Source organism: Oryza glaberrima, chromosome 12, assembly GCF_000147395.1.
Source record: "Oryza glaberrima chromosome 12, OglaRS2, whole genome shotgun sequence".
In the NCBI taxonomy this organism is placed as follows: Eukaryota; Viridiplantae; Streptophyta; class Magnoliopsida; order Poales; family Poaceae; genus Oryza; species Oryza glaberrima.
Genome location: NC_068337.1, coordinates 24318779 through 24438721, shown reverse-complemented (window position 1 = coordinate 24438721; position 119943 = coordinate 24318779). Strand labels below are relative to the sequence as shown.

The 119943-nt window shown below is 41.2% G+C and overlaps 13 protein-coding genes and 1 pseudogene across 14 annotated transcripts; 8 read left to right on the top strand and 6 right to left on the bottom strand.

Moving 5' to 3' along the window:
* Positions 1–7757: 7757 nt before the first annotated feature.
* Positions 7758–8717, bottom strand: LOC127757514 (uncharacterized). Its single transcript, XM_052283038.1, has 2 exons — positions 8408–8717; positions 7758–8297 (listed from the first exon to the last, which is right to left on the bottom strand). The coding sequence occupies exons 1-2, from the start codon at positions 8544–8546 to the stop codon at positions 7894–7896; spliced, it is 543 nt and encodes a 180-aa protein (XP_052138998.1). The 5' UTR covers positions 8547–8717; the 3' UTR covers positions 7758–7893.
* A 539-nt stretch (positions 8718–9256) lies between these two features.
* On the top strand, positions 9257–16032 carry LOC127756425 (uncharacterized; annotated as a pseudogene).
* A 2673-nt stretch (positions 16033–18705) lies between these two features.
* LOC127757513 (alpha-amylase/trypsin inhibitor-like) lies at positions 18706–19690 on the top strand. Its single transcript, XM_052283037.1, has one exon. The coding sequence runs from the start codon at positions 18743–18745 to the stop codon at positions 19526–19528; it is 786 nt and encodes a 261-aa protein (XP_052138997.1). The 5' UTR covers positions 18706–18742; the 3' UTR covers positions 19529–19690.
* A 3707-nt stretch (positions 19691–23397) lies between these two features.
* Positions 23398–24154, bottom strand: LOC127757737 (thaumatin-like protein). Its single transcript, XM_052283303.1, has one exon. The coding sequence runs from the start codon at positions 24082–24084 to the stop codon at positions 23530–23532; it is 555 nt and encodes a 184-aa protein (XP_052139263.1). The 5' UTR covers positions 24085–24154; the 3' UTR covers positions 23398–23529.
* A 5830-nt stretch (positions 24155–29984) lies between these two features.
* Positions 29985–30880, top strand: LOC127757738 (protein P21-like). The gene has a single exon (XM_052283304.1). It carries the CDS (start codon positions 30034–30036, stop codon positions 30724–30726), a length of 693 nt encoding a protein of 230 aa, XP_052139264.1. The 5' UTR covers positions 29985–30033; the 3' UTR covers positions 30727–30880.
* Positions 30881–33944: 3064 nt separating this feature from the next.
* LOC127757578 (thaumatin-like protein) lies at positions 33945–34707 on the top strand. Its single transcript, XM_052283120.1, has one exon. It carries the CDS (start codon positions 34009–34011, stop codon positions 34552–34554), a length of 546 nt encoding a protein of 181 aa, XP_052139080.1. The 5' UTR covers positions 33945–34008; the 3' UTR covers positions 34555–34707.
* Positions 34708–43143: 8436 nt separating this feature from the next.
* On the top strand, positions 43144–44058 carry LOC127757580 (thaumatin-like protein). Its single transcript, XM_052283122.1, has one exon. The coding sequence runs from the start codon at positions 43230–43232 to the stop codon at positions 43767–43769; it is 540 nt and encodes a 179-aa protein (XP_052139082.1). The 5' UTR covers positions 43144–43229; the 3' UTR covers positions 43770–44058.
* An 8660-nt stretch (positions 44059–52718) lies between these two features.
* Positions 52719–53494, top strand: LOC127757847 (thaumatin-like protein). The gene has a single exon (XM_052283429.1). It carries the CDS (start codon positions 52765–52767, stop codon positions 53281–53283), a length of 519 nt encoding a protein of 172 aa, XP_052139389.1. The 5' UTR covers positions 52719–52764; the 3' UTR covers positions 53284–53494.
* A 5376-nt stretch (positions 53495–58870) lies between these two features.
* Positions 58871–59606, top strand: LOC127757654 (thaumatin-like protein). The gene has a single exon (XM_052283221.1). It carries the CDS (start codon positions 58936–58938, stop codon positions 59464–59466), a length of 531 nt encoding a protein of 176 aa, XP_052139181.1. The 5' UTR covers positions 58871–58935; the 3' UTR covers positions 59467–59606.
* A 4036-nt stretch (positions 59607–63642) lies between these two features.
* Positions 63643–67357, bottom strand: LOC127758113 (methionine aminopeptidase 2B-like). Its single transcript, XM_052283740.1, has 13 exons — positions 67191–67357; positions 66815–66917; positions 66389–66527; positions 66226–66262; positions 66037–66144; positions 65704–65803; positions 65454–65599; positions 65289–65380; positions 65060–65154; positions 64711–64807; positions 64476–64619; positions 64114–64331; positions 63643–64030 (listed from the first exon to the last, which is right to left on the bottom strand). Exons 2-13 carry the CDS (start codon positions 66878–66880, stop codon positions 63920–63922), a joined length of 1353 nt encoding a protein of 450 aa, XP_052139700.1. The 5' UTR covers positions 66881–66917; positions 67191–67357; the 3' UTR covers positions 63643–63919.
* Positions 67358–67973: 616 nt separating this feature from the next.
* On the bottom strand, positions 67974–71281 carry LOC127756573 (dihydroceramide fatty acyl 2-hydroxylase FAH1-like). 2 transcript variants are annotated; one of them, XM_052281929.1, is made up of 7 exons: positions 71120–71281; positions 69775–69843; positions 69444–69536; positions 69172–69368; positions 68975–69080; positions 68722–68868; positions 67974–68628 (listed from the first exon to the last, which is right to left on the bottom strand). In XM_052281929.1, the coding sequence occupies exons 2-7, from the start codon at positions 69823–69825 to the stop codon at positions 68506–68508; spliced, it is 717 nt and encodes a 238-aa protein (XP_052137889.1). In that variant the 5' UTR covers positions 69826–69843; positions 71120–71281; the 3' UTR covers positions 67974–68505. The 2 variants fall into 2 exon arrangements, with proteins under 2 accessions (XP_052137889.1, XP_052137888.1); XM_052281928.1 differs by having other exon boundaries at positions 69775–69859; positions 71120–71274.
* A 4136-nt stretch (positions 71282–75417) lies between these two features.
* On the bottom strand, positions 75418–77122 carry LOC127756873 (uncharacterized). Its single transcript, XM_052282255.1, has one exon. The coding sequence runs from the start codon at positions 76974–76976 to the stop codon at positions 75993–75995; it is 984 nt and encodes a 327-aa protein (XP_052138215.1). The 5' UTR covers positions 76977–77122; the 3' UTR covers positions 75418–75992.
* A 16185-nt stretch (positions 77123–93307) lies between these two features.
* LOC127756807 (actin-depolymerizing factor 11) lies at positions 93308–94624 on the top strand. Its single transcript, XM_052282186.1, has 3 exons — positions 93308–93462; positions 93966–94231; positions 94404–94624. Exons 1-3 carry the CDS (start codon positions 93442–93444, stop codon positions 94552–94554), a joined length of 438 nt encoding a protein of 145 aa, XP_052138146.1. The 5' UTR covers positions 93308–93441; the 3' UTR covers positions 94555–94624.
* Positions 94625–109625: 15001 nt separating this feature from the next.
* Positions 109626–113730, bottom strand: LOC127758201 (uncharacterized). Its single transcript, XM_052283822.1, has 6 exons — positions 113389–113730; positions 112520–112741; positions 111360–111600; positions 110871–111001; positions 110036–110174; positions 109626–109910 (listed from the first exon to the last, which is right to left on the bottom strand). Exons 1-6 carry the CDS (start codon positions 113694–113696, stop codon positions 109662–109664), a joined length of 1290 nt encoding a protein of 429 aa, XP_052139782.1. The 5' UTR covers positions 113697–113730; the 3' UTR covers positions 109626–109661.
* Positions 113731–119943: the final 6213 nt, after the last annotated feature.

Here is a 119943-nt window from a genome sequence, read left to right as displayed (position 1 = left end):
ATATTCTTACATACCTATTGTTTTGATCCCTATATATCCAAGAGTACTTCCTCAAATATCAGAAAGAAACAACTATAGTGTGCTTCATTTCCTTCTTCCTCCAATGCTGCTCATCACCTAGAGCAATTAATCTGCGTTGGATATATGTGTTTGATAGTTTCTCACCTCTTCTTCAGTTCATGTCCTAATTAATTGGACCTACTACTATGGATAAGCATGGAAGACATTGGGAAGCTTATAGATGCAGAATTGCAGATCAGACAGTTGCAGCCACACAATGTACAGATCGAACATATAAAGCCCATGAGATCCCTCCAGAAAATCCATACAAGTAATCAGGGATAGCTTAGGGAGAAGCTTAGCAAACATAGTCACCATGATTAGTTACCTGCAATCCTTGGCTGTGCACATCCCATTTGGATGTTGAGGCCGGTTGAATCCATTATTAAAAAAAAAAAGATTACCTGCAGCCCTATAAAGGCGTTCGTGATTGAATCATCGTTTTTTTTTGTCTTTTATTTTTTTTTACTCTCATAGCCATGGATTAAACGGTCTTTAAGAACTTGGACCTGCACTCGGGTTGGCTGGTACTAATATATATGAATTTGGGTGTGTTTAGTTCACGCCAAAATTGGAAGTCTCCAATTTGATTGAAATTGGAACGATGTGACGGAAAAGTTGAAAGTTTGTGTGTGTAAAAAAGTTTTGATGTGATGGAAAAGGTGAAAGTTTGAACAAAAAGTTGGGAACTAAACCAGGCCTTTGGAACAAAAAAAAAATGTACTGAACTCGCTGTACTTGGACAAGGCAGCTCATCCTATTTTCTGGTTTGGTTTGGTTTCTCAGCTTATGTGGGAGTAATAACATGAAGTTTTTTTTTGTCTGAGTTTTAAAATCTCAAACACCTGATTCAATAACTTGCTAGGTACATTAACATTGCATAAATACCATGGTGCCTGATTGTCACGCCCCGAACTAGTCCCGAGCGGAACTAGCCCGTGACGCTCCAAATTAACCTGTTAATCGATACCAGTCCCAGGAAGCAGTGCTGGTATCACAGGAAGACAGAATATCACAGCAACAGAGGTCTCTTTATTATAGAGTAGGAGTATAGTCATGTTGGGCTGCGGACAGATCCCGAGCTCACAACTGCATTACAAAAGGGAAGCGGAAGCCAAGACTTGGACCAAACATCACAGGCGCGACTTGGGAACTAGGCCGAAACCCTAAAACTCATCGTAGCCGACTTGCTCCTGGAAGAACTCCTCGTCAGCAGGATCCACTTCATCTTCTTCAGCAACTGGGGGGGGGGGGGTTCATTTATATAGAGCAAGGGTGAGTACGAGAGTACTCAGCAAGCCATGGGAAATAAGTGTTTAATGCAGGCTTCAAGGAAAGGCTGTTGTTTTTGCAATTGATTTTATTTGAACTCTTTCCAGAAACAACTAAGTGAGTGCTTCTCAAACGACACGGATGAGACAGTGCATCTCGTCCGGTCGGAGTATGTGCAATGTATCAGTCTTTTGAATTGATCAAGATTGGCTCCCGGCCAACAGCTTTCAAACGGCCACCCAGGCCTGGCTGATCCCATCAGCCGCAGATTTTCCAAACATCAGACCCATTCCACAACAGCAAATTTCACAAAGCAGTAGTCAAACAAAACTACTCTAGGAATCACCTCACATCCGCCCATGACCGTGGGCATGGTTGTTCGAATAGTTTAATAACCTCTGCAGAGGGGGTACACTTTACCCACACGACATTACTGACCCGGATCATCCAGCCCGTGCAGAACGGCCACGACTAGAGACCTTGAGGCTTTCATGACAAGGCATTTCGAAAGCCGACACAGGTTCACCATATGCCAACGAGAGGGGTCCCAGACCAACACCAGATTAGGTCCCAGACCATACTGTGCCAGGAAGCCCAGGGGTCCTCCCCGACACCACCCCGGCGAATCCACATGTCTCTTGGCATCATGGCTCCCCCGATTAGCTAGTTACTCAGCCAGGGGTGTCCCATTCCACCCATGTGGTCGTACTTGTCTTATGTTCGGATGAAATTCCAAGGAAACGGTCCTGAAGTGCAAGAGCGGGAACCGTACACCCGGTACGTTCCCCGGTCCGCGATTTTGGAAATTCATTTAGTTCGCAAGCACCGACCCAGGTGTCGGGTTTTCCAAGTCTTTTGTAAAACCCCAAGTTTTACCTATCATTGGATATTTTAAATTTGAGGGGAGGTGTTCCGATGCCCGTGCCCGAAGGCCCATGCATCGAAGCACAATAGTCGACAAAGGAGGTTTAAGTGTTCAATAAATCAAGGAGGGTAATTGCAGCAATTAGGGTTGGGGGCCGGCAGGCTATCTCGTAAGCCGCGGCCGAATTACTTGTGTAAATCCTATTCATGCAATATTTGCGGAAAAGAAATACTTAGATTTAAATTATAGGTGCAAGATGATCAAAGGTGACTTGCCTTGCTCGAGATCTGGAGCTTGATCCTCGAAATCCTCGCACTGCGGGTCTTCGGGCTCCGAAACTACACGCGAAACGGAACAACTCAACAAACGGCGAGAATAAAGCCCTATTATTGACCTCTAGGCGTGCCATTGGATAGATCTCGAGATTTGCGGAATTTTGGAAGCTGAACGGAGTCAAACGGACTTACGGTTGGGAAGATATTGAATTTCTAAGATTATTGGATTTTTTTGTCTAAAGGAAAAGGATTTATTTAAATCCTTATTGAAAAAGAAAAGAAAAGAAAAGAAGGAGGGAGGGAAATTAGACTTCCCTTGGGCGGCTAGGGCGCGGCCCGAGAGAAAGGGGCGGCTTGGCCGAGCTTAATGGGCCGGCCGGCCCAAGAAGGCGGCCCAAGGCGCGCGCGGGCGGAGAGGAGAGAGAGAGAGTGAGTCAGTGGGCCGGGTCCATCCCGCGTGGTCCCGGGTGGGACCCGCTTGTCAGCGACTCGGCTCACCGTGAGCGAGGTGCACGCGGGGCGTGCTAGGGTTTGGGGAGGGAGGCGCGGCGCATGCGCGCGGTTCGCGGAGGACGTGGTGCGACGGGCCCACGCGCAGCCTCACGGCTCGCGGTGGACCGCGCGCACGGGGAGGGAAACGGAGGGAGCGGCTGGCTGGGTCAGCCGATCCGGTCGCGGCCGAGGTGGCACCGACGTGGCGCCTACGTGGCAGCCACGCGGGCCGGCGGGAGGTAGACGACGACGCCGGCCGGAACGGACGGCGGACGACAGCGGCGAGCGGCTGAGCGAACCATGGCGATACAGGCGAAGGCGAGCACACCGAGTTGTTGCACAGGACGAGGGGAGACGAGCCAACGGCTCGGATTTGCCTGGGGATGCTCGACGGCGGCGGATTGCGGCGGCGGCAACCGGCGGCGGAAGAAGAGGGAAACGGCGACGAGGTCACGAGGGGCCGATTCCAGGCGGTGAGAGCATCTACGCGGCTATGGGAACCCATTGCTAGCGTCGGATTGGGCGGAAACGCATCGAGGGAGGCCGGTGACGAGAGGCGCTTCCGAGCTCGGGCGGCGACGGCGGCGAGCGCACGGCGAGCGACGGCAACGGTCGGGGCGGCGCCAGCTAGCTACGGGGAGGCTACTCGTGCTACTGCCGAAAACTAAGGGGAAGAGATGGATCGAGGAGGGAGAACGGGGGGGGGGGGGGGGGGAGGCACTACCGTGCAGGGAAGGGGCGCAGTGACGAGAAACCGACGGCACGGGAGTGATCTCTCCGGCCTCGGGCCGGGGAAGAGGAAGAAGACGGCGCCCGGAGTCTCCTTCCGCGTCCTAGTGCGCACCGGCTCCTCCGGCACACGCGACGGCGGCGGTCGGTGAGGGGGACGGCAATGGCGCGGTGGGGCGAGGGCGAATGGGAGAGGAAAGGAAGGGGGGAACTTGGGTTTATATGGGCGACAATGTCGGTTTGGGGGAGGGGAACCGACATTGGATGGTCAAGCCAGCGAGCTGGCGCTCCGGCTAGCGGCCAAATCGGCGACAGGGAGGAGGGGAATGACGCCGGCGGAGGAAGAGAAAGAAAGAAAAAGGAAGGGGAAAAGGGAGCTTGCCCCTTGCTACTTTGGGAAAAGGAGGAGGGAGCGGGGGCGACGCAGCAGAGGGGAGGGCTCAGCCTCCGTCCATTGGAGGCACGCGCGCGAAGAGAGGCGGGGCCGAGTCGATGACGACAGCGATGACGGCGGGGCGGTTTGGAGTGAAGTGGCGACACGGGCGGCAGACGTGGGGCAGGCGCGGCAGGCGCTGACGGAGGCGGCAACTGGCCGGTCGGCCACCACGGCGCGCGCGCGCGGGGGCGGCGCGGTGATTTGGGCGGCTTCGGCGGGAAAGGCAGCGAGAGCGAGAGGGAGGGCTCGGCGCGGCTCACGGCAGAGCGGGGAGAGAGAGAAAGAGAGAGAGAAAGAGAGAGAGCCGGGGAGGGAGGGGGAGATGGGCCGAGAGGGATTCGGCCCATCGAACCCTAGGGAGGCGAATTAGACTTTTGCGGAGGGATTTGATTTGGGAAGGATTTGGATTCGGGATTGAACTTTGACGATAGATCGGGGATTTGAGATCTGAGATGGCACGGACACTAGACAACAAGCAAGGAAACGGATTTCGCAATTAGGGTTTTTAAGAGATAGTTTTCCCGCTAGGTGCCACGACGGAATGGGCGCTACACTGATTTCAGCATCCTTTTTTTTTCACAAGTCAGCTGTTCTACTTGAATGAGGCAATATTAATTGAGTTCATCTGACAGTACGTGGTAGATTCCATAACTCGTGTGGTGTACAATTCAATTCAACTGGCAATGCCCAATTCACCCACCTTATATATGTTTTGAGGCTCTGAATCCTTTGTCCCAATATATATCCAAGTGTATTTCCTGAAGATCATAAAAGAAACCATTACAGTATGCTTCATTTGCTCCTCACTCTGCTGATCACTGAGAGCACTATGCTTGATGCATTTGATGATCAAATCATATATATACCTTGTCACCTTTTCTTCTCCAACTCATGTCCTATATATATATGGCCAACTATGAATAGGCATGGAAGCCATCGGGAATATTATGAGAACATAATCTTCAGATGTTGCAACCAAATATGCAGATCAAAGCACATAAAGCACAAGAGACCCGTCCAGAAATCCATCCTCACGAACAAAAACAGAATATGAAGCTGAAGCTTCACTCCCATAAGCTTCATTTTGTTCCGCAATATGGAGATTCGGTATACTGGACATGCTGCTTTTTCTGTCACAATGATCACCACATTGTCCGACAAACATCTACAGTATACTGAAGTTCTAGCTCTCTGTAGACATGGAAGACACCCGGAACTTGTGAATAACAGCGCATCACATGCTCTCAACTTGATGAAGACAACTCGGTTGAGTATCATCCCTTTGCCTCCTGTTTAATTCCTAGTTGAGTGCTTGGCATGTCTTGGTGAGTGATGTTGCCAATTAGTATCAGACCATCAGACCTAGTTAAGTAACTACTGCCTGTCTTTTGCGTCTCTTGTCTGATAATCGGTGTAGCACATGTTTGGTGCCCTGTTATTTTCTTCTCTCTCTCTCTCTTTTTTTTTTTGTTTTTGGCTTTTTTCAGTCGGGTTCAGTAATGTACGCTGGTAGCAAAGATGCAAGTTTGAAACAAAACGTCGGTTAGAACTGCTTTCATTTCTTTAATGAAATGGGAAAGGATCACCTCTCTTTCTCCACAAAACAAAAAGAAAGAAAAGTTGAGTAACAGTACTTCCTTCCAAGAGAAATGTGGAGCAGATGATAGCTTTTTATGAGTTTGTTGTTGAGCGCATTGGCATGCCGTGCATAGTTGTTCCAAGCAGCTGGTAAAAGTCGATTTTGCATACAATTTACTCAATCATTCTATTGTCTTATGCCTTTAACTTTTTTGGTGATTGTACTGTCTTACCTGTGTCTGTCCCTCATTCCCTCCAGCCTAACAGCTAGAGCTTTTTTAAAAAAAACAAAGGCAGAAGTTCTGTCTCATTTCATTGATAAAGAAGAGATATACATCCATCTAAGAAAGAGCAATTTTACGGTCCTTGAGGAGGTACCATGAAGTACCATTTTTTCTATTGTAAATTTGGTACCTCATGGTACCTAGTACCGTGAGGTACCAAAATTTACACTAAAATTTTGGTACCTCATGGTATCTCCTCAAGGACCGTAGAATTGCTCTTTAAGAAAAGTTCTCACTGAAAGCACCATCCTACAAGCACCTCAAGATCATTTCCCAAAGCTACACTAAACACCTGAAAACACCAAAACAGCCAGAGCTGAATTTCATTCTGCAAAGGCCGTCATGGTGGCACATACATGGCCATACGAAAACTGTTGAGCAAGAAGCTGGTCTTGACAACTTGAACACTGAATTGGAGTTGCCTGGTACTAGTATGAATTTCACCTTCCTCTTCTTTTTCTTTTACAATGCTAATAAATACTTGAACGAGGCAATTCACTTCATCTGATAGTGGTAGAACCACAATTCAATATTCAATTGGCATCATCCAATTCTCCCACATTATGTTGTTATAGACCGAGTATTATCTTACCTACCTATCAGAAAGATATATATGAATATGATAGTTTGTCACCACTAGTGTGTTATGATCCCTTTGTCCCAAATTCCCAATATAAGATATACAAACACTGACATAGTAAGTAGTGTGTTTCATTTCCTCCTTCCTCCAATGCTACTGATCACCTAGAGCAATTAATATGCCCAATATATATATATGCACCTGATAGTGTATATAATTTGTCACCTCTTACTACGTATGTATACTAATCGATCGGCATGAAAGACATCGCGAAACGTATCGGCGCGACTCTCAGGTCTGATGCAACAGAATATGCAGATCGCAACATATAAAGCCTGTTAGATCCCTCAACAAACTCCGTATATACTTGCTTGGAGAAATGCAATGCAAGTTAAGATGAAGCTTTCACCACACCATGACCTTCATGTGTTACTCTCTCTCAAAGAAGGACAAATTAAGGGATATGTAGGGAGTGTTTGTAGGATATGGCCTGCCTGCATTAGTTGAGTTGTGTCACTCATGAAGAGTGTCCTACCTAGCTGTTGATCTTAATTTTTTTTTTTAGGGAAACTACGGCGGGTTTGAACACCAGCCTGAACTTTATTCATTTGGTTAAAAAAGGACTTTACAAAGGGGGAGTTACAGAGGGACGGGGGAAGAAACTAAAAATTAGAGGTTAATTACAGAGGTTAAAAATTAGAGGTTGATCTTAATTTTAAGCTAGTTAAAGAGGAAGATCCTTGTTGATAGCTACTACTATAAATTAAGAAAGTCTGGAGTAATTAATTATTACTCGTACCATCACCATTAATAGTAAGCCTTGATCCGCTTCCGATGCTAGCAACGGTGACGCTCTCGGACGCCGTTCACCTTATTGAAAGCGTTGCTATTGGAGCCCTTGTTCAATGCCACTTTAAGGGGATTCTCCGAGTGAAAACCTTAAATTTGTTAGGATCGGACGTTGTCGCTGTTCTGTCGGTGTACCCTTTTTGATGGCTTTGTTTTATGAGTTTTTTCTCTTGTTGGACTGTTGTTCTTTGGATCAGTATGTCAATGTTAGGGTTTTCGCCGGTTTTCCATTAATTAACTGTGCTTTGTAAGATTTTTAGATTTGATTTTTCTTATAAACTGTATCAACTCTCTTCATCTAAAATGAATTGCAGGTCGCCTAGAAAAAAAATCGCCATTAACAGTATACAAATCATTAATCATACATAGTAATAATTACTTAGGTAACATTAACATGAGTGTAAATTTACTGCTCCCGCATACTTAGCTTAATTAATTAGGATTTATAACCGAGTAATTAATTAATTATTATCTCAAATATACATGGCCGCCGAGAGAAGGAGCAACACGGCGGCGGCGGCGCAAGATCCGGCCGGCGAGGCGGTTCTCGTCGGCGCGGAGCCGAAGTACAATGGGCCGTTGTAGCCGTACGTCCCTGGGCCGCCGCCGTACGGGCCGAAGCCGCCGGCGCCGAGGCCCGCCGCTGTGCCGTAGCCGCTGGAGCCGGGGAAGAAGGCCTGATTGCCGCCGAGGCCGCCGTTGGTGAAGGCGCCCTCCACGGGGTTCCCGTCGGGGATCGGCACCGGCAGCGCCGACGCCACCTCCGCCGCCGGCACGTACTCCTCGTGCGGCCCCCCTTCCGCTGGTATCTTCTTGGAAGTCGTATCGGCAGCCGCCGCCGTCGAGGTCGTCGTCGGAGCTGGCACGACACCTGCACCTGCAATTGCATGCACGTGTATGTATGTTATATACACTGAGTGAATCTCTCGATTTACAGCGTGTTACTGATCATGATCGACATTAATTAGGCAGTTGATGAGGACTGGCCTTCGCCGGCGCCTCCAGGCAGCGCCGCCGCCGTGGTGGCAGTGGTGGTGTCGGCGGCGGTGGAGGACATGATGAGCGGCAGCGCGCAGCAGAGCCACAACGCGAGGAGCTTACTACTGCGAGTGGCGGAGGCGGCCATGGTGATCGATCGATCGATCGAGCTGTGCCTGTGAGTCACTCACCGACGGATCGATCGATGAATGTGCGTGCGTGTGTATATATATAAATGGGATGGGATGGATAAAGTGAGATGGATCGATGGTAGATGGGCTGCTGCATCTAACAAATGGTAGCTTGATCGATCGATGGTAGATGGAGGAGAAAGTGGTCAATGTGAAGCTCACCGGCCGGCCGGACCGGAGCTAGGAGGAGGAGAGTCCGAATGGTAGCTTTGCCTTTTGCGCTTTTTCAGGTGAGAAGAATTTTCCTTTCGACTTACTTATGGGCTTCCCTTGTTATAACTGGGCTGGTTCTCATGGGCCCATCGACTTACCTTCTTCGGCCTCTCATCTTCTTTCATACATGGGCCGCCCGGGTCAATGTACTGATCACAAGGGCCACATATTTACGAAAACTGATATTTCCAAATTATATCTCAATTTTTATTTGGGAAGAAAAATCAATATGAAATCTATTCGATTTTATTCATCCAAATTCATAGTAACCTACGGCCAAAAAAAAAATATTCATAGTAACCTAACCATATATGTCGTCACCCAAATTAAGCCTGATCATCTCTCTGTCTCGTCACCAAGATAGAACACCGTACGTCGTCGTCCTCCTCGCCGGCGACCAGCCGTGTCACCCACCCTCATCCCATCCATCTCTCGATCGATCGCCATGACAACGATGGCGTCGAGGCTCGTGCGGGCCGCCCACGGCGCGTCCCGCGTCGCACGCTTAGCTGCGGCGGCGGCGGCGCGCCGTGACGAAGAGGGGGCATCATCTCGTGCCGCCAGCTTAGCCGCGTCTCGTGTCGCCCGCTCAGCGCGCGGCCACCGCCTCCGCCGCCGCGTCTCGACGCCGCCGCATCGCCGAGCTCTCCAAGCCCCCTGACAACTCTCATCGCCTCTCCTTCCGCTACAGCACCGACCCCCTGGGTAAACCTAATCCCACCCTAATTAATTTTCTTCAAAACAAACTATATATATATATATATAGTCATTTTATTATTAATTTACAATCATATATAAGCTCTGCTAAACATTTGAGATTTGTTGCGGTTCATCAAAAAGTACGTCGAGGTACCGGTACCTCACGGTAACAATTGGAAACAATTTGGTACCGTGAGGTATCGGTATCTCGATGTACTTTTTGCTGGACCGTGTTAGAACCCTAATGAACAAGAACTCTCCAAAGAACACTCAGAACAGATAGTTTCACCGGATCCAACAGGATCGGTGCCGCCGCCGCCTTCGCCTCCTTTTCCTTCTTCGATAAGATCAGAGTACAAAACAGAGTAGCTTATATAACTCTCTCTCTCTTACATGCCAACTTGTGACAGCCTGGATCTGGTGCTCATTTGGCCCAGTCCAGCCCACTTACAAACGTGTTACTCCTACGCACCCTAACATGCCTTGGGAGATTAGTCCTACTGTCCTCCCTGCTCTTGTCCTTCTCCTGTAACTCATCCAGCAATGCTGGTGCGCTGACAACCCCCTCACCTTGCGAATTGGCTTGTCCCCAAGCCAATGCAAATGGAAACCTCTGTTGGAGCTCAATCTGATCCTCCCAAGTTTCTTCCCTTGCATCATCGTCAGACCAGCACACCAAAACCTGAGTAATCCAAGAAGTGCCCTTCTGAACTTGACGAGAAGCAAGTATTTGAACAAGAATTTTCCTAGCAAAGACATCAGGTAACTGAGTTGAACAACCGGCTGATAACCCCCAGACGGCTTGAGTTGCGAGACATGAAAAACAGGATGGATGGAGCTGTGAGAAGGTAACTGTAGTTGGTAAGCCACTTTACCCACGCGATGCAAAATCTGATAAGGACCATAATAACGAAAACAGAGCTTGTGATTCGCCCTCGAAGCCACCGAAGACTGAACATACGGCTGAAGTTTCAAATAAACCCAATCTTCAACTGCAAACTCCCTGAAACTGCGTTTCTTGTCAGCATAACTCTTCATCTGCTGTTGTGCTATGTTCAAATGCAATTTCAGAAGTTGAGTCATCATCTTCCTTTCGGACAACCATTCATGCAAGTCAGGAATGGAACAAGCATCATCAGGAATGCCGAAATGACCAGGAGGATATCCATATAAAACTTCAAATGGAGACTTCAGTAAAGCTGAATGATAGGAGGTATTGAACCAAAATTCAGCAAGATACAGCCACGAGCTCCAGTTAGCAGGGCGAGCATGAACAAAACAACGAAGATAAATTTCCAAGCACTGGTTAACCCGTTCGGTTTGTCCGTTGATTTGAGGATGATATGCAGTGCTTAAATGTAGTTGGGTACCAGAACGAGAGAACAGCTGCTCCCACAAATGGCTTGTAAAAATCTTGTCACGGTCATAAATAATCACCTGAGGCAAGCCATGGAGTTTATAGACATTGCACATAAAGGCTTGAGCAACATCAATGGCAGAAAATGGATGGGACAAGGGAATAAAATGGGAGTACTTAGAGAACTTATCAACCACCATTAATATAGTGTCAAATCGTCCAGATTTGGGCAAGCCTTCAATAAAATCCATTGAAATGACCTGCCAAGCACCATCAGGAATAGGCAAGGGCTGCAGCAACCTTGGGTACCTAGACCTATCAGGTTTAGCTTGCAGACACACAGCAAAATTCTTAAGTGAATCCTTAATCATTTGCTTCATTTTAGGCCAAGCAAACAAAGATTTAATTCGTCTATAAGTCACAGGAAAACCTGAATGCCCCCCCATTGGACTACTGTGCAATGCATCAACAATCTTGTGCTGCAAGGCTACATTGGCACCCAACCATACTCGACCTTTGTACTTAATAACTCCATTACACAGAGAAAATTGGGGTTTAGTATCAGAGTTTACTGACAACTCAGTAAGCAATTGAGCAGAAGATGGATCCTGCAAATACCCATCAACCACATCTTGCAGCCAGACAGGAGAACAAATGGAGATAGACAGGGATTCACAAGGATCCTCAGAATGCTTCCTAGACAAAGCATCTGCAGCTGCATTACTAGAGCCTTTCCTGTAACAAATCTTGAACTGAAGGCCAAGCAATTTAGTAAATGCTTTATGCTGCCAGGGGGTGTGCAACCTTTGTTCATTAAGATGCATAAGGCTGTGGTGATCAGTTAAAATAACAAATTCAGGTTGTTGCAGATAGGACCTCCAGTGATCTACTGCCAATAAAATAGCTAAATATTCCTTTTCATAGGTAGATAAACCCTGGACTTAATACCCAAGGCTCTGCTGACAAAAGCAATAGGATGGCCATTCTGAGAAAGAACTACCCCAATCCCTCCATCACTAGCATCAGTTTCCACTGTAAAGGATTGAGAAAAATCAGGTAGTGCTAGCACAGGTGCTGAAACTAGAGCAGACTTCAGGGCAGAGAAAGCATGATCAGCTTCAACAGACCACACAAACGGAACATCCTTCTTGAGCAATTGAGTAAGTGGTTTACTAATGAGACCAAAATTTCGAACAAACTTCCTATAATAACCTGCTAATCCCAAAAAACCCCTCAACTTCTTAACTGAGGTGGGAACCTTCCAATTAACAACATCCTCAACTTTAGATGGATCAGTGGTAACTCCTTGAGCACTGATAATATGGCCCAAATAAGAAAGAGAAGTTTGAGCAAAAGAACATTTAGAAAGCTTCACTTTCCAGTTATGATCTTGAAGTAACTGCAAAACTTGCCTAATATGATCCAAATGAGATTGAAAGTCTGGACTGTAGATCAAGATATAATCAAAAAACACCAAGGCAAACTTCCTCAAAACAGGAGAAAGAGTGTCATTCATAGCACCTGAAATGTTGCTGGGGCACTAGTGAGGCCAAACGACATAACTCGATATTCATAATGGCCCGAATGAGTTTGAAAGGCAGTCTTATGTTCTTCCCCATCCACTAATCTGATTTGATGATAACCAGCTTGCAAATCCAGTTTGGAGAAAAATTGAGACCCAGCTAATTCATCCAACAGCTCATTGATAACAGGCATAGGAAACTTCCCTTTCAGAGTGATAGCGTTAAGCTGTCTATAATCGATGCATAGTCGCCAAGTCCCATCTTTCTTTTTAACCAACAAAGTAGGAGAAGAGTAAGCACTGTTACTGGGTTGAATAACCCCTGATGATAACATCTCCTTAACTTGTTTCTCAATTTCGTCTTTCTGGGCAGGGTTATGACGATAAGGACGAATGAAAACTGGTTTAGCATTGGGAACCAAAGGAATCAAATGATCGCAGTCTCTTCTGGGAGGTAACCCTTGAGGTTCCTCAAACACTGACTGAAACTCCTGTAAGACCACTTTTATGTCAGGAGATAGATCAGGCACTAAATCCAGTGAAACTGACTGTAACTGCACTAGATGCATGACAGAACCAGATTTAAGCAACCCTTGTAGTTTGCTACTAGGAATGGGTAAGCAGCTGGTGGTCTGAGCTTGAATACCCTGAATAAGTACCACTGAACCATTTTTAACAAACTCCATGCTTTTAGCAGCCCAATCAATTTTCATAGGTCCCAATTGGACTAACCAGTCCATGCCCAAAATAACATCATAAGAGCCCAATGGTAATAGTTTAAAATCAGAACAGAAACTCTGACTTTGTGTGCACCAAGTACAGGCAGGAATAGATTGAGTGCAAGACAAGAGACCACCATCAGCAATTTTAACTGAAATTGGCTGCAGTAAAGAGCACAGACCTTGCAACTGTTGAGTGAAAGTGCTATCAATAAAGGAATGGGAACTGCCCGAATCAACCAACATGAGAACTTCAAGACCCTGAACCCATCCTCGCAGTCTGAAAGATGTAGAAGACTCAGTTCCAGTGAGAGCTTGTTGAGAGATAGCCATTAACACAGTGTCACCATCCAATGCTGTGGAAGCAGTACTGTTAGAAACTTCGGATTCAGACTGCAATACCTCCAATAGTTCCTGCACCACATGTAACTGAACCGATGTGCTGCATTTGTGATCCTTGCTCCATCTCTCCCCATACACAAAGCAAAGTCCCTTAGCTCGGCGGTAGGACTTTAAGGCAGCAAGTTTATCATCTCGAGGACGAGCAGACATTTCAACAGATTTGCGATCATCAGGAACAGAGATCGGAAAAGGTTTAGCAAGAGCTGCAGAAGTGGCAGGACGACCAAAATTTCTAGAAACTACCAGAGCATCAGACTTCTTACAAACCACTGGTGTAGCCCCTTCTAAAATTTCTTCCTGTAAGAAAGCCAGAGAACAGGCGGAGTCGAGATCTTGTGGTTTCTGCATCAATACTCCTGAGCGAATTTCTGGCTTTAATCCGTCCACAAACTTAGTGACAAAATAATTCAAAGGCAAGGAACTATTATAAGCCAGCAACTGATGCATAAAACTGTTGAATCGTTCAACATAATCAGAGACTGAGGAATCTTGAGCAATATGAAACCACTGACGAATTAAGACTTCTTGTCTGTCCTTAGTAAAACGAAGACAAACTTGATCAGCAAAATCCTGCCAGCTAATGCCCACCAACTTAGATCGCATGGATTGTAACCAGAAAGCGGCATTCCCCGAGAAATTTAACCCCGCCACACGCACCCAATTACGAGGATGAACTCCATAAACCTCAAAATACTCTTCGCAATTACTCTTCCACAGTTGAGGACTATCATCGTCAAAGTGAGGACAACTCATCGGAGGAACATGACCACTAATCCCAGCACCCAACAATTTCTCCAAAGGCAAAGCAGAAAAATCCTCAACACGAGCAGAAGAAGGGGAAGACATACCCTCCGGTGAAGCAGAGCCAGGGGAAGGTTGGACCAACGCATGCAGTTTATCAACCTGCTCTTGCAGTGCCACTACAGACCCATGGAGATCATTCACCCGCTTCTCGACTTCTGTGATCCGAGATTCCACCGCTTTCTTCAGAGCCAGGAACTCCTCGCGACTCTTCTCCTCAGACTTCTCCCGACGTTTCTCGCTCTCTTCGTGCTTGCGCTCAGCTTCCTCCATCTTCTTCAGGAGCAAGTCGAGCTTGCCATCCTGATCGATGACCTTGGCCGCCATCTTAGTCACGTACCGAGGCTTGTCGTAGTCCGCCGTGACTGACGCGCTCGCGACCGATCTCGCCGACCTAGTTGAGGGAGCCCAAGCTTTTGCGGGATCCGATCACCGAAGCAACCAATCCCCACCTCGCTCAGGAATTACAGCAAAATCGGGGAGAAAAATTTTTCTCCAACGAGGCTCTGATACCAGATTGTTAGAACCCTAACGAACAAGAACTCTCCAAAGAACACTCAGAACAGATAGTTTCACCGGATCCAACAGGACCGGTGCCACCGCCGCCTTCGCCTCCTTTTCCTTCTTCGATAAGATCAGAGTACAAAACAGAGTAGCTTATATAACTCTCTCTCTCTTACATGCCAACTTATGACAGCCTGGATCTGGTGCTCATTTGGCCCAGTCCGGCCCACTTACAAACGTGTTACTCCTACGCACCCTAACAGGCCTTGGGAGATTAGTCCTACTGTCCTCCCTGCTCTTGTCCTTCTCCTGTAACTCATCCGGCAATGCTGGTGCGCTGACAGACCGGAACAAATCTCTAAACATTTGCATTCATTCAATGTAATAAAATTACACTTACATTTACATTTACATAAACAAACTATGTATCTTGGGTCTAATATTATTAATTAAATTCAATATATTGTTGCCTGCAATTGGATCGTACAATTCACTGTTTTAATTCTTGACCATTTTTATTGATGTAATGTTTGCAAAATATATTGATTTGTTCGTGATATATAGATGATGGAAAGTGCGTGACAGAAGAGGACCTTGAGTCGGACGAAGCCGTATGGGCCTTATTTGAGCGCTATTGCAAGTCATACAAGAGGAAGTATGATGATGCTGAGATGGTTCGCCGCTTCCATATATTCAAATTCAATGCAAAGACTACATATTGCTGGAACAATTATCTCCATAAAGACGTAAAGGAATTAGTTCGCGCCAAAAAGGATAGGGATTTAGGACTACCTGTCGACTCTTGGTACCTACAAAAAGAGTTAGGCGAATTCGACGATGGGGTGACCCACTTACCCATTAATCTGCCATATACTCCTAGAAAAAAAAAACTAGGATCGGATGTAAATTATTTTAATACAATAAATCTGAATAAATATATGTATAAATTCGTAGTACTAGAATATGTCATATTTAATACTAGGTTGGTTTTTTTATGACACAGAGGGAGAGGGAGTATCTGCCGCTGCTGTGTCCGTCCTGCATCCCTCAACATGTTACTGGTGCACTCCGTCAGTCATTAGTCCGACCGGCAATGGCATCGAAATAATATAATTCAGATTAACTTCTATCACAGCTGACGGATTTATATATATATATATAAGATGAGCTGGATCATCAGTTTGTCAACTGATGGTGTGGAATTTGTACAGGCCCAACAGATGTGACTAAAACTTTGAAGTCCCTATCATATCGGATGTTTAGACACTAATAATAAATATTAAACGTAGACTATTAATAAAACCCATGGACTAATTCGCGAGATAAATCTATTGAGCCTAATTAATCCATGATTAGCCTATGTGATGCTACAGTAAACATTCTCTAATTATAGATTAATTAGGCTTAAAAAATTTGTCTCACGAATTAGCTTTCATTTATGTAATTAGTTTTGTAAGTAGTCTATATTTAATACTCTAAATTAGTGTCTAAATACAGGGACTAAAGTTCTGGATCCAAACACCACCTAAGATATCGATCTAGTTTCCACACGCAACAAGTACAAGTATTACACAATAATATTGTTTAACAGCTAGCTAGTCAATCCATTGATTCATGCATCAATCTATATATTCTTGACTACAATTAACACTCCTATAAATTAACCATTAAGGACTTATATCTTTTTAAATTGTAGGTATATATATTATTTTTAAGAACCGTTAAAGCCATTGTATTCTATAACAAACTTAGGTATTTCTATTATTCGAGTAAAATACTTTTAAATGTTTGAATAAATTTAATATTAAACTCATTTCATCATATACTTTAAGTAAAGTACAATGGTTCAAACAGATTTTAAAAAATAATGCACATAGTTTTAAAAAATATAAATCATCGAGTAATGTTCCATATATTCTAAAAAAGAATTATGTTCCATAAAAAAAGTTAATACTGTCTTCGTCCCAAAAAGAGTAGCTTTGCATTGTTTATGTTCAACTTGACCGTCCGTTTTATTTGAAAAACTTTTATAATTAATATTTTTGTTGTTATTAAATAATAAAACATAAACAGTATTTTATGTGTGACTAATCTTTTTTATTTTTTTAGTAATTTTTTTAAATAAGACGGACGGTCAAACGTTGGACGCGAAAACCCACGACTACAATTAAATTGGGACAAAGAAAGAACTACTCCCTCCGTCCCATAAAAAAAAGAATCTAAGACCGGATACGACATATTCTAGTATGATGAATCTGGATATATGTATGTCCAGATTTATAATACTATGATGTGTCAAATCCAATACTAGGTTGGTTTTTTATGGGACGGAGGGAACAGTGAATTATAATCTGTGTTGGCTATAGGCATTCTCTTTTCACAGCAGCAGAGCATCTCGGCAAGACTGATTGGTAGGGGTGAAAACGGATCAGATAATATCCGATCCGATCCACTCCGAATCCATTCGAAACGAGGATATGGTATGGGCTACGGATGTGAATAGTATGAGGCGGATGCGGATATGATATCTCTAAAATCCGGCGGATGCGGACTATCCGACATTTTTATCAGATTATCCGATAAACCGTTTGCCGGATAATCCAAAATTATCAATATATATAACCACTCTATCTATTGCATATAACATAAGTTGGTACATCCAATATCTTAATTCATCAATTAACATAGGTTTTTTTAGTCTAAGGCTTTTATCATCTCACGTTACACTCACATATCTATATTTTTTATATTATAGACATCATGTATTCATGTTGTAGTACTTAATCATATAATTATTACGATGGGTCATTTATTGATTATTGTATCATTGTTCCTTGGATTGCTAACTCGATGTTGCATTGATTGCATATACACGTAACATCCGATAAATTTAATCCGTTTCCAAACCGATTCCACACCGACTCCGTACCATTTCCGATATCCGAAACAATCCACTCCACATCCATATCCGTACACTATCCACACCCGCATTAAGATATTATATGACCACTATTCGTCCGATTCCGCTCCATTTTCACCCTTACTAATTGGACGGTCCCGCGCATAAGCATGCGCACGAAGTATAAAAATCATAAACTGTGCTTGCACAGGAAGATGCAACTAACAGTGAAGTGATGGCATCAGCTGGCGGCCTGGCGCTCTGTCTGTGTCCGCGACGTACGTTATCGTCGACCGATCGACGATCACTCCTGACCAATTCAAGCTCAAGCCGGCAGGTCAGATCTGTATTTTCCAGCCAGATTTCCCACTTTATTTACATGTATATGCACTAACACCACAAGTTAACTACTCCCTCTGTTCCATATCATAAGTTGTTTTGGCTTTTTTTCTAATTAAAATTTAAGGTTACATTAAATTTATAAAAAAATAACAACATTTCTAACAAAAATAAACATATTATGAAAATATATTCAATGTTATATTTAATAAAACTAATTTGGTGTTGTAGATACTATAACTTTTTTTAAACATGATCAAATGTAATGAAACTTGATTAGGAAAAAAACCAAATCAACTTACTCCCTTCGTCCCATAATATAAGAGATTTTGACATTTTGATTACACTGTTTGGTTACTCGTCTTATTCAAAAAAAATTTATGCAAATATAAAAAACGAAAAGTTGTGCTAAAATTACTTTGGATAATAAAGTAAGTAAAAAAAACATAATAATTTTATAATTTTTTAAATAAGATGAATGATCAAACAGTGCAAGTAAAATGTCAAAATCCTTTATATTATGGGACGGGGGAGAATAATATAAAATGGAGGGAGTACCTATTAGTTTCACACGCAATATCTATCACACGTGTCAGTGATGCATCTCATGTCTTCTATAAATTTAAGCACAAATTGGTACTTGTAAAGGCATTGACTGTACTACAGCATCGATCAAATTCAAGCTAGTCACAACAATAATGGAGTCCTCCATCTCGCGTCGACGACGTGTCGACATCGCTCTCGTGTCGCTGCTGCTGCTCGCCGCCGCCGCCGCTGCCGCCGTCGACGCGGCGACCATCACCATGGTGAACCGCTGCTCGTACACGGTGTGGCCGGGCGCGCTCCCGGGCGGCGGCGTCCGGCTCGACCCGGGGCAGTCGTGGTCGATCAGCGTCGCCGCCGGCACACCGGCCGCCAGGATCTGGCCGCGCACGGGCTGCTCCTTCGACGGCGCCGGCCGCGGCCGCTGCTCCACGGGCGACTGCGCCGGCGCGCTGTCCTGCGCCGTCTCCGGCGAGCCGCCCACCACGCTGGCCGAGTACACGCTCGGCCGCCCCGGCGCCGGCGGCGACGACTTCCTCGACCTGTCGCTCATCGACGGGTTCAACGTGCCGGTGAGCTTCCAGCCAACGAACGGCGGCGGCGCCGGGTGCAGCAAGGGGCGCGGGCCGAGGTGCGGCGTGGACATCACGGCGAGGTGCCTCCCCGAGCTCCGTGTCCCCGGCGGCTGCGCCAGCGCGTGCGGCAAGTTCGGCGGCGACGTCTACTGCTGCCGGGGGAAGTACGAGCACGTCTGCCCGCCGACGAGCTACTCCATGTTCTTCAAGGGGCTCTGCCCCGACGCCTACAGCTACGCCAAGGACGACCAGACCAGCACCTTCACCTGCCCCGCCGGCACCAACTACCGCGTCGACTTCTGCCCGCCGACGAACGGCGTCGGCGTGACGGCCGGCGACGAGGACGACGAGATCGCCTCTGCTTAATTAATTAATTAAGCTTATCGGCTTAATTAATTTCGTGTGCCTTGATCGATCACGACTAGTACAATAATTGACATGGCAACGCATGATAATTTGAATGAATAAAACTAGGTAATTCCCTGTGCTTTATTGCAGGAATTACTAAGCAATTCTTAATATATTTTCTTTTGACAATCGAGCTAGGAGAAAAGAAAAAAATAATGAAACATCAAGGTTTATCTGTCAAATGATATCAGTAATTTAGTGTGAAACATATTAATAAGTATATGTTAAATATTATAAAAGTGATAGATAGATTTGTTAAAATATTGTGTAAATGAAATGAGGAGTGATGATTGGATATAGTTGCATTTTTATTTGTAGAATTAAATAAATTGTAGAGCATGTTATATGCTTGCATAAGATTAAATATTGCCGTGTTTAGTTAGGTGCCAATTTTTTTTACGTATATGGACACACATTTGAAGTATTAAACATAGACTAATAACAAAACAAATTACAAATTTGGACGGTAAACTGTGAGACGAATCTTTTGAGCCTATTAATCCATCATTAGCAAATGTGGGTTACTGTAGCACTTATGGCTAATCATGGCGTAGTTGGGCTCAAAAGATTCGTCTCGCAATTTACATACAAACTGTGCAATTAGTTTTTTTCTTCCATATTTAATGCTCCATGCATGTGTCCAAACATTTGATGTGGCTGAAAAGTTAAAATCTAAACACAGCCTATGTAATTATTGCTAATGGGTGTTGATGTGAGTCATGTGACATGTTACATATCGAGCTTTAGACTTTAACTTTATAGAAAGTATAGATTACATCTAATTCCCTTTTCCTCTTTGGATTTTCCGGAGCTAGCTTGATTGATAACATATACTATATAATCTTAGCCAAGAAACATATGATTGTCTCAGCATGATTAATACCAATTATCTGGACATGATTAGGGAGCTCGCCATCCCAAAAATTTCGGGACGGGATATGTTGCCAGTACGATGTGGAGTGGGCCAATATGAGGCCCAATTGCATTTGTGCGGCCTAGTAGGAGGCCCACAGTTATGAGCTGTGTGGCTAGGTCCAAAATTTGGCGAAATAAGTTTTTACCGAATAAAATTAGCCACGTAGTCGTTATGTCAGAAAAACTGTCATCTAAACCGCTGAGAGATCTAATCTACATCGATTTTAATATTTGAGGGACTCGTTGTATCTAGTTTTCTAGTTAAAAGACGAAAATCGGATTCGTTGACAAGTCAAGATACCTCAAATGAACTTATTCTGATACCAGCATAATGCCTAGTAATTTGGGTAGTACGTACTTGGGCTGTTTTCGCAGGCACATCAAGACTTTGTTTAGTTACCAATTTTTTCCCAAAAACATCACATTGAATCTTTGGACATATGCATGGAGCATTAAATATAGATAAAATGAAAAACTAATTGTACAGTTTGCATGGAAATATAGAGAGTAGTGGCAAGTGGTTTCGCGAATTTTGTGAAACACACTAAAGACACACATTGAAACATATTACTATCATGTATAAAATAAAGAGTATTAATGGATTGAAACATATGATTATTTTTATCAGAATATAACCATGCGACATCTTGTTGTAAAGATTTAATTATAACGAATACAATGGTATGATCGGATTGTAGATTGGATAAGTAATTTACGAGAAAAATCGTTTTAAATATCGTTAAAGGTGTATATTGTCACATGCAGCATAGCTGTTGCCTGCCTGAATTTTCTCATTGGATCCGGGCGCCCGAGGGGAAGCATTTTTATGGTTTGTCCGCCATATAGGCTTTCTCTTCCAATTTTGCTATATATTTATCGATAAATTTTCCCCCAAAATTTTGACAGATCTAATTACAGTATAATCGTAGTGTAATTACAATGTAACTTGCATGTAATTACACTGTAACTATAATATAACTTGTATGTAACTTTCAAAAATATCTCCGTAACATGTTATTTCGATAAAATGGAGGTCGTGGAAACAAATCCTTTCAGATATATGTGTGCTGTGATTTTTTTTTCTTCCTCACCAAAACAAATCTTGTAAAACGATTCAAAATAACTTGAAACTTAGAGAGCATCCTCAGCAGCTCCTCTATCTAGTCATCCATCCGATATTTGGAGTATGGAGGAGAAATACAGTGCTCTAACAGAGTCTCCATCACATACTCCATTTTTGGAGGTCTTCCAAACCTAGCACTTCCCAAGCCAAATATGGAGGTTCTCTCTCCTCACTCCATCCTCAACTACCCACTTCCCAAGATTTTTTTTAAGTGGTGAAAGGTGAGAGGAATAGGAGTAAAAATGTGTGGTAGTTGAAAAATATTAATAAAATATAGGATGTTGGTATATGTAGGATGTAATATAGATGATCTGTTGGAGTGAATAGTTATATAGAGTGGGAATTTTTTTGGATGGCCATCCAAATGGGAGTATGGAGGATGAAATTTAGATCAGCTGCTGGGGATGCTCTTACATATACAAGTTACACTATAGTTACATGCAAGTTACAGTGTAATTACATACAAGTTATAGTGTAATTACACTACGAATTATATTGTAAATTTTAGGAGAAAATTTGTCGACAAATATATATAGGTGGTCCCTTCTCTTATGGAAGAGTACATTGCGGACCATAAAAGCCTATACAACATGATAAAGGCCCATCAATCCGGACAAGGCCCCAAGGGATTTTCATGCATGATAGTAGTAGTACAAAAACTGCAAATATATATAGGGAAAGTGAATTTATCTCTCGAGGGGATATCTCCTCGTTTCGTGCATATCATCTAAATAGTTATCAAAAAATTTGTAACATAGATTAATATGAAATATATCACTCTACAAACATGCAAGTTTAAATTCAACTTCTACAAGTTGTAACAAAAATAACAAATATAGTTGCGAATGTGCGATAACTATTTTTAGTTTAATTTGTTATTTTGTTGCAACTTATAGAAGTTGAATTTGGTCTTGCATGTTTGTGGAGTGATATATTTCATATTAATCTATATTGTCAATTTTTAAAAAAATTTTAATAATAATTTAGATGAGATGCAAACAACGAGGGGATGTCCTCTCGTGGGATGAAAATCCACATCTGTATGAGCGTTTGTATGCGTGTTAGTAATTAAACGCGCGCGACAGGGTACGTGAAAAATCGTTGTGAAAACCTGTTACACACGCAGGCAACTCAAGTACTCATCACTCTCTGCTGCTGCTATAAGCTGGTACGGTGTACCTATTGTGGTGATTGCTAAGAATCCAACGCCTTTAAGAGATTGTGTATTAGTTTAAGTTAATTAGCTTTGTTAAGTTATCCCAACACATATGTTCCACCCGTTCCAAAACATATGACACTATTAACTTTTTCACATAACATTTGAGTATAATCGAGCAAGTTGAAATGTAAAATTTTCAAGTGACTTATGGTTTGGTTTTTACGATTTTCCTTTTATAAATAAATTATGAGATCATGCATAAATTTTCAAGTGACTTATGGTATGGTTTTTACAATTCCTTTTATAAATAAATTATGCGATCATGCATACACTCCCTTCCGTCCCAAAATATAAGTATTTTTTATCTTGATACGGTCTCCGAGATTCTACTTTGACCAACAAATTTTACAGAAGTAAAATGTTTTAAATAAAAAAAATTACATATTATGATAGTTCGTTTAATGATAAATATAGCAACATCAAATTTACATGATTAATCTTTTTAATTTTTTTAATAATAGTCAAAATTTAAAAAGTTTGATCTGACACTATTCTAAAAATGCTTATATTTTGGAACGGATGGAGTAATAATTAAGCACGTAGGCATATCCACCCGCATCCATATTGGTATTAGACGATTGATAAATTTTATTGTGTGTAATTATTGTTTTCCCTGATACAAGTAGGGGTATATATAGTACTATTAATTAGCTTCATTCATGCATGCATGCATGATGATTAAGCTATAGGTTGGTGATTAATTCATGGGCAGAAGACGATTTGGTAGCTGGTGTCGCCGCTGCAGGTGCGAACCTTGGTGTCATCGGAGGGGTACTGGTACGCGTCGTGGCAGCTCTTCTCCCTACACGTCAGCGTCTCGCCGGAGCTGCAGCCGATGCTAATCCCCACGTTGAAACCGTCGATCACCGACAGGTTGTAGTAGTCCTGATCCTGGTCGCCGCCGGCGGCGCCCGCCAGCGTGAACTCCACCAGCGTCAGCGGCGGCTGCCCGGACAGCGCGCACGACAGCGCGCCGCCGCAGTCGCCGGTGGCGCAGCTGCCACTGCCGCCGTTGAAGTTGCAGCCTGTCCGGCCCCACACCCTGCCGGAGCTGGTCCCCGCGGGCACGTCGATAGTCCACGTGTCCCCCGGGTTCAGCTGCACGCCGCCGCCCACCGGCGTCGCCGCAGGCCACACCGTGTACGGGCACTGGTTGGTGATGGCGAAGGTCGCCGCGTTGGCGGAGAGGGACATCGCCGCCATCACCAGAAGGACGACGGCGAGCGCCGAGGAAGATGCGGCGGCCGGAGACGCCATTGTTGCTTGCTTTCTGCTCTAAGCTTTAATTAATCTCTTGGCTTACCACTGCACTTTCGTGTGTTAGTTAATCTGTGGTTTATTAATTATAAGAGAGCTAGCTAGGGAGCATGCGTATTTATAGATGGACATGGTGTTGAAAAATCTAGATTTTGTTTGAATATTATTGTACTGTTGCAAAATCTAGATGTGGAGAGAAACTTCAAACAAAGCACGCTTGATCGAGTCGCCGAACGATCTATTCATTTTATTTTTGCACAAGAAAGATGAACTACATCTCCAGTCCTTGTATCAGCTCACGTACAACCATTATATTTGCATAATTAAATATCATTGGCTGAGATTTTGCCATGCTTGCATGGATATCCAATATTGTTTTGTTGAATCCAACACGTACGTACAACTCAAGTCATCAGTTATATGTTTGCTGAATTTTCAGATCGGGTGCTTGAAAGATGAAAGTCAATGCTTATAGGCGTGATTCTCGCAGGTAGAATACTGACGTGAGGGTTAAAAATGTTGAATATAGCTCTACAAATGCTGTAGAGAAATCAATTTTATCAGGCCTGCAGTTAATTGTTGAATAATTCTAAATGCATGCATGTCATATATTTATCATTAATTTGATTTAATTAGTTCCTTTGTATGAGCATCTGCTATATGACGTTGGACTCTATAGCTTAGTAAAAATTATGTGGCTTTTTACAAACTTGCATCTAAATCTTATATGCATGTACTTTTTAGGGCAACGCATTGGCTCCGGTCTTAGAACAACTGTAAAGGTGTGACGAAGTTCCAACAAATTTATGCATACTAGCTACATGCCGTAACGTAAAGTCTATGGTTATACAAAGATTTACAAATAGACTTCATGAGTAATTGCGGGCTTTCTATGATCTTTGTGTTGGTGGTCTTTTTTTTAGAGATAAGGCTCTGGGAGCCCGGCTTGTACTCAAAAGCTTATTGAGCGAATTTTGTAATAATTGGTTATAGCTACTTTTTAGCAAAGGCTAGGATTAATTTTATTTCATTATTAAAAATAACTTAATCAGTTTTGTTATTGGTCAGTATACACATTGTTGGTCAACATATATATTATTTTCTTATTTATTTGTCAATAACCTATACGTACGTACCTTGGAACAACTCAAGTAGCATGTACTTCTTGCTTGCGAAGAGATAGTAGTAAGCTACTAGAACGTACAAGCGTACAACAAAAATATGAGTTAACCTTATTTAATTAGCATTAACGCTTATATCTCACTACTAGAAAAAGTATTTTCGCAGGCGGCCAAAAGTGATTTTTCCAGGCGGGGGGCTAGACCGCCTGCAACCCAACGAGTGTGAAAATCAGGCAACAGCCCGCCTGCGAAAATCCATAGAACGAAAAAAAAATTGCGGGCGGCCCCGCCGCCACCACGCACCTCGCCGCCACAGCCCTCCCCCGGCCGGAACTGGGAGGGGAGCCGCGCCGGGCGTCGTCGTCGTCACCGTCGCCGCCGCCGCCCCCACCCCCGTCCCCGCCAGCCTCCCCCCTCCCTCCTCCAGCCAGATCTGGGAGGGAGGGAGGAGGGGAGCCACTGCCGCGGCCCTGCACGTCGTCGCCGCCGCCGCTACCCCCGCCGGCCTCCCCCTCCCTCCTCCGGCCAGATCTGGGAGGGAGGGGGGAGGGGAGCTGCCGCCGCGGCCCCGCGCCGTCGTCGCCGCCACTGCCCCTGCCGGCCTCCCCCTCCCTCCTCCGGCCAGATCTGGGAGGGAGGGAGGGAGTGGAGCCGCGCCGCCCCGCCGTCTTCCGCGTCGCCCCACCGTCGTCCGCGTCATCCCCGCCGTGTCCGCCGCGCCGGGAGCTAGGAGCCGGGAGCCGCCGTCGCTCCTCCTCCGGCGGGCTGAGCTGAGAGAGAGAGTTGACTGCTGAGGAAGGGAGAGAGAGAGAACTGAGAGGAAATGAGTAGTAGGGAGGGGTGGGAGGAAGGGTAGAGTTAAGATTTTTTTTGGTAGGTACAATTTTTGCAGGCGGACCACATAAGGTTCGCCTGCGAAAATAGATTTTCGTCGGCGTCGCTTAAGTGGTCCGCTTGCGAAAGTAAATTTTCGCAGGCGGACAGCGAACTTCACCCCGATTTATATTTTTGTAGGCGGTCATTTGGCTCCAAGGGTCATGTCCGCCTGCGAAAAAAATACCCCTACGTCGGGAAAAAAGCTCTAAGGATTATTTTTTTCTTTTATATTGTCAAGGGCCCAAAAGTTATTTTTTATTTTAAGTTAAATAATTTATTTTTCACATTGATTAAGATCAATAATTAACCAAGTAAGCCGTACATGCTGAGCTTACAGCTAGTTAACTAAAAAAATATATACGAGAAAGAATTTATTTTACTGTAGAAATTAGAGAAGGTTGGTCAATAGTGTATATATGGCGGCGTTGTGCATGATAGAATTTCAAATCTGTAGAATATATTATGGGCTCGGCCTAACAGCTGGCTGATTAATTTTTTCCCAACACGCAAAAGATTTTATGCGTCATATATTAACAGCCGACAGATAACGGCACCATACATATCTAATGCATATCGTCAAGTACAATAATGTGTATGCGATCGATCGATATGATCTCTCATCTATATGAATACATGTGAACGTCAAATATATATTTTTAGTTCCCATATCCAATATGATCTATCCGATCCATATTGTCGACGAATTAGCCGATCACAGGATCCGTACCTATACGGTTTGTTTGAAGGATGTAGAGGATCGGTTGATATAAGAATGCAAACAAAATTATAAAGAAAACAACGGAGACAAGAATTTTTATACAAGTTTGGACGGACGCCCTGATAACGGGTAATAGCCCTATTTTCTATGTTGACCGAAGCCAAGTTAGCTATTATATATCAATCTCTGACAAGTACAATAGTGAGAAAAACTTAATCTAGTCTGCTAGGTCATCAGCGTAAAGCTCGAGCATATGGTTGAAGAATAGCTATATATTGTCTGCTTCGTCTAGAAGTAACTCGGTAAAATTGAAGGTAGCTCTACGTCCCTCTTGACTTGTTTCGGTCTTGTGTTGGCTTGTCCCTTGATCTTCTTCTAATGGATCTTCTATTTATACCTTAAGTTTTTCTTTGTCCAAGTAGAACTAGAGAGGAGCTTATTAGTACATATATACAGGGTAACCCATATATATTTAGAACACTAAGAATTCGTTCATTCCTGCCGTTGGACGGAGGGTTTTTTCAGCGCACACGGAACGAGAAAGATCATTAGTACATGATTAATTAAGTATTAATTATTGTAAACTTGAAAAATGAATTTATTTGACTTTCCTAAATAACTTTTGGACACAACTACACCGAGAGTGCTAGCTGGATAGTGTTAAAGAAAGACACCCTTCTTTCCAAAAAAAAAAAGCTACTAGTACACTCAATATCTATGTATTTTTTTTTCTTCTTAGAAAAGTTTCTCTTAAATTACTTATCCGATTTATAATCCGATTATAGCGTTGTGTTCGTTGCAATTAAATCTTTACAACAAGATCTTACATGATTATATTCTGATAAAAATATATATATGTTGTAAATTACTTTTATTATATATGTAAGTTACTTTATCATATACATAAATTACTTTTAGATTTAAGCTCTTTAATAACTTATATATTTTAAATCACGTATTATTTTTAAGATCTATTTGCATCATTATACTCTACATAAAATATGTGATAATGCAAGATCCATATTGGATATATTCAAATATTTTATTAATTTAAAAGTAATGTATTTAAATTACAGAAGTAACTTAGCTATACAATAAAAGTGACTTAGCTATGCAATGGAAGTAACTTTCTGTAGTAGAAGTAATTATATGCAATAGAAACAACTTAGTTATGCAATAGAAGTACTTCATCCGTTTCATAATGTAAGTCATTCTAGCATTGCCCACATTCATATAGATGTTAATGAATCTAAATATAGAACATGTTAATGAATCTAGACATAGTTCTATATCTAGATTCATTAACATCTATATAAATATGGGCAATACTAGAATGACTTACATTATGAAACGGAGGGAGTAACTCTCTGTAGTATAAATAATTATATTGTGAGTGAGCTGAAATAAGAAACTATGTAGAGTAAATTCGCAAGAAAAGTGTATAGAAGATTTATAAAGTCCAAAAAATATAGAATTAACTAAAAACAATAATAAAAATAATCAACTTAGAGTATTATAAATGTATAGAAGTAATTTAGTCAAATCTAAAAGTAACTTTTATATATATATATATATATATATATATATATATATATATATATATATATATATATATATATATATATATATATATATATATGATAAAAGTAACTTACGTATACAATAAAACTAATTTATAAATATAAATATTTTTTCATCGTAATATAATCATGTAAGATCTTGTTGTAAAGATTTAATTGCAACGAACGTAATGGTGTAACCAGATTGTAGATTGGATAACTAGTTTAAGAGAAAATTCGATAAGAAGAAAACAAGATATGCACTATTAATTGGATATACTAATAGCAACCAAAACTTCTAAAGTACTAACACGTGGGTGTCTCTGGTTAAAACTAATTGGAAAGGCCTCTCCAATTAGATTTACTGATAACTTTTATATAGAACTTTTTTTTTAAAAAAAAACACACCGTTTAATAGTTTGGGAAGCGTTCTAACGGAAAACGAGGATGTTGAAATTTGTATGGAGAGTATAGAACGAGGCCTAATACATAGACACGTATATATTGCTTAATATGTACATGCTTGACAGTTGACACGGAAATTAGAAATTAGTTTAACTCCTACGGGTCCGATGTTTTGCCTCTGCCCGGACGACCGATCCAAAGCGTTTTTCGTAACTAGTATTACACCTCTGCCTTGCAACGAGCCATGTCCATATAACTGGGGTGTGCTAGGTGGATGGATTAAGGATAAATTATTGGTTTCTACGGTGGTTACGCACAAACGAAAGGAGCACTTAATGTGAGAAGGGGACGGAAGAAGGACAATTGCGTTTTTAAAGTAGTAGAGAAACTTGATAATGCCGTGTTCAATTTTCCAACATGCTCATAATTTATTTATAAAAAAATGTTTGGAGTGACGTCTCTCCTTCGAAATTTCGTTTTTTTATTCATCTATTTTGAAAGAGGGTTTAATTACATAATTGTCTGTCTCAATTTGGGAAGCTGGATTAAAATTCATACGTGTGAATATACTAGGACTTAGCTAGTTCAAATTTGAAATAACGCTTCACTGATGGGAACATGATTAATTTGCAAGAAGGAAATACAGTACGTATATCGATCTGCAAAATTAGAATAGCAATGGAAAGCCCAGCCCACAAAGGATCCGAGATCACAACTTCTGGGCCGTCCCATGCCCTGGGATCCGCCAATAAACGAGGCCCATCAATCTGACCAAGTTAAGTCCCAAACAAATTTTCATTCCACAGTGTAGTATGGTTTCAAAAAAAAAAAAAAATTCCACAGTGTAGTACGTACGTATACTATAGAAGATCGAACACAAGACCGTATATATATATACGTATAGGAACCATGCGTATATGTACATGCATGGCCTTCTTCCAATTGCAGCAACCGTACGTGGAAAATCGTCTCGTCGTGGAAACCTGTCACACACGCAACAACTCATCACTCTGCTCGTCTGCTGAGATTTGCTCCGGCCCAACAAAGTGTATACCAAATCTTTTCGATCCGATCGTTGGAAATCTATCAATGCACATCCGTCAGCTCGATCCAAAGATCGGAAATGATTTGATACCGTAAAGTAGTGACCTCGAGATACTTTTTGTCCGGACCGAAGCAAATCTCTCGTCTGCTAGCTCCTCCTATAAGTACCTAAGCATGGCGCCACCCATTGCCAAATTGCAAGCAGCAGCAGAAGAAGCAATTAACCATGGCCAATACTCGCGTCGTCGTCGTCCTCCTCCTCGCCGTCGTCTCCAGCGCCGACGCGGCGACCATCACCGTGGTTAACCGCTGCCGCTACACGGTGTGGCCGGGCGCGCTCCCGGGCGGCGGCGTGCGGCTCGACCCGGGACAGTCGTGGACGCTCAACGTCGCCGCCGGCACCAAGGCCGCCAGGATCTGGCCCCGCACCGGCTGCACCTTCGACGGCGCCGGCCACGGCCGCTGCCTAACCGGCGACTGCCGCAACGCCCTCTCCTGCGCCGTCCCCGGCGCGCCGCCGACCACGCTCGCCGAGTACACGCTCGGCACCGCCGGCGGCGACGCCACCGACTACTTCGACCTGTCACTGATCGACGGGTTCAACGTGCCGATGAGCTTCCAGCCGACGAGCAACGCGGCGCGGTGCGGCCGGCGGCGCGGGCCGAGCTGCGGCGTGGACATCACGGCGCAGTGCCCGCCGGAGCTGAAGGTGGCCGGAGGCTGCGACAGCGCGTGCGGCAAGTTCGGCGGCGACGTCTACTGCTGCCGGGGGAAGTACGAGCACGAGTGCCCGCCGACGAAATACTCCAAGTTCTTCAAGGACAAGTGCCCCGACGCGTACAGCTACGCCAAGGATGATCGGAGCAGCACTTTCACCTGCCCTGCCGGAACAAATTACCAGATCATCATGTGCCCTTAATTAATATAATTAAGCTAGTATAAGATGTGATAATAAGGGGTAGTGATCTTGTGTGTTGATCACTACCATTAGCATGCATGCGTGCATGTGTGTACGTGTTGATCAATATACAATAAATGAATAAAAGTTCTTATCTTCTGATGAAAAAAAAAAAGTACCAAAATATGTTTCTATGATTTTCTTCGGTGATGTGGAGTTTGAAGCTCCCTTTTCTTGCTTGCAATACTTAGGACTTGATGATGGTATATCATCATATATGGGATTACCTATAGTATACCTTTTGACTGAAAATTCCTTCACAATATTTCAAACATAATTATAATGTAATGTAATTACTATATTGTAATTGAAATGTAACTATCATGAGACATGTGTGCATATCTTTCAGGATTGCCAATTTACATAAGTGGTGTGGGTAGCGAAGTTGTTCTCTCTGGACATTATGTCATGTATATCCTCTCTCTTAATAAAGTTCGGCTGTCATGTTTGCTGGTCCGGTGAATTGTAACTATCAAATTAAGCATCGATCATCATGATGGTGCAAGAGTGGCTAGCGTACTTTAATTTATGCAGCCATTGGTCTATCGATCAAAACACACACACACACACACACACACACACACACACACACACACACACACACACACACACACATATATATATATATATATATATATATATATTATATATATATACATGCAAATCTGAATAATACCTACATTCTATAATATGAGTGATTTTAATTTAATTAGATAAAACCTCTAAGACGGAGGTGAAAATTAACGTAGAGACATATGTAAGTGAAAGCCGATCGATGGTGGCCGTACGTACATGCTAATTAAGCTAAGTTAGCAATCCGCGGTGTTGTGCTAATTACGTTGCATGCGCTTGACTCATGCCTAGTACGTACAGTACGTGTGTGTTAAGTTGTCCGGAAGAGAGAGGAGAATTCCAACGTTTTTCTCCACCTACACGTACTAATTAATTAATTAATTAATTAAGCTTCTTCCAGTATCTAGACGATATCGATGGAATTGATCATATGCGACCGACGATCCATGCATAACAACTCGACACGTACGTACGCCTTCCAAATTTTCGGCCAAATGCGCGATCCACATGCACCAACTAAGCTGCTTGGCCGGTCGTTGTTTTTCTTGATGTTGTACTCCCTCCATTTCAAAATATTTAATGCCGTTGATTTTTTAGCATATGTTTGACCGTTCGTCTTATTCAAAAAATTTAAGTAATTACTAATTATTTTCCTATCATTTGATAAATGATACATTGTTAAATATATTTTTATGTAGGCATATAATTTTACATATTTTATAAAAGTTTTTAAATAAGACGAACGGTCAAACATGTGCTAAAAAATCAATAGTGTCAAACGTAGAAGATAAGGGAGACCAGTTGAAAATTTGTAAGCCGAACTAACTAACGCGGTACTCTCTCTCTATAGTCCATACTCAAAAAAAAATTCTAAAGATAAATCTAGATAAGGGGCTCATAATTAAAAAATAAGGTATGTGTTTAGAAAGGTAATTGTGCGCACGTGGTAAGTACCTATATTTACAATGTGTTTTAGAAAAAGATTTATCTTTAAGATTGAGTATTTCTTTTTTACGGAAAAAAATAGACCAACAATCAAATATAACTGGATATATAGTCAACCCAACCCCGGATACGACTTTAGATAGGATGTGGCTTCTAGAATAATATTTACTCCCTCCATCCTATTTTAAGTGTAATCATGAATTTTCGTGTCTAATTTTGATCGTATGTTTTATTTGAATTTTTTTTTATAATTAGTATTTTTATTGTTATGAGATGATAAAACATGAATGGAAAATCGTATGAGGCATATAAAATCTTTTGCGTGTTCAGAAAAAAATAATCAGCCAGCTGTTAGGCCGAGCCCGTAAATATATTCTACAGATTTGAAGTTCTCCCATGCACAACGCCGCCATATATACGCTATTGACCAACCTTCTCTAATTTCTACAGTAAAATAAATTCTTTCTCGTACATATTTTGTTAGTTACAACTAGCTGCTAGCTCAGCATGCATGTACGGCTTACATGCATGGTTAATTATTGATCTTAATCAATGTGAAAAAATAAGTGAGTTAACTTAAAATAAAAATTAACTTTTGGGTCCCTGACAATATAAAAGACAAAATAATAATCCAGATAGAAGCGTGTCAAAGCTAATTAAATAAGGTTAACTCATATTTTTGTTGTACATGTACGCACTAGTAGCTTAATTACTACTATCTCTTCGCATGCAGAAGTATATGCTACTTGAGTTGTTCCAAGGTACGTACGTATAGGTTATTGACAAAAAAAAAAGAAAATAATATATGTGCTGACCAACAATATATATACTGACCAATAACAAAATTAATTAAGTTTTTTTAATAATGAAATAAATCCTGGCCTTTGCTAAAAAGTAGATGCAATTAATTTTTAATTATAAAAATTCGCTCAACAAAGAGCACAAACCATCCTCAGAAACAAAACAGAAACAAGGTTGCACACACTAAAGAACCAGCAACACAAGATAGAAAACCAACAATTATTGAAGTCTATATTTGTAAATCTTCATTAATAATTAGCGAAAATCTGTATAACCATAAAAGCCACATAATTTTTATTAAGCCATAGAGTCTAACATATAGCAGATGCTCCTCCAAGGAACTAATTAAATCAAATAAATGATAAATATATTACATGCATGCATTTAGAATTATTCATCAATCAACTGCAGGCCTGATAAAATTGATTTCTCTACAGCATTTGTAGAGCTATTCAATATTTTTAACCCTCACATCAGTAATTCTGCCGGCGAGAATCACGCATATAAGCATTGACTTTCATCTTTCAAGCACCCGATCTGAAAATTCAGCAAACATATAACTGATGACTTGAGTTGTACGTACGTGTTGGATTCAACAAAACAATATTGGATATCCATGCAAGCATGACAAAATCTCAGCCAATGATATTTAATTATGCAAATATAATGGTAGTACGTGTGCTGGAGATGTAGTTCATCTTTCTTGTGCAAAAATAAAATAAATAGATCGATTGGCGACTCGATCAGTCGTGCTTGTTTGAAGTTTCTCTCCACATCTAGATTTTGCAACAGTACAATATTCAGACAAAATCGTAGATTTTTCAACACCATGCTCATCTATAAATACGCGTGATCCCTAGCTCTCTTAATTAACAAGCTATACAAATTAACACCAAAGATATTAGAAGAAAGCAAGCAGCAACAATGGCGTCTCCGGCCACTTCTTCCGCAGTGCTCGTCGTCGTCGTCCTGGTGGCGAGCCTCGCCGCCGGGACCGCGAACGCGGCCATCTTCACCATCACCAACCGTTGCTCGTTCACAGTGTGGCCGGCGGCGACGCCGGTGGGCGGCGGCACGCAGCTGAACCCGGGGCAGACGTGGACCATCAACGTGCCCGCCGGGACCAGCTCCGGCAGGGTGTGGGGCCGGACCGGCTGCAGCTTTGACGGTGCCGGCCGCGGCAGGTGCGCCACCGGCGATTGCGGCGGCGCGCTGTCGTGCAGGCTGTCCGGGCAGCCGCCGCTGACGCTGGCGGAGTTCACGCTGGGGACGTCCGGCGGCAACCGGGACTTCTACAACCTGTCGGTGATCGACGGGTACAACGTTGCCATGAGCTTCTCCTGCAGCTCCGGCGTGACGCTGACGTGCAGGGAGAGGAGCTGCCCGGACGCGTACCAGTACCCCTCCGACGACTCCAAGCTGCGCTCCTGCAACGGCAACAGCAACTACCGAGTCGTCTTCTGCCCATGATTTCATGCATATGAACCTACTACTATATATATACTTCTACTAAACTGTATCAGGGAAAATAATAAGAACATACAATAAAACGAACGTGATCCAGAATTGCTATATGTCATTCGAATGAAATTTGGGAATGGAATATTACAAATTTTTAGACCATTGGATCCATGCCAAGATTCATGCATCGGCTTCTCTCCTCCAACTCCGGCGGGCTCCCCTTCTTCTCGGCGCCGGCGACATCCCCAACTTTGGTAGGGTTTGAGGTTGGGGTCAGGGTAGAAAAGGGGTTAGGGGAGGGGGAAGAGGAGGAGGGAGGTGGCTTCCTCGGGGCTTAGAGGGCTGGATGGCCGTGGCCCGTGGGCGGCGGAGGACCGGCGGTGGGCGATGCACTTCGGCGGGTGGCGAGGCAGCAGCAGCGCCGCCGAAGCCACGGGGATGGAGGAGGGCGGTGGGGGCAAAGCAAGCATACGATTAGGAGGTGGCGGCTGGTGGTGGAGGATCCGATTGCGAGGAGGGGGCATCTCGCGTCACCGTCTTGAGAAGAAAGAGATGGGGGAAGGGGGAAGAGGGGAGGGGGAGGGGGAGGTGGCTCGTGGGAGGGGGGTAGGGGGGGCTCGCAGGCGCCATTGACTCCTTCTGGCCAGCTGGCGAGGCGGGCAGCAGTGCGGTGGGACAGTTGTGGCGATGGATCGAGCAGTAGCGCGGTGGGGTGGTGGCGGCGGTGGATCGAGGACGGAATCCTCGAGGCAGCGAGGGGAACGGGAGAAGAAGAGGTACGATTAAGTGCTTGCACGTATCTTAGAGTATATCCAATGGTCGAAAATTCGAATGATAGGAGGTGCGATTTTCTGTCACAAGATATATAGACAACCCCTGATTATATATATGCATGATCGCATATGTAATCTATTAATAAATAGAAAATTGTAAAACCATCCCATGAATCACTTGAAGTTTAATATTTTACGGTGCTCACCGCCAAACGTTATGTGAAATTCAATGGTGTCATATATTTTAAAACGGAGGAAGTATATATATTGGGATAGCTTAGCAAAGCTAACTTACAGTACTACTTCACTACACAATCTCTTATAGGTGTTGGATTATTCTTAGCAATCACCACAATACTAATGGATAGACACTAGCTAGCTTAGCTTATAGCAGCAGAGAGAGTGATGCAGTACTTGAGTTGCGTGTGTAGCAGGTTTCCACAGCGATTTTCCACGTCCCTAGCTGTCGCGCGCGTTTAATTATACGTACGTACACGCATACAAACGCTCAGTAGTACGTAGTACGTTTTTGCAAACTGATGATGTCATATGAAAATGCCTATGAAAATCCCTAGCTTGGGCCTTGTCCGGATTGATGGGCCTTTATCATGTTATATAGGCTTTCTGAAGAGAAGCCTATATGGCGAACAAACCAGTGATGAGATTATTTGTGAGCGGTGCTTTTTGCTGTATAGTACTCCCTATGTACAAGAATGTAAAGCTATTTCTTGTTTAGATTCAAAGTTAAAAATAGCTATTCTTTTAAATAGATAGAGTTGTATATTAAGGTCATGTTTATAGAAGTTAACTTTTAGTAACCGCAACTTCTTCTAAAATCACTAATTACGTTGAACAATCCAGATTGATTCCCACCTAGATTCTAAGAATATATAGCTATATATAGAATACAGAAAATTATTAAGAAATAATCAAAAGCTACAAAACTCAGTTTTCTTTTTATATTCTCACCAACTGGCTACTACTAGTTGCTTCTCAAATTGATCGGAGAAAACCCCTGAGATTTTCCAATTTTGTTAGTTCATATTTGAAGTAGGCCCTTTATATATGCATGCAGGTGTTTTAATTAACTTGAGAATATAATTAACTTCCCCAAGTTAAGACTAATATTAATTACAGCCTAATATATAGTAGGTAATTAGATCGATCGAACAGGATGTCATATGTTTACACATGATATATAATTAAGACGGCCGGTAAGCACGTTAATTAGTTTGTGGCCGGCCGTGTCTAGCACGTTAAGCAAAAGATAGATACTCCGTATGAGATATTTATGGACCGAGAAATAATGGAGCTAAACTTGACTTCTACATGCATATATAGAGATATGAGATCGTCTAGCCGGCCAGATCATACTCCCTCCGTTTTTAAATATTTGACGCCGTTGATTTTTCTAAATATGTTTGACCGTTCATCTTATTAAAAAAATTAAATAATTATTAATTTTTTCCTATCATTTGATTCATTGTTAAATATACTTATATATATACATAAAGTTTTACATATTTCATAAAAGTCAACGGTATAAAATATTTAGAAACAGATGGATCAGTATCATATGAGTATTCATATATTATTGGACGTACTAGACGATATGTATAATGGTGTCGCAGTCGTTAGGCCAGGCGCACTAATTCTACGGAAATTCTTTCTCATGCACTGCTTTCTCTACTTTGTACATATATAACTTCTTCCTTGTGCGCACTAGCTAGGTTTATAGACTTATTGTATATACAGATCTAATTTTCTCTGCTTCCTAGAAGATAATATTTCTTTCCGATGAGGAGGGAATGAATTCTAATTTCTCGATGGGATATTCCCTTTATACCTTTCTCTTTCATTAATTAAATGCAAACAGTTATTAAAAACTTTTAAAATAATTGACAATGTAAAATAAAGTGATATCTAGCACTTCACCAAAAATCAACTTTTAAATTTGACCTACCGATTGAAAAAAAAAAGACAAATTCTTGTCTTTTTTATATTACAATTCCTAGCATGGATCTATCCTCGGTTCACAAGTTCGATTGCTACTTATAGAGGAAGCATCCAATTTCATCGTTCCATTTGTTAGCGATCTCTGATCTTTCAATCATCGTCAGTGATCAGCTTAATTTTGCAGCAAATTGCAACGCAATATTTTGGGGAAAATTGGACACGTGATAGCTAATATTTCAGTTGATCCTTTTATTAGCAGAAGTTGGGGGTTTGTCCTATCACGTTGTTTTTTAATTTCTTTCTTTTTTTACTTTTGAGACCTGTCGGGTGTGTGCCCATGATAGAGACCGGAAATAATGTAAAGCCATTTTTATCTAAGAAACATATAGTACTTACTTACAACCAATTAAAGATAGAGACAGAAGATAGATGACCCCATGCATGCACGATGACCAGCTTAATTAGAAGGTCTAGATCTCTACTACTTGTACAAATAATTAAATAAAGACAGAGAGGCAGCAGATGACAATGATATGCATGTGCACGATGACCAGCTAGAAGGTCTCCTCGCGAAGAATAGTATGCCCAGGACAAAAGTCATTCTACCCCAAGAGGGACGTCTTCTCATTTTATGTGTGCTATTTAAATATTTGTGAGATTTCTTTTAAATACATACATTAACGTGTGATATATCACTCCAGAGAACATATAAAATTAAATTTAGTTTGACATGTACAAGTAGAAATAAAGGTTTGTTAATATATTTTTCAACTTGGCTTGAATTTAAACTTACGTGTGTCAGTGGAGAAATATATTAAGATCGATGGATACATTATCCTAAATTCTTAAGGGTGTGTTTTCTCTCCTTTTCCAACTTTCACTCCTTTGTTTTCTACACGTATACGTTTTCCAAACTGCTAAATATTGTATATGTCTTTTAAACTCCATAGAAAAATTACTTTAAAAAATCATATTAATTTAGTTTCAAGTTTTACAATAATATTTAATTAATCATGCTCTATTTTAAGTGTGGAGGATAATTAAAAGGTTTTCAACCCTTCGAAGTGACATGTGCAAGCATATACTCCATCCGTCCCATAAAAAACCAATTTAATATTGGATGCGACATTTCCTAGTCCAACAAATCTGGACATGCTCCTGTCCAGATTCGTTGTACTAGAAAACATCCTATCCAATTTTAGATTGATTTTTTGTGGGACAGAGGGAGTAGTAATTAATCACTAACATGAACGAACTGGGGCGGCCATGGATCAAAGGAACAAGAAATCAATTTGTGTTACACGACGACACAGTGTGGGATCGAACTGGATATCGATCTGTAGCACATATATATGGACCATTTTATTCTTTCCATTAGAAAAGTGTAGCTAGAATTCTAGATCAATTGATCTCAAGTTCCTCCTCCTCCGACCGACCGATCACATCCTGCGGCAACTTATGGCACAAGACTTCAAAAGATCGATAGACGCGGACAGGTAGAAATGAAAGACTATTTTGTTCGTCATAGAAATATGCATACTCCCGACGGGTCTATAATTCTTAATGTTTTTTTACTCTAAATTATATTTTTGACTATATTTATTTATTTTAATATATATAATAAATAAATATATTTTTACTTTTATTATAATACTTGGTAAGATAAATTTATATGCGTTGTCAAACTAAATATTTTTAAAGTTATCGATAGTCAAAGTTATAAAAGTTTGATTTCAACATCTATCTATTATATACTAAAAGTTCATAAAACTTCCTACAAACGCTTCTAAGCCGCCATGTGTCGCTCCTACAATCGCTCCTAAACCGCCAAGTGGCACTACAAAATCTAATCGTTGATTTTACTTTAAATTGGTGGGTCCAATATTATCAGCAATTAGATCTAATAAAAAAAAAATTTCCCCTCTCCACATATACCGATCTCCCCTCCTGTTGCTACGTACGTACGTAACTACTTCTCCCCTCATCACGTACGTAACTCCTTCTCCCCTCATCTCTTTTTTCCTTTCCTAATCTCCAATTTAAGCCACATATCTTTTTTTTATTGTTATTTTATTTTTAACTAAATAAGTAATTTAAGATCTATGCTATTCTATGCGCCATATGCTTTATATGGCAACCAAATATAACAAGGAAATACTTTTTAACTATAAAAAAGTTAACAGCATATATTATTTTACTTTAAATAATTCTACAAATAGGTGTCACTAAATTATATCCACGACATCCAATCTATCTATTATATATCTATTATACAGTAAAAAGTACATCAAATTTCCTATAAACGTAACTAAATACCATGCGACGCATATATAAATGCTCCTATAATGCCACGTGACGTTCTAATAAATTAGATAAAAAACAAATTTTCACTAAAACAACTAGCTGTAATAAATTTCTGTCTAACAGTTCTCTCATCTATCTATCTATCTATCTATTCTATTCTATTATTGTTATATACTAAAAGTCTATTAAACTTCCACAAACGCTCTCAAGCCACCACGTGAGACTCCTATAAACGCTCCTAAGTCGCCACATCGCTCCTAAGTCGCCACAGGGCCCTCTAATAATTTAAATAAAATTCTGAGAAAAAGAAAAACATCTGACCGTAAGTTTTCATTTAAAATGGTGGACCAATAATATTAACCGTTGGATCAAAACTAAATCTCTTCTCACCCTTTCTCTCCGAACCCACAAGTACATACGTACGTACTTATGCTTCTGTTAGCTCGATGCCATCAAACTCTGGATTCTCCCTCTCTTCTTTTTTTCTAATTACACAATACATGTGCATTTGTTATCATTTTCATGGAGACTGATCTGCCTCGGCGAGCTCGATAGATGCCATCCAGATCCTAATTCTCCTTTTTTTTTTCTTTTTTCCAAATTACATGATACATGTACATCATAATTTATTATCACAGTTTTTCATAGAGAGTAATCTGAGTGTGAATGCGCAAACGCTAGGAATTTACAATAGAAGTGATCTGGTGTTGTAAATAAACAATTATTTTTATATACGATCTACGCATACACTTTAGCAGCTGCAGATTTTTTTAATTAAATCACCAATTCCAGAGCTATATTAGCTATATTTTTACTACTATGTCATATTATATCTTATGTGCCATTTCTACCAACTCTTGTAGGCCACCATGTGACTTTGTCTAATCTCATCATTAATTTTTATTTAAATTGGTAGGCCTGTTATCTTAGGACATTAGATCAAATCTACATGTACATACTTAACTGTTGCAAAAAAGATAAGTAGTGTAAGTATGATTCAAAAAAAAGTTAGAGCTTACTAAGAAAAATATACGCACGTACTTGGGATAAAAAAGATAAAGGCAAAAAAAAAACGTACGGAGTACCAATGGAAAAAGTATCAACGGTTTTTAAAACAGATGTTTCTATAATGTAAAATAAAATATATTACTTCACAAATATAAGCAAATAGAACTAGATCTATAATATAAATATCAAATATCAAATCAATGGTCTTTAAACATTCATCTTTTTAATTCATATTTATATTCAATTTGTGATTAGTTTCATGCTTTAATTAAATGAAATATTTATGTCTTATAAAAGGTATATTATGTTCCTAAATACATCATGACACATGGGACCAACATATAATTATTAATGTTGTGGTAATTTTTAAATAGTTTCACATTATATTTTAGGATTTCTAATATCACTTGATAAATATACAACACCAATTTAAATCTACAAATGTAAAAAAAGATAAAAAAACAATTTAGTCTATTTTTTTAAGTAAATCCGATTTAATTTTAATTTTTGGATTAATTTATCAAAAATTTTACTTTCAATTTTTTAGAACCGCCTGATTGGTATTTAAGTGATGAGCAACATACGATACATAGATGTGATAAAAATAAAAATATTTCCTACCAATGATCTTTGCTATAATATAACCCCTTCATCCATCATAAATCAGTCATATATGTATGTTTTTTCCTTTACCAAATAGTTTTAACAACAAATGAACAATCAAGTGTCATGCGCAGTAAACTACACATGATATATTTCCAAGGAATTTCAACATGTTAGGTATAATTGATGTATGTATGTCAAACACCCCCACCACGTGACTATAAGTATACTCCCACAAATTATTAGTTATTGTAAAGAATTTTGAAAAAATAAATACATTCTTAATAGTTATTGAAAATAAATCAGGTGCTAAACTATAGATATTTATCAATATAACCAATAATATGGTGATATAGAGATTGTTGTGGTGGTATACCTTTTTTTAGTATAGTAGCATCGAATAATGAACCTCATCATTTTTTTTTTCAAAATAGAGTACTCTATGTATACTATGAAAATTTGAGTAGTGATGATTAACACCATAAAATTGTGTCTATCGTGTGCCACACATCTATTCAAAGCTTAAAAACAACTATTATTTTGATCACCTTCACTTTATGTGTCCTTTCCTAAAGGGTATCAAGCATTAACAATAGAGTTTGCTACAATGTCATAAGTATAGTAGGGTATCAAACTTAACTGCCAAAAATGCAAATGCTACAACACTCTCCTTTGAGCATACCTCCCACTAAAATGGCTGAGTTGAGGTGACCCCAATATACGAATACAATTCTCCATGAGGCTGTGATAGTAAATTAGACATTAAAATCGACGAGGGACTCATCTTTCAACTCAACAGAGAAAGAAAATCTTGGTGGCTATGATCGGCTTCACCCGTTAGAGGGGCATTCATGTTTATCTTTAACAGTGTTATTTCATTAATTGGTATAAGTGGTATTTTTAAAATATTTATATATGGATTCGGAATAAGTGAAACATGAACACTTAGATAAGTAGTGAATATTTTAGTGTATCAATGATGTATTAGGCTTATTTTATTGGTACATATCCAGTTTTATCTATTTATAGATACACAACTTTTAAAATAGTAATAATAAGTTCTGGTGACGATAGGAGAATTTATAAGTAATCGGGACAGACTGATTTTCTTTTAATCTTGGAGACATTCTTATCATTTACTAAGTATATTAAAGTCAGTTTATCTCACAGCATAAAAAAGATGAGACATGACATCTTTTAGCATTATTTCATAAATCATAAAACAATAAATAAGATGCCCGCGCATCTGCGCGGGCTTCCTTCCTAGTTATCCTAAACGTTAAAAATTATAAAACCAAAGAAAGTATATATATATATATATATATATATATATATATTGCATTATATTTCTGAAACTTGGTCAATATTATGTGTATACGTACTTTTCAAGGTCAAACACTCGTGCATATAAAGTATATTCCCTTCATCCTAAAATAAGATAAGTATTATTTTACATATACTTTAAACATTAATTTGTTTTATAATATATTATAAATGACTATAAAATCAATATCATATAAAAATACTTTCAAATATATAGAAATCTAATAATCACATGTGCATGATATACTAAATATACTAAAGTACTTTTAGTTCAATTACTAGTTGAAATTTTCAAATGTTGATTTTACTTGAAATAAAGGATATCTTATATTAATTTTTAGTTATATTTGTCTTTCATGCACCCAATCTGATTATTCAGGGGAAGCTGAGCTAAATAATAGTACATTATTCAATTTAGTTGTGTGCATCTAGCTTACTGAATCCGTATAGCAACTCTTTCAAATGTAAAAATAATATTAGTTACTGCTGCAATGCTATTCATGTATGAAGTTCCAGTATATCCTCTCTTCATCTAGATTTCTCAACAGTTATTAAGAAATAATCTAGACTTTTTCAACAGCATGGCGTGTGCCATTTTGCATCTTATCTATAAATACGCATGCCCCTTCCTAGTCAATCCACACACATCGATCGATATATCCTCAGAGGCAATTTAAGCTAGCTAGCTACGACTTCGAGAGATCGATATATTCAACAATGGCGTCAGCTCCGGCCGCCTCTCCCGCAGTGCTCGTCGTCGTGGTCCTGGTGGCGACCCTCGCCGCCGGCGGCGCCAACGCGGCGACCTTCACCATCACCAACCGCTGCTCGTTCACGGTGTGGCCGGCGGCGACGCCGGTGGGCGGCGGCACGCAGCTGAGCCCGGGGCAGACGTGGACCATCAACGTGCCCGCCGGGACCAGCTCCGGCAGGGTGTGGGGCCGGACAGGATGCAGCTTCAACGGCGCCGGCAGGGGCAGCTGCGCCACCGGCGACTGCGGCGGCGCGCTGTCGTGCAGCCTCTCCGGGCGGCCGCCGATGACGCTGGCGGAGTTCACCATCGGCGGTAGCCAGGACTTCTACGACCTGTCGGTGATCGACGGGTACAACGTCGCCATGAGCTTCTCCTGCAGCTCCGGCGTGGGGCTGACCTGCAGGGACAGCCGATGCCCCGACGCTTACCTGTTCCCCAGCGACAACAGCAAGACGCACGCCTGCAGGGGAAACAGCAACTACCAAGTCGTCTTCTGCCCATAGATCATTCATCATATCCATGCATCATCTCACCTAATTAATTAAATTAATTTACTCATGGTCATGGATGATCTATGGCTAACATTGCATGCGTGCACGCATTAGCTGGCTGCTATAGATATTGATATGTCCGTGACGTATGAATGCATGTGTAATATATAGTAGCTATTTACGACTTTACGTGGAAATAAGATAATAATCGATCGTCCATGGACGATCGAACGATGCAGATATATATGTCTGTACTCGAACACGTATGTACTACTTATATTAATATAACACAAATACATAATTATGTGTGCATCTTCTAATTTGTATGTGCTAGCTTTTTAGCATACTATATGATCCATGGATGGGCCTTGAAATATGGCTGTGGCTTTTAACATAATTTCTGCATCTTTTAATTGCTAGGCCAAGAAGAATTAAATATCTCTAAAACGTCGTCATTTTAAGAAAAAAGAAAAATGAATTTCGAGTGTGTCTGCCACTGCCATTAGTGCTCAATTGCTTACTTAGTCAAGCACAGCGAACTTAACCCGAAGAGACGAAGTTGAGGACAAACCAAGATTTCAATCTGCCTGCGAAAACAGCCCAAGTATGTACTATCCGAATTACTGGGCCTTATGGGCCGGTATGTACATCTGCTGCAGCGAATTGAAGCGTGTTGGGCTTTCTGCTGTCTAATTTTGCACATTAATAATTGATTGGCCTCACTGTTAGGCTTATTCGGGGAATAAACCTGTCGGTGAAATGGCAATCAGAATACCCATTTTCTCAGCAAAACAATTACAAATAAAATAAATGACATGCTTAAACCATCCTTATATATGAAAAAAGGCTATACCTATACTAATGCAGCTAGGGGTCTCACCTTGGTGGATCCCGGGCCCATCTTAACCTGCTTACGGAATAGGTACGAGGCACGAGGAGATCCTCTAACCCGGCCTTGTCCTAGGTCCCGGGCACATGTTAGTCCTCGTAAGTCCTACGCTACTCAGTAAAAGGAGCATAGATACATATAAAATCTACATCTTAAAGAATAGACCAAGGGCTGCCTAGGACCCGGCCGTGTCTCGGGTCTCGGGCACTGCTTATTCCTGATGGGTCTCACATTCTGCAAGGAGTGGGGGGTAGAGACATATGATTAAAAGGCATAAGCTAAGGTCTTCCTCGGTCCCGGCCTCGCCCTGGGATCCGAGCCCGCCTTAGTCTTTGTGGTTTCCACGTTATTCTGCAAAGAAGACGTTGAAACATATAAGATAACTGCATTATCTACTCATCAGAGACATCTTCGAGAAGATAATTGCGTTATCTACTCGTCAGAGACATCTTCGAGAAGCTCGTCTTAGAGTAAATGAATCATCATCACGAAAAGCGCAAGGGCGCTACCTCAGGATCAGCTAGGGAGATGGATGCGCTCCATGGGCTGCTGTGAAGCGGTCCTCTCTACCATAAATGAAACAGGTTTATGGGGAGCCCCAGCCGGTCTGGAGCTGAAAGGACGTTGACAAGACACCAGTGCAGAGTCATTGGTGTCGGTGATGCCCTGGACGCGTGTCGAACATGCCCAACGCCACCTAATTTAGCCAAACGGGCAAGAGCGGCACTGCAGCGTTGTCTCAGGCAGCCCGAGTTGGCGCGACCTAGCTGTCCCGGACAGAAGCCCAGGTACCCAGGGTAATGCAGGTTAATATCACAATAGAGTTTTTTGAAGACTGTGTTAGGGAACCCGCCGGCAACGACAAGACGGCCGATAAGACAAGACAAGGAGTAGATTTGTAATAATATGAGCCCCTTCTTGAACTATAAAAGGAAGGGACAAGCTATGGATGAAGGGTTGGACTCTTTAGATCGATACATTTCGCTTTGTAGCCACAAAAAGCCCATATATGTGCACTCGGTTGACCTAGGAAAACCAACGAGACCAACACAAGAGTAGGGTACGTATTATACCTCCGGGTGGCCTGAACCTGTATAATTCATGTGTCTTTTGCTTGGCAGGGAGCTCGGGCCCTGCAAATCCGATCATGTGTTAATCTCTTCTTCACGCCATGCACCACAAATCCCCTAGTCGAATCTTCACACTTGGGAAGGGATCTCCACTCCCCGATGTCCGAGGAATCGCTCCCTCGATAAAACCAAATGGCATATTTACAAATAAAAAATAATTTGTGAATAAAACTTTTATATATGTGTTCTTAGTGATCTAAAACTTTTATAAAACCTTTATATTTGCGAATAAACCAAGATTCATACCGCCATAGGATCAAAATTGCACGATTTTGTGTAGTTTAGGGGTGATAATTTCTGGTTTTGGGGTTTGGGATGTCATACAAACTTGACATAAAGTTGAGGGACGGTTGGTGAACTTATTCCTTATAGTTGGTGGTTTGCCAAAATAAAAGAATTAAATTATCAACTATATAATGTACCAACTATAATCTATTCTGTCCGTAAAAAAAAAAAACTAGCCTAGGACTGTCCAGATTCATTACTAAGAGGGTCACATCTCTTTTTGTTTTGAGTTGGTTTTCTTTACAGAGAGAGTATTCTATAATGCAGTTATCCTATTGTTTTTTTCTATTGCAGCAAACTGCGCTTAACAATTTTGGAATTACTATACGATGATGTACCGCCGATTTTTAAAAATGATTTAACGAAGACATAAGTTCAAACTTTTTAAAGAAATAGTTTAAAATTCATAGAAATTAGGATATGTTATATCACATACTACTTATTTTGAGATGAAGTAAGTATCATATTATCATTATTTTGAACAGTTCTTTCCTTGAAGATACGTCTACCTAGCAGGTTTACCCGTCATTTAATTTGGTCGTTTTCTTCTGGCGATCGATCGATCACATCTCGCGTATTTATTTCCACGGATTTTTGTCATCACCTTGCACCATCTCGAGTATAAGTGATCGATAGAGGCCGCAGCCAGTCGGAAATTGAAGACTAGTATTCTGTCCGTGATATAATCAACCAATAATATAGCCCTCACCGATGACCTATCTCACCCATCCCGAAATTGCTCCAAGCTAAGCATGTTTAATATCAAAGTTCTTTGGAGATTGGCTTCCGGAAAAGTAGTTGTAATTTGTTGGTATGAGTATTCTATTAATCTTATTAAGCTCTAGGCCAGGATGTTAAATTGGGGTTACTAAATAATTTCAAATGGAAAAGTCACTAAAACCAAAGTTGTAGAACTCATCGAGGTGCAAAATTTTTATTTTGGTCATTTCTCCATATGACTCTATTTAAACAACTTGAAATTTGAAATTCAAAGTTTGAAAAGTTCAAATAGAATTTTAGATCAGTGAACGACTTCAACTGAAAAAGTCATCAACAACAAAGTTGTATAACTCATCAAGATCTATAACTTTTATTTTGGTCATTTTTCTATATAACATTTTTTGAACTGTTTGAATTTGATTTTGAAAATATGACAATTTCAAACAACATTTTCAAATACTAAATGAAATCAACTGAAAAAGTCATCAACAACAAAGTTGAATAACTCATCAAGATCTAAAACTTTTATTTTGGTCATTTCTTCATACGACAAAGTGATAGTAACATTGTTTACAAAATTGACATATCTCTTATCTGGTTTTATAAACTATAACACATATATGTAAAATTTGTGAATAATATTACTAACATTTCGTCGGATGAAGAAATAACAAAAATAAAAGTTTTAGATCTTGATGAGTTATTCAACTTTGTTGTTGATGACTTTTTCAATTGAAATCATTTAGTATTTGAAAATATTGTTTGAAGTTGTCATATTTTCAAATTCAAATTCAAACTGTTTAAAAAATGTTATATAGAAAAATGACCAAACTAAAAGTTGTAAATCTTGATAAATTATACAACTTTGTTGTTGACATTTTTTTCATTTGAAATCATTTACTACCCGTAAAATTATTTTGACTCATAAAATAAATTATTATACTGCACTTAATTATTTTGCTATTGATCAACTTACAAATATAAACATTTCATATGAAAAATGAAAAAATAGTCATCGGTGATGGGCTTTAGTTAATACCCGATAGAGATTAAGTATATAGCCTGTCACTGATGAGTCATCTGTGACGGGCCTAGTTGTTATCTCAAACGGGCCTCAAGTTGGTACACGTGATGGATGATGGTCATCTGTGACGGGCCACAACTTGAGGCGCGTTTGAGATATGGAATCTTATCTCAATCGGGCCTAAAGTTGGTGCCCATCACTGATAGGTGTCATCCGTGACGGGCTTAGGTTTTATGCCCATCTAACATGTCTGTGCGACCATATCTCAATCGGGCACTTTTCGGCCCGATTGAGATGACTTCCTTGTGACGGCCCGCTATTTCTAGGCATATTAGAGCCCGTCACAGATAGAAGGATCTGTAGTATTGTTACTTCATCAGAGGCTAGAGCTAAATTATTACTCCATCTCCTTCTGCATCACTAAAACAAAATCACACCATCATAATTTGGATGACAAAACATTATTAAAATCAAATAACAAGGACTTGTGTATATATCCGACATTTTGACAACAGTAGAAAAACTCCCACAATTAGTTGATATGACACTAGTAGAAAAACCATTTTTACAAACGGGCCAAAATGATTTTTTCAGATGGCCATCCACTCCGATTGTGCTTCAAGGCCTGCGAAAATACACGATTTTTGCAAGCGGACATCAGCCCCGCCTGCAAAAATAATTTTCGCAACCGCTATCTCCATCTTCGCAGACGTTATAGACACATGCCTGCAAAAATGTTATCGGCGAAAAAAAAAAGCCACCACCCCCACCCACCGCCGCCCTCCCCTCTTCGGCCGTGCCATCGTCGCCCCTGGGAGGGAGAGGGAGAGGGAGAGGAAGGGTAGGGGAGCCGCACCACCGCCACCGCCCAAGGAGGGGTCGCGCCGTTGCTTCCATGACGACAAGGAAGACGACCACGAGCAGCACGAGCAAGGTGCGCCCTCGCCTCACCATCACCGGATTCATCGTCCCCACGCGTCGTGGTCACCGGATCCACCGGACCCATGCATCACCGTCGCCGGATCTGCCATCCCTCTCGTCTGCCGTAGTCAGATACACCACTCCCGCACGTCGCTGTTGCCAGATCCCACAGCACCACAGCCACGGAGCGCCACGGCTGCTCCCTTCGCCACCACCACCGCTAGCAGCACCCTCAGCGAATCTGAGGGAGAGGAGACGAGAAGAGAGGGAGTTGGGACTTAAAAATATCTTATGTTTTAGTTTCCTCCCGTGTCTATTTAAATGTCACAACCAATTTTCAGAGACAAACGGCTTAAGAGGTCCGCCTACAAAATAAATATATTTTTGTAGGTCTTAAGCCGTCCGCCTGCGAAAATGGATTTTCCTAGGCACTTTATATGACATGTCTGGGAAGATAGATCTTCGCGGGTAGACGGCTATCTAGCTCCCCTTCCTATCTTGCAGGTGAACCATGGTGATAAAATTTTCGTCCGCCTAGAAAAATATAGGTACCTCATATGGGAAAATTGTTTTTCCAGTAGAGTGATGGCCTATTCTTCAAAGTGACCGATTGTTTTCATGTCCACCGATCTTTTTTTTATTTCAGTTTCAAAACACAGCATATACGTACAGCTTATATCTATGTCGTTTGCTTAAAAACAAGCTTACATATGATCAGTCATTGGTCTTATATATGGTGATAAAAAATAATTTAATTAATTTAAACTAGAAAAATAATTTTGTGGGTAGTAATTGCCATAAAAAAATGTAATCCAGATCCCATAGCATAAGAATGCATCTAAGTCGAGGCATGCAAAACTGAAACAAATTAAGTAAATTAAAAAAGGTGCATCCGTTGAAAAAGTAGTACAGATCAGTTGTAATCAAGAAATTTCTAGACAACTACTAACAAACGACAAAACTAAATAAATGAGATAGACGATGTCTTAGATACATTTAGGACTATTCAACATGCCTGATAACATTGTTTTGCAGTGAATTAGTTACGAACTATTCAACATTTCTTTAAACAATATAAATAACATAGCAATTCTAGCTAGTACTATTGCACTCATGTCAATATATATTTTGCACGCACGTACTCTCTCTGTTAAAAAAAAATCCTAACTACCAAATTCGTTGCCCTAGCGTGTGTCTCCCATACTCGCCTAAATTAAGTTTTTTTTTTAACGGAGGAAGTATGTGTCACATATGTGCTCTCCCTTGCAAAATATTTGATGTTGAAGATTCAGTGAAATTTTTAAAATTTTAACTATTAATATTTTTTTAAATAGTTAGTTAATTTCAACACGAAAGAATTGTGCACATATATTTGCCTTAAATCATAATATCATTTTGTAAACTTAAACTTATTAGGTTTTATAAAATAAATAAATTGTAGTTAAAATATTATCCAAATAATATCTTCAACGCATCAAATCAAACAATTATGAACATATGGACAATTTGTAGTTAGGTATGGACACACACCTCCAGATAATTAACTACTCCACTTTACTCGGTCAGAAACTGTCAAGCATACTGAGGCCTTGTTTAGTTGGGCAAAAATTTTGGATTTAGTTGTCACATCGGATATATATGGACACATATTTGAAGTATTAAACATAGTCTAATAATAAAACAAATTACAGATTCCGCTAGGAAACTGCGAGATGAATTTATTAAGCCTAATTAATCAAATGTTTACTGTAGCATCACATTGTGAAATCATAATGCAATTAGACTTAAAAGATTCGTCTCACAATTTACACGCAAACTGTGTAATTAGTTTTTTTCCACATTTAATACTCCATACATGTGTCCAAACATTCGATGTAATAGGAGAAAAGTTTTGTTTTGGGAACTAAACAAGGCCTGACATGGTCATCAAGAATGTCATTAATTAAAACATACTACATTCATCCCATAAAAACTAGATATGACTTTATATAGTATAACAAATACAAAATTATCCAAATTTATTGTATTATATTAAGTCACATCTAATCTTAGATTTGTCTTTTATGAGACAGAGAGTAATTAGGAATAAATAGTGTTGTGACATTCATGCGCCCAATTCTGAATACTACGTACATATCCCTTCTTTCTATAAAGCTAATGCCATCGAACACCTAAAGCTCAATATATAAGCAATTATTAGTACTCCTAAAATCTAAATGCAAGCATGTCGCATCAACCCATTAAACAAACAAAACTTAACATACAAGCATATGGTAATTATATCTATAATTTATTTTATTTTAAAACTAAACATACACATGCTAAATCATTATTCTCAAATCATTTTCATAATATTTCAATCCAAATTATTTCATCATTTCTCCAATGTCTAAGATATATCCTGCAGCATAGCACGGGGCATCATCTACTAGTAGTTAGGAATAGAAGTCATGGCTATAATACCATGTATACAATGGTTGGTAAAATCTGAGCTAACTATTAATTGATGTTTGATTGGATTGGTGGTGTGCATTTCATCTAAACGTAGTACTCCGAATCAAGTTTTAGCATGAGGTCTGTCGCGTCGCCGATGATCCGAGGCATGTGAAAATAGACAATTTTCCCTAGTGGTTTCACACCCACATGTAAAATTAGATTTTTTAGGCGGGTCTCTAAGCCACCATATGTAAAAATCAATTTTCGTAAACGACATCTTGATAAGTGACCAGCATGCAAATACCTTTTTAGGAGAAAAAAATGAAAATCAAGCCTAGCTTATAAGATCACAAATCATGGATTCACAAACCATGATTTTTTTTTAAAAAAAACATAGATTCACAAATCAGCAAGGGGTCGCCGAGCACCCCTCATTACTGTCACCGTCACCACCATCGCCAAGCCCAGTCGGATAGTTGTGGCTCTCGCTACCATCGCAAGCCCCACTAGATCTAGACAAAAGCCACTACCCTTACCTCCATCGATCATTGACGTTGTCAAGCCCACTGTATCTGGCCTGAGCCATCCCCTCCCTTTTGCTACCGCGCCCATCCCCTATGCCACCACCAACGCCACCTCCGCTTAGCCTTGCTGGTGCTCTCCTTCACTGCCACCATCGCAGAGCCCCACCACCCCTGGATCTATGGCTCCTTTGTCCACTCCTTCCATCATTGCTTCCCTTCCTCCACCGCGCTGCTCCTGCCCTACTTTGCTGCCGTTGTCGTCGAATCTAAGGTGAGAATGAGGGAGGAGAGGTGATAAGGTGGAGTGCTAGATCGAGGACATAGTCGATCTTGTTTTCTTATTGGAGGGAAAAGTTGATTGTGTCCTAACTCTTGCGATGTATTTAACCCTCCTCATGATTTACACAATCGATCTTCTATAATCCCCGCATGTAAAAATCAATTTTACAGATAGGACCGTCTGCAAAAGTAAAGGTTTTGCGGGAGGTCCTCTTTTAGATCTTACATATAAAAATCGACTTATGCAAGCGGGACTAAATCTATGTGATCGACCTCCCGTTATTTTGATATGTGGGGTTATTTAGTCCGTATGTAAAAATAAAACCTAGATAAGTGTTAGGAGAAATATTTTTTTACAGCGACTATATATCACTCCCTCATCTCCATCTAGATTTTCAAACAATTATCTAAGAAAATCTGAATTTTCAACACTATGGCCCTGTTCTTTTCTCCGACAAAAGTTGGATAAAATTTTAGATACTCGTGGCACGCTTTTCAAACTACTAAATGGTGTGTTTCGTACGAAAACTTTATATATATGAAAGTTGTTCCAAAATATCATATTAATCCATTTTCAAGTTTGCAATAATTAAAACTCAATTAATCACACGTAAATACCACCACGTTTTGCGTGAAACACTTAATCTTTATTTTTATCTTCAGTAGATTTAAACACCACCTATGACGCCACATGCATGCACCTATAAATACGCATGAATGCCCCCCTTCTCCTTCCAAGCATATCCTAACACATCGTTAATTAGTAATTAAGAAAGTCGTAGTACACAGTAAATCGTTAATGGCGTCTTCCGGTGTCCTCGTCGTCGTCCTGGTGGCGACCCTCGCCGCCGGGACTGCGAACGCGGCCATCTTCACCATCACCAACCAGTGCCCGTACACGGTGTGGCCGGCGGCGACGCCGGTGGGCGGCGGCGTGCAGCTGAACCCGGGGGACACGTGGACCATCGACGTGCCCGCGGGGACCAGCTCCGGCAGGGTGTGGGGCCGGACCGGCTGCAGCTTCGACGGCGCCGGCACCGGCAGCTGCGCCACCGGCGACTGCGCCGGCGCGCTGTCCTGCACCCTCTCCGGCCAGAAGCCGCTGACGCTGGCGGAGTTCACGCTGGCGGGCTCCGCCGGCGGCAGCCAGCAGCTGGATTTCTACGACGTGTCGGTGATCGACGGGTTCAACGTGGGGATGAGCTTCTCCTGCAGCTCCGGCGAGACGCTGACGTGCAGGGACAGCTGCTGCCCCGACAACACCAAGCTGCGCCACTGCAACGCCAACAGCAACTACCAAGTCCTCTTCTGCCCATAATCGAACGATGAACTCATCTATGCCCTAGCTTAGCTGCTGGCTATAGATATATATATGTCCATGACGTATACATACGGTATATAACATTGTCATATCATATGTATGTATCATGGGACGATAAATAAAGTTGATGAATAAAACGACACCTTGATCATCGATAATCATCCATGGACGATATCGATGCATGCAGGTGGACATATATAACATTGTGTACTCGACCTCGGGTATAATTGTTTAATCTTATCCTTGTTCAAAACATAAACAATTATTTTTTTTTAGAAAAAACCTCAAAAGAGAACAGAGAGAACCTCTTTTCATTTAAGAAGAAGAAACTTGGCCCCTTTTTTAGGGAAAATCGGGCCCAAAAACCTTACATAAGCACAATTTGAAGGGGGAAACCAGGCTAAACCCACACGGAGAACAAACTAAAAACTTACGACGGCACAACTGGAGGATAAAATATATAGGTCATCGTTGCCAAGCTCCGAAGAGCAGCCCCGACTTCCTATGATATAAAACATAAACAATTATGAAGTTGGAGACGATTGGTAGTTCTCAAGGTTTCAAATGAAAGCGTTAGAGTAATAAATATATACTACCTCCATCCCAATATAGTGGTACCTGCTCTGGACACACGGACCAAGGATTTATAACTGTTTCCTTCGCCATGATGCTGAATTGGCACCTCATGGTGATTAGGCCTTAAGGTAAAGTTAATGTTCATACCTAAAAATTTTCCAAATAAAAAAATCATACTAGTTTAAATTGGGTATATATCCAATTTATCTTGAGAAACAGGCACCATATATAGAGTCCCATGTTATTTTGTCCACAATTTTGTGTGATATCTTCTAATTTTTATATACTTAGTATGTTCCATGTGTAGGGCCTTCAAAATATATGGTTGTCTTCTAACATAATTTCTGCAGCTTTCTAGGTCAAGAAGGTCTTAAAAACATAATTTTATAGAGAAGGAAAATGACCTAATTAGTAATCTCCCTACTGGCCTCTTTAGTATATTTGTATTTTTATTAGTGTTTTGGCAGGCCCTCCACTTGCATAATAGCACATGTTATTTTAGATAATGGCACATATGGCTTGTACTTAATTATACATCAACAATAGTTATTTGTCTTACGGTGGTTTACGATTTTCAGTGCCGCCACATCCAGTACGTGGGGATTCAGAAAAGTTTGAGCCTGGGCAAATTTTATTATATCAAGTGTTTGCTATTAACATAAAGAACAAGAAACAATTATTATTATCTCCTATTTCGATCACCCTAATAAATATAATACATGCACGCCTTATATTATGAAACATCTGAAAAATAAATAGTTGTATGGAAGTGAGGGTCTCGATTCATTAAAAACTGCTTATATTAATATTAATATAACACAAATATATACATAAGTATGTGTGTATCTTCTAATTTGTATATGCTAGCTTTTTAGGCTGCGTTCGGCAGCTAAAGAAAGTGAGTGAGTTTGTTTCGATTTCCGCGCGCACGCTTCCCAAACTACTAAACGGTGTATTTTTTACAAAAATTTTCTATAGGAAAGTTGTTTTAAAAATTCATATTAATCTATTTTTAAAATTTAAAATAGTTAATACTCAATTAATCATGCGCTAATGGCTCATCTCGTTTTGCGTATCTTCCCAAACTTCTCAATCTCCTCCTCCTCAAACTCACCCTTAGTTTACTATATATGGATCCATGGGTGGGTCTTGAAATTAAATATATATGGGTGTGACTTTTAACATAATTACTGCAGATTTTGCTAGGCCAAGACGAATAAAGGTCTCTAAAACGTCGTCATTTTTAGAAAATGGAAAATTAATCTCGAGCGTGTCTGCCATTAGTGCTCAATTGCTTGCTTAATCAAGCACAGCGAACTTGAACGGACGAAGTTGAGGATTTGATCTGCCTGCGAAAACAGCCCAAGTACTATCAGAACTACTGGGCCTTATGGGCCGGTATGTACATCTTATGCAGCGAAACCCAAATGTTCATGGTGTATATATACATATATTTATATATATATATATATATATATATATATATATATATATATATATATATATATAAATATATATATATATATATGTATATATATACACACACTTTCTGCTGTCTGCACGTTAATAATAGGTGTACGCGTGCTAGCTGATCCTTTTTTTTTGGCAAATCATTAATTAACTATATAATGTACCAACTATGATCTATCCTATAGAGCAGTTATACTATTACTTTTTTCTATTACAGCAAACTGAGCCTAATAATTTTTTAATTATCTATACTCCTTTAAAGCGCTCTAGTGGTGGTGGCAGTGGATCTGCCACCTCATCAGTGCTTTTGTAAATTTACAAATCGGCATATATGATATTATATGATGGTATGGAATGTCCCAGTATTTTGTTCAAATAAGTGATATTTGATAACAAAAATATTGCTATGTCGTATATAATATTTTTCTTCTACACATAGCAAAGCATGAATATTTTATTAGTATCACCTAAATTTCGATAGGTCCCTGTACAACATTGTACTGCCATTTTCTTTAATTTAACGAAGAAAGATCAATTTAAAAAAAAAAGGTCATTCAAAATTTGTAGTATATCACATCTCATAATACAGGTTAATTTATTTTAGGACGAAGGGATTATCATCAACGAATCTTTCCATGGAAGTTACGTCTACCTACACCTATTTTACCCGTCATTTAATTTGGTCGTTTTCTTCTGGCGACCGATCGGATCGATCACATCTCGCGAATCTATTTCCACAGATTTTTGGCACAAAACTACAAGGGATCGATAGGCCAGCCAGCCGGAAATTGAAGACTATTCTGCAAAGGACTCAACCTCTTCTCCCTAAGTCGAGGCATGCAAAACTAAAGCAAAGTGAATAAAAAAAAAGGAAGTTGTAGTCAAGAAAATTTCTAGACAACTACTAACAAACAGCAACAATTTTTGTTTAGGGAAACAAATAACAAAACTATGGCCCTGTTTAGAGAACTAGCCAAGAGTTATTTTTTAGCACAAGGAAATAACCCTTCAATAAAATAGCCCTAAGTTGTTTGGATCTAAGGGTTACTTTGAGAGCTATTTGTCCTTTAAGGTACCTTCCCATGGAGAGAGATAGAGAGAAAAGACACTTTTTTCATTGGGCCTCACCAGAAATAGCCCCAATTAGCACCCCTGGATGGGATAGTTTTTTTGGGAGTAAATTACATCCACGGTACATCAACTTGGTAGGTGGATGCAATTTGGTGCAATAACTTAAGAAATGAGCGTTCTAGTGCAACAACTTGGTAGATATGTGCAATTTAGTATAAGAACTTTATAAGTGGTAGTATAAACACAGGAACTTGCAAGGTAGGTACAATTTTGATACAATAAATTAAAAAGTTATATGACAACTTAATTATTTAGAGTATTTTTTAATATAAATTTAATTTTTAAGTACTTATTTTGACAATATACTAGCGCGGGTTTGTATAAGTATATTTATATGTTTATCCTAATAACTAATAACTGAAAATCAATTAAACTGGATGTAGAAATTATTATATTTGGTTGATATTTGAGAAGGTGAAGAAAACAAAATAAAATCTTAAAGGTACTTAGATGTAAATTGTGCTACTATGTGCAGTATAATTTTTAAAGATTAAATTCAATATTATAAGGTAATATTTGTATGATTAGTATGTAATGTCATATTAACATCGTGAAAAAAAACTCACCTAACATATGCTTAGCCAAGTTGATACACCAAAATGCTAAATTGTTAAATTCTTGTACTAGAATGCACACACTTGTCAAGTTGTTATACTCGGATGTTCAATTCTCAAGTTCTTGCACTATATCACACCCACCTGCCAAGTTGTTGTACCGTGGGTGCAATTTACTCTTTTTTGGGTGGGTTATTTTCAAATAGTTTTTTTAGGTGGGTTATTTCCAAATAGCCCTCAAATAGCTCACCCTTTGGATCTTTTTGGCTATTTCGGCTATTTGAGGGAGGGCTAAAAAATATCCATTGGATCCAAACAGGGCCTAACTAAATAAAACAGATGATGTCTTAGATACATTTAGGCCGTGTTTAGTTCACCCCCAACTACCCCAAACTTCCAACTTTCTATCACATCACATCACATCCAAAACTTTCCTACACACATAAACTTCTAACTTTTTTTTCCAAACTTCCAATTTTTTTCAGGAACTAAACACAGCCTTAGAACTATTGAACATGCCTGATAACACTGTTTTGCAGTGAATTAATTACGAACCATATGCATTCAACATTTCTTTAACCAATATAAATAACATGGCAAATTCTAGCCAGTATGTATTCTGCACGCGCACGTATGTATCACGTATGTGCTCCCCCTTAAAAAAATATTTGATGCTTGAAACAAGGTTCGGTTATTTTTTAAAAAATTTTAACTGTCTATATTTTTTCAAATAGTTAGTTAATTTAAATACGAAAGAATAGTGCACACATATATGCCTTAAATCATAATATCATATCATAAACTTAAACTTATTAGGTTTTATAAAATATTTTTTTAGATAATGTTTATAATAAATTAAACTGTAGGTAAAATTTTAGCCAAATCTCCTCGACACATCAAATCAAATAATTATGAACAGATGGACTAATGGACAATTTGTAGTTAGGTATGGACACACACCTCCAGATATACTTGGTCAGAATCTATCATACTGATATTAATTGTGGTCATCGAGAAGGTTATAAAAACATAATTAGGAATAAATAGCTAGCGTGGTGACCTTCATGCACCCAATTCTGAATCCTGCATATATATTAGGAATAAAAATCATGAATTTAGGCCATGTTTGATTCAGCTTAAGATTATTATAATCTAGATTATTAGGAGTAAGCTGAAACAAACAAGTAGATTATTATGCTAGATTATTATAATCTGTAAGCCAGATTACTATAATCCAATAATCTCCTCTAGAGAAGCTTTTTCTAAATTATTGAGTGGCTAAAGACCCACTACCCTTATATGTCTCTAATAATCCAGAGAAACAAACAACTCGTAGCTTATGTTATGTCAGCTTATTATAATCTAGCTTAGAGTAATCTAATTTAATAATCTAGATTACAATGATTATTAAGTTGAAATAACAGGGCCTTAGTAACATGAATACACTGACTAGTAAAAATATGAGCTAACTAGTAGTATTAATTGATTGGATTGGTTGTGTGCATTTCATCTAAACATAATACTCCGAATCAAAGTTTTTGCATGCGTTATGGCGCCGCCCACCTATATATGATCAAAGGCATGTGAAAATAGATGATTTTCGTTAGCGGTTCCACGTCCGCATGTAAAACTTGGTTTTAGGCGGATCTCTAAACCACCACATATAAAAATCAATTTTCATGAACGGTGCCTAGTTAAGTGACCTGCATGCAAATACCCTTTTAGGCGAACAAAAATGAAAATCAAGAATCTCTCTCTCATCACCATCTGGATTCGCACACAATTATCTTGCTAAAGAATGAGAATTTTCAACACTATAGCACAACATGCATCTATAAATACGCATGCCCCTCCCTTCGATCTCCTACCACATCGATCATATCGTTATAAGAAAGTCGTAGTACAGTAAATAGTTAATATGGCGTCTCCGGCCACTTCTTCCGCTATCCTCGTCGTGGTCCTGGTGGCGACCCTCGCCGCCGGCGGCGCCAACGCGGCGACCTTCACCATCACCAACCGCTGCTCGTTCACGGTGTGGCCGGCGGCGACGCCGGTGGGCGGCGGCACGCAGCTGAGCCCGGGGCAGACGTGGACCATCAACGTGCCCGCCGGCACCAGCTCCGGCAGGGTGTGGGGCCGCACGGGCTGCAGCTTCGACGGCTCCGGCCGTGGCAGCTGCGCCACCGGCGACTGCGGCGGCGCGCTGTCGTGCAGCCTCTCCGGGCAGCCGCCGCTGACGCTGGCGGAGTTCACCATCGGCGGCAGCCAGGACTTCTACGACCTGTCGGTGATCGACGGGTTCAACGTCGGCATGAGCTTCTCCTGCAGCACCGGCGTGACACTGACGTGCAGGGACAGCAGCTGCCCGGACGCGTACCACTTCCCCAACGACAGGAAGACAAACGCCTGCAGCGGCAACAGCAACTACCAAGTCGTCTTCTGCCCATAGATCTCGATCAATGACCTCGTCTATGCCATAAACTTCTAGCTTAGATGCTATTGCTGGCTATAGTGTGTGTGTCATATATATGTATCATGGGACAATAAATAAAGTTGATGAATAAAACGACACCCTAGCTTGATCGATAATCATCCATGGTCGACTATATATGCAGCATTTATATATACTACTCCCTAAGTAATTATTATTTTTTTTCCTATCATTTGATTCATTGTTAAATATACTTTTATGTATGCATATAGTTTTACATATTTCACAAAAAGTTTTTGAATAAGACAAATGGTCAAACATGTTTAAAAAGGTCAACGGCGATAAATATTTAGGGATGGAGAGAGTACTTGACCAAGTGTACAATTGATTAATCTTAACCTTGTTCAAAACATAAATAATTATGAAGTTGGAGACGATTGGGCCTCAAGGTTTCAAATGAAAGTGTCAGACTAATAAATATACATTCCCTCCATCCCATTACATAGGGCATATTTGCTCCAGACATGCTATGTAATTGTTTCATTTGCCCCGATGCTGACCTCATGGTGATTAGGCCTTAAGGTAAAGTTAATGTTCATACCTAAAAATTTCATACTCATTTAAATCGGGTATATATCCAATCTATATTGAGAACCAGGCGCCATAGAGTCCCATGTAGGTTGTCCATAATTTTGTGTGGTATCTTCTACTAATTTTTTATGTGCTAACTTAGTATATATGTTCCATGTGTAGGGCCTTCAAAATATATGGTTGTCTTCTAACATAATTTCTGTAGCTTTCTAGGTCAAGGTCTTAAAAACATCATTTTATAGAGAAGGAAAATGACCTAATTAATAATCTTCCTACTGGTCGTGCCTCTTGAGTATATTTGTAGGGACTGTCTATATATCTGTTGACAGAAAATCCCTCCTCTCATCTTTCAAATTTTAGACCATTGGATGTGCTTTAAGATTCGTGCAAAGGCATTAACCCTAGCTCTCCTCCTTCCGTTCCCCTCCCGTCACGCGTCCGCACCCCTCCCATCGCTATGATCCTTCCGCCCGAACCCCTGCCGCCACCGCCCCACCGCGCCGCCGCCCGCCTCGCCGACTGGCCGGAGGGCGTCAACGGCGCCAGCGAGACTCCCCGGCCAGCCTCCTCCCCCTCCCCCTCCCCCCTCCCCCCACTCCTTCCTCCTTGAGCCGTCGGCTGCGAGATGCCCCCGCCACTGACGCCGGCCCACCGCACTCCTCTAGCCCCGTGGCTCCGGCACCGCCGCCTACACCTCGCTGCCTGCCAAATCCGCCACCCACTGCCGGGCTGCCGCCTCCCCCGGCCATCCCTCTAAGCAGGCGAACTCCTCCCCTTCCCATCCCCACCCCCACCTCACCCCGGGACCCTAACCCGTAGGGTCATCTGCCGGAGTCTAGGGTGTCGCTAGCGCCGGAAAAGAAGAGGAGGTCGCCGGAATTGGAGAAGAAGGACTGGAGCACGAATCTCGAAGCTCATCCTATGGCCCAAAATCTATAATATTTGGGGATACAATTTCTGTCGGCCGGAGGTTAGCAATTCCGTTTTATTATTGTTTTGGCAGGCCCTCCACTTGCATAATGCCACATATGGCTCTTGTACTTAATTATACATCAACAATTGTTATTTGTCTTACGGTGGTTTACGATTTTCAGTGCTGCCACAGCCTGTACGTGGGGATTCAGAAAAGTTTTCAGACACTGCAAATTTTAATTATTATATCAAATGTTTGCTGTGATTTTTTTCAATTCATTGAAAAACATTTAAGTTCTGTTGCAACTGAAGATAATGTTCAAATATATTTTGTCTGCGACATGTGTGCTAGCTGGCATTGTAATCTCTCACTATCATCAGCTGAGTACGTACATGGAAATAAGCAAGAAATATCATGTACGCGGGAACACGACACAGTATCAATCGATCTGTACAACACATATATGTCGACCTTTTTTTTTTCTTTCCATGCTAGAAAAAATGTAGCTTGATCGATATATGAATTTCTCCGTTATTTTGGTCATTTTCTTCGGCGACGACCGATCGACCAATCACATCTTGGTGTTGCAACAACCTTTTTCCATAGAATTTTGACACAAGATAACAAGGGATCGGTCGATAGAGGCCGGCCAGTCCTGTGGAAATTGAAGACTATTATGTCCGCCAGTGTGTATATATAAATGTGTAACGTATATATGAAAATTGAAGACCGACACAAGAGTATATAACACAGCCAGAAGAATATTCTAGCTAGTGGCTCCTTTGTGTCAATATTTTACACGCACTTTTAAGTATACATGTACTTGGGCACAACCTAGCTAACAATAGCATTAATTTAAAAAAAACCTGTTATTCTTATCCTTTTGATTTTCTTTTACCACAGGTAAATATATTACCCGGCTTTGAAAAAATCCCAGAGAGACAACAAGGTGTTTACAACTAAAAGCGAGGAATACTGCGGATTATTAATCCAGCTTTCTAACAAGGAAACAAAATGCGACATGGACATCCAGACTTAAAATGCAACACCCCCTTCGTAAAACAAACAGCCTAACATAAAAAACACAAGGCACCAAATTAAACCCTCCTAAAAACTATCCTAATTAATTAAGTCTTCTGGAAGGTGATCAACCGGCTCAAATCTTCCAGTGTCTGCATTGTCGTCACATGAAAAGCAGCCAAGAACTCTTACAGTCTTTTTCTTTTAGTAACAACCTCCAACTTTGCATGGTGATTTGATCAATTTATTGTTGAAAACCCAATCATTTCTCATGATCCATAAACCCCAGACCACCCCAGCAAAAACCACCATCCCTCCTGAGCCCCCATTTTCAGATTGATAGCTCTAATACAATCCCAGAAAGAAACGGGCACAGTAGATAAACCTAGAACCACAGCAAATCACATTCCAAGCAAACTTTGCAATGGGGCAAGTAAAATGAATATGGTTAGTGCTTTCCTCCTTAAGACACAGTTTGCAATTCTTATCTCTCCCTTTTCACTTTCTTTTAACTAATTGTTCAGCGCAAAGGATTTAATTTGTTCCTTCCTGAATCCTGCCATATAAAGAAAATGCTTAATCTATATCACACCCCCAAATTTTAAAAGCCCATACATGGATCTGGTTGTAAACTGCTTATTCTTGTCATAAGGCCAAACCACCTTATATATCCTTTTGATTATAGCAACACATTTTGATCCCTATTAGCAAAAAATATTTTCGCAGACCCCCACCCTAAAATACGACCCCCCAAAAAAAAAAGATATGCATTAAGTTTGTCAGGGAGCAGGCTTCAGAGCCGCCTATATGTAAACACAATATTACGGTGGCCACAACGATTTTCACATATGCAGCTGTCTTAGGTGGCCACCAGTGATAACACGATTTTCGCAAGCATTTGTCATAAGGCTTCACTTGTGAAAATCGATGTATTTATATAGGCAAAGTAGTTAATAAGATGCCTGGTACGGTGTAATGCCCCATTTTCTTGAGGTGTTACAAACTAATTTAACGAAAGACTCATCTGAAAAAAAAAATGATGTTTGATTGTTGAGTCTAAGTTGTGCCATAGATCTCAATTTAAAATCCCTCATTTATCTCCTTTCCTTGAATAAAAGAATCAACTCCTAAAAATTCCTATTCCCAAATCAAATCTGGAAATTCAATCCCTCTCTTTGAATCATTGCCAAATATTCCACCCAAATCCAAAACATACAAGATTCCCACTTTAATTTGAATCCTTCCTGGACTCCCCCTTAAAATTTTAATCTCAAATATTCAATTTGACTTCAAATCCAAATTCAAATAATCCCTTCAAACAATTCACTGGAAAATAACAAAAGCTTCTGTGCACTTGGGCGGTTGGGCCGCCCTGCACTTTTTCTTGCCGCACGGCCCAGCCCAGCCCAGCACCCTTCCCCCTCTCGCCTGGGCCGTTCGCTCCTGCTTCCATGAAAGCAGTACAATACTACTTTTTACCTTCGGCATCGAAGACGCAAAAGGGTGTAGCTATATTTGGAAATTTAAGCATGAAAAAAGATGAAATGCAAAAAAACGAAGCATGGAAACCAGTGTTGGGAAGACGAAATAAATCACAAATATACAACTAGCTGCAATCTGGTCGAACAAACAGGTTTGCTAATGTAGTGTTCAATCTGAGACCCACGACAAGGACAAGCGATTAGTCCATTAGTGATCTTCCATTCTTCCATCACAATGAAGATCATCTTCTTTTTTCTTTTTTTTTACATATTTCAAAGTTTCAAGATAACAGATAATTGGCATCTCGTGTAAACAACAAAACAAAAAACTGAAAACGTCTCTCAATTATTTATCTGATGATTCTGACGCCATATGATCCATACATAGCATGATAGTACACAGGTTGCCCAGAATGGTGCACAATGATCTCACAAACAACCGGTACATGACAAGCTACAGCGGCAATCAGTAGTCGTCGCCTCTGGATATGACTTCCTTGCAGGTTGGCCGGAGTAAAATGGTGTGCTCAAATTGTGACACATAGCTTCCCCTCACGTCGCACAATGGAGGATACGGCTACAAGAATAGCAGAAAACAGTGAGCAACCATAGGTAAGGGCACATTCAGACATTGGAGTGGAAATTGAGCTTCTTGCATACCTGAACAATACCAACGTCGCATAGATTTTTCAGTGCCATGAGATACTTGGTCTCACCAAGGCGGTCCAAGTACCGGCGACAAAAAGCAAGCGTTCCGAAATTGTTGTTAATCGTTCCAAGTAGTTGCTTAGCCTTTGCCACCCTCAGAGGTACATGTCCAACATCAAAGTTCTTCATGTAATGACTGCATTCTAAATCCTCCCTTACAAATCCCTTTCCTGCAAACATGATGGTACCTTCAAGAACTTGAAAACATGCCTACTAGGCATAAGTAACTTCCACAAACCAGTAGAAGTGTGACAAAAGAATACTTGGTGTTTCGAAATTCGATCTATGAGTTCAAGCTATTGAGTTGCATATACCTGTAGATCCAAAAGTTTCAATGGCATAAAATTCCCCCTCTTCCATTTTTGTTTGCTCTCCACCTTTCACAATTGGAACTGATTTTCCAGCGTGGATTTGGTATGGTCCAATGCTGTGTCCATTGAGATTCCGCACACTTTTGACTGCCACCAAAGCAGAAATGTCTTGCTTTGTCAATATATAACCTTACATTATCAGTGCAGATTGGGAAAAAAAATACAAAGTAGCACGCACTTTGGAAAACTTTTCCATTAATCTCAACCTCGTACGACTCCATGACTTCTTGGATTGCTGCACCAACATCACATAGCCGTGCATCTATTCCAGCTTCCTAAAATGGAAAAGAAAAAATCAAAACACTGTTAAAGTACAATGCTGAGGCTATTACAGGTGAAAACAAATTAACAACTTTTGAATTGCTGTGTCTATAAAATCATTAGCATGTGTAAAAAGGACAAAAATCTGTCCCTATGGAAAAAGTGCCTCACTCATTCTGACACCAACCAGAGTGCTTTAGTATCTGAGTGCATCAACTTTCCAAAAACAGTTTCCAACAAATGCACCAAAATGTGTAGAAAATTACCTTGACTCCAGTATTAGTGGCATCTTTTGATGCTTGAAGCAATGGATCAAACATGGGATTGAATGCAACAGTGAATGCACAATCAACTATGTACCCTGTAAAGAATCACAATATCAAGTTAGTTATTGCAGTTAGAAATGATCTGAGTATACTCACAAGGAGAAACCCAGATAAAATATCATAGCAGACAACAACAGAAGGGATAGTAGAAGCAAAATAATAAACATACCATCTATGTGTGTCCCAAAATCCAACTTCATTACATCATCATATTGTAGTACAGTTTTATCACCAGAATTTGGAGTCCAGTGAGCTGCAACCCTATGCATTACATATTCCCCATCAATTTAACAAAAGCATGCAGAATGAAGATGCACTCTTAGGAATACCATACCAATTCAAGGAACACCCTGTTGGAAAGGCAATACCAGCTTGCAGACCATTCTCCTTGATAAGTTTCCTAACCATATTTTCCAAAGTTTCACATAGATCAATCATTAGCATTCCAGGCTTCAAAATGCTCCTCATATGCTTCCGGACCTAGAAAATATATTAAGGAGTTGTAACAAACAGACAGATTCAAAAGATAGCTGCAAACAATGAAAGAGACCACAAACAATGAAAAAGTCCAGTGTATTATGTACCTGTCTATGAACTTCTGCTGCTCGGCGAACAGCATTGTACATCGGCTTTTGTAGCCGCTCCAGTTCCCTCTTTTCCTCACTAGTTGTTCTCCATAAGTTACTGAAGATCAATAGGCCAATAGCACGATTACTTTATGCAAACATGCGCACTATAATTTCATAATCAATTCATAGAGTTTGCAACTAGCAAGTAAAACTGAAAAGAAAATTGTCAATGAGGCAAGAATGATCTTAATGAAGTTTTCTTTAGATACCACAAGATACAAATATATTAAAAAAAAGGTATTATTTCATTCTATTGTTGGATAGATACTTAGATAGTGCTGTACTTACTCATCCTTATATTGCTGAATTTCACCCTCGGGGAAATCTCCTGATGGGAAAAGTTCGTCTATGGGAATTGATGGAGGATCAGTCTGCTGAAGAGGGCCTTTCTTCTTTCTATGGAAGACACAAAGCATGGTCAGTCGCAAAACAAAACAAAATAAAGAGATTAATGGTCATTTGAACAACAGAGCATACTTGGATTTGCTTTTCTTCTTTTTCTTCTTTGCAGCTTCTGAAGAATACCAGTTTCAAAGAAAACTATTAAATTAATCTCATACCAAATGCTAAATATAATTTCAAAAGCCTCAACTTTAGATGAGTAACTCGGCAATGAGATCTTGCAAAGCAGAATAGCTACCTGATCCTCCATCTTGAGATGGGCCATCCCCTTGTGCTTCATCTTCATCATCTTCTGGTGGTGAAGAATGAGATCCATTGCTATCTGCAACTTTGCCTTCTTTTGATGAGGTCTGGCATGTTTCTCCACTAACCACACTCTGCAGATGAACGTGTGCTACTTTAGATGAACTTGCACAATGCAGGGGCAAGTTTGCAGAAGTTATGGGAGGTCTAGCCATCAGAAGGTGTCATTACTTATTACTAGTTGGAGTTGCAATTACATAAACTCAGTCATGCTATGGAAAGGCTAACCATGGTCTCTACATAACCTAACTGAGATAGCCAACAAATTAAGAATGAGGATGGACAGTAAAGGAAGGATGCTGCTTGCTTGGAATGAGTGTTACAAACATAGTTCATGGAACTTGTGCAGCATAACACTTACTGGATTTTGTCCAACGAGTAGCGCCTCCATCTCCTTGGTCACTGCATCAGCAGAGCCGCCAGCCATATTGTGTAAATATTTCTATTGTCCAGTAATCACAAACCTGAATAACGGAAAAAAAATAAATCCAGGGACAAATTACATTCCAAAATAAATAGCATGTGTCTCTATTTGGAAGGCATCCAAACTTTTCGGGGAACAAACAAACTGTTAATACTTGTATTAAGGTTAAGGCTCTGAAATTAAAAGAAGAAGAGCTTCTTCCAGATCTAGAAGAGAAGCTAGGGTTAACTTAACGAACGAACGCAAGCAAATTCCAGTCCCGATGGCGATGGGAGAGAGAGATGAATCATAAAGAAAGAAAGAGGATGCTCACCTCACCAGGATCCCCTCCCCTCCCCTGCTCTCCTCGCCAGATGGAGATGGAGATCGCCGCCCCTCCCTGCGACTCGTCGCGGCGGCGGCGCAAGGAGCGGAGGAGACAAAGAGACGGCAACCTCGGCGAGCGGTGCGGGGGAGAGAAGAGAGGAGAGGAATTTTCAGTCTTCTAGAAGAAGAGGAGGAGGATTAGGGTTGAGGAGGATATATTATTGGGCTTTGGTGGGCTTTCCAACATGGCCTACAATTAAAGGCCCATCCATCTCTGCCTGCACGGGTAGGCCCATCCCACCAGACTAGGCTTCATGGGCCGTACAGTGAATGGGCCTAATGAGGGCTTACCTCAAATTTTTGATATACTAGTGTTTTTTAAAAAATATATATATACTCCCGCCGTCCCAGAATATAACAACTTTTAACCCTCAGGATTTGTCTCAAAATATAACAACTTCTCCACCAACGTTCTCTTCCTAACCAATCACAACCCTCCACCATTCACTTTCTCCACCTACCTCCACTACTAATCCAATCACAACCCTCCATCACTCACTTCTACCTACTTTTTTAATTCTTATATCCAACTCTAAAACTTCTTATATTCTGGGACGGAGGGAGTATAATTCCTTTAGAAAAGAAATTTTTGATCGCCCATATGCTCTTGGTTTCTCAGTGGGTTTAAAACTTTATACTGGAAATTTGAAAAACTTTACTTCCAATTTGAAACTTAAAACTCAAATTTCAGACTTTCTACTGCAAATTTTCGAAACTCTGCTCAAAATTTAAAACTTTATACTCAAAACTAAGAAGCAGATTGCCCTCTCTACCATCCATTACTGCCAATAAATCTTTTACAGGACAAGCAATGTGTACTAGTATCATCAAACACTCACTACACTTGTCTCAGAATCAATACATGACCAGAGGTCAAATGCATAGGGTAAACTGGAAAACCCTCTGCACACATGCATGTTGATCTAGTAACAAATTTCTTACCATACGTTTACATGACCTGAACAACTACTGACTAGATAGCACAGGAATCTATTCTCGGAGTCGGAGGGCCAAATCAAGAGAGGAAAATTTCACGGACCAATCTTGGATCTTCGGTTCATCTTCAGAGAATAAGAACTGGAAATCGATCAGTGATTCATCATCCATCAGGCCTGTCATCAATCATGCAATCATGGGGATTCTGCAGGAGCAATCAATCTAGAACACCTGAACAGGATTTGGCTTGAGGAGGTGGACATGGAGAACATAATACATGCTATCTTTGCCTCCATTTCTGGCTTTTTTGCAAAATGCAGCACAAGTCAAGAGCTCTTCTTGTCAATGGTTTTCGTCGAGGGCAATGTACCAAACACATGATCCCACAGCGTCGATGTTATTCCGAACCCCTTGTTTTGGATTCTGAAGTGATGGTTCAGATGGTATTTCTGATGTACAGGCAGCAGAAATAAGAAAATTGTAAGCATATGGTCAATGAGACGCTGCGGTTTGGTAAGCATCTATCGAAATGGAATAAGCACCTTGAGGTGTTTTCCTGGATCAGATGACGGCTGCCCATGATGCAGATAGTAGTGTGTGCAGTCATACATCACATAACCCAACAGGCCGCCTCCAAACACGCCGTGAGTTGTAGTTGGTGTAGTAATCAGCCTGATTAGATTCCAGAACTGGATCGACAGATAGAAAAGGCATTCAGATCAAATTGATTAAAACATAATAAATATCCAAATGAAAGTTATTAACTACTTTATTTCACAGAGGAAGCTTGATTACCGGAAAGCACAAGATAGCTGCAGCAGCTGGTGGAAAGACAAGTCGAAGGCCATCAGTCGGGTGCTTGTGATGAATTCCATGAAGAAGGTAATGTGCTGTGTTTGTCCTGCCACATATCAAGTTAGCAGTGATGAGACGATGCTTAACTCATCAGTTCAAAACTTGAATTTTAGCAGTAATTTGGCAGCACGAAGTACCAGTAACTTTTAGTATTTATGTGGAACAGGAATCGATGCATTATATACTCAATCAATGTCCATAGGCATATTCCAAACACAACCATCAGAGCTACTTCTGAAAGTGTGTGTCCCATTTCGACTGATTTAGTCAGGCACCAACATACAACAGGCAACCAGATAAGAGGAATTGCCCACCATTCCGTGCGTGTTAAGAACTGAAAAATGAACAGTTCATCAGGATATCATGTCCAAAATTCCAAATAGAAAAGCACAATAAACAGAAAAGTTACCTCTAAGACATCGTTGGCAAAAAGTCTTGGCCCCTCCTTGCTAACAATTGGTTGGTGAACCCATTCCTGATACTGCTCACCTAAATGTCCAACCTAAAAATTAAACCCAAAGAGTCATTATAAAAAGGAATAAATATAAGAGAAATCAACAGTAAAGACTGGTAACATTATACAGATATTGTAAAAGAGTATAATATCTTCAAAGGAAAAGAATGAACAAAATTTTGCTATATCATGATGTCACTATCATTATACAGCGTGAAACGATAATATGGTGAACACAAGACTTTCAAAATCGATGGAAAATTACAAGGACAATGAGTTACCTTACCTGAAATACAAGAGGTTCATTCAAATCTACTGTAAAGGCCTCTGCAACCATTTTCTCCAACAATGATTACTGCAGGTAACCAAAACTACAAAAGTAAGGGCAAGGGTGTCATGTATCAAATATAAGAAATATGGGACGAGTAAATGACAGGAAATACATTTGAAGCCAGGAGGATATTTCTTATGTTTAACCCGTCCCATATTTTACTGCAGATAACCAAAATCATGTATTTTCTGTCATTTTCTGCAGACCAATAACATGTATGGAAATCAGTGTGTGACTGCAACGATTGTAGCTTTGTACTACTTTTGTGCCTATTCTTTGTCCATGTTGGGAAATTTGATTTGACTCTCAAGTGATGCCACATCACCATGTTTACACATTTATTGGAAAAATCGGATGCACCAAACTCTTACGGCATTCAACCATTACCTACTTTCAGGATAGTTATCTATCACTCCATTGGTCATATAACAAACATTTAGCAAGTTATCAGTACAGCATGACACTACTATTGTCTATTCTACGAAGATCCTGTGACCCAAAAGCATGTCCATGGTGCCATTTTTTCAGGCCTTCATCTCAAGGTTTACCATAGTAACCACAAATTGGGAAGATCAGATGGTCCAAGAAAGCTGATCTGGTCCTTTCATACTAAAAGATCTAGAGCAAAAACAAACAACCCTGTTTCACAGACAAGAGCACATGGCACAGGATTGCACAGACAAGAGCATCATGTGTGACAGTGTGAGTCCATATTCTAATCAAGTTGTGCAAGAATACAAAGGAGCCACAGCTCAGAGAAACCAGTAGGGCATCCCACTGGAATCCAAGAAGATGGGGGGTACTTGCTGGATGGGGCTTAAATCAGCACTCCCATTAAGAAAGCTTTTGATGCTCATATCACTTGCTCAAACAAAAGGCCGTAGCAAATGCTTGTCGGATCTTTATTCCAGTGTAAATTAGTTAATCACTCAGAGCATCTTGGAGTAGTAATTAAAGCGTGGACAGAAATACAGAATCTGAAAAAACTGAAGCTTTTTAACTCGAGACTAGTGTTTCTGACCAAAACATTCAGACATTAACCAAACCGAACCAAAATCGTTTGTTCTGATTACACCTCTGACGAATCGCGTTCGGGATCCTACGAGTTGTCGAGTGTCGCAATGCTGATTGATTTTTTCCCCCCACCCGGAAATTAAACAAGAAAAATCCGCGCTACGTTTACACAGAGGATAAAATGAATGAAAAATGGAGCCAAGCACAAAACTTGCAGCCTTTTTCACGGATCTAAAGGCTCTAGAAAGAAGAGATCGAGATGGAAATCTGGGCAAGAAAAGAAAACCTGAGGCCTCCGAGCGAGCAATGCAGATGGATGCGGCGCCGCCGGGCGGTGAACTGAGGCTGCCCCTGCTGCTGCAGCTGGTTGGGAGCTCAGCTGAGGCCGCTCCAATGATAAGCTCAGTGATGGCCACCAACGCCAAGGAGTGAAGCTCTTCTCAAGGTGGTGGGAGAAGCATATATAGGAGCGTACTACTTTAGTTTAGTAGTGCTTTTTATTGTCTTTCTCCCTGAATTTTAGTGTCATTTTCACTCTGCTCCAACTAAATATTGTTTATAAAAAGGAAGAAGAAAAAAGGGTTTACATTTTCGACGAAAATCGATCAGAAACCGCAAAAATTTGAGGAAAAAATTGCTCAAAATTTGGCAAAAATGTGATATTGCGGGAGGTCGGAATCCAGCACTCAATCTGAAAGTTGAATCCTGGCTCCAACCTCCTCCCCCGATCAAAAGAAAAAAAATAAACTTAGGACTGGATGTGACTTATTCTAGGACTAGGTTTGTTTTTTATGAAACGGAGGAGTATCTAGTGTTGGTAGAGAAAAAACCAAGAGGTTCTAACAGACCCATCGTTTCGCTTATTCCGCTATTTGCAAACGAATAGTAATTTGTGAATAAGACTTTTATATACGTGTTCTTAGTGATCTAAAAGCAAAGGCTGAAAAATAAACTTCGATGAAAAAACCTCAAAATCAATTCAAAATTTAAGGTTGAAAATTCAAATTTTGGCTGATAAGCATAAGCATAAGCGAAAAGATGAGACCTAAAACTTTTTAGTACAAATTTTGTTAAGCTATCAAGACTGACCACTTTTCACATTCTTCACACATGAATATCAAGATATATTGTGATCTAATATCCAGTACACCCCTAAAAAGACAGAGGTTTGTACATTGATTTGGTGGTATATGACCTATATTTTGCATGCTAAACTCCATTTAATAGGGCATGTTTGGTACAGCTCCAACTCCTAAATATAACTCTAGGAGTTGAGTCTACAACTCTAGTATATTTTGTGAGAGAGCTCCACCCAACTCCACTCCCAGTTTTGGTGGAGCTGAAACTGTTTGGTTGAGTTGGAGCTAGAGCTGTGCCAAACAGGCCCATAGTATCAGGGGCATATGAGAGCTCAATGTCAGAAATTAAATCCCCCAACTCATGCCATGCATCTATCTCTTTAACTCAAAAAAGGATCTCCTAAAAGTAAGTGAATCAAACCCATTCTGAATCACATCACAAACCAAAAATCTCTGTTGGTTACAGATATCATAGAGCCCACAAAAATTACTAGTAGGCTTTAGGGGAAAATTTCCCAACCAAACATCATCCCCAAAAGAGAACGGTTTCCAAAACTGGGAAACATTCAAACCATTTTCTTAGAAGAACCCATTATCACCCATGCATTTTTCTTCTTTTTTTTTTGACTGAACATGCATTTTCTTCTTAACATGTTAGTGCATAAGATCTTCTCTCCAGATTCTCACTTCATGATCCATTTAGCTAACATGGAGATGTTCATCTTCATAGTCTCTGTAAATCCTAGGCTGTTGTGATTATATTGTAATAGCAAATTTCATCAGAAAAAATAACTTGTAGCTCTTTTTTTAAATAATGGAATAGAATATCCCGGCCTCTGCTCAACTACAACTAGTATCAAACAGCACCAACATACATAATAATATTGTAATTTAAGTTAGAGCAGTGACGGTGAAATTAAGCTTTCAATGTAAGGTCCATGAGAATTTAATGTTGCCATGACATTAACATGCATGATACCTGAGGAAGTCATGGGATTGAATAGCTGGATGTCGAGCTCCGGGAGATTGAAGTTGAAGAGAAAGAGATAGTCCAAGTATTATATGGGCTTGGATTTTTGTGGGCCACCGGGCCTGGGTGAGTAGAGGCTTGTGAAGCCCAGATCGAGTCAATCAGCGACTGTTTGGGCCTCCGTGGTATTATATGGGCTTTTAGGCCCAATACTTCCGGCCTAATTCCTCTTGCACCGCTTCTCTGACACTATCGTCTTCAGAAACAAACAACGATCATCAAAATACATAAACACAACTTGTTATTCAGCCACATTATCTCACGCATATATTCAAATAATTCAATAGATTTTTGCATAGCATATAGAATTGCAGAGTTCAGAAAAGAGCAGGATTTTGGAAGGCTGCATGAAATTTCTTGGAAACAAGCTGCTTCAGATCAGAATCTTGGATTAGGCAGCACAACTGTCTGAATCCAATAGCTGTCTGGAAGCATGAGCAGATCACACAAACTGAATAATTCCCTTTTTGTTTTCCATTGCCGAGCTCCCGACACAGAGACAGACATGCATGCAATGACAAACAACCACGCATGAACCTAACAATTCTGAACCTGAACTGTTCATTGTGTTCTCAAGATACATAATCTGAACCTTTTTGTTTCTCTCTCTCGAATTATTTCTCTCCTGGGGTTTGGATGCTGTCACTGTCATGAATGACTGAATGAGAAGATTTATCATCTATGTGGTGCTCAGTTCTAGCTGATCGTGCATGAACCTTGATTAGCAAAACCAATGCTGTTTTTAAACAGAAGATTTCAGCATTTCAACAAAATGCACAAAGGTAATTAAACATGGCCATCGATTATGATTCAGGGAAAGAAACAGAAACAAAGCCAAGAGGAGCAGCGTAGCTGTCATGATCAAGACAGATTTTACTGAGCAGATGGAACCTGATCAGATTTGTGCTGTCTGAAATTGTTTACTCTTTCTTAGCCTTTCTTTTTGGCCTCCAACTTGTAACCATGATGATTAGACATATGACATTTTTTTTTGAAGCAAGAAAGTTATTACATGAGAATGAACTTGAACTACTATCTGCCAAATCATCATGCTACTACTCACCAGCAGCCTGTGCAGAAACGTGCCTTAGCAAGTAGAAGAACCGGAGCACACCGATTTGAGAAAGGAACATCACAACAGGACAGTGAGATTTACATTTTACACACTGAAATTGCATGGCTTACATTTTACCCAGTGATATCTTTCTGTAACCTGTATAGAACTGCATATGCATGCAAAATAATACTACTGGAGTACCAGATCTTGGCATGTTGATGGGAGGATTGTCTAAACTCTGAAAACCCAACCACTGACAAGCATGATCACAAGTTCAGAACACTGAAGAACTGAATAATTCTTTTCCCACTGTCTTACAAACAGACTCCTCACCGACAGAGACAAAACTACAGCCACACAGCACGTTGATTGCCTAGCAAACTTGCAAGATCTAGACGTTCAAAATGTTCTTTTTGTTTCTTTTGTCAAATTAAGTGGGTTACAATTAATTTTCTCCTCAAGGATTAATCTTTACCTGGGCCTGAACTCTGAAGAAACCTGCTGCTTCCGCTGCAGAAATAATACACGCACGTGATAAACGCCAGCATTTTTTCCCGGATGCTGTCATGCATGATTGACTGAGAAAGCTAATGTGTTTGTTAACCAGCTCCTTAATTTGCCCAAATCGCAGTGGATTGGATTCTTTTTAGAACCAATGGGTGATTTGCACACGAAAATGGGTTTTGTTTGTTTTTGATGCAGAAGATTGGGGCATGATTTAAAATGTTGATGAAATCTCAAGAAAGTGATTTTTGTCAGGTAAAGTGGTGCTTTGGATCATATTGTGCAGTTTATTTGATCAACTGTATCACAAATAGTAGTATTGTCCTAATAGGATATTAGAATTGGATAGAAAGTTTCTTGGATAGGATATGCATATGCATGTACCCTGTAACAGAATCGATTCCAGTACGGAAGGATTTTCGCCAAACTAGCAGAATCGTACCTTAGCTGGAGCCAATATGAGCACAGTTTTTTTTAAAAAAAAAATAAAAGAGGATCAAATTAGCACAGGTTTGGAGAAGAAACAAACACAAGATGACAGGATCAAAGATCAAAGCAGCTTCACTGTCTGGATCAATGCAACCAGGCCACATTTGGACCATAGTCACAGGAAACGGGGTCGGTGGCAGCGATCCTCGACCCGGGAACGCCGTCCCCGTCCCGAAAACGCGGGGTCATTTTCGTCCCCCCCTTGTAAAAACATCTTGCAAATAGCGTATCACGTTTCTCGACCCCGTTCCTCGATCCCATCGACCCAGGAACTTTGTGACTATGATTTGGACATGTCATAATATTGCAAGTTTGCAACTGCAGCTGATGATTTCTGCACAATGTGCCTGAAATCACAATGGAAGAAGCAGTTCTTCCCATCACTCTATGTCGATTTTTTTTCCAAACGATAAAAAAACTTATTAGCTGTCGGAGATGTTAAATTGTTAACACCAATATAATGCTCCTCCTCCTCCTGGTTTCTGGCAAAAGTAGGGTTGAATAGTATGTGATCACAGAAGAAAAATAAGCTTACAAGACGTAGCTATCAACTGGTTTGTTTAAGACTTTCAGTGCAAGATCGCTGTCATGGAACTGTTCTTGTGTGGAGTTGGGAGAATGAGCTGGTCAACCGGACAGAAGCAAACCAACCAATCAATCAACTAATCAAGCACAAGAACGAGCATGAGATCAGGCATTAACAACACCAACATTTCACTTCTTAATTCAGAGTAAAGAAGGAATGCGATTTGCAGTTTGCAAGAACATTTGGGATGAACAAGAACAGAAGAGATGTACTTCTAGTAGTATACACTTTGATTTATGTCTTTTTGTTTTTGGGTTCTCTAAATTTACAACAAACGAACGAACTCGATCTGAATTTCTGAAAGTTTTTCCCTCGGTTTCGAGGGGCAGCTTCCGGATTGATTTCTGAAGAAATTCAGAAACCTGAACTGATTGCTGCTGCTGCTAGCTAAGCTAGCTCAGTGAGATGAGTTCATCATCTCCTTTCCACTGAGCTGAAGAACACGGCGCAGATCACGGTCAGCGCCACCGCCGGGAGCTTCCCGCCGACGAGGCCGACGAGGACGACCGGGACGAACGCCGCGACGGGCAATGCGCCTCCTCGTCGACCATCCGCCGGCGACGCCTCCGCTATGGTTGGCGGAGGTGACGGCTGCTGCTGCTCGCCGGCGTCGGGCTGGTTGAGCTCGCCGTGGGAGGAGGAGACCACCGAGGAATCCTTCTTCTCCTTCCTCTTGGCGATTAGCTTCCTCAGCCACCTCCTCTTCTCCTTCCTCTTGGTGGGATGGGTCGTCGAATCGCCGCCGCCGACGACGACGAGCTGGCTCATCTCGTCGCCGTCGGTCCAAATGGAGGAGACGGAGACGGAGACGGAGACCTCGCTCCCCACGTCGGAATCGGCGGAGCTCGGCCTGGGCGTCGCCGCCGCCGCCGCCTCCCGGATCGGCGAGAGGACGCCGCGGCCGCGCAAATCCGGCAGCTCAGCGGCGGTCTCCGCCGCGGGAGGAGGCCGAAGCCGCCGGCGGGAGGAGGACCTGACGGACTCGATCCAGAACAGCGACAGCGAGGCGACGGTGACGGCCGCCACCAACCACCTGCTCCAGATCACCATCAGCGCGAGCGCCGCCGCCGCGCCGACGCCGAGGAGCTCCGGGCGGAGCCTGACAGCGACGACGCCAACCTTCTCCTCCTCGAGCTCCTCCCGCCCACTGGGCAGCGGTGTCTCGACGTCGGCGGCGGCAACGGAGGCCGTAGCGGTCGTCGTCGTCGACGGGGTCGGGCGGCGGCGGCGCCTGGGCTTGGTGAGGAGGAGGCGGTCATGGTTCTTGACGAGGAGGTCGGCGAGGGAGGTGGGGAAGCCGGTCTGGACGGGAAGGGGCCCGGCGCGGGAGGGCGGGCGGAGGGAGGCGAGGAGGCGGCCGAGGCGGCCTGGGATGCGGCGCTTCAGCGGGCTCGGCATCGCCGGCGGCGGGCGACGCCGGCGAGCATAGGAGGCGAGTGAGAGAGAAGCAGCAAGAAGAAAGTAAAGTGGAGAAGAGATGGTTTTCGGTTTGGAGAATTTAAGGCGAGCGGTTTTGATTTTGATTTTGATTTGGTTTTTGGAGGTTTGTGGTGAGCTCGGTGGAGAAACCAAGGACGAAGACGGCTTCATTTCATTTTTTTTTTAACGAATCGGCGAGTGATCAATATTATTGAATAGAGGAGTAGTAAAGTATACAGACATAAAGGAAAAATATATAAGCTCAAGACCTTTACTCCGAACTAACTTTTTTATTGAATAGAGAAGTACTCCCTTCGTCTCTTAATATAAGAGATTTTAATATTTTAGTTCCACTATTTGAACAATTCATCTTATTAAAAAATTTTGAAATTATTATTTATTTATTTTACTTACTTTATTATTCAAAGTTTTTTAAGCACAACTTTTTATTTTTTATGTTTGCACAAATTTTCAAATAAGACGAGTGGTCAAACAATACAATCAGAATATCAAAATCCCTTTGTATCAGTAGACGGAGGAAGTAGTAAACTATACAGACATAAAGAAAAAATATATAAGCTAGTCCGAGCTAACTATAACGCAGGTAATTTCATTTTTTTTTTGGATTGCTTCTTTTCTATACTTTGTTTCTTTTTAATTTATAAGTTGCTGGTCCCAGTAAATTTCAATTTATGTGGGGACAACTCATGCTATTGCATTTTTTACCCGGGGCTTCCATTAATTTGATGGGATATTATTTTTATTTCGGTTCAATTTGTAAATCCTTACTTGGATATTTTTTTCTTCAATTCAATTATAGATGTGGTTCGCTTTGGCGACCGTTCGTGACGAAGGATGTCAGGACAGTCACTTTATTAGGGCATCCACAATATAGTACAAAAGTAGTCCATAGGGAATAAATTATTCCATTCAGCTACATAGTAACATTGTGCAATTAGTCTATATAGAGGAAATAAAAAAAGATACACATATGCATATGGACTACCCATATGAAATAAAAAATATTATCTATCTCTACTTCTCTCTCTTCTCCTAATACTGCCTTCTGTCCATATACATTGTGAGGATTGCTATAGTTAAAGTTTATTTATATAGGTCATATTTATATAGACCACTTTTACCATATATATTATTGATGCCCTTAGGATTGGAAATGGCAAGTTAAGATAACCACCCTTATGTCACCTCTCTCGGTTTTAAATAGATGTGGTTATTTGTCATAGCAATTAAATGAAGTAGTTTTTATGTAATTTTCCCTGTTTTATAAAAGGGGGAAATATTTTAAGATGAAGATGAAAAGTTAGCACATGACAATAGATGATGAGTTATACAGTAGCATTGTTCGGTTACATCACATTTATACGGTACAATAAATTGATGTGGTTGAATTTAATTTAGTTATACAAAAGATACTACTATTTAAAAGGAATATCTCCTTCAACATTAATGGGGGAGAAGAAAGGGGAATCATGCCTCTCAATCATAATTAGTTGAAAAAGATGGCTCCTTAAAACCAAATCAGTCTACTAAGCACATTGCTCTCAAACCACATCAATCAACCACCTATAAATAACCACACAACACATCATTGTACTTACCAAGAACTCATCTATATGTATTTGAATCGAATGGATTAATTTGACATAAATTTAGTGAATTACATTAAAAAGTAGGGGGCATAAAGTACAGTATCGTAGGAGAGTTATTACAAACAGTTCCTATGTTCCAAACATGATTTTTTTTTTCTTTTTAATAATGTCAATGGAGTTTTTGAGCTTAACCATCCAGAGAAGACAAGCTAATGTATGGCGTGTGCCAAATTGCCAATGAGATCATCAGGATTCATGCACATCGCATGAACGCGTAATTCAGATATCATATGCGATTCATGCAAATTTGCTGCCTCGTGATCTGTGATTGGTTGGATCATGTACCTTTGACCAAGGATGTGATAGGTGACCAAAGGACCAGCATGTCCAAATCAATTTCCGTGTTGTTAGGTCATCAATTATTATTAAATTGAAAAAGGAGATGGAAATTAGGAAAAGAAAAGGCAGAACAAAAGCAAACTTTGGTAGTATTTCATCACAATGATTATGCTCCTTGCTAGTTTACAAATACATGGGCCCTTTTTTCGTTGTAATTGTCCCCTCCATTCAAAAAAAAAATGTTACTTTAAATATGGGCAATATTAAAAAAAAATCAAACTAAGTGGGAGTACCATGGAGTTATAAGTTAATACTACTTTCATATTAGTGAACCTGTGATTCTGTGATTTTTTTTCTTAGCACTACTATCAGATAGTTAGGAATAAAAGTATTGTTTACATTGAAGTCCAAAAACCATAAAGAACTAGAAGTAGATACTCATACATGCAATTGCATTTTCAGTGACTAAAACACAGATAAAATCATTTGAGATCAAGGAGTATCATGTGCTGGCACTACCTTGTAGCTGCAGAAGAAGCAATGCATATGCAGAGTGTGCTAGCTGTTCTTGTCTGTAGTCTTCAGTTCTTCAGGTAAAACAAACCTCTTGAAAATGACAAAGTTTTTAGTACTCCTAAGTAGTTCTCCAACAGTGCAAATTAACAGGCAGCAGCCATATGATTTCCAGTTGGCACTGCAGCTGCAGAGCAAATACTAGTATACTACTATGCTCATTTGTGATCGGCCGGCGGCTGCTTGCATATTTCGCCTGGATATATAGCGCAGTTAGTTAGTAAATCCAGTATTGATCTATTTTCAATTAATTAGTTCAAAGGTATTTAGTTTGGGTGTGTTTAGTTCACGCTAAAATTAAAAGTTTGGTTGAAATTGGAACGCTGTAACGGAAAAGTTAAAAGTTTATGTGTGTAGAAAAATTTTGATGTGATGAAAAAATTGAAAGTTTGAAAAAAAAGTTTGGAACTAAACTCAACCTTTGTTAAATTGGAATCACTGTCCTATCGATTTCACATCAATCAGGTGGCACTCCTTACGCTCAACTTTCAGCTTCTTTGTTCCTCTTTCGTTCTTTCAGTTTCAGGCTTTCACCTTTTCAAAGAAAAGTTTCAGTCTCTGAGGATGAATATTATCCTCTGTTCATGTTGTATATACCTTTTTTTTCCCTTTATTTTCTGAATATTCCGTTTGCTTTCTTGCTAGCTGTTTCCTTACACTTTCTAGCTAAGATCAGTAATCCTGTATACCCTTCCAGCTGCAAGTCTTCAATACTACAGCAAGTAGTAGCCAGTATATATGTTCGTACTTATCTTTCTGAACTCAAGTTGAAAAACAGACAGCTCAGAGAATCTCGTTTATTTATTCCCCAAATGTGATAACTACAGTATATTCATAACACATTTGGTCCAACTTTTCTTTGGAAAAGAAGAGATGAATTTCTCACCAACTTTGCTTGAATCGATCTTCAATATATTTGTACGTCCAGAAATTTCTGGGTCTACTCTAGCTGGCCCCCATGCATTGCTAGCCTCATGATAACTCACAATGATCAAACGGGCCTCGCCCTCACCAAAGCTGTAATCCACACCGCTCATCTTATGATTGCTACTATATTTACTTTACTTCCAAAATGTAAGTAATTTTAGTTTTATTAATTAACTTCCCTAATTTTAGTCAAATTTAATAAAAATCACCAACAACTATAGTATCAAATTAGTTTTATTAAAATCTGCCATAAAACATGTCTTGATAACGTATTTAGTTCGTATGCTGATCTTAATTATTTTTTTATACTCGATCAAACTTAGAGAAAATTGATTTAGGATAGAACTAAAGCACTTATATTTAAAACCAGAGAGTATTAATTTAGTAGAACTGATTCATTAAAAAAATAACTCACTTGTGTCCCTCTATTTCTTTAAAGCAAAAGCATGAGCTACCACTACGAGATATCTAGCTATACTCAGGGGCAGATCTACAGTGATATCAGAGCAAGTTTAATAGTATAGCCTACTACTAACTCCAATTCATCTATAGCCGATCTAATAGCCAATCCATACAATAATTGCTTGCTATGCTATTAATATATGATCCCACATGTCATACACACATTGCATCTTGGAGTTCATGCTACAGCTGGCTACAGACTGTAGCCCATTGCTCTTCTCTCTCATCTTTTATCTTATTAAAATATGTTTATAGCTGGCTAATAGTCTGCTATTGTATCTGCTCTCATCGGTGTCAGACAACACCGATGACTTTTGATAAAATTTATGCTTAAACCGCTTATCCATATATTATAAAACTATATTTTAAATAAAATTAGTATGCTATGACACCGATAGACACAATATGATCACACTAATAATCGAAATTTCTGGATCCGCTGTACTATCTAATTTCAACATGGACATGGTAGTTTAGTATCACTCGGTCATTGTAAATAAGAACGTGGAGATGGCTAGATTTGTACTAAATATTTGACCTTATACAAGGGGCTTACGTAGCATGCATGAGTGGAGTGCATATCATGGCCGTAATAATTAGTTGTTTGTGTGTGATATGATGAGTCATAAGCATAACTCATAAGAAGAGGACAGTGACAAGGCAACACAACAGATTAGTTATATCTGCAGCATTTTTGGATATCATATAGCTTGATCTAACTGCATGCAAAGGTGGCCGCAGCTAGCAATCTGCAAAAAATTAAAAGCCTTTTTCGATTGTTAGGGCATGTTCACTTTGATGAAAAAAACACCTTACCAAATTTTGGCAATACCAAAATTTTAGTATAGTTATCAAAATTTTAACAACTTACCAAAATTTTGACAGGATTTTTTATATAGTTAACAAAATTTAGCAGTAAACTAAATGTAGCCATTTTTTTAGCAACTTTATTAAAATTTAGTAAGGTTGAAAATGATCTCAAAGTGAACAATCCCTTAGCAGTTTCTGATCAGCTAGCTACTAGTGCATGTCTACGTGTAGCATAGCAGCTGCCCAAATGATCTCTACTTTATGCGCTGAGATATATTGATATTTTGGTCATAGATGTCTCTAGAATTGCTGGATTAGCTAGCTTGTATTTGCATCTCTGCTAATTAACTCATTAATTGGCAATAATTAGTCCTAGTACGTGCCTGTGTTTCATTCGTACTCGTCTTCTCCGGCGGCGGCGATATTTCCGTCCGTTCACCGGAGGCGGCGTCGATCCGGCTCTCTCCGTCCGACGACCTCGCCGGCCGGCAAACAAAAATCAACTCTACCTGGGCCTGGTAGCATTACTAGGCCCAATAACATTAACCGGACTACGCTATTCGTGGGCCTACTATTCAACATTCTTTCGGCCCAATAGTTTAGGCCCATTTGATCGATCGGCCCATGAAATTTTTTTTGGGCCCTGATGATGTCAGGCAATCTTAATCTACTGCTGCTGCTGAGAATCTGAGATGAGTATTTAGTAGCCTTGTGATTGTGTGGGAAAATTAAAATGCAGACATGCTGAATTTTTCTTTTTTTTTGTGGCAAACATTGAGTCATAGTGTGCACAGTACATGTTGCTTGATTGATTTGTGAAAAGATATTTGCTACCATCCAGCAGAGGAAGGCGGTACCAAATCCTAGCCGCCCGTTGGGATAGATCAAACGGTTGAGATTGCTCGGTACCGTGCTGTACCATTTTAGCCCTTATAGTGGTACCGTTTCTTCAAGAGAGGTGGAAGGGTAGTATAGACTTTTCGCATGTAAGGGCGAGACGCCGGCCTCCGGGGTGCGTGGTGGGGTGTTGATGGCGGCACCAGACTATGGGTTCCAAACCCGATGTCGATAGTGGCTGTAGGTAGCGAGGTGCGCCGCGGGGCCAGCATCGATGGACGGCGAGGTCTGGGGCTAGCGTTGATGGCGGCGGCGGCGAGCTACGGTGTTCAAGGGTTCGAGGTTGCGTGCAGCCTACGAGATCCAGCCCCAGCTTCGACGGCGGTGGCGAGCATCGGGGTGTGTCACAGGGCTAGCGTCGGCGACGACGTGCTGTGAGATCCGATCCCGGCGTCGACGGCAGGGCTGCGGGATCCGTGGCCGTGTGCGGTATGTGTGGCCTACAACTCTGCGAGATCCAGCCTCGGCGTCGATGGCCATGGCGGGCGGCTGCGGTGGCGGTAGGGGCGTTGCCGGCCGCGATGGCGAGGTGGCCGTGGAGAGGTCAGACAAGGTGCCACGGCAGCAGCGGGGGTGTTGGCGGCCGAGGCAGCGAATTGGTCGTGGAGTTGTCGGATTAAGAACCACGCCAGCAGCGGCGAGTCGTCGGACCTGGCGGCGGCACCGGCGGCAAGGAAGAACTGTAGTAGCGCCCGTTCCGTTGTGGCGCCTAGTGGGAAAACTATCTCTTAAAAATCCTAAATGCGAAAATTGTTTCTTTGTTTGTTGTCTAGTATCTGTGCCATTCCAGATCTCAAATCCCCAATCCATCGTCAAATTCAAATCCCTAATCTTAATCCTTCCCAAATCAATCCTTCTCGAAAAGTCTATTTTGCCTCCCTCAGGTTCGGTGGGCCGATTCCCTCTCGGCCCATCTTTCTCTCTCTTTCTCTCTCTCTCTCTCCCCTCCCTCGCTCTGCCCGTGCGCCGCACGCGCGTGCGCGTGCGCGTGCGCGTGAGCCGCGCCGAGCGCCTCTCCCTCCCTCTCCGCTCTCGTTGTCGTTCCCGCCGACGCCGCCCAAATCGCCGTGCCGCCCGTTGCTTCCCCCGCGCGCGCGCATGCCGTGGTGGCCGACCGGCCAGTCGCCGCCGCCGTCAGCCCTGCCGCTCCTGAGCCCGCGCCTGCCGCCCGTGTCGCCGCTCCGTTCCAAACCGCCCCCGCCGTCATCGCCGTCGTCGCGACCCGGCCCCGCCACTCCGCGCGCTAGCTTCCAAGGGATGGAGGCAGAGCTCCTCCTCCCTCTGCCGCGTCGCCCCCTCTCCCTCCTCCTTTTCCCAAAGTGGCAAGGGGCAAGCCCCCTTTCTTCCTTCCTTTTTCCCTTTTCTCTTCTTCCGCCGGCGTCATGCCCTCTGTCACCGTTTTGGCCGCGACCGCTGAGCGCCAGCTCGCTCCTTGACCACCCTAGGTCGGTTCCCAAACCGACATTGCCCTCCTATTAAACCAAGGCGCCCTCCCTTCATTTCCCTCTCCCTTTCGCCCTCGCTCCACCGCGCCATTGCCGCCCCCCCTGTCTCGCCTCCGCCGTCCATCGCCAAAGCATCGGGAGAGCCGGTGTGTGCGAAGGACACGTGAAGGGGACTCCGGGCGCACGTCTTCCTCCTCTTCCCTGGCCCGAGGCCGGAGCGATCACGCCCCGCGCTGTCGGCCATCGTCATTGCGCCCGCCCGCATGGTAGTGCATCTCCCCGTTCTCCCTCCTCGCTCTATCTCCTCCCCTTAGACTCGGGTAGTAGCACGAGTAGACCCCCCCCGTAGCTAGCTAGCGCCGCCCCAACCCTTGCCGCTGCTCGCTGTGTGCTCGCCGCCGTCGCCGCCCGAGCTCGATAGCGCCTCTCGTTGCCGGCCTCGCTCGGTGTAGCTCCGCCCAATCCGGCGCTAGAATCAAACTCCGGTGACCTCGTAGATGCTCTAGTGTAAATGAATCGAACCCTAGTCGTCTCGTCGCCGTTTCCCTCTTCTCTCGCCGCCGGTGGTCGCCGCCGCAATCCGCCGCCGTCGAACTCCCTCCGGCGAATCCGAGCCGTTGGCTCGTCTCCTCTCGTTCCGTGCAACCTCCCGGTGTGCTCGGCTTCGCCTGCCTCGCCGTAGATCACCCCGTCGCTCGCCGCCGCCGTCCGCCGTCCGTTCCGGCCGGCGTCATCGTCTTCCTCCAGCCGGCCCGCGTGGCAGCCACGTAGGCGCCACGTCGGTGCCAGCTCGGCCAAGACTGGGTCAAGCCAACCCCGGTCAGCCGCTCCCTCCATCCCCGCTCGCGCGCGCGCGGCGCATGGAGAGCCAAGAGGCTGCGCGTGGGCCCGCCGCGCACCACGTCCACCGCGAGCCGCGCGCGTGCACCGCGCCTCCCCTCCCCAAACCCTAGCACGCCCCGCGTGCACCTCGCTCACAGTGAGCCAAGTCGCCGACAAGCGGGTCCCACTCGGGACCACGCGAGGTGAACCCGGCCCACCGGCTCCCTCTCTCCTCCCCTCCCCGTGGGCCCCCTTGGGCCGCCTCTCAGGCCGGCCGGCCCAATGGCAAGGCCGGGCCGCGCCAACCCCCTCTCGGGCCACGCTCAAGCCGCCCGCGAAGTTTATTTCCCCTCCCTCTTTCTTTTCTTTTTCAAAAAGGATTTAAATAAATCCTTTTCCTTTAGACCAAAAATCCAATAATCTTAGAAATTCAATATCCAATAAAACTTGGGGTTTCACAAAAGACTTGGAAAACCCGACACCTGGGTCGGTGCTTGCGAACTAAATGAATTTCCAAAATCGCGGACCGGGGAACGTACCGGGAGTACGGTTTCCCGCTCTTGCACTTAAGGACTGTTTCCTTGGAATTTCATCCGAACATAAGACAAGTGCGACCACATGGGTGGAATGGGACACCCATGACTGAGTAACTAGCTAATCGGGGGAGCCATGATGGCAAGAGACATGTGGATTCAACGGGGTGGTGTCGGGGAGAACCCCCGGGCTTCCTGGCACAGTATGGTCTGGGACCTAACCTGTTGTTGGTCTGGGACCCCTCTCGTTGGCATAGGGTAACCCTATGTCGGCTTTCGAAATGCCTTGTCGTGAAAGCCCCAAAGTCACCAGACGTGGCTGTTCTGCACGGGCTGGGTGACCAAGGCTAGTAACGTCGTGTGGGTAAAGTGTACCCCCCCTCTGCAGAGGTTATTAAACTGTTCGAACAGCCGTGCCCACGGTCATGGGCAGATGTGAGGTGATTCCTAGCGTAGTTTTGTTTGACTACTGCTTTGTGAAATCGCTGTTGTGGATTTGGGTTCGATGTTTGGAAACTCTGTGGCCGACGGGATCAGCTAGGCCCGGGTGGCCGCTTGAAAGTTGTGGCCGGGTGCCAATCTTGAATCAATCAAAGACTAAAACAATGCACATACTCCGACCGGATGAGATGCACTGTCTCATCCGTGTCGTTTGCGAAGCACTCACTTAGCTGTTTCGAAAAGAAGTTTATATAAAATCAATTGCAAAAACAACAACCTTTCCTTTGAAGCCTGCATTAAACACCTAATTCCCATGGCTTGCTGAGTACTCCTGTACTCACCCTTGCTCTATATAAATAATCCCCCCCCAGTTGCTGAAGAAGATGAAGTGGATCCTGCTGATGAGGAGTTCTTCCAGGAGCAAGTCGGCTACGATGAGTTTTAGGGTTTCGGCCTAGTTCCCAAGTCGCGCATGTGATGATTAGTCCAAGTTTTGGCTTCCGCTTTCCATTTTGTAATGCAGTTGTGAGCTCGAGATCTGTCCGCAGCCCAACATGACTGTACTCCTATTCTGTAATAAAGAGACCTCTGTTGCTATGATATTCTGTCTTCCTGTAATACCAGCACTGTTTCCTGGGACTGGTATCGATTAACAGGTTAATTTGGAGCGTCACGGGCTAGTTCTGTTCAGGGCTAGTTCAGGGCGTGACAAGAGATGGTATCAGAGCACAGGCTTGGCCCTAGGGCGAAACCCGATGTTTAGGATGACCCTAAGGATACTAAGTTCAAAACTACTTGCGAAAAGCTAAGGCTTCTTTTTGGTTTTCTTTATTTTAAGTAGTTTGTTGCTAAAATGGTTACTGATCTTTTCTCCCTCTTTCAAAATTGTAGATGGCAGTGAACGCCAGCTTCAGTTCCCACGGTTTTGGTGAGGGTCACCACGTCGCTCAGCTTCGTGACCTCGCCCGCTTCCTTGGCTTCTCGTGTCCCGAGTACATGGGGTACTCCGTGGACCGTGTTCCCCCTCGCTGTGAGCTTTCGGTGTACCTTTACCCTCGTGGAGGTATACATGGAGCTGGCCTTCGCCCACACCACTTCAATGTGGCTAGGCCCACTCTCCAGATCGTGTACCAGGACCCCTCCTGGACTGCGCTTCGTCACTTGGCCCACGACTACAGCCACCGTCTCGGGGGCTCTGCCTTCCGGCAGCTCCCACGCCTTCCTTCTGGCCGCACTGACGCTAGGTACCCTTGCCCGTACAGCGAGTCTCAGCCAGTGCTGACTCGCATGGTTGAGCTTTCAGAGGCTCAGGCCACTCAGCACGACCTACTCCTTGAGGCTTACCGCTCCCTTGCCCGCCGCTACGCCGCTCTGGAGGCCCGTCTGGCCGAGGAGGGTGTCACCTCAGTTGACACTGTCTCTTGGGACTCAGGCCGCCTCTGCCACGCCAGCCACCTGTCCTCCCACAGCTCTCGCGGCTCTGCCCGCACTCCCAGTGGCCAGCGCTCCCCCAGCTCGCGTGCGCCATACTCTCCAGTGTACTCCCCCTACCCACACCCGGTTAGCCCCTCCTACACCCCCAGACACACTCCAGTTGCTTCCTCCCGCCGTGGCCCACGCTTCATCCGCACTGCGCGGAAGCGTGTTGTTGGTTCTTCCACTGTGTTCCGCTTTGACCACCCAGCTCCCCCACCGCTAGCAGCCCGTGCTACTGCCGGCCCTCGATAGGTTCCGCCGGTCTCTTCGCGTCAGCCGATCGACGTCTCATCGACTGAGGAGCCGACTACAGGAGGCAGCCAGGCAGGAGAGGCGTAGAGAAGGTAGTCTTCAGCAGCCGCCCGTGTGATAGGCCCTTTTGTTCCGCCGCCAACTCTTTTGGAGTCGTGGCGAGGTAGTGCGTGCGTGTGTTTGATGTGGGTGTTGTTTGGTAGTCTGGTTCTCCTAGGTGGTGTGCGTACAGTCAAGCTCGGCGTAGCTCTGTGACTTGTCCACACCCGTTGTATCAGGTGTCTTTATGATTTGAGAAAACCAGTTTATGCCTAGTGTGTGCTATCTGAGTTGTTATTTACTTTGCTTCTTGTCTTCCTAAGTGCTTATCTGATCCTTACCTCGCCCTCTTCTGGGAGTTTAGATGGCTAGCCGTCCCCGCCGTGCTGCTCGTGCACCAGCCCGTTTCGGTTTCGAGGAAGGTAGAGTTGAGCCAGAAGCAGATCATGAGTCAGCTAATGAGCAGTCTCACCACAGCAACCGTTTGCACCGTATCGCTTCCCGCAATGCAGAAGTCGAGCAATCCCACCACAGCAATCGCTCGCATCACACAGTTTCCCGTAATGCAGAAGTGGAACAGTCTCACCGCTCTCACCACACTGCCAGTCACAATTCTGGTGAAGAACGCATTCCTTCGCCACCCCATGTTGAGAACAACATGCAGCACTTGATGGCAGTTCAGACACAGATCTTGCAAGGATTAGCCACAGCCATAGTCGGCTTTCAGCATAATGCACATGGAAATGGCCACCCCCACATGGGCAACAATAGATCCAAGCTGACAGACTTTCTGAGGTCTCGTCCGTCAGAGTTCTCTCAGACCGTCGAGCCCGTTGAGGCTGACGATTGGCTGAAGGATGTTGAGAGAAAACTCAACTTGGTACAGTGTACTCCTGTCGAGAAGACACTCTACGCCTCTTACCAGCTAAGAGGACCTGCTGCAGATTGGTGGGAGAATTACTGCTATGCACACCCCGAACCCACTAACATTGCTTGGGAAGAGTTTGCTACGGCTTTCCGTGCAGCTCATGTGCCTGAAAGCACCATTGATATGAAGAAAGAGGAATTTAACAGGCTTAAGCAAGGCAACAACAGTGTCAATGAGTACCTAAGTCAGTTCAACAAGTTGGCTCGGTATGCCCCTGAAGAAGTGGACACAGACAAGAAGAAGATCAGGAAGTTCTTGAAAGGAGTCGCAGTTGGAATGAGACTCCAGTTGCTTGCTTATGATTTCCCCACTTTTCAGCATATGATCAACAAGGCACTTCTACTTGAGGATGCCAGAAAAGAGGCTACCAAAGAATATAAGAAACGCAAGTCTAACCATCAGGGGAATTTTTCCCGAGGCGCACCTCGCCCTCGCTTTGGTCAACCCATGCAATATCACCAGTCGGTCACTCAGGTTAACCGCCAGCCAGGCTTCCGTCGTGGCGCCTAGTGGGAAAACTATCTCTTAAAAATCCTAAATGCGAAAATTGTTTCTTTGTTTGTTGTCTAGTATCCGTGCCATTCCAGATCTCAAATCCCCAATCCATCGTCAAATTCAAATCCCTAATCTTAATCCTTCCCAAATCAATCCTTCTCGAAAAGTCTATTTTGCCTCCCTCAGGTTCGGTGGGCCGATTCCCTCTCGGCCCATCTCTCTCTCTCTCTCTCTCTCTCCCCTCCCTTGCTCTGCCCGTGCGCTCCACGCGCGTGCGCGTGAGCCGCGCCGAGCGCCTCTCCCTCCCTCTCCGCTCTCGTTGCCGTTCCCGCCGACGCCGCCCAAATCGCCGCGCCGCCCGTTGCTTCCCCCGTGCGCGCGCATGCCGTGGTGGCCGACCGGCCAGTCGCCGCCACCGTCAGCCCTGCCGCGCCTGAGCCCGCGCCTGCCGCCCGTGTCGCCGCTCCGTTCCAAACCGCCCCCGCCGTCATCGCCGTCGTCGCGACCCGGCCCCGCCACTCCGCGCGCTAGCTTCCAAGGGATGGAGGCAGAGCTCCTCCTCCCTCTGCCGCGTCGCCCCCTCTCCCTCCTCCTTTTCCCAAAGTGGCAAGGGGCAAGCCCCCTTTCTTCCTTCCTTTTTCCCTTTTCTCTTCTTCTGCCGGCGTCATGTCCTCTGTCACCGTTTTGGCCGCGACCGCTGAGCGCCAGCTCGCTCCTTGACCACCCTAGGTCGGTTCCCAAACCGACATTGCCCTCCTATTAAACCAAGACATCCTCCCTTCCTTTCCCTCTCCCTTTCGCCCTTGCTCCACCGCGCCATTGCCGCCCCCCTGTCTCGCCTCCGCCGTTCGTCGCCAAAGCACCGGGAGAGCCGGTGTGTGCGAAGGACGTGTGAAGGGGACTCCGGGCGCACGTCTTCCTCCTCTTCCCCGGCCCGAGGCCGGAGCGATCACGCCCCGCGCCGTCGGCCATCATCACTGCGCCCGCCCGCACGGTAGTGCATCTCCCCGTTCTCCCTCCTCGCTCTATCTCCTCCCCTTAGACTCGGGTAGTAGCATGAGTAGACCCCCCATAGCTAGTTGGCACCGCCCCAACCCTTGCCGCCACTCGTTGTGTGCTCCCCGCCGTCGCCGCCCGAGCTCGATAGCGCCTCTCGTCGCCGGCCTCGCTCGGCGTAGCTCCGCCCAATCCGACGCTAGAATCAAACTCCAGAGACCTCGTAGATGCTCTAGTGTAAATGAATCGAACCCTAGTCGTCTCGTCGCCGTTTCCCTCTTCTCTCGCCGCCGGTGGTCGCTGCCGCAATCCGTCGCCGTCGAACTCCCTCCGGCGAATCCGAGCCGTTGGCTCGTCTCCCCTCGTTCCGTGCAACCTCCCGGTGTGCTCGCCTTCGCCTGCCTCACCGTAGATCACCCCGTCGCTCGCCGCCGCCGTCCGCCGTCCGTTCCGGCCGGCGTCGTCGTCTTCCTCCAGCCGGCCCGCGTGGCAGCCACGTAGGCGCCGCGTCGGTGCCAGCTCGGCCAAGACCGGCTCAAGCCGACCCCGGTCAGCCGCTCCCTCCGTCCCTGCTCGCGTGCGCGCGACGCACGGAGAGCCAAGAGGCTGCGCGTGGGCCCGCTACGCACCACGTCCACCGCGAGCCGCGCGCGTGCACCGCGCCTCCGCTCCCCAAACCCTAGCACGCCCCGCGTGCACCTCGCTCACGGTGAGCCAAGTCGCCGACAAGCGGGTCCCACTCGGGACCACACAAGGTGAACCCGGCCCACCGGCTCCCTCTCTCCTCCCCTCCCGCGAGCCCCCTTGGGCCGCCCCTCAGGCCGGCTGGCCCAATGGCAAGGCCGGGCCGCGCCAACCCCCTCTCGGGCCGCGCTCAAGCTGGCCGCGAAGTCTATTCCCCCTCCCTCTTTCTTTTCTTTTTCAAAAAGGATTTAAATAAATCCTTTTCCTTTAGACCAAAAATCTAATAATCTTAGAAATTCAATATCTTCTCAACCGTGCATCCGTTTGACTCCGTTCAACTTCCAAAAATCCTCAAATCTCAAGATCCAGCTAATGGCACGCTTAGAGGTCAATAATAGGGCTTTATTTTCGCCGTTTGTTGAGTTGCCCCGTTTCGCGTGTAGTTTCGGAGCCCGAAGACCAGCAGTGCGAGGATTTCGAAGATCAAGCTCAAGATCTCGAGCAAGGCAAGTCACCTTTGATCATCTTGCACCTATAATTTAAATCTAAGTATTTCTCTTCCGCAAATATTGCATGAATAGGATTAACACAAGTAAATCGGCCGCGGCTTGCGAGATAGCCTGCCGGCCCCAATCCTAATTGCTGCAATTACCCTCCTTGAATTATTGAACACTTAAACCTCCTTTGTCGACCGTTGTGCTTCGATGCACGGGCCTTCGGACACGCGCATCGGAACACCTCCCCTCAAATTTAAAATATCCAACGATGGGTAAAACTTGGGGTTTTACAAAAGACTTGGAAAACCCGACACCTGGGTCGGTGCTTGCGAACTAAATGAATTTCCAAAATCGCGGACCGGGGAACGTACCAGGAGTACGGTTTCCCGCTCTTGCACTTAAGGACTGTTTCCTTGGAATTTCATCCGAACATAAGACAAGTGCGACCACATGGGTGGAATGGGACACCCATGACTGAGTAACTAGCTAATCGGGGGAGCCATGATGGCAAGAGACATGTGGATTCAACGGGGTGGTGTCGGGGAGAACGCTCGGGCTTCCTGGCACAGTATGGTCTGGGACCTAACCTGTTGTTGGTCTGGGACCCCTCTCGTTGGCATAGGGTAACCCTATGTCGGCTTTCGAAATGCCTTGTCGTGAAAGCCCCAAAGTCACCAGACGTGGCTGTTCTGCACGGGCTGGGTGACCAAGGCTAGTAACGTCGTGTGGGTAAAGTGTACCCCCCTCTGCAGAGGTTATTAAACTGTTCGAACAGCCGTGCCCACGGTCATGGGCAGATGTGAGGTGATTCTTAGCGTAGTTTTGTTTGACTACTGCTTTGTGAAATTGCTATTGTGGATTTGGGTTCGATGTTTAGAAACTCTGTGGCTGACGGGATCAGCTAGGCCCGGGTGGCCGCTTGAAAGTTGTGGCCGGGTGCCAATCTTGAATCAATCAAAGACTAAAACAATGCACATACTCCGACCGGACGAGATGCACTGTCTCATCCGTGTCGTTTGAGAAGCACTCACTTAGCTGTTTCGAAAAGAAGTTTAAATAAAATCAATTGCAAAAACAACAGCCTTTCCTTTGAAGCCTGCATTAAACACCTAATTCCCATGGCTTGCTGAGTACTCCTGTACTCACCCTTGCTCTATATAAATAATCCCCCCAGTTGCTGAAGAAGATGAAGTGGATCCTGCTGATGAGGAGTTCTTCCAGGAGCAAGTCGGCTACGATGAGTTTTAGGGTTTCGGCCTAGTTCCCAAGTCGCGCCTGTGATGATTGGTCCAAGTCTTGGCTTCCGCTTTCCATTTTGTAATGCAGTTGTGAGCTCGGGATCTGTCCGCAGCCCAACATGACTGTACTCCTACTCTGTAATAAAGAGAACTCTGTTGCTGTGATATTCTGTCTTCCTGTGATACCAGCACTGTTTCTTGGGACTGGTATCGATTAACAGGTTAATTTGGAGCGTCACAGGCTAGTTCTCTTCAGGGCTAGGTCGGGGCGTGACAGGGTGTTGGCGGCCGAGTCAGCGAATTGGTCGTGGAGTTGTCGGATTAAGCACCACGCCAGCAGCGGCGAGTCGTCGGACCAGGCGGCGGCACCGGCGGCAAGGAAGAACTGTAAAGACGCGCATATGAGGGAGGAAACAATGGATGCAAGCATGCAGCGGGGTCCAAGAATGAGAATTTTTCTTTTTTTGACGAAGAACTCAGGAATGAGATTAATTGACTCAATATTGAAAGAGATTTTTACTCATTCCCAATCCTACCCCTAAACATTGGATGACCAGATTTGTTTTAGTACCTAGTGGTACCGGTACCTTGGGGTACTAAGGGCTGGACAGGAGCAAATCTCTTGTGAAAAAGAAGCAGCAAATTGGTGGTGTCATGCAGTATAACAAAATGAGACCGAAAGTAGGCGACATGTGGCCAGGCGTTGGCTTCAGCTTTTTTGGGATTCCACGATTTATTCGGTGGCCCAGCCAAAGATTCGATGATTTTATGCGGTTTTCTGACGTGACATGACTGCTGCTGCTGCTGTTTGTTCGCTTCTTTTTCTTTGTTTTATTCCCTCTTCCAACTTCCCTCGCTTTGCCTTTACTTTTGCTTAGCTTGCTCTATATATCTGTCTCTGTTCTAGTAGCTTCTTGTTCTTGTGTGTTCTTCCATCTTTCTCTGCTTAATCAGCACATTTAGAAGAGGAAATTATAACCATGGCGTTCGTCAGATCACGCGTGAGTTTCCCTCTTCTCTCGCCTAGCTTGTTACTGATCGCCAACTTCGATCTCCTCTATGCCTGAGAAGACAGAGACCGATTAATTGACCATTGTTATATATGTTAATATGTACATCTCTCCATTTCTCTCTCTCTCTCTCGTTGGTGTTACATCCTCACTGTTTACTGTTTAGCCAGTAAAATTTGTGGTTTTACGGCGTACATAGCTAGTGAATTTACGTGGTTTTACGTGGAGATGGGGGGAAACTAGTGAATTTTTACATTCTTTTCTGAACACAATATGGGTTCTTGTTGATGCATGACAGCATGAGAGCCAATCCGTATTGTCCACTGTAAATTATATAGCTCCGATTTTGGTATCCAATCACCTGAAATTTGTAGAATATACCTGTTGAATTGAATGATCAATAATACATCAGCATGATCTCTGATCAGATTATTAGGTTCCTTTCTTAATTATTCAATACCATCAGTAAATTCACCTGATTCCTCTGCATGCAGGCAAATGCTTCCTCTGGAATCAGTGTAGCTGCCGAGTGCAAGCAGACATTCCTGGAGCTCCAGAGGAAGAAATCACACCGCTATGTCATCTTCAAGATCGACGACAAGTGCAAGGAGGTTGTCGTCGACAAGACAGGTTCATCGACCGAGAGCTTTGACGATTTCATGGACTCGCTCCCTGAATCTGACTGCCGCTACGCCATCTACGACTTCGACTTCGTCACCGAGGAGAACTGCCAGAAGAGCAAGATCTTCTTCGTCGCATGGTCGGTGAACCCCAAATGTTCAGATTTTTGCACTTGCTTCTCAGCTTCTGAACTGAATGAATTTCTCTGACAACATATATATGCACACTTTTCTAACTGAAAGTGTATGATCGAGTTGTTTATCAGTAACAGTACTCTTTTTTGACTGAAAATCTGATCTCCGATCTCTCAGGTCGCCTTCGGTTTCTCGCATCCGTGCCAAGATGTTGTATGCTACCTCCAAAGAACGGTTCAGGAGAGAGCTGGATGGTGTGCACTATGAGATTCAGGCAACTGATCCATCGGAGCTGGACATTGAGCTTCTTAGAGACCGTGCTCATTGAGAAAAATCAATCAATCTATCACTAGGAAATATAATCATCATCTTGCGTTATAAGATATCTGTAATATATATATATATATATATATATATATATATATATATATATATATATATATATATATATATATATATATATATATATATGTACTGAATTGAAACTTGCAGACTGTTGAGGTTCTGCTTCAGCTATACAATTTCTGCTGAAGTACAACTGTGCAAGTATGAAAATGTATGGGTTGTCTGGCTAAGACTAATTATATACACCTGTGCTTTCCTTAATAGAGTTTTGAATCAGTTATGAGTAATTGGCAATATGATGTGCATTTAATGTGTGATAGGGGATGTGTGTATTGCACGTTCGAGATTAATTTGGAGGGAGAGTCGTTCCTTCAAATATTTTTTGAGAAGAAATTGTGAGCGTGTTGACGTTCCTTCAATTTTTTTGTAAGAAAAAATTGTGAGTGTGTTGATAATTAAACACGGGACCTCGGGGTTGAAACCACACACCTCTTACATTGCACTATCAAGTGGTGAAATGTATCTCTATACTCTATAGCTTGCATCATATATGACACATGGATAACGTGTGTTACAACGAGAAAAAAGGATGTACAACATTCCGGTAACCATTTTAATACATTTTCTTTTGATATACACAGTTTTTTTTGACAAGGTTTAGTCTATGAATTAAATATAATTATTTAACCAGAGTGCTATACATCACTCGACATATTCTTGGGATAAAATCTAGTGAATTTCTAACCCTATGATTTGCTATGTGCAATTCATGCTTCTTCTTCGGCGAGCTCACAAGTGGTTATGCTTTGAGGGTTTTTTTAATTATTTTTTAATTATTCTTTTGCCAAGGGGGGAGAAGGTGTATCTTCGACTTAGTAAGGATGGATAGGACGGTGATGGTGCCACCTCAATCACAGGAGAGAAGGAGGGCAATGGGCTGGTGTTGGTGACGGAAAACTTGTCGTTGGGTAGTTAGAACGTGACAGTGAAATCCACTAGAGATGGAGGATGGAAGTGCAGGGGCACAAGAACCGGGGAAGATGGAGTAGAAGTGATGAAATCAAAGTTGCAATGAGGAGAGAGCAACGTGATCCAACAGGCGATGCCGACAAGGCGCAGGGCAGCAGAAGAATCATGTGATCCGGCTTGAAGAAATATGTGGAATGACACATAGATATTTTCTAGTATTAGCGAATGATAAATGAAATAAGATGGATTCTTGTAACACCCCAACCTATTTGAAGGCTGCAGTGGTGTGTGGTTTAGGCCAGAGTGGTCTTAAGGTGGTTGTCGTAGTGATGGTTTAGTTTTACCTTAAAAGTTTACATAGATGAGGATCTGTTTATAAGTTGTAGTGCTCTAATAATGATATCTTTTACATGAAGCGTGAACGAAAGTATAAACAAGATACTATACAAACGTGAGCCCGCTTAACGTATAGAGTAACACCAAGAACCCCCACAACCATTTCGATCCACTATTAAAAAAAAAAGAACTCCCACAAATTAAGCACCCTAGCTTAATTTGCAAATGCATAACACAAATCAAAGCTCTCGTCAACATTTTCCACTGAAGGCAATGTATTATGTACAAAAACATGATCCCACATCGTCGAACTTGTTCCAAAATCCAAATCCCCTTTTCTGGATTCTGAGGTGATAATTCAGACTTCAGATGGTAACATTTCCTGAGATGTTTTCCCCACCCATTAATATATGTTCATGCATGAAATCAATCAATCAGTCACGAGGACTGATGATCAGACCAATTAACCCTGTCCAAAACAAGTGCGCGTATATGCAATAATAATCAGGCAGCCGCAGCAAGTGCAAACGCGCACGAACATACGGTAAAAGCTTGCTCAACCCGTAGAGCCACACCGCCAAATACACCACCACCGTGAACACGATGATCATCGGCTCGTACACGGCGAAGCCGCCGCCGTCGCCGTCGCCGTCGTCGCAGTCGGCCGGTCGGTAGTTGAGCATTCCGTAGTCGTCGTCGTCGTCGCCGATGGCCGGCGGTGGGGCCACTGCGGCGTGGACGACGACGTCGTCGCCGACGAAGAGGTCCTCGCCGTCGGCCATAGGCAATGGGGAAAGTGATGGGGATTAGCCGGCGCCGGACATGAGGAAGAAGAGAGAGCTAGCGTGTTATATATATATATATATATATATATATATATATATAGAAATCGTGGCTGCCTCCATCACTTTCTGAATTCTGATTTCTGAAGAATTCAGAAGGTTCAGAATCTGCACAAGAAGTTCAGAATCACCATGAGATTCAGTCAACCGATCCTTTGGAAATGGACATTAATTGATTCTTATATAGAGACCGTGCTCATTGATCAAAACCCTATAGGATCGTAAAGGGCATTTTCCACCCTAAAAACTAGCCATTCTTCACACATTGATGTCCTTTGGGCCAGAGATGTTAAACTAGCCAGACTTTAATACCACTTGTAGAATCGTAAATGGCGTTTCCCACCCCAAAAGCTAGCCATTGAGGTGAGAGGCTCTCCCACTTATATCTTAAGTCATTTACCATTCCACAACCAATGTGTGACTATTCAATAATTCCATCACTAAAAAATCATCGTACGGTTATTCTAAGAGTTGAGTTTAGCAAGGGTTTAACATGTCAGCTGTGAGAGTTTATGGGGTAAATCGGATTTTACCCCTATACCTTAAAATGCTATTAATTGGGTTGGAATTGTAGATTTTTAGCTAGCATTTTGTCCAAATGTTTCTGGATTTGATTCAACTAAGCTGAAGGAAGTGAAGATCAGGATTTAATCTTTTGGTTTGAACGTTTCTATCGGAGGGTGCCGAAATTTCAATCTGAAATTTTGAATAAATTTTAGTCAAATTTGAACAAAATATTGCCAAATTCACAAAAAAGTTAAAATTTTTGGCAAGAATAATATCACATCGGGTTTTTGGGGGGGGGGGGGGGGGCTCCGATATGACCTAAATTTTAGAAATTTCGTTCCGGAATTTTGAACCCTGGTGAAGCTAATAATACTCCATCAGTCCCTAAGACAGTGGCTATGGTCTATGGAGATTTCTTCTGAGATATTTAGGCATCTTAATTTGTTTGTTTGGTGCGTCAGATTTGTAAAGATTTGTAGCTGGCATTTCTGGTTGATATATTCATCACGTGGTACAACTACAAATATGAAAACTATATGGGTTATTTGGTTAAGACTAATTTTATACACATGTGTGCTTCGCTCGTAAGAGGTTTGAATCAGTTATTATCATATATAATTTATATATACTCCCTCCATTCCTAAATATTTGATGCCGTTGATTTTTTTAAACATGTTTGACCGTTCGTCTTACTCAAAAAATTCTTTTCCTATCATTTGATTCATTGTTAAATATACTACTACTACTCAAGTTTTTGAATAATATTCACATAAGTTTTTGAATAAGACAAACGGCCAAACATGTTTTAAAAAGTCAGTGGCGTCAATGGATGGAGGGAGTATTTGGCAAGACAGTGTGCATTTAAAAATAAAACATAATATGTACTGTATCATATATATAGGTTGCATATCGCACGTTTGATGTTTCTTAATTAATATATGTCTCATGGATCATGTGTATTACTAGCTTTAGACGAGAAAAGGACGCACAAAATTCTGGTATCCATTTTAATAAATTTCTTTTGATAAGCACGGTTTTGATAGAGTTTAATCTATCACTTAAGTGTAATTATTTAATTTTATTGGATGTAATAAGATGAATTCTTTTGTACAGGCTTGATGTTTATTAGATGTAATAATGTTTTATAACAATACATTTTATCCAAAATTATAAGCACTTTTGGAGTTTTTCACGGAGATTAAGGAGAGAGGTAAAATTTAATAAAAGATAGTTGTGATTTGTTGAAATGAGAAAGTAGGTGGATAAATTAAATAGGAAATACTTATTATTGGTGCAAATAATGAGGGAGTATTGTTCAAGAAGTTACTATATTATTCAGGGACAAATTTTAAATGTTAGAAGAAGTTATATATTGTGAAGGAGGGAGTAGTACAAGAAGCCCCAAACATATTAAACATTTTTGGTTTTGTAAATGTAGTACAATTTAAATCAAATCTCTTGTCAATTAATTATTCCTGCTGACGAAAACAATGCACAACAAAAACATGATCCTACATAATTAAATTTATTCCAAACAAATCCCGTGTACACATATATGCAATTAGGCAGTAACTAACATCTACACACGTATGTCGGCAGAAATCATCAATCGCCATTAATATATTATTATATACGTGGATATATACATTATAGAAACTAGGAAGGTAGCCCGCGCGTATGCGCGGGTATGTATCGTAATATGTGTTCAAGAAACTTATAAGATTGAAATATTAACCAGATAGTACATGCTACGTTTCAAATTTCAAAAGTAGTATTTTTCTATGAATGTTTTTCAACGATATTGCTTTGATAATTTTTATAAGCTATTTGTTTGTTTTATGCAACAAAATATTTAATTCATCCCTACGAGTAATTATCTGTCACGTTATCGAGAAAGAAGGTCAACTTATTTTATTAAGAAATAATTTTTAATAAATTAAGTGTAAATTAAAATTGAAGTGTTATTGTTTTTGTCGAATGTTTAGGGTCTCTTTTTTTTAAGTAAATCATGGAAAACTACTATTACTGATAATGTGTTTTATTTATACCATTAAGCTAGGTCTCATTCTAATCGGTTATCTATTAAGAATTTGGAAGGGGATTAGAGGGCACGGGTGGGAGTCACGGAGGGATTGGATTACATACTTGCGTTTCTTTGCATGTGTGGTGGAAGCCACACGAAGGCATGTGCCTAATATTTCTCATTCATCCAAGAAATATTAAATGGTAGGTTTCTATCTCAATTAACCACCTTACAGAAGAGAAGAGGTGTGTTGCGCCATGATAACAGAATATGTGCATACTTTTTTTTTCAAACCGAGTATGTGAGCATTTGTAGGGCCAACAGGGGATAAGGGTATTTTACAAAATGATTCATGGTTGAAAATAAATGGATTCACCAGATTAAATGAAAACCGACGGTTAGACTTTTGTTTCTCTCTCAAAATTTCTTGGAATTACACTAATTTATTAGAGTGCCACGTGGTGGCCACTGTGTTCTTTCTCCAACTTTTCCAACATCTACTCCCTTATTTTTCACATGCACGCTTTCCAAATTGTTAAATGGTGCATTTTTTTACAAAAGAATTATATATAAAAGTTATCGTAAAAATTCATACTAATCCATTTTCAAGTTTTCTTAAGCTAATACTTAACTAATCATGCGTTGATGAGCTACCTCATTTTCCGTGCAGGGAGAAAAAGTTTTTGCAGGAATCCACTAATAGCGTTTGTAGCAAGTTTCATAGACTTTTAGTATTTAATATATAGATTGATATTTCATTACTATTTGGTTGTTATATAAAGGATATGTTCTAGGTCATACGACGTATTTTCATATATAGCAAAAATATGAGCAATATAGGTTGCTTTAATTATAAATTAAGTAACAATTTAAATAAATTAAAAAGTAAAGAAATTTCTAAAAAAATAATGGTCGTGACATTCTCTTGCATGAAAATAAGAGATAATTAATATTGCATAAAAATAAGAGATAGAACAGAAGGAGAGACTTGCATAATTAGGATGGTGTAGGGATGTCAATACACGTACCGATGTACGTGTGTGTGTGTATATATATATGTACATAGATAACGTGATGAACCGAAGAGAGTCGGAAAGATGTGGTTTTTTTCACTAACATAAGAAAACAAAAGGATGGATCCAATGGTTCAAACCTCGGTGCTTGATTCTTTTTTTTTCTATCACCACACCTTCAATTTGTTTTCATGTTATTAACAAAACAAACCATTATACACTGATGATTTGATTCATCTTCACCTTGGCAAATCAGTACTGCTGTGACACTCGTGATGACCTTGGTAAATCACCTTAGCTGCCTTAGGTTTGGTGGTTCATCTCGGATATTTTGCTTTTCTCTCATAATTTTTTGGATTTATCTAATTTATTAGAGCGCCACGTGGTGGCTTAGTATCATTTGTAGGAAGTTTAATAGAATTTTAGTACTGCCTCCGTCCTAGAATGTAACAACCTAGGATAGGATGAGATCCATCCTACCTCATATCCATATACATTGTCCTAGCATAGGTCTCATCCCATCCTAGGTTGTTACATTCTGAGACGGAGAGAGTATATGATGGATAGATAGATATATTATTGTGAAATTTACTCTTTTTGTTTGTATACTGAGTTGCGAGCTAAAAAAATAGGGAGGAGAAAGTGAGCAAGGAGAGAGGAGCGAAGATCAGATATATGTTATTAATTTAATATTTAATTACTTTTTATTTTTCATGTAAAAGATAGGAGTTTTTTTTCCAAATGATATATTCTTGTATATCCAAACATGGCCAATGTAGATAAATTAAATATATTGTAAAAATTATAATCATTTAGATAATTTGCTTTTATTTACATATTGAATTTTGCTAGGTAGAAAATTGGTAGATTGAAAGGTAAATGGCAAGACGAAAGAAAGGACATGAGAGGGAGAGACGTATGTACGTACGTACGTGAAGGGGAGAGGAGGTCATGTACGTACGTAAGGTGGTGGGGTTGGGGTGGGAGGAGATTATGGATTAGGTTTTAGGATTTTTTTAAGATAGATCTAATGGTGAAGAATAATGGGTCCACCATCTTAAGTGAAAATTAACGGTCGGATGTTTTGCTTTTTTCTCAGATTTTTTTGGATTTCTCTAATTTATTAGAGCGAAAATTAACGGTCGGATGTTTTGCTTTTTTCTCAGATTTTTTTGGATTTCTCTAATTTATTAGAGCGCCACGTGGCGGCTTGGGAGCGTTTGTAGGAAGTTTAATGGACTTTTAGTATATAATAGATAGAAGATAGATAGATAACATATTTTCTCAAGTTTAAATTAATCAATCACTAGTACAGAATATACGATCGATCCCCGCTAGTTCATCACTACTGTCGATTCAACATGAACTGAGTGGAGATCGACAATCCCTACAGATTCGTGGTGTTGGAAGGAATTTTCATGACCAACTAACCATGAACTGGTAGGGATATGATCCTGAGCCTATATGCGTCATGTAGTATATTGGCTCAAAAACCGTCAGTGATGCCAGTTACGAACCGGCAAAGATCAGCAATCTATTATATTATTAAAACAGTCTTGAAAGGAGACACCACGTTCGCTGTGGGGGTTAGAAATTCCCACATTAATCGGAGAAAAAGAAAAAAAAGAGTCCAAGTAGAAGTACAATTTAAAAATAGCTGAAATTCGGAATTAAAAATAAACAATATTGAAAGAAGTTTCCATATAAGAACCCAATACGAGATTAATCAAAATTCGAAATAAAAATAAAATAAAAATCCAAAATTAGAAAAGGAAAGGAGAGTCCAAGTAGAAATACAATTTAAAAATAGCTGAAATTCGGAATTAAAAATAAGGAATATTGAAATAAATTTCCATATAAGAACCCAATACAACATTAATCAAAAATTGAAATAAAAATAAAATAAAATCCAAAATTAGAAAAGGAAATGAGAGTCCAAGTAGGAATACAATTTAAAAATAGCTGAAATTCGAAATTAAAAATAAGAAATATTAAAAGAAGAGTCCATATAAGAACCCAATACGATATTAATTAAAATTCGGAATAAAAATAAATAAATCCGAAATTGGCAAAAGAAAATAAAAAATAAGAGTTCAAGTAGGAATACAATTCCAAATTAGCCGAAATTCGGAAGTAAAAATAAGCAATATTGAAAGAAGAATACATATAAGAACCCAATATGAGATTAATTAAAATTTAGAATAAAAATAAAATAATATCTAAAACTAGAAAAACTAAAAGAGAGTTCAAACAGAAATACAATTTTGAAACAACTGAAATTGAAAATAAAAAATAAAAACATTATAATAACACAATACAATATTAACTAATTTTTTGAAAAAAATCTGAAATTAGAAAAAGAAAATTAAGATTTCAATTAGGAATACAATTTATAAATAACTAAATTTTTTGATAAAAATAAAGATTATTGAAAGAAAAGACCATCTAAAACACATGACGAGATAAATTAAGTAACATGCCAATAAAGGAGTAGAGTGGTGGTGGTTGATACGAGATATAAAAATTGTTAATAAATCACCAAAATAGAATCCTAATGACGATTAAAAGGAGGGACGTCAGGCAGGCCGTGAAGTAAACGTGGAAAACGGTTGCCGGGACTTCTAGAAAGTAAAAAAAAAACCTCATTGATAATCATATTCAATTTTTAAAATCTCAATGACAATAAAAAGTAGAAGCAGCGGGCGGGGTGTATAAGAGTATAATTGCAGAGCCGCCGACGGTTGACGGGACTTCTAGAAAATAAGAAATGAATTCCAACGATAGTTATATTCGATTTTTAGAATCACAATGACAATAAAGATTTGGCGGCGGACGGGCTGTAGAGGGGCATAGTGGCATCGTTTGATGGGACTTCTAAAAATTATAAAAAAGTAAACTGCAAGTCCAATTTTTAAAGGTTTGGAACTTCTAAAAAGTAAAAAAAAAGCAAATGATAATCATGTTCGATTTTAAAATCTCAACAACAATAAAGAAGGGAGGCAGCGGGCGAGCTGTAGAGGAGTACAATGGCAAAGCCGCTGATAGTTTGGCGGGACTTCTAGAAAGTAAAAAATGAACCCAAACGATAATTATATTCGATTTTTAAAATCTCAATGACAACAAAGAGAAAGAGAAGAGACAGTGGACGGGCCGTAGAGGAATATAATGGCAACGTTTGACGGGACATCTAGAAATTATAAAAATGAAACCCAACGTGATAATAAACTCTAAAAACTATAAAATCCAATTTTTAAAGGTTCCAAGAAGAATGAATAGAAATAGTGATAGATTGAGCAAGCAAATAAAGAAGGAGATGACATAAGGGGTAGCAACTGGTGTGACTTTTGAAAACTATATAATTAGAAACACGAGGATGATAAGGTTTGGTCTTTAAAATCTTAAGACAATGAGATAGCTAGATAGCTATTTAATAAATTTTAAGTAAAATCATACTAAAAAAATATATGATTTTATTTGGGTGCTAGCCGCGTAATTGCGCGAAATTCTCATATTAATCGGAGAAAAATAAAAATAGAGTCCATATAGAAATACAATTTAGAAATTTAAAATTATATTATCATTTTAATATATTTGAATAATACATTGAGAAAACATATATGTTATTATATGAGAGAAAATATAATGATGCTAGCCGCACAATCTGCGCGGGCCACTATGCTAATTCTATATAGTAATCGTCAATTCCCAGGACCGGTTTTTCCAGGAGAAACCACTTATGGCTCACCTGGAACTTATTTGGATTCTCGTCCAGAAAAATTATTTGTGTAATAGTGTGTACATAAGCAGAGGTGAATTAATATAATTTGCCCATCCTGAAGAACTCAAAACAACAATAATGTGCATGCGCAGGATATCGATCAATCAGGAACCCACGATGAATAATCCACGACGCAGGAACATACGGCAAGACAAGCTTGCTCAACCCGTAGAGGCACATCGCCAAGAACACCACCACCAACCACATGGTGATCGTCTCGTAGGGGAAGCCATCGTCGTCGCCGCCGTCTAAGCCCGGCCGGAAGTTGAGCATGCCGTAGTCGTCGTCGTCGCCGTCGCCGGCACCATCCGTATTCCTCCAGGCGCTCTCCTGCGCAACAAGCAGCAGCGCGTCGCGACCGCCGCCCGGCGCCACCACCAAGACGTCCTCGCCGCCGGCCATGGATGACGACGATCGACGAGAGAAGAAAGTACGGAGCTAAGAGAGTATTAATTTTAGCCGGAGATGGGGAAGAAGAGAGCTAAGGGTAGGGTTTATATATAGGCTCGTAACTGCATGTCTCGATCACTATCTCTGAATTCCGAATTATTCAGCAAGTTCAGAATTATAATCTGCACGAATTAAAAGTTCAGGCGCCAACAAGCTGGATGGTGTACAATAATTACACCATGAGATTCAGTCAACTGATCCTTCGGATCTGCTGGATCGAATGAAGATGGAGGGGTCTTTGTATAGAGATCGTGCTCATTGACCAAAATCGATCACTATCTAGGAACTTGTATAGAGATCGTGCTCATTGACCAAAATCGATCACTATCTAGGAAATAATCATCGTCATATCTTGTGATGATTTAATATAAATATATAATGGCATGCTGAGAACTAAAGAGTATCATGGATAAATATTTGCTGAAACTGGCGGACCCTTAAAAAAAACTTTAGAGCCTACACAGACTGAACTGTAGCTATCTAGTATGCTTAATTAATAGAGCAAATTCCTTGTGTGCCCATTAATTTTTTTTTGAATTTAAGTGCGCATTAAATTTTGGTATATAACTTCGATGTCCTTAAGTTTTGCTTATTTCTCGTAAACCCTCAATTTTAGTTTTGATCTCCTCTATAACCAATCCATCCATTGACCATTTAGCCAGTGAGAAAAGGTCCATTTTAACCTTGCACATGGAACATATGCACAAATTTAAGGGTTCTACCATTGAAAACAAAGGATTTGTTATGTGACTATAATATTCACATTTTAATGGGGCCGTATTATTTCGTGAAAATTTAATGAATATTTTAAAATACACATGTGTAATTTTAAGGTGGCAAACATAATTGTCAATATATACAAATGAGTTGTATATATACCATAAAAATGCTAATTATACTTTTTTAATAATTAAATAAATATTAAACCTTTTGCTGTCATTATCTATAAGATAATACTAACACAGCGAACTCATTAATATATTAGTCCTGTACAACAAATTCTACACTTCCAACAATATATATACTAAAGATTACTATGTTCATTCCATGCCTAAGTGCAAAATAGACCTTTTCCATAGCTATTTTTCTATTAAACGGTCAACTAATGACTTGGTTATAGAAGAGATCAAAATCAAAATTCAGGGATATACAAGAAACTGAGCAAAACTTAGAGACATATAAAAACTGGCTAAAGTTTTAAGGACATACAGGGATCATACATGTGTGATACTGTATAACGAGAGAAGGATCTACAACATTTTGATATCCATTTTAATACATTTCTTTTCATCTATTACGTAAGTGTAATTATTTAACTTTATTAAATGTAATAATTAAGATGAATTCTTTCGTACATAGTAGAAATTAATAAATCTTAACATTTATAACAATATATCTTCAATATGGCACAACGTTCGCCAAAACTTCTAATCACTCCATGCCAAAATATATGAATTTCTAAAATTTTGCACGACAATTAAGAAAGCAGGTGGGTTAAATGTAGCATGGTTGTGATTGATTGAGATGTGAAAGTATAGCTAGATAAGAAATTAAGTGAAAAATGGTTGTAATTGGTTGAGATTAATGACTAGGTGAGGAAACTGCTATATTTCAGGATAAATTTTGAATAATAAAAGTTACTATATTTTAGAACGAAGGAAGTAGTAAACAAGAACCCCACACACATTAAGCATTTCTCGCTTTGCAAATGTAGTACAAATTAAATCAAATCTCTTTTCAACTGTTCCCGTAGAAGACAATGCAACAAAAACATGATCCCTTGCGAAATTTATTCGAAACAAATCCCGTCTACACATACATCATACATGCAATTAGGCAGTAAAATATTTATGTAGACATCAATCATCAATCACCAATAATATATTGCATGCATGTTTATATACATTGTACAATACATATTTTCGCAAGTTTAAATCAATCACTTCACTATTACAGAACATATATACCATCACTACCACTCATCACTACCCATTCGGCGTGAGCCAACAGTGATCGACAATCCAAGTCGGTTCATGGTGTTGGAGAGATTTTTCCTTATCCAACCATATATGAATCAGCCTAAGATGCTAGTTACGAACCAGCAGAGAGATCCCCTTTCTGTGCTAGTTAATTGTGTGCAAGCAGAGTGAACATATAATATATATATGCCCATCCCTCAAGAACTCAAAATGACAATGTGCATGCGCAGGATCAGGAACCCACGATGAATCCACGTCGCAGGAACGTACGGCAAGACGAGCTTGCTCAACCCGTAGAGGCACATCGCCAAGAACACGATCACCAAGCACATGGTGATCGTCTCGTAGGGGAAACCATCGTCGTCGTCGTCGCTGCCGTCGAAGCCCGGTTGGAAGTTGAGCATGCCGTAGTCGTCGCAGTAGTCGACGTCGTCGTCGTTAGTCCTCCAATCACGCTGCTCTTCCTGACTGCCGGCCGGAGCTACCACCAGGAGGTCCTCGCCGCCGGCCATAGATGATGATGGAGGAGGATCAGCGAGATCGCCGGTGAGGGAGGAGGAAGCTAAGAGAGCGTATTAGCCGGAGATGGGGAAGAAGATGGCTAGGGTAGGGTGCTATATGTAGGCTCCTAACTGTCACCATGTCTCCATCACTTTCTGAATTCTGAAATATTCAGAAAGTTCAGAATCTGCATATATTACAGGTTCAGATGCGAGCGAGCTGGATGGGGGTACACACCATGAGATAGAGGTCTTTGTATAGACATCGTGCTAATTGACAAAAATCAATCAATATCTAGGAAATAATCATCGTCATATCTTGCGACGATTTAATATATATATAATGACATTCAGACATAGCTAAACTGTATCATCGGCCTGATTTTTTTTTCTAAACTAACAACCCCAGACAGGTGAATGTTTGCTATAATAATCTATTTCAATTTTTTTCTAATTACTTAGAATGTTACCTATAGTTATCACTTCTGCTTGATATTCATGTGGTACAAGTACAACTGTACATGTATGGATTAATTATCTGTTAAGGCTAATTTTATACACATGTGCTTCACTGGGTAGAGATCGATTTGTTTTTTTTAAGGAAGTGATATCGAATCAGTTATGATCATGTATAATTTATTTATTTTGAGGAAAAACATGCATAATTTAGAAATATAAGTGGCAAGCTAGATGATGTACATATAAAAATAAAACATAATAATCTCTTAATTTGTACTAGGATGCGTATCGCACGTTGGATGTTTCTTTATTTATGAACATGCCATACTTAATAAACTATATGACACATGGATCTTGTGTTACTTTAGAGAACCAGAAAACGATCGACGTGGAACATTCTAATATCCATTTTAATACATTTTCTTTTGATATAAAAGGTTTTTAGCATTTTAGTTTTGCCAATTGAGTGTTTCACTTAATTCTATTGAATGTAATAAGATGAATTCTTTTGTACAGAGTTGAAATTGGTCTTAATGTTTATAACAACCTTGTAAGGGCCAGGATTCTACATTCTAGAACGTAATTTCCAAAATTTTTGAAGTTCTGGGTTTATCAGTCCTCCAATAGAATATTATGTCGGTCGAAATATTCAATTTTTAGTTGAAAACATTTTTCAAATTTAACCAAAATTTTCTGAAATTTCAACTTATTTTTCCTAAATTTCCTTCATGTCAGCCCCAACATGAATATGCAAACCGGTATATAGAACTCTGGATAGGGAACACAACGCGTGCCAAAAGTTTCTACTACCACCATTAATCCATAATATAAGGATTTTTAGAATTGGACACGAGTATAAGAAAATAGGTAGAATTAAATATAGAAAGGTTGGTGGAGAAATTGTTATATTTTGGAAGAAATTCCGAATGCTAAAAGTTATTATTGTTTTGGACGTAGGGAGTAAGTAAAAAAGAACCCCCACATATTAACCATTTCTGGTTTAATTTCCAAATGCAGTACAAATAATCAAAGCTCTCGTCAATTGCTTTCCATTGAAGACATCAAAGAAATGTACCAAAAACATGGTCCCACATCGTTGAAATTATTCGAAATCCATTGCGGTGGAGTCTGAAGTTTTTCATTAGATAATAGAAACGGTTTACATTTCCAGCCTCTGCCAATCATCCCAGCGGCCACATATATAACCAAACTGTAGTTAATTTTTACTACTATATATTGTAGATATCATTCTTGTGCGTTCTTATCTACTGTAATATATTGATGTGCAATTTTTTACATGTTTACGAGAAATAAATTGCAAGATCAAATCAAGAATTGCACAGAGCGGCAAAACAAAAGTAATCCGCAGAGCCATAGCGCCAAATACACAAGCGCCGCGCAGCAGATGATGATCGGCTCGTACGGCCGGAGGCAGTCGCCGCCGTCATCTTCCTCACTGTCACCACCATCCGTCCTCCTCCGGCCGCCGGCGCGCTGCTCCTGCTCCTGCACCAGCAGCCGCAGCGCGTTGCCACCGGCCGCCGGCGTCATGACCACGGCGCGGACGGCGTCCACCTGGACGTCGACGAAGAAGCCCTCGCCGCCGGCCATAGGAGAGCGGTGGTCAAACATGATGATGGAGAGGAAGAGAGACGAGACGAGACGAGTGTGTTTATATACTTTTGCTCGTATTCCATCACTTTCTGAATGATCTGAATTTTGAAGGATTCAGAAAGTTCAGAATGAATCTGCACGAAGAGTTCAGGCTCGATATATGTATTCAAGTACTGTTAGTTGTTCATCGTAATCGTAATCGATTAGCAAATGATACGTACAGCTTGTTACATTTGAATTTTCTAGTTGAAACCGTATCAATTATTCATTGATACTCTATTCTAATTGAAAATCAGATCACATCCTTCAGTTTGTCGCGTCCGCAGATACACTATGATATTAATTCAGGCAACTGACCCCTCTCAGACCGTGATCATCATTGACCAAATTAAAATAACTAGCAAATCATCATCACCATCATCTTAATTGCGTTAAGGAAAATGCCATGCACAAATGTACTGAAATTTGTATATATACACACTGCTGAGGTTCTTCAGCTTCAGCTATACAATTTAGTTTTATCATGTAATACAGAAATATATACTTCCAGCTTGTTGGCCATGAGTATAATAATATATGCCTGCTTCACAATGTATTAACCTTAAACCTGACGAGATATATCAGAGGCCAAAGGCACCAATCTGATCAGTGTTCCTACCTTGGACGACCGAATGGATGACAGTCACGGCAAGCATGATTGCAGGGCCATCCAATCCCAAGAAACCTGCCAAGAGGCTCAGGAAACCAACACAAAATCCAACAAAAATTGCTGCAATGGTCATGTATCGCCTGCATTGCTTGGGGCTAATCGACTCGTCCTCGTCAGGCAGCTGTTCATCATCAGGCGACAGTCTTGTTTGTTTCGGCTTCTGCAATAATATGCATATATATATGAATGAATTGCGTTAATCATCAAACAGTTAATAACTGTGAATTTGTGTGCGGAAATTAATTTATGAATTGAATTTGTTCGATTGTATATATGTGTACTTACCCCAACCAGCCTGACCAGATATCTTTTTGAACTTTTTGCACAAACTTTGAAGCAAAATAGTGAGAGAAAAGCACATCCAGTAAGCAGGAACACGGCATAAAGAAGAGAACCCGGGTCTCCTGTTACTATCTCACCGAAGCTAAATTCATCACGAAAAGAAATATATATTAGCCAGTCCTTGCGGAGTTATCAAATTCTACATTAAAATTAGGTACATCTCGATCGATAAATCTTAAGAGAGTAAAATCACTTTTTTTAGGGAAAGAGAGTAAAATCACTTTTTTTAGGGAAAGAGAGTAAAATCACTTTAATTCGAAACTCCACATGCATGGCGCAGTAGTATATATATGTATATAGTATGAATGATGAATGGATAAATAAATATAAGAGTAAATTTCACAAAACTACATGTAGTATTATCAAATTATCACAAAACTACACATTTAATACTAAATTTATCACAAAACTACACATTTAAGATGAAGTGTAAAAAAATTACATGTTTAGTAACTAAATTATCGTAAAACTACAGGTTTAAAACCAATTTAATCACAAAGTAATAATGTTTATAGCTCCACCATAACAATGGTGTTAGGGATTTAAACTCCAAAAGTTGTAGTTTTATGATAAGTTCAATATTAAATATGCATTTTTGTGATATTTAACCTAAAATCTGCAGTTTTATGATAAATTTAGTGCTAAATATGTAGTTTTGTTATATAACTCCTTAAATCTGTAGTTTTGTGATAATTTGAATAAAATACCTATAGTTTTGTGAAATTTACTCTAAATATAATGAAATGAAGAGAGAGATATATAGAAATAGAAGACGTACGATGGTGGCGTAGTGACGTAGGAGGCGATCCTAGCGACAGGAACGTAGTAGCCAGGATACTTGCACATTTGCTGCCACTTACCCAGCAGATTTACCACTCTATTCGTCTCCCCATACTTGATGCTAAGCGTCTGCACATATATATATTTGCGTCAAAACAAAATTACTTCAACAACACACTCTCTATGTTAAAATGAGTTGATTTTCATAAGCCAGAAATAAATTTATTTTATGACGAAAGAAGCAATCGCTAATCAACGTGTACTTCCTCCGTTTTATACAGGAAGATGTTTTAATTTTGTCTTAAAACATATTAAACTTGTTTTTAAGTTCAACCAAATTTATAGAAGAACGTAGAAATATCTGCGATATCAAATTAGTTTCATAAAATCTATAATTAAATAATACTAGCTATTTTTATAACATATTTGTTTTATGTTATAAATACCACTACATTTTTATTTAAACTTAAATTAAATGGCAAGGTACCTGTGAGATGGAAACGAGGGGAAAGGAGAAGAATGCAGGTTGAAAGAGGATGGGCACGTAGGCCATGTAGGATGGGCTGATGGTGTATGTGGTTTGCAGAGTAGGATCATCCGGTGACGTCACCGCTGGCAAAGTGATGTGGCAGCTCTGTAGTTGCAGCACAAGCTTGAAGAAGACGATGATAGCAGCCCAGTGTAGCAAGGGGTCTTCAGCTGTGAACGCCTTCCAGAAAATACACGCACTGCATAATATATTGCACATATATGAATAGTCCAATCAGTACTATAATATGGTGATCTGATGTACTAAGTAACATTTTATTATCACTATTAATTATTGTCAGTAGAACTGATCCTAACTGTAAAATACTGTGAGTTATATTGGCCAGTACAATTTTTTTTCTACTATCAGTAATTAAAGGGATAGTATAAAGGAAAATGCCTAAATATTTTTTTTGACCAAACAAAATTGTTGGAATACTAAGGAGAAACTTAGCATCTATTATTGATAGAGAAGAAAATAGTGAGATAACATGCGTTTGAAAGGGTTCGAACTCAAGCCACAGTTCCCTGCAGCCAAGCTGGCAGCCATTACCAAAAGTCCAAATACTCCCCTAAACTTTGATTAACTGAAAATCTACCCGGCACTAAGAACTCTGAAAACCAGACATTCAATTCTCCGAACTTTACAATATATAATGGTTTTGTAAGTAGTTGTTATCTAATTTTTATATACGTTGGATGAGTTTTATCCTATATATATTACTCTCTCCGTTTTAAAATGTTTGACACCGTTGACTTTTTAAAGTACGTGTTTGACCATTCGTCTTATTAAAAAAAATTAAGTAATTATTTATTCTTTTCATATCATTTGATTTATTGTTAAATATACTTTCATGTACACATATAGTTTTACATATTTCACAAATTTTTTTAATAAGACGAACGGTCAAACATATGCTAAAAAGTCAACAGTGTCAAATATTTTGAAACGGATGGAGTAAAATATATTGGATAAAAAAGTACGGACAATCTGGCCACCGTAAAACATCTCATTAGTGATAATATTGAATATATTAATTAGTTAGTTAATGTATTTTGGGCTAACTAATTACGATTGATAATAGTATGATTGCTTAGAGTGTAACTAGTATTTCTTACCAACAATTGGCGGCTGCAAACAAGGAGACACCGGACAGCAATCCATATCCCTTCTGAAGGAGCTCATCCAGATAAATGGCAATCATACCGCCGTGGAAAAGTTGAAACATGACAACAAGTGAAGCCATCGTGCCAAGCTCTGCTGCAACGCCGGCAGATAGCACACCGGAAACTGCCATCACCATGGCCATGGCTATCGCCAACAACTTTCTTGCTCTGTTCCTGCACAAACAAACATTGTTCAGAATTTTCATTAAGTATATATAGAGCAAGCATGACGCATCCATGCAGGCATGTTAGTTAATCAAACAAAATTAATATGCATGTTAGTTCCAAAAAAACAATTACTAATATTGGAGATGGAATTTCATCCTTGAGAGGATCCTCTCGTTTTTACATGCCACTTAAATGATTAAAAATAATTTAAAAATTGATAAGATAGATCAATTTTGAGATACATCGATCACTTTACAAATATACAAATCAAATTCGATTTCTATAAGTTAAAAAAAATTATACTAAACTACTATGCAGATATTTAGGGTTATATTTGTTATTTTTATTATACAACTTATAAAAAAACGAATTCGAACTCTGTGGAGCGATATATCATTCTATTTTTTTTCTATAACTTTTTAGATGGGTGTAAAAAGAGGGAACGTCTCTTGATCAAACGAAAACACTTTCCCCCAAATATCTATATTCAACAATTGAGAAATTTTACCGTCTTTAAGAGGTATCAAAATTTTAGTGCAAATTTGATACTCATACTACCGGAGGTATCAAGAGATACCAGATTTTACACTATAGAATATGGCACCTTCCATTATTTTTGTAAGTACTGTAAAAAAGATGAGGGAGTAGCTTACAGGCGCACATGATGGAAGGGCGGCCACCTGGTGATGATGAGTGCGGAGAAGATGCGGACGGCCATCTCGGAGAGAAGAAGAGGGATGATCCCAAGAGTCATCAGGGTGTTATTGCTTGACGCAAACATGCAATTCATCCAGTACAAGGGATCCGGGACATCCTTGTCGCCGTTGTACTTCTTGACGCCATAGAGCGGCAGCTGGCCGGCGACGAGGAAGACGAGCAGCGACGCCGCCGTGTACGCCGCCTTCCGCCGGAAAGAGACACTGACTCCGCTGTCTTCATATCTACCAGCAGCAGTTGCCATTGAGCGATCTCGATGAATTCGATTGGTCCCTAGATAGACTCGATCGATTAATTTCTGGTCGACGCCGATCGATCGATCGAATTGAAGCAGGAAGAAATTAAATCAATCAATCGGTGAATTGTATAATCGTATTGGAATTTGGATTTGGAAGTAGGCCGGCCTGCATACGTACGTATACACGTGACCTGTCTCTGCAGTTGGGATGCTAACTCATTACGAATCGTATTGCATTGATTCACTTCATATGCCAGCAGTAATCCAATCCTCTCTTCAATTCGGCATCCGAAACTAATCAATGACGACGAGGGAGTCACCCGCGGCGTCAGAAACTCTTCAATCCTAGGAGAGACGACGAGGGAGTCACTCGCGGCGCTCTGACGATCGCCGGCGGTGATTCGTGGTGGAGGGGATGGCCTTCGGGAGTTGGGAGAGTGCTCCTCGGCGCGCGAGAGAGATTTTGATCAGGGGAGGGAGGAAGCCCATGGTTTTCGGCCCGATCCAATAGTGGGGGAGAGAGAGTTGGAGGGGCAACACGTGTCGAGATCCAACGATGGCGATTTTGGGGATCGGTCGAACACCTTTGAGTCGACTCTCCTGACTCCGTTTCTACACCACCTATGGGGAGCTAGTCTCGAGGAGCTAGGGTTCCAGGGCCGGTGGAGGAGATTGGAGAAGGGGGAGACGCAAGGGGAGGTGAGAGAAGTGGAGGAGTGGCCAAGGGTAGGCGGTGGTGGGCGACGGCGAGAGTGGACGGCGAGCGTTCGAGGGGACGGCCGAAGTTTCGCGAAGGTGGTAAGAAGCGGCTCTCCAATGGCAAATCAAGGCGGAGGATGGAGGCCGCGTCCACCTTTCAGGCCGCCTAATCGATTCTGGAGGGGAGACGCAGGGGGAAGGGGACATATCCGCCCTTTGCAGATTGAGCGACAGGAGCCGCAAGGTCCACATCCGCCACCTCCAGATCTGAATCGAGGAGTAGAGGATGGGAAGGCAAAGCATGAGGAAATTCTGCAAGCTGCTGAGGAGAAGGGGAAGCAGGGGAAGGACACGCTGAAAACTGAAGGGAGGAAGGAAGCGGGTCCAAATTTGCAGGAAACAAGTGCCAAGATGGATTCTATCAGTTTAGGATTGGAAGCAAAGCCAAATCAGCAACAAAATCAAGATGAGTCCAAGCATCAGGTTGGTGAATCCCATTCCCAGCAGAGGATTTTCTGTTCTAAATGCAGGAGTTACAGTCATTTGTCTAGAGATTGCAAATTGTCAGTGTTCTGTATGATCTGTGCAAAAGAGACTCATAGGACAGAGGATTGTTTTAGGAAGAATCAGAAGAAACTTGTAGCTAAAGTAGTGGGATGTGCTGCCCCAGGTCTGGGCTGTGTGCTGATTCAGAGTGCTAAGGGTATAGTGCAAAAAGAACATGTTAACCCTTTGGCTATTGTGACAATTATGTGGGGAGGTGATCTTACTGAGCAGGCTTTGGAGGAAGGATTCACTCAACATTTCAAGTGGAACTGGACTTGGAAGGCCATGATGCAGGAGAAAGGGTTGTTCCATATGAGATTCCCAAATAAGATGAAATTGGATGAGTTAGCTGAATTTGACTCAATTAGAGTAAAAGGAACATCTGTACATGTGAAAGTGAAGAAATGGACTCAAGAAGCTTAGGCAGTGGGGAGGTTACATGAAGTGTGGGTGACTGTGGAGGGGGTACCTGATGAAATGAAGGATTACGACCTTCTACATGAAGTGGGTTCCAATCTAGGACCTGTGATAGAAGTGGATATGGTAGCTTTAAAGACAGAATGTGGTTAGAATTAGAGTAGGAATGATGACACTAAAAAGCTTGCCTCTGACCATGACTCTGGTGACACCTAAGTTGCTGGTTTACAAAGCTCATTTCAAGTTGGAGCAGATTGTGGAGTTGGGATGGTTTAGAGATTGTGCACAGGAAAAGAGAGCTGTGGAGGTGGAGGAGCAAAATGAACCTGGCAACATAAATCACATGCAGAGGAATAAGAAACCAAGAAAAGAAGAAGCTACATCAAACATGAGGGTTTTGGAAAAGGCAGGGGACAAGAAGAAAGCCATAGTTGTGGAAGAGGATTCAGACAATGAAAGTGCTCAAGTAGAATTGGTGAAGCTCAAACAGATGGAGATAGATAGGGAGATGGCTCTGAGAGTACAACTAGAAGAACATTTTAAAGTCAAGCAGATTCAACTTGATAAAGATGTAGCAGGAGGGATGATAGAGGGTGGAATCAGAGAAGAAGCATAGGCTGGGGAGGAGGAAAATGAGAAAACAAAGAAGACACAAGAAGGGATGGCAGATAAAAGTGGTACTATTCAGAGAGTGGAAAATGACAGTGAGGAGGTGATTTATGATGAAGATGAACCAAGAGTGCAACTGGTGGGGAGTGAGGAGAACATGGAATCACAAGAATCAAGTGACTTTGCTGCAGCGGTGGGAGTTGTTCTGTCTCAGACTAATGAAGACATGACAGAGGAGAAGAGGAAGAAAAGTCTAAGACTTTTGGAGAAGGAAGACAAAAAGGTGGCCGATGCTGCAGCTGAAAGGAAAGAGGCTCTTAATGCTTTCATCAACAAAGGTAACAAACAAATCCCATCTATAGTTGATGAAAGTAATTTCTCTCTAGCTCAAATGGCTAGTCTGTTAGGTGTTAATTTAGGATGTGCTCTAGAAGCTGTGGATACAAATCTGAACCTAATCAAAAATCTGGAATTGGCTAGGATAAATCTGTTCTTGAAAGAGAAACTAAATACTTCTCAGAAAGGGGAGTGTGAAAATGTTGGGGAGAACTTGAGTGACATAGACATAAATATAGATGAAGTCTTACATTCAGATGATTGTATGTCTGATTTTGATTATGCTGAAAACATGTTGAGGCTTTCTCAAAGCAATTCATCAGGAAAAAAGAGGAGGAAAAATAACAGAGGAAACCTTGAGATTTTCAAGGTCACTCCTAAATGTAGTGGCAAAAATGAGAAGAAAAAAACAAAAAAGAAATCATGAAAGGTTTATTTTGGAATATAAGAGGTATGGGTGATCATGATAAAATAAAGCATCTCAATGATTTAATAAAAGAGCATAAAGTTGATTTCATTGGCATCCAAGAAACTGTGAAGCAGGATTTCACTGCTAAAGACTTGGATTTAATAGGAGGAGGGGGTAAGTTTAGTTGGAATTGGACCATTCCCAGGGGTAGATCTGGGGGTATGTTGGTGGGAATAAATGAAGATAAAATGGAAATTATAGAAGTTTCCAAGAAAAATTTTTTTGTTGCATGTTAAAGTAAAAAATAGAAATGACAAATTTGTGTGGAGATTAATAACTGTGTATGGGGCTGCCCAGCCTAAACACAAGGAGGAGTTCTTGAGGGAGTTAGCTCAGGATTGTTATGGGTGTGATGAACCCCTGTTAATTGGTGGGGATTTTAACATCCTGAGACAAGAGAATGAAAAAAACAAGAGGGGAGGGGTGAATAAATGGAGTCTTATGTTCAATTCTATAATTGAGAATGCAAACTTGAGAGAGATGGCCTTGGAAGGGAAAAAATTCACTTGGGCTAATAACAAACAAAGTGTAACTCTTGAAAAATTGGACAGAATTCTTTTTAATGATAAATGGGAGATTAAGTTCCCTTTGGCATGTGGAAGGGTCTTAGAGAGAATTTACTCTGACCACACTCCTCTTTTGATCAATGTTGAGGGAGAAAAGTGGCAGTCTCCTCTGTTTAAATTTGAGAATAGTTGGCTCATGAGAGAAGATATTAATACTATGGTTGAGCAAGTTTGGAATTCTTGTAATATAAATGGATCCAGTATTGATAAATGGCAATGGAGGTTACAAAAAATGAGAAAGAAACTAAAAGGTTGGAACATGAACTGGGAAGACATTATGGAAAAAAATAGAAGACATTGATAAAAAATGTGAAGCATATGGAATGACTATTCTGGAAAGAAAAGAGATAGGGGATTTGGAGGAAGAGTTGAAGAAAGTAGTAAGAGAGGATAGATTGAAATGGATGCAGAGATGTAAAGAAAAAAACCTTTTGTAAGGGGATGATAACACAAAATATTACCATGCTAAAGCCAATTGAAGGAAAAGAAAAAACATGATTCATTCTCTGGATCAGGAAGAGGGGGAGATTAAAGGACAGAGTGATCTAATGAAATATATAATAAATTTTTATAAACAGCTTTTTGGTCCCCCTCCAGAGAATGATTTTACTTTGAATCTGGAAGGCATAGCTATGTTGAGTGAAGCTGAAAAAGAGATATTGATTAGACCAATAGAAATGGAGGAACTGAAAAAAGTAGTTTTTGGGATGGAAAACAATAAGGCCCCTGGGCCTGATGGATTTCCTGTGGAATTTTATAAACATTTTTGGTATCTGATTAAGGATAACTTGATGGAACTAATCACAGATTTCATGAAAAGAAAAATTGGAGTTGAGAGATTAAATTATGGTGTTATAACTTTGATCCCTAAATGCAAAGAAGCAAGAATGATACAGAAATTCAGACCAATATGTCTTTTAAATATGAGTTTCAAAATCATAACAAAAATTTTGATGGAAAGGCTGGCTGAGGTGATTGAAGTCTTGATTGCTTTGAATCAAACAACTTTCATAAAAAACAGATATATAATGGAAGGGGTTGTAACTATGCATGAAATTTTGAACTCAATTGATCAAAAAAAAAGCAGGCAGGAATTCTTTTCAAAATTGATTTCGAAAAGGCATATGATAATATTAAGTGGTCTTTTGTGTATAAAATGATGAAGGCCAAAGGATTCCCTGACATATGGTGTGATTGGATCTTGAAAGTGGTTAAAGGGGGGAAAGTGGCCATCAGAGTGAATGATCAGATAGGGCACTATTTTACAACACACAAAGGGTTGAGACAGGGGGATCCACTCTCACCCTTGCTTTTTAACATTGCTGCTGATGCTTTAACCATTCTTATCAAAAGAGCAAAGCAACAGGGACTAATCAAGGGTTTGGGAATGGATGTCATGAGAGAGGGGGTGGCTATTTTACAATATGCCGATGATACCATATGCCTGATCCAGGATTCTCTGGAATATGCAAAAAAAACCTCAAATTCATTCTGTGTATTTTTGAGCAATTGACTGGCCTAAAAGTGAACTTTCATAAAAGTGAAGTTTTTTGCCTGGGAGAGGCAGCTGAGAGACAGGACTCATACAGCCAAATGTTCACTTGCCAAATTGGGAGACTGCCAATGAAATATTTGGGTGTTCCCATAGATCAAGTAAGAATCCATAACAAATATTGGAAACCTGTAGAGGAAAAAATTGAAAAGAAGTTGGGGTGTTGGCAGGGGAAACTCCTGGCAATAGGAGGGAGAGTTGCTTTGATTAACTCTAGCATTAGCAGTGTCCCACTTTATATGATGTCTTTATACTCTCTTCCTTGTGGAGTTAGAAAAAAAATTGATTTTTATAGAAGGAGATTTCTGTGGCAAGAAGATCAAGGTATTAGGAAATATCATCTAGTGAAATGGCCAGTGATCTGCCTCCCTAAAGATCAGGGAGGGCTAGGGATTTTAGATTTAGATGTAATGAATAAAGCTCTGTTGGGGAAATGGCTGTGGAATTTGGAGAATACAGAAGGTTTGTGGCAAGACATGCTAAGAAACAAGTATTTGAAAAAGAAAACTCTGACTCAAATCAAACATAAGAATGGGGATTCTCACTTTTGGTCTAGTTTAATGAAGATCAAAGAGCTGTTCTTGAGATTTTGTGACAAGAAGGTGGAAAATGGGGAGAGTACCCTCTTTTGGGAAGATAGTTGGTGGGGGGGGGGGGTAAACCAATTAAAGAGTCTGCTCCAGATCTTTATAACATAACCTTGACAAAAAATGTGACTGTGGCAGAGATCAAAAGGAGAGGGTTAGGCTCAATCAAATTCAGGAGAGACCTAAATGCAGTTAAACAGAGAAAATGGGCTAATATTGGTAGAGCCCTGGACAATGTTAGTCTAACTAATGAAAAAGACAGACTGATTTGGAGACTGTCTAGCAAAGGTTTCTCTGTTAAATCTTTCTACAGAGCTTTGATATTACAGGGGATCAATTATCCCTACAAAAAAAAGTGGAAAATCAAAGCACCACCCAGGGTGAAAGTTTTTTCCTGGCTGGTTCTAAGAAATAGTATTCTTACAAAAGATAATCTGTTCAAAAGGGGTTGGAGGAAGGGCTCGATTAATGC

Excerpts from the sequence above, each read along its gene's own strand:
- LOC127757514 (XM_052283038.1), bottom strand. The coding sequence starts at position 8,546 with ATGGCCGCCTCCGCCACTCGCAGTAGTAAGCTCCTCGCGTTGTGGCTC. Across the intron at positions 8,298-8,407 it reads GCCTGGAGGCGCCGGCGAAG|GTGCAGGTGTCGTGCCAGCT; the intron begins GCCAGTCCTCAT and ends ATGCAATTGCAG.
- LOC127757847 (XM_052283429.1), top strand. The coding sequence starts at position 52,765 with ATGGCGTCTTCCGGTGTCCTCGTCGTCGTCCTGGTGGCGACCCTCGCC.
- LOC127756873 (XM_052282255.1), bottom strand. The coding sequence starts at position 76,976 with ATGCCGAGCCCGCTGAAGCGCCGCATCCCAGGCCGCCTCGGCCGCCTC.
- LOC127757654 (XM_052283221.1), top strand. The coding sequence starts at position 58,936 with ATGGCGTCTCCGGCCACTTCTTCCGCTATCCTCGTCGTGGTCCTGGTG.
- LOC127757738 (XM_052283304.1), top strand. The coding sequence starts at position 30,034 with ATGGCCAATACTCGCGTCGTCGTCGTCCTCCTCCTCGCCGTCGTCTCC.
- LOC127756573 (XM_052281929.1), bottom strand. The coding sequence starts at position 69,825 with ATGGTTGCAGAGGCCTTTACAGTAGATTTGAATGAACCTCTTGTATTT. Across the intron at positions 69,537-69,774 it reads ATGAACCTCTTGTATTTCAG|GTTGGACATTTAGGTGAGCA; the intron begins GTAAGGTAACTC and ends TTTAATTTTTAG. Across the intron at positions 69,369-69,443 it reads TTGCCAACGATGTCTTAGAG|TTCTTAACACGCACGGAATG; the intron begins GTAACTTTTCTG and ends TTCATTTTTCAG.
- LOC127757737 (XM_052283303.1), bottom strand. The coding sequence starts at position 24,084 with ATGGCGTCTCCGGCCGCCGCATCTTCCTCGGCGCTCGCCGTCGTCCTT.
- LOC127757580 (XM_052283122.1), top strand. The coding sequence starts at position 43,230 with ATGGCGTCAGCTCCGGCCGCCTCTCCCGCAGTGCTCGTCGTCGTGGTC.
- LOC127758201 (XM_052283822.1), bottom strand. The coding sequence starts at position 113,696 with ATGGCAACTGCTGCTGGTAGATATGAAGACAGCGGAGTCAGTGTCTCT. Across the intron at positions 111,002-111,359 it reads CCCTCGTTTCCATCTCACAG|ACGCTTAGCATCAAGTATGG; the intron begins GTACCTTGCCAT and ends ATATATGTGCAG. Across the intron at positions 110,175-110,870 it reads TACGTCACTACGCCACCATC|CTTCGGTGAGATAGTAACAG; the intron begins GTACGTCTTCTA and ends TGATGAATTTAG.
- LOC127756807 (XM_052282186.1), top strand. The coding sequence starts at position 93,442 with ATGGCGTTCGTCAGATCACGC. Across the intron at positions 93,463-93,965 it reads TGGCGTTCGTCAGATCACGC|GCAAATGCTTCCTCTGGAAT; the intron begins GTGAGTTTCCCT and ends CTCTGCATGCAG. Across the intron at positions 94,232-94,403 it reads AAGATCTTCTTCGTCGCATG|GTCGCCTTCGGTTTCTCGCA; the intron begins GTCGGTGAACCC and ends CCGATCTCTCAG.
- LOC127757513 (XM_052283037.1), top strand. The coding sequence starts at position 18,743 with ATGGAGTCCTCCATCTCGCGTCGACGACGTGTCGACATCGCTCTCGTG.
- LOC127757578 (XM_052283120.1), top strand. The coding sequence starts at position 34,009 with ATGGCGTCTCCGGCCACTTCTTCCGCAGTGCTCGTCGTCGTCGTCCTG.
- LOC127758113 (XM_052283740.1), bottom strand. The coding sequence starts at position 66,880 with ATGGCTGGCGGCTCTGCTGATGCAGTGACCAAGGAGATGGAGGCGCTA. Across the intron at positions 65,600-65,703 it reads CAGCAGAAGTTCATAGACAG|GTCCGGAAGCATATGAGGAG; the intron begins GTACATAATACA and ends TATATTTTCTAG. Across the intron at positions 65,381-65,453 it reads ACAGGGTGTTCCTTGAATTG|GGTTGCAGCTCACTGGACTC; the intron begins GTATGGTATTCC and ends TGTAATGCATAG.